The following is a 117,831-nucleotide window of genomic DNA, read 5'->3' on the forward strand; positions in this document are numbered from 1 at the left end:
TAAAATATGTAGATGATATTCGTAATAAATAGTTTTTGAAAACCAACTAAATTAAGACGAAAAAAAATAATGAAAAAAAATTTTTTGTCATAAGTGTTTAAAATGAAAACTATGTTGGTTTATTCATTGCATTTATTAAAAAAACATAAAAATTTCCGAAAATTTAAATTTAATACTTTTATATAAATCAATATTCGTATATGAATTTTATTTTAGATTCTCAGTGTACCAAATAAAATGTTATTGGTTTTTATGGATTTTCGATTTAATTACAATATTATTATGTATTTTTTTCTTATATATTTCTATTGTGTGTATTTTTTTTTAAAAAATCACTAAACAAATTTGAGAATTATACGATTGAGATTTAAATATGGTTAAAATGCATTTCGGAGATAGGTCATGATTGATCGGTTGACGGTTGACGGTTGACGGTTTTATAGTTGCGCGCGCATAGTAGGTACTTAACTATAGATTATTTCTATAGGCGATACTATATTATTAATATTTTATGTGTATATGCACTTTTTGCAATAATCTAGGTTATTTATTAGCATAATTGTATATACTTTTTTATTTGTTAAACGCCATTTAACTATTCCTGTTTATTCATTATTTTAAATTTTTCAATTAGTAATAATATGAGTTAGCATAATAATAATATTTTTATAGGTATACAATTATATTATAAAAAGTTCTCTTCAATTTTCTCGAAAGTTTAAAATCTTAAAAGTATTTTAAATTTGTTTTTCTTATAACTTAATTTTAAGTTTAGTTTATGATCTTAAAAGTTAATGAATTCAGTAAATTTAAATTATATAATAATATATAATAAAAAAATGTTATTTTATAAAATTAATAAACTCCTAAAATATTCCTTACCATATATTTGATGTTGCTTATATAATATAATAGTGTTGTTAAAATGTTTAGGAAATAGTTTGCTATAATATATGATTTTAAATCACAAAAATAAACTTTATATACTTATTGTAATATTTTTAGAGATTTTAGAACAGTTTTTTAAATGCAATAAAAATCGAAATATGTCACATGTTTAATACAGGGTGTTCACCCTTAATTAATTTAAAGAAAAAATAAAATAATTTTAACCTACCATATTGCTAATAGTAATATAAATATGTTATACAACTCCATAATCTAGTATTAGTGACTGAGAATCGTGTTCAATAAGAATTGTTATTCTTCTATACTGAATAATTATTGAATTAAAATTTATCACATCCGTATCAATGAGCTTTTAAAGATTCACTTAAAAACTATTAAACCGTAAGTTAGAGGTAGATCCCCAGTTTTTATTTTTGTTTCATAAGCAATACAAATACAATTTATTTAATTAATGTATTATTATTAATTATATTCACTAGCGCTATCTAGAAGAATTAAAACATTAACTACACTGTATTAGTTACCTTGAGCAAAATAATAATAAAATTAATTGTTTTGCAATATTGCTATATAGTTTTGTTGTAGATAATAAAATAAATTTATTCATTTCATTTAAATATTATGCTTTTTAAGATTTCATAATCAGTAACTACATTATTGTTATTGTTATTATTATTATTATTATTATTATTATAGTTTAATCACCCAAGTTTAAATTTATACTCGGAATAGATCTTATAATATTTAATATACAATTTTCATTTTCATTTAGTAAAATAATAAATATCAGAAAATTATTATATTTTATAGATAATAATGATAGTTAACCACGATAAAATCTATCTTAAAGTTAATAATTAAATAGTTAGAGTAACATTCCGATTTCCGATTGACGTATAAAAATGATAACCTACGTTGTATGACTATGATGAAACCTTGCTGCTCGGAAATCTTATCAACTTATTATGCCTTTTATGAGTTTTTGTCGTACCTACAATTTTTATAATTTTTATTGTTTCAACATTTTTTATACTCATTGATTTCAATTTGTACTCGTGAGTCGTGAGTCACAGTTTTAACTCTCGGCAAAAAAACCTTTTAAAAACTATTATCACAAAATAATACTTTAATAACTCAACACTTGTTTCTCAGTAGTATAATTTTTCCTGGTTCTAGTCATAAAATATGCACTATTTATAAGTTTATAAAAGCTTCCATATGTATCGAAATATGTTGTACTGTATTTACCGCGGTATTAGGTAACTCACATTTCCAATATGGATCAATGTCTGGAACACGTAGGTATTACTCAGTGTCAACTTTTTTCGTATGCGACAGAAAAATGATGGAGAAAAGGACTTTTGGGAATAAGTAGGTACTACGATTGCATAAAGTATTAGACGGCGATGATGGAAACCTTTTTTTAAATAGAGTTTTGAATTTCGATTTGAAATACAATTTTGCATTAGTTCGCGTTGGTAAGGCTTTTTCGAATAAAATACAAATATCTCTTAGCGGTAAAACATTTATTTTTATTTTTTAAGATTTCTTTATTCAGAACTGTTATATTACAAATATGTTCCACCGATACTTATTTTTGACCTGAAAGCACGTAAATTCCATATAAAAATTCAAATATACATATCTTTACAAAAGCTCTATTAGATATTCAATTATTATTATATTATTTATATTAATATTGTGTAAAAAAAATATATGTATCTGAATAAAATATATATAAATAATAAATCTTTACATAAATTATGCAGGTACGTATTACTTACGTTATAATGTTAATAATTATATATTTTTCTATTATTTCTATTTGATTTTTATATGATTTTTTTTATAATTATTGTATTGAAATACAATAGATATAATATTATAATTTAATCGTATATTTGTATGATATAAGTGGAGTTTACATTTTTTTTTCTGGTAAAAAAAATGTACCGGTGGAGTTTACATTTTTTTTTTCAGGTAAAATAAACGTACCGGTGGAATTTACATGAAAAAGGGTCTAAAAAGGTCGCAATCGGTGGAGTTTACATGCGCCCCTTAATACTTATAGTTATAGTTAGAATTTATATCTACTTATAGTATTGTTATAATATATTGTGAAATTTTATTAGTACTTTTTAGCTACAATTTTCAACAAGGATTTACATAATAAAAGTACATACCTCTATCACGATGTAGTTTTATCATACATGCAAAAACCATTATAATTTTAAAATCATTAATGTCCGTTATTTTTTTAAAAAGATTACGCTTTATATATATATATGAGTTGATTACATTAGAATATGGAATATGGATACTTTATTTTCTAGATTCTTCAATTAATAAGAATGACTTTTTACCGTTTTACAAATTTTTCACGTAATCAACATTAATATTGACAATAAAAAATTTTGTTTTAATTTTATAATAATAGTTTGGTTTTTAAAAATTAACAGATTCATATTTTTGTATTATTATTCCTTATCACTAAGTATGTATCTTCTTTAAAAATAATTATTATGTCATGAATATTATGTGTTGACTAGTTAAAATTAAATTAAAGTAAAATAAAAATATAATATTGTACACTTTAATCATTCTCATTATTCAGTGAAGTCTTGATATTACTTTATTTTGAACCATTGTGATGAAAAGTGACGTTGCATATTTTTTGTGTACTATTACTCCAATGTTTTTAACACTTCTTACGATGTAACATGATACAATTTGACGATGACAGATCTATTTTTATATTTTGATTAAAACTGACTGTTTCTCAATTTTATTTCATCCACTCATTTCTTCATTAATTATTTCACTTATTTAGGGTATATGTAATTTTTGATAGTTTCTCGTAAACTTAGTGTTAGTAAAATCACAAAAGTGTTTTTAAAATAAAATTACAACATACATTTTATCTAAATTATATTAATTTAATAAAAAATAGTTAATTACCTACTAACTCATATTAATTTATTGAGAAATATTCAAATATGCAAATATACATTTCAGCATTGTTATCTGCAAATTATAAATTGTATTGATTTAAAATCGGATTTGTTAATAAAATATATAAGAGTTTTTAATTTATAATTACTAATTTTATATATGTATAGGTAGTACCTATAGTTTTATTATACTTGTCCATTAATCATCATCCCACCCTCATGGCCTCACATAAATAGTGTTAATTAGTAATTACTCTGATAAAGTTTTAGAGTTATTATTAGGAAACCCTTAAAATAACCCTTTGTTTAAATTTACATTTGTGGTCAGTTCTTGCAAGTGTTGCAAATTGCGACAGAGATTGATTAGAAAAAAATCATTATCTGTTGCAATATCGTATTTGGAAATTCTCATTTATACTATGTATTACTTCAAATAGTTGTCGAGTTGATTTATCTTTTATCAGTAAACAAGGTCATCATGCTACTAGTTTACATCTTGGAATTTGTCGCATTGTAATGATTAGCTCGTTTTCAATTTATGGTGTCAATTAAATTTGTTTTTGTTTTTAATTTTTTAGATTTTAATTTAACAATTAGGCGTTACACTTTACACATATTATTGATTATACCCATAATTTTCTAAAATTGTTTCAAAATTACTAATTAATCATATTTAAAGCTATATTATGTAATTAATTGTGATCTATATGTATACCTATAACCTTTAGGTACCTAAACTATAATTCCGTGTTGAGTAAAAGAAACCAAACGATTATTAAATTAAATTTGATAACTACCTAATTAAACCAGGGTTGTATTTAGTTTTTTTTATTTTGTTTAATTTTTAAATACGTATGAGCACTGGCTAATAAAATCTTAAATATAACTTCTAAATTCAACTGTAAAATAATTATTCGTAATTGCAATTCTGTCGCAAATTCGCTTAAATGCATTCATATTTTTAATAGAACTAAAGTACATGCTAAAAAGTTATCAAAGGCTATTAATTTATGCAAAACCGATTAGAAGTTTTCGGAATCGTCGTTGACCTCCTGAACCGAGTGCGTTGTATTGATAAGTCAAGGTGGGCAAATTAATAAAAAAACATTTAACTCGAGTTAGTTAATGTAGTTAAAGTAGTCAATGTACAGAACGTTAAATTATCAGTTAAGAGTTTAGTAATAATGCATTTAACTCTTTAAATTTAAAGTGAATATGGAGAGAGGTATCAGCTTAAATTATTTTAATTATCACATGAGTTACACTTAGTGATCGTGCAGCTTTCATATTTTTTGTTTTTAAGTTATAACTTATATTTTATTGAAATCGCATCCTATACAGCAGTAATAATCATTGTTATTGCAAACTTGCTATTATGGTGGTTTCGGCAATTATTACACGTTTGTTGTTTCGACTAAATTATTAAATCAAGGAGTAACTTGAATAAGTTATTCATTAACCAACTTGTTAAGTTCAAAAATGTTTACTGGGTAATACCCACCTTTGATGTTATATACAAACGTTGGAAGAGTCATCCGTGACAGAAAATAAAAACAATTTTACTTCAACGTTAAGTGTTCGACTTAACTGTATAAATCCGTGCAACACGTTTAAGTTTATTAATTCTCTTGCATGGACACGTGATACTTTATATGACCTAGATTATTGAAATTATGTAAAATAATTAGCGCCTTCGGCAATCCAATTTCCACCTATTCGCCCACGTTAAGCGTAATATGAGTGCAAAAGAAAGTTAGCTTTGGTGGTATATTTTTCAAAATACATTTTTTTCGGATTGCGTATGCATATTATGCTAATTTATATAGCAGTATATGTTTAATTACTTGCTTAATTGTGTTGTAGATCATTCGCAATCAGAAAAATGCGTTTTATCTGATTTCTCATGACATTTTATTCAACAATATCGTACAATATAAATGTTTTGTGGATTGAAAATGTACACATTTTTAATATTGCTTTTTTTTAAAATTTTAAAAATTCTATGTTAATTGCTACATTTTTTATTAGACGAAATGTTTCCTTGCATGTTAACATTTTCTAATTATCTGCTAAATGTCACGCACAAATGATAAATATAATGATGTTGTACCTTGAAAATTACAATAAATATAAATTTGATGGTATTTTTGCGTGTTTTTTTAGGCAAATATTTGAAAATTCAAGGGCCTGTATTAGTTTATACCATCACAAAAATTATTTCATTATTTACTCTATACGAGGGTTGTTATGTTTATACAATATACATATTATCATCAGTTTTATAAGGTTATTAGTTATTCTATTGCAATTAGAAAAATTAATCTTTTAGAGCATACATAAATTGTTTCGTTTGAATGAAAAAACCAGATTATTACCTTATGTTTTGTAGAAACTACTAAACTGATCGATAACTGTAATTAAATATTCATGTAAAATCCTATCGTTTCTTAATTCATAAGCATTAAATTAGGTACTTCAATTATTAAGAACTCCAATGACATTTTTAAAACTAAAATGCCATCACAGGTACTTATTCAGTTATGAAAGCCATTACATAAAATTAATTTGAGTATTTGTTTATCAAAATAAAATTTAATTTTAATTTCTTAACTACAATTAATACTGTTATTTTTAAATGACTTAACTTTGGTTATCATATAGAAGCAATTGAAATTTATTTGTACAATTATCTATAAATTCAGCACACTTAAGTCACCATTAAGAATTGGTTTTTTGATCACACATATTATATTTAAACTTAAAACAATTGTCCACTATTTCATCGGTTCATTAGTAAATAATAATGGGTTTTTTTTTTTTTTTATTGATAATTTACAACTTCGGCAACAAAGGCCATTAGTTATTTTATTTTTTACATTAAATAATGGGTTTTGACGGTTTTGTGTTTGTGAATAATATGTTAAAAAACATAGATCTACCTTATAAGCTAAAAGTCGTGTTAATCTGTTTGTATTTTCTGGCTACATCCACAGTAGTACATTGACACATAAATTAAGACTATTATACCTAAGTATATGTAGTTTAAAGTTTAGACTCAGATAAATATAACGATGCGCGATGGGTTAAAGCGCTATAATTTATAACTCAACAGCGTTTCATAACCTTTTAATATTTAGTATATGATGTATTGATATTAAAAACGCTTGTCCCCTTTGACTTCAGATGAAAAGCCAGGAAAAAACCAATACATATGAAATGTATAACAAAATCATTCGTTTTAATTAGTTTAAAAGTTAGACATCTCGTGTGTGAATTATTGGTATAGTATTTACTATTTACAACCGGTGTTGTATAAGTTACAGCAGTTACTGCATAGAATAGAATAGTATATTACTTTTAAATTCTATACTACTAAGTATAACACTAATTATGAATAACAGTATATTACTATCTCTGTTTTATGTTTTTAATCGGTTTCTGTTTTGCACTTACAAGAGTTATAATCTCTTATTGCCACATTTGCGTCGAATTTTTCTCATAAGATGCACTTAACACACACTAACATACACACTCGATTCAATATCATCGAAACATAAATGCGAATGACTGGTGTATACACAATCACGCGAGTTTAATACAAAATACCAAACGAGAATACATTTTAAGCTCGTTATATAATGTGTTTGCACAATTTTATTAGATTATAGTTTAATGCCGCGTTTATATTGAATAAACGTATACTACATCATCTCCGGCGCGGCAGTGGAATGGAATATTATAACAATGTAATAATTAATATCATCAATTATCATGGTATAATAACTGTTGTATATAATGTTATTAAAAAATTGAGCGTAGTAGAAAACCGAATTATTATCGTCGTTACATCACCGTGGGAAATCGAAGTGATCCACATACAAGCAAAAAACACGCGCGCGCTACCACCATTATATTATATTATTGTTAAATATTACACAATGTCATACTATTATTATTTAGGCTATACTCAGAATATTCGTATAACGTTGACGATTACTTGACGAGTTACATATTTTATTATTATTGCTATATTGTCATATTACACATCAATAAAACAACGTCGACGACAAATAAAAAAATGTTATGACGTCGTATGCGATGTGGAAAATCGAAAATGGTTCGTGTCGTTGTGATAATAGTAATAGTAATAATATTATATTATATTATTATAATCATAATAGTTGTTTGCCACACTGCAGCTGTCGGGCGGGCGGGCGGGCGCGCGGATCGCCACCGCCATCCCGGCGACCGAGCGCGCGCTCGGTGTGCCGCCTTGGTATCACCGCGACGGCGTGCTGCTATGGTGGCGCGCGTGTTATCAGCGGCGGCGGCGGCGACGAGTCCGTACGACGACCGACCGACCGACCGACTGCTCGAAGGCGGCGTCGGCGGCGGGCGGCAGCAGCAGCAGCAGTCCGTTTCCACACACGCTGTGCGTAGTTGTAGTCGGTGTGTGTGTGTTTATCTCGCGCGTCACGTTTATTGTGTGAACCGTTCGCGGGCGGCGCTCGCGCTCTGACGCAGTTATTACCGTATGTGTGTGTGTGCATGCGTGTTGGTTCGCGTGACACAATTTGCGTGCACCAAGACCCCATCGGCCGACGCCTCGAGTTCCCGTCGGTCGCGACCATCAGTGGCGAACTGGGCATCGGCGTGAGCACGTTTAATTTTTCGTCGACCGTTTTGAATTCGATAAGGCATACATACACTCTCTGTTATCTGTCGGCGTTTGTGTGTGTGCGTGTGCCTCTCTCTGTCTCGTTTTCGTTTTTGCACTTCAAGACATATAATATATTTGATATTGAGGACTGACGGGGCGACATCATACAACATTGGTCACGAATGACCGAGGTGTTATGAAAAATCTGGCGGACGTGTGTCCGTCGATACTTTCGTAGTCGTGCGAGACGTACGTTTGAGGACCACACACCAACCGTCATCCATCAACCGCCACACCCCGCGTATCGTTATCTTATCGCTGGCGTTGTCGTACGGCGGTGCGACGATGATGGACGACGACGACGACTACAGCAAGACATGTGGTCCCGTGCTGGACCGCCGGAACCCGGTGAACCTGGACGAGCTGTTCGTGCCGCTCGGTGCCAAGTCCAAGGAATGCGACAACTTACTGGCAGTTGCAGAGGAGGACTCCGGCGACGAAGAGGACACGGCCGTCGAGACGGTTGCCGCCAAAGCCACGACCTTGGTGAACGACATCAACACTAGATTTTCCAACGATTGCACGCAGACCGTCGGACCGTACTTGGACATGGCCGACCCGTCTCGCAAGGTCAGCGTCCGCGACCTGTTTAAGCCTTTGGACTCGAAGTCCAAAGAGGTGCAGAACTTGGCCGAAGAACGGTTGTCGGATGACGACGTAGACGACCACCGTAACGCCGAAGGTGGTGGCGGCGGCTACCAGACAACCAGTGCCGAGCACGACCAACAGCAGACCCAGACCTGTGGGCCCGTCCTCATCGACAGTGGCGGTTATTCGCCGGCCAAACAGCAATTGGAACGGATTTTCGATCAAAATCCGGAAGAGGTATTAACCCGTACGACATTACACGAATAGACTCGTTGGAAATTATATAAATTGTTGTGGTTTGGGAGACAATTTTTTCTTCACTCCCCCCCCCCCCCAGCCACACTCCAGCCCATGCTACTCACAAAAATTAGTTTTTCGCCCGTCAATTATCTAAACCACGATTACTCCGTCCCGTTAACGACTATATCAATCATGATAAAACTTGAGTGGACACGACGACGGCGTAGTATTTTTGACCCTTTGTCCCTTATCATCTCGCCGAGGCGGAATTTTCGTAGTTGCTTTTTTAGTCAGTAGTTGTTGTAGTTGTGAAGTAGTATAACAGTTAAAATAATACAGTTAACGTTATTCCAAGCTTCGAGTTCAATTTTCCAAACCGTTGAGTTTTGCAGTAATACCATATTTATAGTATTGCAAAGTTAACGCTCAACGTCATAGAGACATATTTCGAGATCGCTAATGAGAAACACAAATACCGCCGCCGCCGCCAACGTTGTTGTGACACGCAAATCTTATAATAAAAAAATTAAAAAAATACCGACGGCGTAACGTTCTCTTTTGCACATGCACGCCATGCGATCGTGACAATAATCTTCGACTAATCGTTTGCCGTTGTAATAATTCACTCGAAAACTTGAGCCACCGAGATACCGTCACTCTCGGCATTAAACGAAATCATAATACCCGCGTAACACCGGTAGTCAAGTTCTGCGGCCTTGGACGTCATTATCTACTAATTATGACACCTGCTGTATTATTCGTTTGAAACCGTTTCGACGCGCGTTCAATACAAATTACAATAGTACAATACACATAATGTATGTGTAATCGGTGCTATGAAATAAATGGTACAATATTATTATGCGTATATCACGGTCGACGGTATTGTTTTTGTTTTCCGAGCCAGCTACGACGTCGTCGTAATCGGTGGCGACGGCGGCGGCGATGGCCCGTAAGACCACTTGTTTCCAACGAGTCTATATAATGTGTGTTTTGCCATACACACCATTATAAATACATGTGTTTACGTGTGCGATTGCGCGATCGCATCGAAACACACGATGTGTATATTGACCACGTGTATTTCCGGTTAGGGTAACGACGATGGTGAAAAGGAACAACAGAGGCAGGACGAGCTGTCGCGACCATCGCCATCGCAACAGGACGGTGCCGACGAAAACGCCGACAAATCTTCGGCCGAAGACGACGGCCATGCCGACGACGAAGACGGTGGCTTACGGCGGTCACCCGCCAACCCCGACCATGGTATATTGACCACCAAGGACGGTACGCCGCTGATCCGGTTACGGAGTAAGAAATCCATTATGGAATCAAGGTTCAAGCTCACCATGCGCACGTGGGACGACGTCTGGAAGTCGACGGCTTGGGCCAAGTTTGCGCCGGACAAGCTGAAGCACACATTGCAGAGGTCGGCCCGGAATCAAGGAGAGTTGAAAGCCGGCGGTGACGCGATATCGAAGAAGCCGACCGCCACGGCAACTGCTATGGCCGCGGCCGGAACTACTGCGACCGCGGTGCCGGTCAAGAAAAGCCGGTTCAGAGTGCAGCACGTTCAGATTGACGACCAGCCGTCAGTGATGGTGTCCTCAACCAAACGGTCCCCTAAACCGCCACTGTCTTCGTCAAGTGGCAGCAGCGACACGGACAGCGATCGACTGCCGGCCGGCCTGCCGATGATCGAGAGTAATCTCAACGAGCTGACCATGGTTGAGTCACAGCTGAAGAAGCTAGAAAGAGAGCACGAGGCCAAGCACCAGCTACTGACTCCCAAGAACGACTGCGCGGTCGAAAAGACGGGGTCGACGGCCGACGATGGTGGCCACAAACAGCAGCACCAGCAGCAGCGGGCCATTGGTGGCGGAAACGGCAGCGGTGGTGACGGAAAAAAAGACAAAGTGGGCTCCAGGGCCGCGGAAACCCATTCTAAGCGGTTGGGTTGGCTGAAGGCGTTCCGACGCAAGTCTTCGGCCGACACTAGTTCGGACACCGGCACCAACCCACCGGCGGCACAACATACGGCCAAGCCGGTCAAACACAAGCAGCAGGCGGCAGCGACCAAATCGTCTGCCGCCGGTAGACAGTCGTCGTCACCCAGACAGCAACAGAAACATCGCGCATCCTCGACCGCTGGCACCAACAGGCCAAGACAACAACAACGATCAACGGCAGTGCCGTCCACCGCGACACCGGTAAGCCACAGGAAAGAATTGGCGCGACAAAAAATAATTGGTTTTTTATTTCGGGTTTCGTGCGGGCGCGCGCGCGTGTATCGAAATATCTATTTATTCATTTAAATCAATAAAGACTAAAATGCTATGGTTTTCATCATCCCCCTGCTGTAGCTCGCGTGTTTCTCCAATATCAAAAACGTGACACGGTATGGGGGGGGGGGGGCGACTCGGTGGTCGGTCGATGATGGTAGAGCGAATGGGATACGTGGAAATTAGATGTACGTCACTGCCACCAATGTTGCGCAACCGTACGTTTTGATTACAAGTAATGCAATTTACAACACTTCGTTAAGCTCTTGCCACCATCCCTCTCCGCCCCATCTCGGTGGTTTAGAGGTCTGTCGTAGGTTTCGATCGACCTGCACTGATGGTTGACAGGACAGGTGGCGGACGAGTAGCGGTCGTCTAGTGCTGGTCTTATTAATTATGACATTGAGTGGCGACGGCGTCCAGATAACGAATTGATAATATTACTGTCGTAGTTTCGTGTACCTTGTTTTTGCCCTCTTATCGTTCACTCGTGTAAATAATGCAGATACATAAAGAGTGGACTACTATCGGCTTTGTAAACCCGTTTATTACATGGCAACATGGGACGGACCCTATGGTGGTGCATTACGAAATCCCTCTCTCGAGTGTTGTTGTTGTTCTCGTCGGGTAGCTCGAAAAATATAAAATACGGAAATTGAGAGAGCGCTGCAGTGCCTAAAATAAACAACGTGCAACGTACGTTCATGTGTGTTGCATTTAAAACGTGTCGCATACTAATCGGCCTCGCAAAGATAATATAATATTTATTGACCTTTATAAACGAGAATCTAGGCAATAACTGATAATATTTTGAAAAAAATATATCATTAATGTGTTTTTACGGTAAACACATTATTACTATTGTGAATGTTAGACCTCGGGCGGCGAGATTAGACATAGTTAACGCTACAAATATCTGTTTTTGATATCGTCCGTCGTAGGTGAAACATTTCCCAGTATCACGTTTTATCCATAACCGCGCGGATGGATGACGACGAGTGTGATAGAATTGCGGTTTTTTGCGTTGCCCGTCCCAAATGTTTTGACGGGCACCGAACGAACACAACACGTGTTAACCGCTAGCAACGAATATAATATTATTTATCTTAATCTGATGAGTTCTGGCACCGAAGATGAAGAAGAAGTTGGATTGATTTTTATTAGTACATATGACTTGTGTGTTGTTTTGTGGCGAGTGCCTGCGCGTGTGTGCGCGCGTGAGTTATGCCGGCTACCGAGGCGTGTGTGTGTGTGTGTGTGTGTGTGTTTGTAGTATGTATATTGGCCTGTGCCCATATTGATTATGTAAAATCGTAATAATAACATACTTATTACTTATACCACACGCATATCGTGAGCGTACGTGCGTGCGTGCGTCCACGTGTGTGTACATTCTCTTGACGTTGGCAACCAATGTCTAAAATCTAGTTGTGCACGTAAATATTTAAAATATTATAATATTTTATTTTTCTCTTGGCGATTATTATTGATATCAATTATTTTTATTATTATTATTTGTTATGAAGCATGGTGATAAATTATCGTCTCCGTTGGACGATTTTCGACAAACGATAGCCGTCATTTCTGCCACACAATGCGCCGTTAAATTAGTCACGACCGTTTTTTCCCCTAAAATGTTCTCAAAAACTATTTCTAGAAATAGATATTACACCTGCGTGTGCGTGCGCGCGCTACCGAGTTTTTCGCTGCGTCCGTAGTCGTCGCGGTGGTGACGCCCGTCATATCGCAATCGTGTGTGTGCGGTGCGCGCCGCGCTCCGATTATAGGTAAAACAGGGATACCACGATTGCGTTTGGCAATCGGAAAGGGGAGAAGTTTTTATTTTTGGCACACGTCGCCACAACTATAATAATTTTATAATATTACACACACGGATCGTACGTACGGCGGGCGTGTCGCTGACCACCGCGCAACGACGACAACGTCGGTGGCGTTTTTTATTCTGTGCCTCGACGACACAATATTAATAATATATTCGACGACACGGGCACTGCACACTACGTAACAATATTAATATGATATAATATATTACCGTTTCAGCCAAGTTGTGTAATCGTGTTTTAAACTTTTAAAGGTCTTTAATGCCATTACGCGTTTGTGTTCGGCGAACAACAACGACGTTTGTCGCGCGCGGTCGGTCGCCTTTCAATCAAAAGCACTCATTCGCTTTGCCGCCGCGCCGCGCCACGCAGTCGTTGTCGTTTTAAGTGCGCGCGAGTCGCACAAAGTTGTACTTTTTTTTTATTGCCCATTCGAAACATCCGCTCAATTTAAATTGCATTAAACCCTTAGTCAAAGGTTGCCGGCGGCCGCGGTTTGTTGAGTCATCGCACGTGAAAACACGTTAGGTGAGCTGCAATGATATTTTAGTAGGCCAGTGCAGCAATGTTGCAATGCATTAGCCGCACGTATGCACCACATAACACAATAAATAATAATATTAGAGGTATATCATATACGATTATTGCTGTGTTTATTATTATTATTATTGCGTTCTAAGCATTGTCGATTGTCGTCGTTTTCCGTCAAGGTCATCGCAGCCACGCATCATTAAAAATACAAAAACATGATAATAACGATTTGAATAATATTTAAACGGACTAAACTGCGCCTTACTGAGCGCCTGAGACGTTTTCTGCATACCTATAATTTTTTACTCAACCAACGGTTAGGTCGATGGGGGTCATAGTAATAATTATAATATTACGTGTGTGAGTGTGAATGGTCGGAGGGGGTGAGTGAGGAATTTGCGCGTGGTCCTCTAATCTAGTCTGGGCGAATGCATTGGTTTTTCTCTAAAATACTCCTTTTATACGACGTTGTAGTGTTGTGCGACAATGCGCGGCGTGCGACCGGTTTTCGGGCGGCGGGTATTATTAACGACTTGACTGGTTTTCGTGAATTGTATGTATGAGTTTATTATAATATTATTACATCATGCATTTTAATATTTTCGCGTGCGGTCGACTCGTCTGCTTAACGTATAATAATGGTTTTTTTTTTATACATCTTTGATTTCCGCCTCGGACGTCGCAGGTATAACATGGTATAATATTATTGTTGAACGCAATGATACTGTTATGCTCGTCACCATTGCACGATTGCATCGTCTTGGATGCCCTTTACATTTTTGTTGCTTTAGAGAATGAAACATTAATAATATAACGTGCATTCTGCTATTAGTCCGGAAAAGAATGAACGTCGCATAATTTTTATTAGCGCGCTCGGTGTCGCATCACGTTTGTATGATTAATACAAATTCAAAAAAATTAAAACTTTTATCACCATTATGTCATCCGTTTTTTGTTCTCATATACGTCGAGCACTTAATTTTATTTTTGTAGACCTTTAAATTTATTTTTTATTTTTATTTCGTTTAAGTATCATTATACTCTGTTAATATGCCGTGTTCAAGTATAATATTATAGTACCTATGGTAAATAGTTGCGACTCGACACTATTGGAATGTGCAATATTAATATTTCTTTTTTACGTTTGAATATTCTCATTTCTTAATGTGTATGGTTGAAAACGGAATTAAAATAAAAACGTATGTTGCCTGGTTATTATATTATACCATCGCCATGAAAACAATTCACAGGTGTATATTGTTTTTTTTCTCCTTTAGATTCTCGCAGAATAATGTAAAAAATAAAATAATTTTCATATTCTTTAAACAAGCAAAAGTATATAGAATTATATGGGTATTATTATGGGCAGTCTGTTGCAATTTTTGACCTAGTAAATCTCCAGATTTACTTTTTCATAATGCGTCATTTATAATAATGAATATTGATTGTTTGATAATAACTAACAGTTTCAACTTTGCGTTTTGAAAGTTTTTAATTTTAATACATAACCACATAGGTGTATATTATGTTTTCTATAAAACGTTTTAAATCTTAACTTTCATAATATTTTATTAAACAAGATCAAAATATGTATTAAACACAGACTACGGTCTTACGATACTTTTTTTTCAATTCGTATGATTTTTGCTTTTAATGTTACACTTTGTAATTTAAACCACATATAATCATCTCGGTTAATTGGTTGTAAATTATAATTAATCGAATACTGGGCTAAGGAATTACTTGAACTGCTTGTAAATTTACTTGTATTTAAGTATCGTGTATTTGACAGAATTAATTGACATGTTGGGACTACTAATATTGATTATCATAATATTTTCAACACATTGAACAGTTAATAAAAAAAAAAGATTTTTTAATACATCCACTCATAGTTCAGGGTCAATTAATGTTATCGAATATAACGTGTTAACATAATATATGTGCAAAGTGCATATTTGTTTTGCCAGCCGATTATAAATTGGATTAAAAGAGATGAATTACGCCCGTGTTTTTCATTATTTAATTTTACTACATTGTTATTATTGAGGTTGGCCTCGTGCTCCCGTCGAATACAATTTGGGGATAAAACGATAATTAAATTTCAAATTTAATCGAACAGAAAACGTATATGAATTTTTACTATACATATTGTATAATAGGATTTAACCGGACTATAGTTTATTAGTGTATAAATGACTAGTTGTTTAGCTTGAATAAATCCATGAATTTACGTCAATAGATGGAAAGACAATTTTCAACAATTATTTAATTATTATTTCAACAATTCCGTTGTATATTATACTTTATATTCTAATTTAAGTTGACGAGTGTTGTGCACGATAGCGTGAAACCTATGAAGTATATTCTCACGAAATTAAATGTCTAAAAATATCAATCAATTAATGCACACAGACACAGTATCATTGAGTGTAAATGAGATCTGTGGCTTGATTAAAACTCCACTAAACTGTTTTATGGCTCATTTGTTACCTAACTGTCAAACTGTAGGGCGGTGGAGAATGTGAAATATCCTTGAGTTATTATTTATTCCTGGGTATTCTCTCATCAGCCGACATTTATTGAACTTCATTTTACTTTTTATTCATTTTGCGGGCTCGCACATTACATGTTATAAAGCGCTGTAAATTTGTTTATTCTTCCACTCCTGCTGATCGATTTCAAAGAATCCATAAAATTATTAACGATAACAAAAAACATCAACAACAACAATAACAGTTAAAGTAATTTTTATCCAATTTAATTTTTTTTTTTACATCCGAAAATCAGCGTATGGTTTCTCCGACCAATGGTCGACAATGTGTTCGGAGTGGCGGGGAGAGGAATGGGCGCGTACAATATTATTATAATTCCAACGTGGCCGGTGTTGATTGCGTTCGGAATGACGTCACCCAAAAGAAGCCGTTTCGTGATCGTCCTCAACGCCTTTCGGCAGACGGATTCTTCGAGATTTTGACTTTCGACAGACCTCGTCGTATCGTTCGTGAAAAAGTCGAATCGGGTTTGGACTAGAATAAAACCAAGTCTCGTTTTTCATCCCTGCCGCTGTACAAAACAATAATTTAATATGCACCACGTAAACTAAAAGCCATCGTGCGACCCTCGCAGGGGATCTTTTTTTATGTTGTGTGCCACCGAATCTGTGTCGGGGGACATGGTCGAGTGAGTAACACAGGAAGAGGGTGTCAATGAAACTTTCTAATCAATATACATACATACACCGCGATTGCCGCCGCTGACGTGGGTCGCGTGGTCGCTCTGTTGTCGCCGCCGCCGTCTCCTTATGTTATAATTATTGTTATTATTTAAAAATATACTTATTTTAATATATTATACAATTCGTCGTTAATAACGATCGGTCGCCGTGTGTACATGTTTCGTGTGCTAGCGGTAAACAAAGCAGACCGAGCTAGTGTAATGGTTTAAACTCGCATTATAGTATTTCCCCGCCGATGTTCGCTCCCCCTCGCTCGTTTTTTCGGAGTAGGTCATTGTTTAATAGGAAAAAAAAAACATTACCCTTCGTTACGATATTGCCGCCGCCATGGATCGTCCGACAACGGTGTACCTATACGATAGTCGTCCTAAAAAATCGATATTGGCAGTCTGTACACTTTTTTTCATTGACTTATTGTATAATACGCGTGCAATAAAAATAACTCGTACGTGCGCGTCGCCCGTATAGTTTTAAATACGTGCCTAAACTGTACTCCACCTTAAAAAAAATATTACTCCATAATAATAATAATGATAATATCCTGTAGTTGTACATTATTTTCGTTATTATAATTTCACGCGTAAAACAGCAATATTTAACCGCCGCTCTGCGGTAGGTGCAGTGTCGTATACTCATCGCACGTCTATATAATAATATAGTACCTTAAGTAGATTACGCGCGTATATAAGTGCGATGTGCACTGGTCGATGTCGGAGGGATTCAGTTGTGTTCGGAATGATGAATTTGTTTCCGTTTTTTTTTTTTTTTACTTGTCCCCCGTTTTATGTTTTTACGCGACAAAACTATGTCATCGTTCATACTCATCACGCTGTGTTTGGATTATTTCCGAAGCCGTTTTAACTTGTTATACGTATTATCAGACGACACGCATGCATGTTACACACTCGTAGTTACAAGGATAATAAAAAAGTTGATATGACATCAACTACATTTTACGGCCATTGGATTTTGAGATGCGGAGATGAGTTATCAGTTGTCACTTATCACGGTAAAGGTAGTGTAGCGGTTAGATTATCTGTCAATCCGATCACAGATCACTTGATTGCATTTATGAAGTCGTGTCCTATCCACTCCTTCTCAATATAGTTTACGTGCTTTCACGGTCGTTCAACAATGATTCGCGGATAGATTGGTTAGGCCGTTGCCAGTCACGCGGCGTCTCCAAGTAATAATAACGTAAGATGTAGGTATCGGAATTGTTTAAAAAAAATTATCCTGCGCCCTTTAATCGGAATAAAAACGACAAACACACCTCGACTAGCCCGTAGACATCGGAGGGTGAACATTGTCGGTGCAGACACGATTTCATAGTCCCTTTCTACGCTGCCCCCAAGCCACCGACCATGCCACCATCCCCGCCATCGCCAGCTCCACCCCCGTTGCCGGCACCGCCACAATGCCGCCACCGAGCACGTTGTTGTGTGCGCGCACGACATTGTGAACCTCGGCCCGACTGCCAGGCGCCCCATGTTGCTTGTAATCGCGTGTGTATGCATACCGGGTGGGTTCCGGGAGTTTCGCTTTCACTCCTTCTGTCTACAATATGTCCCTTTTCTCTCTTTGTTTCTATCTCTTTCTTTTTTCTCATTCTCTCTCTCTTTCTGCTAAACACTGGTCGTTTATATTGTTTCTCCATAGTTGATCGATCGAATCCACCCAAAAATCTTCGTCGCGTTTCAATGCATCTTCCTTTTCCGCGCCCATGTACGTGGTGAACAAAAACAAATCAAACTAAATACTACCCCTGAAACACAGAAAATCTCATGACTGTTTTTCACCCCTGTCGAATGGCAAAACAAGTAAAACATAGCAGCGCACAGTGCGGAGGCGGTGGTGTCCTATAAAACGACTATACGTCTACTCGCCCCCGTCCACTGTGCAAATATTGTATGACTTTTATTATATATCGTATTCCCGTGCATGGCGTGTAATGTGTGTATTTTGCGCATTTCGGGCGCGTCGTGTTTGCCTTGCCGCCATCACCCGCTCTTCGTCAAGAGACCTATAAGACCTACCCAACCCACGACAGTGCGGACGACAAAGTGCTATCGTTTACAGAACGCCGCCGTACCAGCGTTATTTTTATCGGTTTAGTGTTTACGTATCCGCCGCCACCCATCCCACAGACGCCACGGCACCCATAGGTCGATTTAATCTAAATATTGTCCCCTAGCCCGCTCGAATGCAACGTCCCCGTTAATAATATATTGTCACACTAGATTCGTTTGCGACCGGACGACTTGACATGCTTGATCTTTTGGATTCCATTGCAGAATGTACGTGGGAAATTTTAGTACGTAGGGAGGGCGATTGTAAACTCTCCCGGGTCTACTCCAGTACTACCTGACGGAAACGTGTAAACTCTTCCGGGTTTATTCCTGTACTACCTGATGGAAACATGTAAACTCTCCCGGGTCTAGTAAAAATCATAAAATAAATTTAATTTACATTTAAGTTGCGTTTAAAAATAGTCAATGGCAGTCAATCATATATAATAACAATATAAATAATTAATGTCATTAGCTGCTATGAGTTATAATATTATAGTCAAAATACAATAAAAAATAAAATTTCAAAAAATCTAATATACATATGTTTCTTTTAAAAATAGTCAATAATAATAATAATAATCATGACATAAGCTACAAAATATACAAAATATACGTAAAAATGTTAAAATTATTGTATTTGATAATAAGAACATACAGATTTTAAAAAAGTTAGGGAATCTATTTTTTTTTCTAACATTTAAAACAACTCGGGAGAGTTTACACATTTACTTTAGGTAAACAAAATATTACCCGGGAGAGTTAACTATTTTTAAAAATCGGGAGAGTTTACCACCGGGGCGGAGGGACACTCGACGAATCGGTCGGTTCGCCGTATTTCTGTCAGTCGCAGCGAGACGTCACGCTAATCGCATGTCGTGTACCCCGCGAAAAATTGTCGTGTTCAGATGGACATAACATAATAATAACATCATATTAATATGGTATTGTCATGACGGTATCGCATATGAGGACGTCATACCCGCATGTGTTGTTTCCGTACAACATGACAAACGACAAGTTATGTACGTTTAGATTAATCCATTTATTTCTGTTATTTTCAATATTAGAGTAAATTGATCCATTATCAAATATAATTGTAATACACTAATAATACCCCTCGTTGGTTTTTAAATATTTTAATTTCAAAGCAAGTTATGAGCATTTAATAACAGTAAATTCGTTGTGAAATTTAATACTCATGACTTGTTTTAAAATTAAAACATCGAAAAAACTTAGACGAGGTCTTTGATAATATTCTTCTCTTCAAGTTTTAGGAGCAGGTCAATTCTCTTGTACGTTTAAAACGACAATGTAAAATGGATGGTTCTGAACGCAAATTTGCCATGTTACGCCGTTAACGGAGACAAAACATGCGGGTAGAACGTTCTTTTAAAATTTAAGATTTAAATAGATAGTGCGCTCGGAATTCGGTTTAATGTCATCGTCTTTAATAAATAACACATGGTCACGTGTCGTCTCATTGTCACCGGGAAACACAACACCGATGGTATTAATAATAAAGCCGTTTATAATATAATATTAACAAACATGTCAATGGACTAAAGACGCGGTATTGTAACGCGATAATAACAATATTGAACAATTTTACCGTAATCGTTATAATTATTTTTATCGTCCGAAAAGCGTATGATATTGTTATTATGATGAACTAGTGTTCGCCGAGTCGACGACTTTAAAGCGTATTATTGTGGTAGGTATTCATTTGCAGTGCAAAATTGTGGCAAATGCCGTGGCACTTCGAACGATCGATAAACGGGCAGAAATATAATATTATACTCAGGATAATCGACAATATCACATGATATTAAGTAATGGCTGTTCAAATTTTGTATAGTAACTTTTATTAAATACAGGGGAATTGACCGTTATCATCAATTTTTGAGATATGAATATCATCTGGTTTCCTCGTGGGTTTTTGTACGTTATTTTAATTTTCAAGCCTGTTGTGATAATTTTGTTAAAATATACTCATTATCTGAAATATCGTAAAAAACCCACGAGTATGCACAGATAACAGGTCACTTCTCTTATAAAGTCAATGCACAATATTGGAATTTCTGAACACAATTTTGATATGTCATAATGTCATATACTATGTTTCAATATTTGTATAGACGAAGACAACGTGAAAAATTCAAGTTCAGCTGAATCAAATTTGTGTTAATTTTAATATGATAGTAAAATATGTAATGTAAAACATTATTTGTGTTCTCTCTTTGGTTTTTTTCTTCACATTTTAACTTCAAAGCGAATTATGTCTTTTATGTATATATAAAATTATAATTTAAAAATACGCATAACTCGTTTAATAATTTATAAAACCACAAAATACCGACGTAAAAACGCAGATAATATTTTTACTTTTAAATTTGATATAATAGATATAATATAATATATAATATAAAATTTACTGTATTATTACTAACAACACAAAATAGGTTGTGTTGAACGCAATTTTAACATTCGTATGTTATAAGACGAAGAAAACACGTCACGCGGATATTACGGTCTTTAATCTATTAATATTATACTGTTAAGTTTAATTTTATAAAACGGTCATAACTCATAATATCATAATACTCGGCCACCGTCGAATAGGTACGTTATTAGATGTTTGTCTGTACTTCAGTTCACAATGCGTGTACACTGTACAGCGTTAAATGTGTTTTTATCATTATTTTTTTACTTACCAAAACGATGAAATATAGCAATAAATAATAATATTAACAACAATTATTATTCGTCAATAGTTTTTCACGTCAACAACGACAGTATTATTATGCAGCCGATCCAGTTGTTGTTTGACGAGGTTATCGTTGTGTGTGCGTATGTGCGACAAATTTTCGTCGGATGATAATAAATCGCTTTATAGACGTGATAATATTTTAATATCATAAAATCACTTCTAACTTTACATCAAGTGAATTTTTTCCGTTTTCATCCCGATTGTAAACTCGGTAATAACGAATAATATTAGTTTAAACGATGTTGACGAAATTTGATATTGCTCGCTTTTTGTTGTATTAAAATTCGCAAAATACGTTATGATAAAATAAAGACGTATTATGTTTGCCCTCTAACGGATTTCGCTTAATGTTTTTTACCACAAACGCATATAATCGGAATTGTTTTTGAAATTCACGAGTGTAATCTAACAAAAACACGAAACCGCCCACACTAAGAGGCGGTGACTTTTATCTGAGTTTGTCGTTGGTTCTCTACTATGTTATAGTAGTATCGTTTGAATGTCGGCCGCTTTTAATTAATTGTATTTACGATAACCGACTAAAACCAATTTTGTAGTTAACGCGTACCAAGTAAAAAGTCTATAAAACCACACAAGCTTGTTTTAAACTTAAAATTGATAGCGTTATAAATTTATAATCGTGTTATGATGATGATGTGGTTTTTATTACATTTTTTTTTTTATTTACATAATATGCAAGGTTGATTCCATGGCAAACCATTTGGGATTGTCAGGGTAAACAATTTCCAATAAATATCTAGTTGTCATTTAATGTGGGAATTGTGTCCAATTATGATATTTGTGGTAACTTTTTATTGTACTTCCGAATGCGTTATTCCGAATATGTAGGCATGTGTTTTTCATGCTAATTTATTTAACAATCCCTGTGGTAGAATTAAATTAACTGGACGAATTTCAATATTTATGTATGGATTATATTTTAATATTGCAGTTTCATTGCTTTTAACTTTTAGGTTTGTTTGAAATTACTTAATTCAACGAAGTACGCCAAAGTTTATGTGAGAAACCTGGTAAATAGAACTGTTGCTTATGACTTATCAGACATCCGTATCGATTTTATTGATCGTATATTATGCTTAATTGATCTTCATTATAACTTCTCTATAACTGACGGATATAAAAGTTACTAATTGTATTATTTCGGTAATCTGAATGCACTCCATATTTATCGTAAAACAGATATTTTAGTACAATTGTGTTTTAAAAGTATATTTTATTTAAACGTATGTTACTTATTTTGTTGATTTTGACGCCATTTTATTTACTACACATACATTTCGAAGGTCCTGGCTGACATAAATATATCATATTAGAAGGCGTTTTGCGTAGGCAATTCAATAGCGCCCTTGAACATTGTTACAAAATAATGTAATTCATTACACGTTTACACTAATAATACTAAATAAGCATACAGTTGTACTACAGCCGTTAATTTTCTTAATCATTAGTCTCAATTAAAATCGTATCATTCGACGTAATTCGTTTGAATTCAAATTAAAAAAAGTAACGCATACGCGGTGCGTCTGGCTTTGTATCGTGATGTATTTCAATGAAGACCAATTGTTGGTATTATATGAGAATATTTCTCATGCTTTAGTCGCAAAACGTCATGATCCTTGGTTAGAAACAAATTTTGTTGCACAAAAGTGTAACTATATATTGCTATAAATCGCACTTTTTCCGGTACCGAATTCATTCCAGATGAATGACAATGAAGTCCGTAAAACCGCGAAAAAGGTGTCCTCGTGTGTCCAGTGCATTAACTCGTTTACAGAAAAAACGAAAATAGGTTGGTGGTTTTGTTTTTGTGATCCGTTTACATTTTGACCATTGTAAAATCTCCTCGAAAATCTGATTCATCGTCTCCCGTATAAAAGCCCTAGACTTTTTGGTTCTAAGGATCGTCGTCGTATTTTTTTCGGCTCGTTTTCCATCCAAACATTGGTTCGTGTTTTAAACATTCCGCAATCGGACAATCTCGTAGGTCACTAAGCGATAATATTATCATTATTTTTTATGCACGAAGACCACGACGACGAAGGAAAAACGAGAATTTGTTGTGCAACTCATGATACAATCGGGATCGCGAATCGCGTACGATGCGGTAAACGTTACCAGGTAGACATAAGTACATAATCAGCTGATTGCATGGACACGAAGCGCGTTGGCACGACACTATCAATATGTGTGTTCGCGTGTACGTGTGTATGCTTCGTTGCAGAGTTACGGGCGCAAACACTTGGTCGGCGCCGATTATAATATTATTATTATAACGAACCAAGACGACGCTCTCTCAGTCCATTCACCGACGGCAATAGTTTTCCGAGTGACGTTTTGTGGGGTAGACGACCGGGTGAAGATATTATCATTATTATTATTATTACCACTACTAGTAATATTATGTGGCACGTCGCGCGTATACGTTCTCGTTTGCGGAAAAACTGTTTTCAAAAGTTAGAGATAAGGATTATTGGGTGGAGTAGACGTCGGCCACTTTGTTTGTTTGTGACATTATTATCACTATTTTGTTTTTATTGTTATTATTATAATACAGTGTTTAGAGAGATACGTCGTAAACGCGGGCGCGTGCTATATTGATTGGACGCCGCCGCCACCGTCCGCGGACAAAGACGTCATTTCTGGCCGCGGAAGCGAACAAGGGCGCGCGCGCGCGGCACGGTGCTCGTCCTGCCCCGTTTCTGACACCATCGGTCGGGTGGGGTTGGTGGTGGGTGCGCCCTGCCAGCGAAAATCGCCACGACGAGATGCCGCCCGTGCGCGGTGGGTCGAACGTGCCACAACATTTGGCCTCGCGCCACGTACTGCGGGCGACGGGCGAACAGCGATTTTACGAAAAAAGACAACCGACAAAATGAAAACGACGCGTTTAAACACTCTAAACGACATCCTACTGTTTCGGATCGAAAAATAGACATCGTAGTGATGTGTTGCGAAATCAATACCCACTCACAAGTCCGAAAAAACCTTTGGAGATTTTAAACACACACCGGGTGGGCGGTTGGGCTAGGTCGCGCGCGATTTACTTGTTTCGGTGTGGCCGTTATCATGTGATTATTAGATTGTTGTGGCGGTATCGAATCAGTACGTTCATTAATTAAAAGTTAAAAACTTAGATAACAAAATAATAGAGAGGACAAGGCTATTTTATCCAACTACGTAGGTGGATGGACTCGTGATATTTATTGGGGAAATCTTACATGGATAGTTTTATTTTACGTTTCTTGGAGGATAGCAGACATTCATATAGATGTACACTCGGTATAGGTACTTATGAATTGTTATCAGACTAGTTGTGTGTGATGATGATACCCACGTTAAAAATGTTATTTCGTAATTCACTATCTGCCAAATTTTGGATTTATTTAATGTAAATACTATTTCTATTTGTATTTATTATTTATTACAACATTAATCGTATGTAGCCACTTAGGTAACATGTATGCTCTTTGATCACACTTTAATGCATTGATAAATTAAAAAAATAATAACAATGAAGTACTTGTTGTGACGAACAATTTTTAAGAATGAACTGAGTCACTAGTAGTTTTAAGGTACATATTTATTGAGTCTTGTTAAACTTAAAAAACATCTTCCTTCAAACTTTTACTGACTTAGGTCATTTTTTAACACTAAATTCTAAAAGTATAGTTATATGATATATTTTATGTGCAATATATTATGTATTATTCTGTTGTTTTAAATTTTAACCTAAACGATGTTATATTGTTTTAATTATCATCATAATAATAGACGTGCCGATTTGTCGACGAACCCAAGTCTACCCGCACAACCCTCTCTTACGCGACCACGTCCTCTCCGGACCCGATGTCACGTGGCTGTAGTGTGTGCAGCATGTGCAGCATGTGCCGCCGTCGTCGGCGAGTTTTGTTCCGTCGCAGATCGCTCGTTCAGCATCGTATTTATTTTTACACCAGGAAAACGATTTTTGACGTTGGCAAGTTGTCGCGGCATTCGACTAAAATACATACGTGGAGGATAGCCATGCCGCACGTTAAAAACCCAACGACCCCCCTCCCCCGTCCACCACTTCCTCCTTGACGATACTAACAATAATAATAATAAGGCGATAATTGTCTACAATTTCGCACAATATTATTACTATCATCGGCTGGGCAATATAGAGCGTCGAGCGATCTCTTTCGTCATCACCGCCACAGTTCATCGTGGATCGTTCTTACGAATATCTTTATGATATTATATTATTGTCGTACAATTGTAAAAGTTTTACCAGTGATTATTATTTTTCATTCTAAAAACCGTTCGTGTTATTGTTATCCATCCCCTTGCAGACCATTACCGACGAGCAATCGTTTCCCGCATTCCCGGAATTACAATAATTATAGCTATATTGGTACAAAATAACGTGAGCACACGCCATCGTTTCAGTATATTATCGATTCGATTTTATTACCACACAAATGATAATTGTTAATTCATACGGCTGAAAACTTTTTCTTTTGCGTGCTAGGGCCTGCGAACGAAATGTCACTGCATATTACAATAACGTATAATAATTTTATATTATGTGTCGTGTATTATGTATTCATTATGTAATTATTTATTTAAAAATATCGACGCTGCGTTTTCGGTTCATTGGCCATTAGATTATTATAATACTTCAGCTATAACAGTTGTTGTCACTTGTCACCCGCTTGTTCGGCAAGAAATATATTTTATTATTTTTATTTTTATGAATTTTCAGTAATTTTGTTCATTTTTTAAACTATATAATACATTAATTACCATTTAGTATAATTTATTTTATTATCATACAATGGTCCTTTACTATACCTACGTAAACATTGATAAGAGTTCAATGCCCGGCTACAAACCGTTAAAACACGTGTTAAACCGCATGTAAATAAATTTTAAATTGGTATTTCAAGACTTCTTTGATTTTTTGTTAAAGAAAGTTTAATAATTTAGAAGATGTTATAAATATTATACATTTTTAATTATCTTTGATTTCTTAACAATTTACTATCCGGATTTAAAAGATCATTGAATATCAAAAAAATCACTTTTATGACAATATGATTTCACTTTTTATCGTTTATTATTGTACCTATGTTGTTTTTCAGTATAGAAGAATGAATTAAAGTAGTGCATTGTTTTTATTTGATAATTTAAAACATTTATTGATTTATTACATAAATTGGTAAAATAAAAAAAGCAAAGAATGTTTTAATTATGCCGTTGACTACTGACCGACTAACCTTCTCTGCAGTTAAAAGTACAATTATGATAAATAATCTCTTCATGACCTAGTTTCCGATTTGTCTCTTATAGTTATTTTTTACTACCGAAGTTGTCCGGTGTTAATGTTTTTTGTGTCAACAATGTGATGTGAAAATTCAAAATATAAAATAATGCTTGGATCTAATATTCAAGTTTGTTTATTTACTGGTGTGCATATTAACAATAATTATCAATTATCTTCGTCCATCAATTTCAGAAATGAAACCGGGGTCAGCAATGTTAAATATTGTGTTATTGAAATATGAACCATATGCTATCCTCCCATTATTGTTCTCGTTCGATATTAGCATTATTATTTTTTTTTTTTACTCGTGTGTTTCATGCTCTTCATCAACACTCTCATCGATACATTTATTTAATAATTCATTAATTAAAATAGCTATTATTTCATATGGTATGTTTATTTATTTTTGATAAATTAAATCTCACTAATAAATCCGAGTCAAACAATCAGCTTGCCAGAAAATCTTAATTTCTGCTGTAAATGTAACTGTAGTCGATATTTTTCGAGTTTCACAGTTAACCATATTTTATGATGTCTGCGTCTGAATAAATATGACTGTAAATGATTCGAGATAGAATGCGAAATATGAAGTTATTAAGCACAAGTGTCAAAAACCTAAGAAAAATATTCTACGTTTTAATATGTACTGCTGTGGATTGTGTATTCCACTAAAAAAAAAAGTAAAAATATGATAACTGTTGATTTATATCTGAAAAACGTCAACAGATTGTCCACACAATATGAACTTAAATTATGCGACGCGATACGTTCGACAAAACTGTAGTTTTAAATTTCCATAGTACTAAAAATTCTGAACATTACGCAGTTTGATAATCTCATCCATCATTTTTTATGTTGCGCAACGTAATAATGTATACATTTAATACATTGTTTTTTTTTTTTTTATTGTTGTTTCAATAACGTCTGAACTGTTGTGATAATCTATGATTCGATTAAAAATCCGACTTGTGTGTTTAGGTACAACCTATGCGTAATATTACATAATATAATATTTACACCAGTCGTCCTAAAACATTGGAAACTGTGGAATAACATCTACTTTTTGACATTTCCGCGGAAACCGGTTGACTATCCGGCTGCTATAAACTGTTTTTAGTGCCAAACCCTCAGTCTTTAATTATTATTTGTTTTTTTTAACCATAGTTCTATCTTCATCGAAAGTCGGCAATGCAATGACAGGTAGGTGCATTGCGGCCGTTTCCACGTCATCGCCGCAAAACGACATTTCCCACGGGAGGCGATATTAATATAATAAATTGCTGCATGTATAGGTTGTTATTCGAACGGTTGGTGGTACATTGATTTTAATAATTATTATCATTTCGATCGTAATACAACGTTTGAAGGTCATTCGATATTGTTGGTAATTGATAAACGGTTTTATTTTCCATCGTTCACGTATGTCTAAACGAATACGTGCAGCAGTAAAAATATAAAATCCCATGGGTCCATAAAAAATTATGTCGTCGGGAGTTTGTTTCTTACGATCGCGACTTACTTAAATTCGTTGTGTGTTAATTAGATGACCGTGTTTGTTTGTTTGTCGAAATACGGGCTTCGTCGTAATTATTAATTATTATAAACATTGCCGAAGAACAGCCAAACGGGTCAGCTTCATCGAGAAAACACCGAAGAAAAAACGAAAAATTGCACACCATCCGTCCGTTCTGTGTGTGTGTAATGTATATTCCAATAGCCGCAACTTTATATTGTACTGTAGAATTTTTGTCGAATTAAACGTTCCTATAAGTATTATTATTGATAGACGAATCGGTTTTATATAGATCTTCAAGCATTGCTAATTCTTCATTTTCTCTACAAAAACCCATTCGAAAGTGAAATTTAATTTAATCAACTGATCGAGTAAGTAGTTGGTTCACCTAATATTTTTGGACACGTTTTCTTTTTTTAAATTTATCATAAATAACCAGCGGAGTTGTGATTTCTGGAAATTGGAAATCAGACGACACAATCGCATATTTCCGATACAGCCGCCCAACCAAACATGTACGTATAGTATGTATACGTTGGCACATGCGCGTAAAAATCGACATCCGGAAGTTGTCCATTGTTTGTTCGTTTATTTGGACTAGCCGGAAAAATTACAGGAAATAAAATAATAAACGCGGGATTTAAAAGTGTCATTGTGCGGTGTTAAAATCTACTATTATCGTATGATGTTCGGTGTGAATCCTGTTAGAATTTTGTAACGTCGTGGTCGTGTTTACGGAGATTAACGGAAAAATAACTAATCAAACCTTTGTAGAAATGTATTATACAACTAGGAAGGTATTTAATTTTTATTGCTCGCGATATTATAAATTTATAACGTTAATTGAACGCGCGATTTTAATTGGTAAATTACTGTATATATATATATAATAAAAACAATTGCAAAGAGGTATTGATTACAATTTAAAAATCAACACCGTATTATAATATTATACCAGCTGCATTAATGGTGTAAATCGATAACAGCAAATAATATGGTCTGTAATGAAGTGAACCTATATTTTTTACGTTATTATTTTCTCACCGGCCTTATAGGATAGTCCGTTTGTACACATACGCGAGATACTGAAATGTTTAGATTCATAATGAGATAAACAATATTATCAGAGCGATGAACGATATTAAAATTCATTAGATCATCATTATTGTTATTTAACAACACTTTTGGTACGAACGAAACGATAATTTTATAAGTTACGAGTTTTTAACTATGTATATTATATTAATAATATTGTGCATTATAATATATGATTTATAGTCGTCGCAGGTTTTGAAATCGTATTATTGCACGCCTGTAACTATTTAGACAGCTGCTAATGCTGCCTGATGCAATTGATTTGATTTGCATGCAAATTTTTTTTTGAGTTTATTTTAAAAACCAAGTCCACATATTATTATACCTCTTGGGCAAAAGTTTTCTGATGATTTTTGAGTGTAATTTTTACAATTTTTATAATGCATTTTCTATATCAACAGCATTTGCATATAAATAATCGTAGTTACGCAGCATACGTTATAGACGTCAGTAATTAAAAAAAAATTGATAAACATTAATTTTATATGTTAAGTATTGCCAACATATTGTTAAATTACTTTTATTTTTATCTGGACTTGGGAGTTTAATTGTAAATTCATATCCGTGTAATTTTTGTTATTCATAAATACCAGCTTATTCAATTATTTAATCATTATTTTATTTATTTTAAGTTTCACATGACCTTTTTTTCGGGTTTTAACCGACGACGTCGCGTGAACTGCTTTCGCATTCTTCCCCGAAATTTCATCTGACCTAATCAGTATTAACCTAATAAACATTTGTTTTATAACGAAAAATAATAATTTCAACTATAAAATATCCAACTAATTGCATAATACTTCTACCTACATAATATACATTTATTTTATATACATATATATATAACTCTTTAAATAGTACATTTATATTTGTATAATATATATTGTTTCTATCTTTTATTCACTGTCTGAAAAACAACGTTGTATATAAGTTTTAACCTACCTAGGTGTAATTTTCCAATTAGCCTCATCCACTCTGTGAATTGAACCAGAACAATTACTATTTAATGTGTAGCATCTCGAAATTACAAGTCATCATTTTTTTCCTTTAACCTACAAAGTTCAACTCTGTCGTTATAATTTATTAAGAATCCATTAGACGTGTTTACTAGTTAATAATTGGTACTTGGTATTATCGTTGTTTATTGAAGTTTTCATACATTTAAAGTTAATTTTACATATACTTAATATTATATAATTATATATGCGATGAGATAACGAAAATATTTGTTAAATAGTTTCATATTTTCACTAGTTTGTATAATTATTTTTCATTGCTGAAATATCAACCTAATATTATATGATTAACGCGTTTACATAAAAGGTAATATACATTGAACTATACTAAAACAATAATCACAGGTTTTAGTTAAATTTTTTTTAAGTTGAGATGTTCTCTGAAATATTGACCTGAATTGTTATTAAGATACAACTTAAATTGTATTTATTTACGTTTCCACGTTAGACCGTTAGGGTAATTATAAAAATCATTCATGTATTATTTGATTTGAGTGGTTTGATAATTATATTATATTCTTATTAGTTTTCAAATCAATTATTGTTTTTATTGCTGTATATTTTTTTTTTTTATATGATATCTATATTTTGTATTTGAAAGTTTCGGTACTAATTGTCGTCAATCATACACCGAACTACAAAATCATAATTAATATTCATTTAGTCTGAACACGAATGAGATACGATTTAAAATCGGGGTTCGTATTAGAATAAAAATTGATTGACCTTTGAAGTTTTTGGACTTGTTGACGAGAGGCGGCGACGGTGACGAGCACAACGCATGCTGTCACAGCACCGTTCGACACGATTATCATTACGATTTGAAAATTAATCGATTTGAATAGTGCCTTTTAAGTATTCGAATGATCGTGTTCCTATTCGGATATGATTAAAAATCTAACCATATTGTCATCGGTGACGACGACTGGCACGCGTGTGATATTTTAATTTACAACGCAAATAGGACGTGACGAGAGATGTAAGCTACAGGTAAACAGACCTACGGTTGCGCATTTAAAGTTTGCGTTTTTGTTGTTACCGTTGGGTAAAATTTGAAGAAAAAAAAAACAGGAATACAAGAACTTGTTTGAGATATTCCGCAGTTGTTTGTATTGTCTGGTGGGGGTCTCTTACACACGCTTGTCTGACACGGACGTACGTCATAATATTGTATGATATACGCATGCATTATTGTTGTCGGAATTTCGCGATAGAACTTTGTGTCGGCGACGGCCCTCGATTAGTTTCGATAGACGACGACGTTGTGCTACCATACGACCGACGTACGTCAACGCGCACGCCGTCGGTTCGAAACTAGTTTTTTCGTCAGGCCGACGACTTCGGTAACGCGAAACAACCGACAAAAAAAAAAACTCGAGAAAAACCGAAACGAAATGGACCGTGTAAAAATCGTCGACGGTGAAATGGAAATCAAAGGCTGGCAAATAATGATATCGTTATTATCACCGTCATCGTCCGTGACGCCGCGCGTCCGGATTTCTATTTGTTTTCGTCGAATTTTCTTTTCTCAACCGTCGTCCGGCGCCCGTCTATAACGACAATTGGGTGTGGGCGTTTCACCTGACGCAAAACTGCTACGTAAAACTGTGGTGTCGCTGATGAAAATTATGACAAACGGTCACCGAAGAAGAAAACACAATATTTATCTCGGCGACGCGTTTTTACCCCTAGGTTATTTTCGATATATTTTTTTAACCTTTATCGTTATCTATTTGCAACTGGGCCGACGACGACGATATTCGCGTCGCCGAACCGCCCGCAACGATTCGACACGTTCTAGACAAATATTTTCCAACCCACGGAGGAGCCCCCGTCGCCTAACCCTTCCTGTGATCTCACGACGGAGGTTGAAACAGCAACTATACTAATATAATAATGTACCTCTTATAATGTTATAATAATAATAATAATAACAACGTATATAATACACATACACGCATAGAGAAAGAGAGAGAGAGAGAGAGAGAATAACGAAAAGTAACAAATTGGCAACGTAGTCCTCTCGGTTGCCGCGGTGTTGCACGGCGTGGCTGTGTGTGTTGCGACAACAGCGCACTCTACTGTTCGGTTACGCCAAGAACGGCTGCGGTGGCGTTCCGACCAACCAACACAGACTACGGCAGCAGTGGGACCAGTTTATCGTCGTTTGTTCGAGATAGTGCAAGTGGCGCGCCCGGGGTCGTTCCGGAGGCCTCGCAGACTGTGTGCCGATCGCACGTAGTGTTTGTTTATCCGTCGTGTCTTACCTGGTCGCCGTCGGTTGTTTTGACTATTTCTTCGTCGGAGACGGTTTTCTTGCGATTGCTAAAATCAAAAAAAATTATTCGCCTAGTGCAACAGAAGCCACGTCGCCGTCGCTCGTCATCGGTTGTGTGATTAACGCAACGGTAGGTAACATCGAGCACAAACTGAACGGAATTCATAACGACGCGCCATGTCCATTGCTTCTGCACTAGCTGTGTCGTCGTAAGACCGGAGAGCGACGTTCAACATTTTGTTATTAACCGACAACGACAGTCATCGTCTCCCTCATCGCGTGTCGTAAGCTCTCGCCGGGCGTTAACACCCGGCCACCGGAACAAGCGACGATGAGCGTCAGCTACATCACTTGGATGCACCAGACCGACAGTCCGGTGTCGCTGCCGCCGGTCGTCGAACACCTGGCCGCCGCAGCAGCCGCCGCGTCACAGCCGTTGGCCGTCGGCGCTTCGGCGTCCGCACAACAGCCCGCGACGACATCGTCCCAACAGCCACCGTCGTCGACGCCTTCCCTCCATCCGACAGCCGTCACGCTTTCGTCGCTGCTGCCGCCGCCGCCACTGCCTCCGCCGATCGTCAGATCCTCAGGATCCTCCAAGATCCGCGTCTTCAATAAGCATGGGCATTTACTGTCGTCGGTTAATCAGTGGTCGCCGCCGTCGCCACCGTCTCCGCGTCCTCCGCTCAAAGCGTTAGGAACCGTTTTCCCCGGCACCCCAACCACAGCCACGGCGTCAGCGTCCGTCGCTTCGGTTTCAGCGGTAAGGTTTTCGATTTTCTCGTTGTTGTTTTTGTTGTCGACGTCGTTGGTACACATAATGAAACATATTGTAATGTAACAGATTAACGGAACGAACGACGTTGTCGGTGTGTACGTTGAGTGAGTGTGGCGGGGTGTTACAGTCGGTGGTACTTTCACGTGCCGCCGAGAGGCATGCCCGTTATCTACCTCTGCGTTACCATATTTTTATTACGATTATATTATTATTATTATTATTATCATTATTACTTACTACGATTATATTATTATGTTAATATCGTTATTGTATTATTATTTATTATTATGTACGTTTATGAAAAGAAATGCGCATTATCACCGCGTCGAGCGTGTATCCAGTGCCTCCAAAAGGATTAAAAACGTTTCATTAATACGAATTCATTATTTATGTCGTCGTCCCGACCGAGTAAGTTATTGTGATGTGGCGACTCGCTGCTCTTTCTCGTACAGAGAAATCAATCCTCTCCCCCCCCCCCCCCCCCGTCATATGCGTGTGACTGGACGACGGCGGAAACAAGACGGCTACACGGAGCTTGCGGTTTTTTTGTCCTGCCGATTTTTTCATAATATATAATGTACCTATAATTTTTTTTTTCACGGTCGCAAATCGGACTCGGTCGTGTTGAGTTTTTTGCACCGTTTTCGTTCGGCCCGGTACACACGCAATTATTATTATTATTATTATTCTCATTATTTCGCCTCGTTTCCTACCGAAAATCACCGTACCGGAACAATCCATTTTACACGACGAGTTCACAATGCCGTCGTCGTCGGCGGCAGCGATGGCGGTGATGATGATGATGATGATGGTGATTACGATATTAATAATAACAGTGGTGTACCGTGCCACCGAACGGTATCCGTGGCCCGATGATTTTCGCACATATAACGTCGCCGCCGCCTCCGCCTCCGCGTACCTATAACAACAACAATCATAAAAATAATAATAATATTTTGTGCTGTGTGTACGTATAGATAGTAGTGATACTCTACACGGTCTTTGCCATCGACGATGACGACGATGGGTTTTACAGTTATTATATTATAATAATATTCTCTTCTGTTCGGTTCGCGGTCGACGTCGTCGCCACTTCTCTCCGAAACGCGCGCACGCGCACGCGAGACCCGAGTTGTACAACACGCACACACACCGATCTCCGCGATCCGGCCAGAAAACACCCCGCCCCGCCTTACCAATCCGTCGTCGTCTTGTGTGTGCATTATAACATGTATTATTATTATTATTATTATATTGTGTACGACGAGAAACGTTGGTCGTCGTCGATCGGGCGACTGCAGCAGCAACAGCCACCTGTCCATATGTTATTATTATTATTACTATTATACTTGTGTCGGTGAACCAGAAATCGAAGGGGGAACGAAACGGTGGAAAAAAATAACCCGAATAAAGGTCGTCTCGGTGCGTTAAAATTATTGATAAATATTATATCGTATAATATCGATGATCTCATCGGCCGTGTATCATCGCATGCGGTCGATCGCCGAGGCCACCACGTGCATCGTCGTTGTCTCGTGTCACGGTGATGGGATTATCACAGGTTTTTAACGAAATGCGATGAATAGTGGTATAATATCATAGCCTGGTTTAAGTCGCCAACATTATTAGAAAGAGAGATGATAGTCCAATGCCGGTGCATAATAAACCTCTTAAAAGTGTACGCCGTATTTTTCTAAAAATTTTGTCCCCCTCCCCATCCCCATCTCACAGTTGATGACACATATTTTCTATAGATGCGTGGACGACACAACACACCCCATCGGGGCTCATTTAACGACGCATGAACGCTGCGTTGTATAAAAATCTGTTAGCCCCAACACCACCACAACTGATAACCATTGTTAATCGAAATATCAGTGCATTTTTTTTCAGTCTTGTTCAAAATAATATCTCTCTGCTTCACAGAAATGTCTGCAGTGTGTGTGAGAACGTGGTTTGACCAAAAAGTATGTGTTTGGTGAAGATAGGAATGCACTGTGTACAATATCCATATGTCCGGGGTGTGTTCGTCGTAATGTCTCGGTTTTTGCAATCTGCACAATAACGTAGCTGGCGATGTCATAACGTTGCAGGACATTTAGATTGTCGTGTGATGTGGTGGGTGTGTGCGAGGAAATTTTCCGCCGGTAACACCGTACACAGCGTGACATTTCTCAAACGAATTACATGTTGTTGTTTTTTTTATTTCATTATAATAATATATTACGTTATTATTTTTTTTTTTTTTTATTACCGTCTCGTCGTCCGCTCGCGAATTACGTTTTCGGATCATAGATAACGATAGGACGGGGGCCGGTGAAAATGGTTCCGAATACCGAAAGAAAACAGTATTTTTCGCGATCTTTTGTTTGTTACAATCTATGCTATTGCCCTTGCGTTCTGACGGAAATCATGTACAGCAACGAGCACACGGTCGAGAAGATGCGTTCGCTGTTCAGTATTCGTGTGCACGTGCGACGAGTTTCCACGTAGTTTCGTCTCGTGTCCGGTCTGTAACATAATATAAAATAATATATTATATTTTTTACGATTACATTTTTTTTTTTATTATTTATCGGTAAGCCGGTCTTGAGAGCCCGAGAGCGGCAACTTATTGCTTCTACTACTGGCGCGTTTTCGTAATGCATTCGGATAGTATAATATATTATTTTTATAGGTATGTCGCTTTATCGATGCATTTTATTTTTTATTATTTTCGTGTGTTTCGATTATATTATTATATTATATAGTATAAACTCTTTCTACGCGCACGCGCACGACTGTGTTTGTGTTTGTCTAATGGGTACGACAAGGGTCTTTGAGTCCTGTTGTAGGTTTTACGTAACTGTTTTACATTTTCTTTCCTCGTACGTCTATATACAATGTATAATATATGTTTATATGTTATGTTATATTATTATACATACAGTCGTCGTTGCGTCACAATAAAAATATATGTACCTAGTTCACTTCACACGACGGATAACTGGCCGCTCTGCCGAGTCGCGCCGGTAATTATTATAACGTTATAATATATGATATTATGGGTACGGTAAAAACGTCATTTTTGTTCATAAAAAGAAAACCGATTAACACAGAGTATAAATTGCCAGTTTTAAAATCGTTATTATAATAATATATTCTATGCGTATAAGACCGCATCCGATCGAAAATCAATGTAATAATTTTTTCGTGTGTGTGTGTGTTTTATGCACCTTATCGTGATTTACTGCAATAAGGGTAGTGGCTGTTGTCTCGTCTCTGTCGGTGTAAGCGATTCACTCGTCGACTGCCGTACAGTGTGCGTTTCTGAAGGTTATTATTATTTTCGTTGTTAGAATTTCGCAGTATACAAACACGCCTTTATATAAACGACATAAATATAATAATAATGAACAATGATAATTTATTATTATTATTATTATTGATTCTATTATTGTCGTAGTTGTGTAAACGAACACTGCCTGCATTACGTGTGGGTAGTATATTATATCTGCGAACCCTTGTTTATTTTTATTCAGATCATTATCGTTCGTTTTTTCCAGGAACCCGTTGCTTTTACCAACTTTGGGTATGGGTTATAGCCTTATAGGTTTAATAATAGCTACCTACGCTATTGGTATCGATCACCGTATATAATATGAGGGAGTGTCACCCTTTCGGCCTTCGTGTACGAAACTTCTACGTATTCGGTGTACAGGTACACTCAGAACAAATATTATCGTTTGGCCGGGAGTCGACTAACATTCCGCCCACACTTCAAAATCGTCTTCTAGAGCACAATAACGAGCACTCGTATAGCTATCTACGTCCCAAAATCCTTCACCTCCAACATAGACGATGGCCCAACGCTTATTATTGTTAACGGTCGTGTGCTCTAATGACATCGTTTTCCGATTGTCCGAAAACGGTTTTCGATATAATTGTCGTCATTAGTATAGATAATACACAATGCCTCGCGGAAAACCACTTCGGATTCGCACCACATCCAGACCGCTCGACCCCGTTCGGTATGTTGTTTACGCGGTTCGACGTAAAATTATATTTAATTATTTAATTATTATTATTATTTAATTATATTATATATATTTAATTATATTTATTATTTTTAAATTATATTTTGCGTATTAAATTATACGCGACTGGAACTTTGTAAAATCGAAATCCAAACGATTAGGGACCTCAATACAACATGACCGACTGCACTTCTTCTTAACACCGACGTTCTTGTGATCGCGAACCTGTAACGATTTATCTCCGCGTGTACGGTTTCTATATTATGTATTATCTATCAATAAATGGCGTGACTAGTGCGCATAATATAGGTAATAATACGATATTGTTTTGTGTTACACGGCCCCCTAATCGATGAGTAAGTATTACATACTTCACGATCGCCGTTGCTAACGGTACGTTACCATAAATAAATGTATATTGTTTCTCGGTTGAAAAATCACTGCGATAATATTGCAATTATTATATACGCGATACGAAGTCTGCAACGATGCGATGCAGTGTAGATTGACAGACAGAGAGAAACTGAAAGAGTAAAAGAGATGGGAAAAAACCAGTTGCGATTTTAACGAGGTCGAACGCACCGACGGCCGTAGTCATCGTCATACGATGACAGCAATCGATTGTCCGGAGAGGGGCACACCGTTGTGTCAAGTATCCAACGAAAATTCGGTCATCGTCAATTTAGAGTACTATAATAGTAATTATCAATATTCGTTAATTTGCATGCACATTTATGCCTCAATAATCACTCGATTGCAAGTGATTAAAATTAGATAAAAAATCTTCAACCGTAATAGCCAATGTGGGTACTAAATAAAAATTATTTGAAATCTCCCGTCGCCTCGATTGGATTTTCAAAATAAAATTATATAAATTGGCGTCTACATTACATCGAGATATCGTTGAGACTCATGACGAAATATTTTACAATTATTTCAATTATGTGCTTTTTATCAAAACCTTAAAATATACAAAAATAAACGTGATTAAATCTCACATTATATTGTATTCATTTATAACTTAACTGTCTAATACGTGCTTTATCTCTTCCGAATAGAATTTAGAATTATCATTTTAGCGTACACGTTTCGTAATCTTTCCGTTCCAACCGGCCTGCTAAGGATTCATACTTTTCTCCTCCTCGGTATTTTCGCCCAAAACCAAACCTCGCAATCACATCAATCGCGTGCGTGTACTGGGAGACTATGATTTGTGATTTAAATAACCCTACCATAAAGCAGTGGCAAAAACCAAAAATAGAAATACCGAAAAAGTTATATTCAATATACTTCATTAAGCATGCAGATATTGTTATATGGTTATACTAAAAAATCCAAATATATAATATAACAATATTATAAACATTTTGATATTTATGGTAGGTAAAGATAAAATTAAAAAAAATTGATTTGCTCGTGTTTTAAGCCTATTGTGTTAAAAAGTTAGGACATATTCTTAGCATATTGATACTAACATGATAGTATGACATGAAAATAATAAACTATTAACGGTGTATTTTTTTCGTGACTCCTGGAGATTCGTGGTGACATTTTTTCCGGGCCTTTTTCTAGCTACTTTTTTCCAGTTACCAGCATTGGTGTGTAATATAATAGTAGCCGGTTTCTTTGCTAATGGCGTTATAAAATTAAAATATAATATATGGGTGATATCCCCAAATAATAATAATAAAACATTTATAAATTGGTACAATTAAACAAATAAAAAACAACCATAACCGGTTCGTCGAACCGTTGGAAATCACTCTAGACTTTCACGTATCGAGAGACGTCTCTTGAAATATTGCCACTGTAATATTATTATAATATAATATATATATTATAAACCTCCTATACCTATCACTGTAATATTCTGACGCAGTCCATCTCTAGAAATAGTTAAGACGTCGGATCTTCTCATAAAGTCATAACCATATGCATTATCGTGTAATTTATTTATTCTTCTTCACGCCGAGGGTAAAATAATATTCTAATACGTATACATATAATATACGCGGTCCGTCATGCGTAAGCTCCCCGTAAAAGAGCGGTGTGATTCATTAACATATCCATAAAAAGACGTGGTCGTTTGTCGTCGCGACTCGTGACGTCGTGGATGCATAAATACCACGGACGCGCGCTACCATGACTAATTTTATTATTTTTACAAATTGCGATACAAAAAAATCGATATTACACGACGTGTGTGTACAAAGACTTATGTGCACATCGCTTTCGTCGTAAAATAACACTCGTCCTATCGACGTCTAATAATTCGTCTCGATCTGCACCTTTTCGAAATGTCTCGTCGCCCTCCGGTACTCCAGAATTTCCAACTAAAATATATGTTTGGTACCTAATTGGCTATAATATTATTTTATGTAGCTGCTACACGAAAAACAAAATAATTCTCATCGTTTTATGTTAGAACAATAACCATCTGATCTTTGCATTGTTGATCCGGTCGATATAAAGGGGTAGAATTCACCCACGTGACTAATCAAAGTGATCTATGCCAAGGGCCATCCGTTTGTAGTACTCTCGAGACGACCATAGACAATGGACACAAATTGGAATGAAGTGCTGAAACTGTGGCAATTTGTTTCCTATCTATAGCGCATGCATATTATATAATATATTCCATTTCTTATCAACAATTGTGGGATTGATAATTCCCCTTAGTTAACCGCCGCGCCGTTCCGGGATTATCACCTCACGGCTCACCTGCGGTGTTTCGTATGAGCATTGAGCATGTTCTATCCATTTACCTATATATCATTCAAAGGCTTGCAAACTCGCTTGCAAATCATTGCAAATAATTAAGTCAAGTAAATCGTTGTGTTTGAAGTTACAAGTTAATATGGAAAAAATATTAACTTAGCTTAGAAATAGTTAGTCTACTTTTTTAATCAGTACGTAGATCATGTACAGAGCATTTTGTGTCCATATATATTATTTTATCAAAAACCATAACAGAAATTATGTATTGTTATAATAATGTATTGTAATATGTAATTAAAAACATAAAATCCATCCCGGATATAAAAATATAAGACAGAAAAAAAAATAAATTCGATATTAGGTTATTATGAAAAGTTGTTTCGTCAAAAATCAATAGACTGTTTATGTATCAAGAATTACAACTTAATGCCTGTAATACAGGCTCTGTATGCATATAAAAAGACTATCAAGCTGGTCACACACTACGGTTTTAATTGTCCGTGTACGTTGTACGGTGTAGTTCGACATTTTTAGTTCGTACACCGATGAACGTCACACACTATCCATTTTATATCTTTGTACGATGTTCGAACAATACGGACCGTTTTTTTAAAAATGACCGAATCGACCACAAACTATTAACATTATTATCAACGTACTAGTCGCACTTAACGTACTTAACTAAGTTGTATTTGATACTAAATAAACCAAATTTATATTGTATAATAATTATTATTATCAGTACAAAAATAACATCTTGAAAATAAAAATATTGGAGTTATTTATATATGCTATTTATAGTTTTTAAAACTGTACGGTTTTAGTTCGAACACCGAACATGGCACACACCTTCGGTTTTGTTCATTTCAAACACCGAACACAGACAAAAAATCAAACTCCTCAGTTTTCATTCCGTCTCTGTGTACCGTGTTTTTCATCCGTTTTATTGCCCACACACTATCGTTGTACGAACTACACCGTACATCGTTCACGGACAAATAAAACCGTAGTGTGTGACCAGCTTCACGACTGAGAATCGTGTATATGCCATAGGCGTAAAAAATTACAAATATTTTCAATATTTAAATCAGGATTTTTATTTTATTTTTCACTTAATATATAGATTATTATCTGTTTTTATATTTAATATTTAAATTTTTCATAATTTATTATTTTTAATTTTCATTGTAAATTTGAGTTATCAATTTATCATCATGTTTAAACTATGTATATTTTTTCTATGTACAGTAGAAACATTTTCTATTATTCAAGTTTTAAATGTAAAACCGTGTATATTATATTATAAATTCAGTAATTTATTAATCTCAAACCATTTAAGTCAGAAATGTCATAACACAATATTTAATCTTAACTTTGTAGATTATTTTTAAGACAACTGAAAATAACTAATAAGCTATGTTACTTCAACAGTCGATTAAACTGGTCAAGCTAAACCTTATAATATTATAGTAATAATATTAATTATTACTATCCAGTGCTCGTGTCGTAACCACATCGTGTCTATAATAATATTATTATTACCAATAATTAGCAGTGCGTTCTACCATATAGCTATTCGTCATAAATTCATCATCATCACCATCGCCGTCGTTATCTGGGGGCGCGTGAAGAAATCGACGGTGTCGGTTTACTTTCGTTGCGCCGTCGCGTATTACCTATATTATTACATTATTATGAATTACTATCGCGAGTGCGATACACTATATCGTCTGCCTCGAAAGTGTGTATGAAAAAATCATAAAACCGTGGTTTACGATTTGCATACAACGATTATCGCGATGATATAATGCGTTTAATGTTTTAATTATCACGACACCACCGACCGTAGTGTGTCGGTGCCACGTTGTTACGTGGTTTTACTCAACGGTGCCAACGCATATAAATAACAATTATAATTGTTATAATATAACGTACATGATGAAGTGTGTGTGTATGTGTGTGTGTGTATACGAGTATACATAATATATATTATATATATATATAATATTGTAATGTAACACGTGAACCACTCGACCGGCCGCCCTGTAGTTTTCCGGAGACCGTTTTTCCCGTGTGCAGCTTGCTGTTCCGATCATTGTGTTCGAGTCGTTATAATAACAATAACAACAATAATATCGTTCTCGGCGGACAAAGGCCCCCTCCTCGTCACCTAACCCGTTTCTACCTACAGGATAAGGTTAGGCGTCGTCAGCGTGAATTGTAATTATTATGATTGTTCGCTGAAAGTCGGTCGAAAGACTTTTCGCGTGAAGATAAAAATAAAAATATAGGTAGGCGAAACACAATGCGACTTAGTGACTGCTGATGTGAAGAGGGATAATATGTATTAAAATATTACATGTTGTTTGTACATCATCTCATCGTTTATTCACCGAAAACCGTATTTTAAAATGACATTTTCTCTTATTTATATGTGCATTTATTCATAAGTCAACGTATTGACGGAAAACGAGTATAATGGATTGGTTAGGTTGTATGGCATTTCCGATTTTATCTCCTGTTTTTTTTCTATTTTTACATACGGTCCAATCGTTACTTTACATTTGTTATCGCTCAACCATCGAGCCGTATAAGATGTATCTCTCCGCAGAGGTGACTTTACGCCAGCGGTCTTCAAAATTCTATATTCATTATCGATATTTCTCTGTATATCGATAATATTTTACGTGTATGTAGTATGTACCTAGTATGTCATACAATATATTTATGGAAAAAAAAAAATGCTTCTTGTAATATTTGAAATTGGTGTTTCATTACGCATATAAATATTGGCATGGAAGGCTTTAGTGTAATATAACGGTGTCGAATTTTTGTTGTATTTTATGTGTTATGACGACTACGCACGTTTATTATAGACGTTATATTAACTTATTTTAAACTATTGTTAAAAAGTTAAATTTTACAGTTTAAACTTATCGTAAAAATAAATAAAAGAATGTTGACAATTAAGGATTTCTACTCTCTAGAAAATTGTCTTATTTTGTTCGTGTTTATTTATGTATAAAACTTAATTAACCTTATAATATTGTTTATTATTATATTAATTACCTTTTTTTTTTAAAGTTTTGTAACGGTACATTAAAGATGACCTAGTTCAGTCGAGAGGGGTGGTAGGACCTTCCGTTGTTTGAGTGATAAGTTTTATACGTGGTGATAACAAACACAATGATATATTGAACTATTGAAGTAATTTTTACTTCTCTGTTAACTGCCATTTCACTACACTTTCGGAAGTTGCCCCGACGATCATCGCGTGTACACAAATTATATTTAATTATTATTTACGGGATTTGTAGTCCTTTGTTGCATCATAGGTAACTTTGTACATAAAACGAAACGTATAGAGTTCAGCAGCGTAATTATACGTGATCCTCTCCTCTTCGCGACGATTCGCCGTCTTTCGAATTACGGTATTTTTTTAAACTCTATGGCAGATGTACCCTTAGTGACGTTTCAGTAACGTTGATGTGACTCACTATTCCGTTGCTATTGCGTGGTAATATTATTGCTTAAATTGTCATTCAAAAAAGAACTGTACGTACAATTTTTGGAATGACTCAACACAATAGGCCTCCGTATTAGTGCTGATTTTTTCTACCGGTTTAAACAATTTCCGATACCGAAAAGAATGTTTTACAACATGAAACCTTATTAAAGAAATGTAAAAAAAAAAAATTAAATTGTATAGTAATCACAGATGTTGTCTAAATTATTATAAAATCGTCCGGCAAAAGGCAAATAATATTTACGTTTCTTTTAAAGACTAAACAAACGAAATGTCTAATCATCTTCGTACAACTATTACTTAAATATAAATAATATAATATACCTACGTCACCCATGATTGCGCAATACCACAAACATAACCAAATATAGGTAGGCTAAATCGCAGCGGCCCAACGTTTTTTTTTTCATACAGTTCAGCAGCCGTGGCGTGTCGAAACCGATTTCCCAATACCGTTCACAACAGAGCCGTCAAGAGTTAGCTAAGATATGTTACCCTCCGTATCAAATTTTCGCGTATGTGACGCAATTCAATACGTCCACAAACATAACGTGTGTGTGTCCGGAGTCCGGCTGAGCGTTTTTTTGTAATTATTTTGGGTATTCGGCGGGGTGAGTATACCAACGTGCTATTGTAGCTAGGTGATAGGTTGTTTTGTAGATACGTTATTCCGCCAGAGCGCTTTCACTTTTATTTTCTCTCTGTTCGTAACTACGGAAAATTATTACTATAATGGCGTGGCGAAAGACGAGGAAAACCTCGTTCGAAATTGGGCGGCCTACAGAGGAATATGGTTAAAAAAAAAAAACTAATAAAATAAGCGTCACATGCGTGATTGTTCGAAAAGTATGCTGCATGCATCGTATTTAATATTATGTTATATTATTATTAGGTTTTTCTTGTATATATTTACCTCAGATATAGATAATAGGTACGCCAGCTATTGTATATCTGTGTCCTCGTGACGCCCTACGCTTTTTTTAAAATTATCCATATACATTGCTGTCTTGTGTGTAATTTTGTACGCAACTAAAATGTTTAGGTTTAGATTTTTATTCAGTTTATTATCAGTGAAACGTGTACAATAAAGAAGTTGTGTTTTTAATTCGTGTATGCTTTGTTTTTTACAGGGCAGTGATGCGGCTACAAATAGCAGTTCCACAGGAGGAGGAGTTGGAAGTGGTGGTGGTGGAGCAGGTGGAGGCAGTGGTGCCTCCACGGTGACAAGTACACGTGGATCGTCTCGCAGCCGTTCATCGGAAGAGCCGCACATCGGCAAGTACAAACTGCTCAAAACCATCGGAAAAGGAAATTTCGCCAAAGTCAAACTAGCCAAACATGTACCTACCGGGAAGGAGGTAAATGTCATTTTTGTTAATGTATGATATTGTTAGGTCAGTCAACTGGAAATGTAATAATTATCTGTTTGTAGGTCGCGATTAAAATCATTGATAAAACACAATTATTACCAGGAAGCTTACAAAAAGTACGTTATTATTGACATTTATTAATTTAAATAATTTTATAATATTGTCACTTATTTTTATCGTATTGTAATTTTTGCAGCTTTTTAGAGAAGTTAGAATAATGAAAATGTTGGACCATCCGAATATAGGTAAGTAATGTAATTGCCAATAAGAAATATTGCCAACTCTAACTATATATTCTTAAGTCACTTACATTTAATAATCATTGTTTTTGCTGTTATTTTTAGTTAAATTATTACAAGTTATAGAAACTGAAAAAACTCTATATTTAGTCATGGAATATGCTAGTGGAGGTGAAGTATTTGACTACTTGGTATTACATGGGCGCATGAGAGAAAAAGAAGCAAGAGCCAAATTTAGACAAGTATGTACCATAGTAAAACAGTTAAAATAAAAATTCACGTTAAAAATATCATATGTTTTTTTTTTAGATTGTTTCAGCAGTCCAATACTGCCATCAAAAAAGAATCATACACAGAGATTTAAAGGTAACAAAATCATGAACTGTAATAAATACCTTTTATATACTTGAAGTAGTACCTAATTAAACTTTTTTTTTAGGCTGAAAACTTATTACTGGATAGTGAAATGAACATAAAAATAGCAGATTTTGGGTTTAGTAACGAGTTCACACCTGGTGGTAAACTTTATACATTTTGTGGTAGTCCTCCATATGCTGCACCTGAATTATTCCAAGGTAAGATGGTTTATTATATATTTTATTTTTTATAAAAATCCCTCATTTTAAAACTTTTTCAGGAAAGCGTTATGATGGACCAGAAGTAGATGTTTGGTCATTAGGAGTTATTCTGTATACTTTGGTTAGCGGTTCTCTGCCTTTTGATGGTTCTACCCTAAGAGAGCTAAGAGAAAGAGTATTGCGTGGCAAATATAGAATACCGTTTTACATGTCAACTGATTGTGAAAATTTATTGAAAAAATTCCTTGTTTTAAATCCACTTAAAAGAGCATCATTAGAGGTAAGATAAAAATAAAGATTAAAACAATATTCTTCAAATCACCCTTAACTATTGTTTATTATTCTAAAAAATGTATTATAGGTTATTATGAAAGACAAATGGATGAACTTGGGTTGCGAGGACGATGAATTAAAACCTTATGTAGAACCAGAACCAGATTTCAAAGAACCAAAACGAATAGGTATGCTTAGTTCAATAGTCAATGCCTAATCAGCTGTTAAATTTTAACTATTTAACTGTTTAATGTGTCTTTGCCTTGTGTATATTTAATTCCTTCACTTGTATTGTTTTAGTCTGTCGAGTTACAGAAATATTAGTTGGCATGGGTTATAGTCGTGCAGAAATAGAAGAGAGTTTATCTCAAGCTAAATATGATGACATATTTGCCACTTATTTGTTACTAGGAAGAAAATCTAACGATGTGAGTATTCATGTTAGAATACTCAAGTAATGAAGTTCAATTGTATTAATTATTAATTTTATTCTTGTCCCATATAGCCTGAAAGTGATGGTTCTCGATCTGGTAGTTCATTATCATTGAGAGGAATCACAGGACCAAATCCTGGCGTGAATAACACCAACAATGTAGCGGCCGTGAACAATACTAATCAATCACCATCACATAGAGGTGTGCATAGATCAATATCTGCTACAAATTCCAAACCTAGTAGAAGAGCTTCATCTGGTGGTGAGACTTCTGCTTTGACCACAAACCATCCAAATTCTAGCAATGTTCCTGCTACCAATAATACGCCAAATAATCAACAAACAACCCATAACTCTACAAATAAAACAAGTAATAGTTGAGTATCGTTAAGGTTTTAAATATTTGAGTTCATAAATAAATGACATTATTGTTTGAAATATAGTTGCATTGTCTCAAACAAGTTAATGTTGTCCTTAATAATTATTGCATCTGATAAATAAGTCTTCTTAGGTACCACCAATTCAACCAATCACAATCACAATGTGGCCATTCCAAGTACCAATTTCAAGCGTCAAAATACTATTGACGCGGCCAGCATCAAGGAAAACACTGCTCGACTAAATTCTAGACCTGAAAATATGATAGGCATGTCTAATTGTATTTATATTATTGATTAGATTTTTGTTATACTTCACTTTAACATCAAGCAAGCAATTCTTATTCTAATTGTTAATTGCTTTCTTAGGAACAAAACAACGGTCAATGGCTCCTGGAGGGTCAGTGGGTAGAAGGAGTACAATCAGTTATGATGCCAAAGCAGCTGTATCAACTCCTCCTGTATTGGATCCAGCAAGGTATGTCTTTGACAAAGATCATACTTTAAATAAACACTCCTATAATAATAATAATAATTATGTTATGTAAAATAACTTTTTGTTTATATTTTCTTGTTTCTCCTTAACACTGATTAATCTTCTGTTATTACAATATAAACATTAATTGTTCATTCATTTTATTCTATTCATTATTATTGGTGGTAAGATGATAATTTTGAATTAATGTTTGCAATGCATTGGTAATCGGGTTTAGTGCGTTGGCTGTACCTAATTCTGGTTCTGGATGTGGAGATACACGATCCAAAGGTCACGTCAAATCTGCTTCTGTGTCTAGTGCCACAGAACATACCACAGAACCTCCTGCCCACCCGAGGTATTCCTCCCGTTCATAATTTTATAACTGTGGCTAAATTGTTAAACCGTCTTTTAGATCGTATCAAATGCATGTTGTGTATTATACGCATTTTAAACATTTGAAAACTCTTGAACATATTGTTCCTCAAAAATACTATTTGTGATTACAGTTTTTCTTCTCTAAATTCATTTAGTAAAATAAAATATTTTCTGTGCTGCTTCCTATTACTTTGGGATAGTTCTAAATTGTGCAGAATGTACATTTTATGAAAATATTGCTCCTAAACTTAAATATTTGTGCATGCACTTTTGTTGTTCATACATCAATATAATTTAATTGCTAACTATTATTAACTTTTAAAATTCTAACTAATTATGGATGTATAAATGGTTATTTAATTTAATAATAATTTCCAATTGTATAATACTAATATATTAAACATTATAAAGAAGCTTCTACAACTATTAATGATTTAGTTAGGTTTGCATGATTTTGTATTATTGTTGTACTACTACTAAACTTCATATAGTGGGAAGAAACTGGCAATTTTACTATGAAAAGTGTTAGTAATTTACAGCTTCTTATATAATGACATTTTTTGAATGAAACTATTGCATAAAAATATTTGACTTGATAACTGATATTATTATTAAAAAACTGAAAATTTCTATAGTTAAAAAATACAATATTAGATATTAAAATAAACTGTTGTCTTGTTAGTAATCTATGTATATATTTGGTACAAACAGACAATAGATTTATGTTAACACATTTAAAATATGTTTAACCATGAAAATTCAATTTATTTTAAATTAATGGCACTCATCATCTAACTTATCATCAGTTTTTTAGTTTTACTGTCTTGTCAAAATCTGTATGGTTTTAGCTTTCCCGCTCGTAATTATGTGGTTGTGTATGTATGCGTACTCATATGTTTAATGGGAACATTTTTATTTTATAATGATTTTAATGTACTTATTATTATTATATAGGGGTGTTACAATATCACCTGCATCACCAGCAGTCAATAGTCGACAGCCATTCCCAAGGAATGTGCCTAGTCGCCAGACTTTCCATTCAGGCCAAAACAGACATAGAGGTTATACTGGCGTTGGACCTACTAACAATACTGGTAGTCCACATGATCCATCCGTGCAAAGGCCATCATTCTTTTCAAAAATATCATCTAAGTTTGTTAAACGGTAAGTGTATAATTATATTCATGTTGAAAATTCATTGTTCCTAAAATTATAATTTTTATTTGATAAAATCCTATAAATTCATGATCTTATGATTAAACATTTTCCATATATTTCTAAAAAGGGAAACATAGGTCCCAGAAATAATTATTTTAAAATTTAATTTAAGTGATTTTTAAATATTCAATTTAATTTTGTAAGGCCTATGTAACAAGTGAGGTGGTTAAAATCAGTTTAACCTATTTTAAATTATTAATGTTGTAAACTCTATTTTTAATGCTTGCATTATAATTATATAACTCTAAAAATTATTCTGTATACTTTTAATCCAATTTAACATCCCTCCACTTTTCCAATTTAAAATTAAATTGCAATGAAAAAACCACTAATTATGTACTTACTAACAGTGATTGCATTTTACTCGCAGAGGCCTTACTTGTGAAAGCTTGTCTTAATTATTATTATAATATTTTTTTTAAGTTTATTTAGCTTATTTAGGACAATTTTGTGTGCCATATATCATTCAATAATTAAATAATTTTAATGATTTGAATATATACATGTATTATTAGCGAACCTTGCATAATTGTCTCAATAAAGGCAGCGCTCAAAAACAATTTTTATTATTTAATTTTAACACATAATAATCTATTGGCTAGCTTTCACATAGATACGGTCCCTGCACAGATTATTATTATTAAATTATGTTTCTGTCATTTTTTTTCCATCTTGTGATCGATGCTTTTTTTTTGTGTATGTGTGCAGGACCACTCCCCATTAATATGAAACAAAAATACCAAATAAAAAATCATACATCCATATCCATTCATATATCACACGCATGCTACCACTAAAATTATGAAGAAGACAAGCAAAAATGGGGCAGGCGGGCACTTAACTATTTTGAGACAATTATGCTGGGATGCCGCTACTCGCCGTTGACATGCTTAGATCTGAAAGTTTTAAAGTTATATATTTATGTATAAATATATGTATGTGTGTGTGTGCGTGTTTGTGTATTTCTATATGGATACATATTAATAATGTTCCAAATGACTATAATCAACAGTTAAATTTTATCCAGTTATATCAATAATAACTTATACTCTCTCATTTAAACCTCATAATTTATGTTGATTGCATTTTGTAATATTAATTTTATTTTATTTTTAATTTAACTGCATAAGACATAACTTGTCATTGTGTTTTATATTTTATTATTACTAGATAGTATATGTATTACTTATCTCTACGACTCTAAATTGAAATTAAACTACTTATATACATAAATGTATATATATTATAATTCCAATAACAATTTTTTTTCCATGTATTTTCTAGTCCCCCGAAAAACTGTTGCATAATTATGTATTTTATTATTTTAATCGTTTTCTGGCCTATATTTTATTACTGTATACTACTATGATACATATATTATTATTATTATTACTATTATTACTATTAGTTAAAATTATTCCTTAGTGTACAAACATTATTTTTAAGCCAATGTTATTGTCTTTGGATTTGTAATAAATTGTTTGATATGTGGCATACATTTATTTTTTTAAGTTCTCTCCAGAAAAATTTTGTACTGAGTATGTTTTGCCCTAAATCAAATATGTATATAATCATAACATATTATGTGTAAACCTGCAAATTTTTTTTTGCCTTTATAAATTGGTATTGTAGGTCCAAAATGCATAGAAAAATAGAAAATCCATTACCTTTTAAATATTAACATTTATGTTTGTTTACGATGGTATGAAATCAGACTAGACTTTATACTAATAGATGAACTTTCTCAATATTGCATACATTTTCAGCTGTGATAGAATACTACACAGTTTTGCAACCGACATTGCTGCCAGTCATGCCCGACTTATTGCGCAAATTTATAAAAGCATTATTTAGTATCATCATTGATTTTATAATATACAGATAAACCATACGACTGTTTATTTGGAAACCCAATTAATAGTAAAGCAAAACAGCACCCATCCTTTGTTTATCCCTCTTGAATGCAATCAAACTTGGCAACGTCTTATGGCCGAGTGCAATTAGCCGCTGCCACTATTAACAATAAAATGGCTTATCTGTATATTTTAAAATCAATGGTATTTTATATTTCACCATTCTAATGAGCATGTGCTTTGTAATACGGTAACTTCCAAACAGCGCATCCATATCTGCGAGAACTAGTATAATATTCCATCTATTAGTATAAAGTTCATTGATAGTTACATATTATATCCTGTTATGGTATGACAAAAATGAGTAGTAAAAATCCTTTGGATGGATCATTCATTTGTATAATGTATGCAGTATGCAGTTAAATTATTATCAGGAATTATGAGTTAAAACGGCATTTCACATTTATTATTTATTTATTTTATTTTATCATTATTTTATGTTTATGTTTTTATTTTGCTTATGTTTTTATTTTGTTTATTTTATTAGTTTTGTTTATATTTTATTTCAGGCCAATGGATCAAAATCTACCCAAAAATAATATTGTTAGGTATGTAAAATCAAAACAAATTTTGCCTGACTAGGCTAGTTCAATCAATTACTAACATAATGTTTATTGTTAATACTTTGCTAACTAAAACAAAAAGCAATTAATAATTGTAATTTTATTCGGAACTTTTAATTAACATTTTTATTATATCACAAGGTATACATTATATTGGTTATAACCTTGGTTTATCTAAGATAAAAACAAAATTATTAAGGTATCCAAAATCTGTTTGAATTAATTTTTATTTTATCTTTATTTGATTTTAATAGATTTTACTAAATTTAGTTTTTTACTCTATTTGTGATTATTTAAATCTTAATTATTCATATACACCGGTGTCTGTATGCCTGATAAGTCATAATATATAGATTTTATTCAAGAAGTGGATTCATTTAAGCATTTCCTACTGCATCCACTTTTTACAAAAAAGTCAGTATGTCAAAGATAATGTTTTGTACACATTCAATTTTTAACATTGATAGCTAAACTGTTCAAATAAATAATAATTTAACAAACCATCAATATTGAAATTATTCACTCATGGTTGTGTTTTTGTATTTTGTTTTTGTATTTGTATTTGTATTTTTTTTTTTTTAGAAAAATCTTACGTGTCATGCAATGACTAAAAATTCAACATTTTATTAGTTTATTTTTACTTCTTATATTTTGATAGTTGTAGAAGTGCTTTTACATTTAATTGTTAGATTTTCTAAAAATTACTTATCCTAGAACAAACTTTTTGTGAATTAAAAAAAATTGTAATATCCATGAGTGACCTCATAAAATAAATGATGGATTATAATGGGATGTTTTAAATTATTATATATTTTTACTTAAAACTGAAAACTCAATTGTTATTACCTAAGATTAAAAAATAAATAATAATCATGATTATTAATGGATGATATGTCGATATGTTGATATTATATTATTATATTTCATTAGCAGCCTATCCTAAGTTTTAATGGTTTTTAATTATATATATATGCAAATTTTAATTGATACTAGAAGCAAACTAAAATAAAAGTAAAACATTAGAATTTTATTCGAAGAACTTTATTTGATCATATTTCCTTGGTTAACGGCGTTAACGTATTTCATCAAATAATATAGGAATGTGATAGGTATATGACATCTTTTGGATACTCAATTTTACACTAACAGAATATTAATGTGATATTATAATATGAATATTAAAACAAAATTTATTTAAAATAACTTATGCCAAAAAATTCAGCAACGGTCTTATAAATTTGCTCTGTTGGAAGGCATGTTATACTAAATACACAGCATCATAATTAGTTCAAAAGTTAAAAGTTGTATTTGAGGTTTAATAATATTAGTTAAATTAGGTGATTACAAATCTTGAAAGATGTACATTCTTGTTTGAAGATATAAATACACAATTAGATGCTGATATTATACAAACCATTGAAATACAAGTATCAACGTTTAATTAAAAATAAATTCAAATATTCCAAATGCATATATTTTTTTTTAATGTTAATGTTTTTTTCTGTAAATTTAACAGAAGCAAATACTCGGTTGTGTACCTATGGAAGTTAACTAACAAAACAATTAATGAATTATATTTATACGTTTAGACCAATAAACATTGGTGTATTACTGTAAACGGTGCAAAAAAATTCAGAATAGTAGCATTAGAAAACTCTAAATAATATTTGAACTATGCTTTTTACATTTATTTATTTATTTTATAATTTGAATACAATTAGGTAATACATTTTAGATTTAAGTAGAAAATATACATTAAACAAATTGTATATTTTTCTGTTATTCAGCATACTGTAAAATAATAAATGATAGACTAAAAATTGAGGTCCTTGAAAATTCCACTTGTAATCTTATTCTATAACTTTTCTAAAATACTAAATTTTTCAAGTCAAAAATTCAATGTAATTTTTGATAAAATAAACACTGCTAATTGATTCGAGATACTATTATAAATTGTATTGTGTATTATATACAATTTTAGGCATAATTACAAAACCGAACAAACGGTGAACATAGAAACATGCATTATTGTATCAAATTTAATATATATTATTGAAAGTAATATCTTACAGGTGAATATCGGTCACGATGTTTATTGTTGTGCCGTCAGTATATTAATGTATTTAAATATATTAATTATTGTGTTCAATGTTCATTACCTACGTATTTTATGCACACCGTGTTCCTATTTCATTGAATAATCTGAATTTTACATTTTTAAAAACAGTAATACAGTAAATGACGATCAAATGAAACCCAGATCGTTGAGATTCACATGGAGTATGAAAACGACGTCTACAAGAGACCCAAACGAGATAATGGCCGAAATAAGAGAGGTGAGTTGTCTGCTCATAAAGTGTGGTTTACAGAAGACCTTGTAGAAAACCTTTGAATTTTCCCCAATATCGATTTTAAAATAAATCAAAATGTATATCGATGTTATACATCAATATAACTCAAGTCTATAGCCATCCAGAAGGGAATATCTGTCTAAATTTCCTTAATTACCAATTGCCAGTACGTAATTGAATATACTAATTATGCAATCGGGTTAAATCCGCTCTGGACTTGTTGGCTCCGAGGTCTGAATAAAAAAATATTTTAAATCCTAGTTAACGCAATTTTCGCTGTGTGCGCGGCCACCTGAGTACGTGGAAAAAATTAAAAGCCACCCGAATTTGCGGTGTTGACGGCCGGCCCTGGTAGGTATGTGTTATAAAATCGAAATCCGAGTTATCGTCCATCGATAAGCTTATGTAAACCTCGACAATTATTAAAATCTATTAACGTTTTAAAGCCCCTATCACCGTGTTTCGCGTTTAGAATTTTCTTGTTACCCTCCAAATTAAACAATACTGTTTAGGTAAAACTTGTCATTGACATCCATGACTGTGAACTAGTTGGAAAATCGAGACATTATAATAGTGCTTTAAGCTATGAATGTTTATTATTTACCTATAACCTATCTCTGTACGTGCAACTACCTTTTACGCCGACTGCGATATTAGTAATGTTTTCACTAGGTAACTGCTTAGCATTATTACTACAACGTCTGTCATGTTATGTCCAAAAATTGAGCTCGTCCCAACTGGACGTTTTGTGAATGATACCATAATAACGACAATCAGAATACTGATCTACAATGTATACGACAGACCACCACTTAGGTTCACAAATCACCCGGTGGTGGATTTTAGGGTTCAAAAGAGTCGGTTAATTCATAAGACGACCGCCGTACAAAATGTATATCAGCAACATACTTACTAAAATGTTGTATTTCCTAACAATGGTAAATAATATTGCCGCTAAAAATATATATTTTTTTTGTGATAAAAATGTTCAAATAATTTAACAAATAACCTTCGTATTCGTATTAGCCGTTAGGAGAGGAGCCCCGTCAGGATTTGTCAACTAAACGTCCGTTAAATCCACCACTGACCACTTAACTGACTCGATTTTCCTGTCGCAGGTTGGGAGGGACCATCATATTTTCTATAAAAAATCTCTACACCGGTTTTGTTTTCATTCCGTTGTCTCTAGGTGTAGACTCTGTCCTGCTTTACTCGTCGTCGTATCCCCAAAAACTAACAACATCACGAACGTGACGCGATTTCCGACGATTAACCGTTTTTTTTTTTTTTTTTTGTCTTTCTCGTACTCTCCCGTACTACACAGGTACTGGATGCCAACAATTGCGATTACGAACAGCGCGAGCGCTTCCTGTTGCTGTGTGTGCACGGCGACCCGAACACCGACTCGCTGGTCCAGTGGGAGATCGAGGTGTGCAAGCTGCCCAGGCTGTCGCTGAACGGCGTCCGGTTTAAGCGCATATCGGGCACGTCCATCGGGTTCAAGAATATTGCGTCAAAAATAGCCAACGACCTAAAGCTCTGACTACACACCGAAAACCTGCCGTCCGCCGACGAATAGGTTTTTTGGTTTCCGTACGAAAAAAAAATTACACATACCCACACAAACAAGTGCGTACACATGCACACATGGACCAGACGAGAATGGGAGCAGCGCGAAACGATAACAATAATATATTAATTTTATTATTATTATATTTGAAATATTATGTTTATTATTATAGTATTTTGTCCGTAACCAACAACAACGAACACCACTGGCCGACTACCACGACCAGCCATGACCCGATTGCACAATAAAAATACGTATAATATATATTATAAATACACACAAATCTATATAAATACCAAACATGTTAAAAATTTAAAAAAAAAAATCAAAAATGTCTAGACTGAACGATGGCTGGAATGTCTTTGTACACCACCAACCGTTGGTCGGAGACAGAGAACGTGTATTCCGGCAAATTGATTTTGTATAAAAGTGTTCTCAATGATTTTCGTTTTCGTTATGATTATTTTATTTTTTAATTTTGATTTGATTTAATTTTTTTTTAAATGTATTATCGTTATGATTGATTTTCATTTTCGATAATCTAATTATACTTTTGATTTTTACTATAATATAAATTTAAATAAAACAAATATCGTTAAGAATGACCCCTCTCCTCTCCACTACCACGCTTTAATGCAAAACAACTAGGATTTTATGATTTTTACCGTTTTTTTTAAATTATTCTACTTTTAATTACGTATAGCTTAAATCTATGCTATTAATAATAAATGTTTCTTTGTGTACTTACTTCCAAAATAGATAATGAATTATACAAATCGTACATTAATTACTAACAGTTTATTTATCGGTTAGCAAATATGTGCTTTACTAAACTACCAAACATTTTCCTCTTCAGGGGTGTCTTGGATATTTTGGGTGTATATTCGTTCACGTGCCCATTAGTTTGAATACTATTTATTTATTTATTATTAATTTTTTTCATGTATAAATTTAAGATTTATTATTATTATTAAATTAAATAATGCTCGTAAATAAAATTTTGAGTTAATGCGCTGTAGAATTTTATTGAAGTACATTTAAAATAAAAGGAGGGGTTATAATTTGCATGCCATTTTTATAATATTATATTAATAAAACAATCGACGTCAAAAATTATATTGTTATCGGTAGCTTGAATACCACAAAAAAGCGATTACAGCCTCAACCAATAAATATTACTATTTTTATATTCATATTAATATGTACATTTGTTCTAAAATGCCCGAAATTGCATGTGATATAGCAATATTTGTGGCAATCACCCCTCCCTGACTGATGATCTACCATTTTAGAGCTGAAGTGTTGAAATATTTACAATGGTAATAATATTTCGATAAGTTTAATTTACGCTTTTCTAGTAAGGGCATATTTATATTATAATTATGATATTATATAAATTTATTGTAGATCATCATATCTTATGAGATATACTCTCGCGTGTAATATATGATATATATGTATAATATGTTAAATATAAAATATAACAAAGAGACGTATGATCGAAGATCTTTTTTATTAATGCATTTCTTTATAATACTCATATATATTACGTAATTGGTCTCGCTAATTAAAAAAAAATTGTTGTTACTAATCATTACAACTAGTTCTGATGATACAGAATCATCAGAGTGCTTTGTGTAATATTTTCTAAAAATTATATACATGTATTATATATATATATATATTGGCCCACCTGTTTTATAAAACTTGGCGTTTTTAACATTTTCGTGCAAGTATATGAATGTTGGCTATGTTGAGTAGACAATTTATTCAACAAGAAGATTATTTATAAGTTAATGGTTAAATAAATTGTTTCATATATATGTCTTTACTAAACGTTTTGATACAAATTGTGTTTTAAGAAATCAACAGCTCTGTATGTTATTTGTATTTTTGCTATTGTGTTGAATAACAAAGTCAGGTTTAGCATTTGTACATTTCCATATTCCATACACATAAAATATAACTATTGCATTTTACATCATTCTTATTTTCTAAATTATATACATGATACTTAAATATATATTTAATGTATATATTATTGTTATTATGTAAAACAATAATTTAATGATTCAGAGTAAATTTTTGTAATGTCATAATCATTGTGAACTACAGGAAACATAATGTTACTGTTTAATTAATTAATGGCATTAAGCAATTTGGTGTTGAATAGCACAAACCTGGTAATCTGATACCTATTTAAATTGATAATATGTACTATTTTGTGCTTGTACAACAAAATATGGTTTTCATGGGATGTATAACAATAACACTGTGATATGTGAAATACTATTAAATTAAAATAATACAAAAAAATTTTTTTTAACAATATTAATTAATTTAAATGTATAGTACAGTAACGATAAAAGGTTATCAGACATCACCAGTGGCATTGTTTTAGCTTTTCACAAAAACAAAAAAATGAATTAAGTATGTCGATAAATTAATATTTTATATATATATATAATTATTTAAAAGTTATGTATTATGTGTATTTTTTTTTTACTATAGTCATGTAGACAATACTTGTTATGCCCTGAAAAAGTTATCCCCTGCTATGCAGTATGAAATTGTAAATTTTTTCTTTAAGGTACATTTGTCAAAATCAATTATATAAGTTTATTATTTTATGATGTAATAATATAAGAAAATATCACATGAAACCAATTATTCATAAGAATTTTGACAAACGTGACCTTAAAAATAGTGTAATCATAGTGTATGTTATAGTCCTTTTTTATCGTTTAGATATTGTAACACCATTAAGTATAATGTAAGCATTTTTACAATAGATATATTGTTTACAATTCTGTACATTTTTATGTATACATATGATATATTATGTATGTGTATGTAAAGATATTATATAATATATATATATTTATATAATTAAAATATTTTAAACCATAATTACATAACCTGTATAATATTAAAATGTAGTTTAATGTAGGTAAACAAAATACCTAAAAATGAAAATGGCTCGAATATCATAACATATTAGTTGTGATGTAACACCATACTTAGTATGTATAATAAAGAACAATTTTTTTTAAATCATTATTATTATCAGTTCTGCAGGACTTAAATTTGTTTCAATTTATAGTTATAATAAATTTATTTATTTTAAAAATAACAAATACCTATTGCTTTTATGCCAAGAGTGCTGATAATACTGTCGTTTGTAATGTATTATATAAATACAAAAATAAATAAATAAATAAATATATTGAATATTATGTTAAATGAAATGCTTATACAAATTTTAGTAACCGTTTTCATTCTTGATTATGTAAAAAGAAAAAACGTCAATCAATTGTTGTACATTTATTGTTTAGCCCTAATAAAGATGTATAAAAAATAAATAAAAATATAATTAAAAATGAATTGATTGATGGTTGTACAAAATTATCTACTAGATTCTATAGTAGGTGCATTTACTCTGTCAGAAGTATTAGGTAATTTGAAATGTTATACCTGTAGCTGTTACTGGCAAACCATTTTAAATGGTGTTCTAGAATCTAAAAGACACCAAAAAAAATTAAATATTATAATAGTCTAGAATTTAGACTGTAATGAAACTATAATGGTTTTTGATATAGCTATCATCAAATTACGATGGAAGTGCAGAATTCCGAGATTCGGCCAATCCTCTCCGTGTTACTCTCAGGATCTGTGATATATTCGGCCTGAACTTGTGGTTGACTATTATGCAGCTATCTATGAATTTTGTTATCTGCATAAGGTTAAAATATAAAAAAATTGATGATCATGTTTATGGTTGATTTTAAAACTTAAAGTGAAACAATGGTTATACGTAGGGCCCGGATTTATATGCAAATACAATCCACATTAAATTGTTATAAATATTGATGTTCTATAATGTGTAGATTCTATGGTTATTTTTTGCATACCTATTGGCTATTGGTTGCATAAATGTTGCATATTCTATAAAAATAATAATAATCATTTAAATTATATCTTTATTCAATAAAACAAATCATCAGACATAAATACGAACAAATATCTACTGTTCATCGTAAAGAATTCATTATAAATAACTTCACTAATTTAACTATACAATAATTCAGCATATTTATAATATGAATCTGCATAATTTATTGATGTTTATTGCATATAAATCGAGGCCCTAGTAATAAATAATAATGGATTATAAGGTATACTGCAATATATTTTGCATTAATATGTATATAATTTATAAAAAAAATTTTTATTTTCAATCTTATTTTATACAAGAACTTTTTTTTATTTATACAAATATTATTTATTTATAAATATTAAATGTTTAAAATTTAAATTGTTTAATGTTATACAAGTTTCTAAATAAACAAAATTCAACCAATACTCATTTTTATACAATTATGTAACATTCTTGTGCACTTAATCATGTTAATCTTAATCATGTTAATGCATCTTAATAATTTATTGTGCATATCAAACATTATTTTTGCCATTAGGTAAAGAGTATAAACACATAAATACTGACCTTTATTGAATAAATGTCTGAAGGTATGGGTGGGTAAAATCCATTTATTATTCTTTTGGTCATCAAGTTCATATCTAAAGTATTCAAATGAAATGGAGCCTGAAGTGCTACCAACTAAAACAAAACTATCAAAGTGAATAATGGCATTGTAAATTATGTTAATCTTAAAAAATTTAGAAACCATGCTGAATGATTTCAATAGAATCATGTCCTTCCTTAATTAGCTAAGTTAAAACACATGAGAGGATAGGTATAAATGTATGATGCTCTATTGCTCTCGCTAAACCTAAATTTGATTTTTACGTATTTTAAACTTATAATTCATATTTAATATATTGGTTTCATTACCATTCAAGATAACTAAATTAGGTCTATGAATTAATAGTTAGTAATAAGTATTTAAGATGAATTTAAATATATAGACAAATTATTATTTTGATATCTTCTAATTTATATGAAAACTTGAATCTATTTTTTGTTTGATGAAATTATAACTACCTATGTGTCATGAACATTTATAGGAGTGATTATATTATATACTATAGTAACAGGGGGGACTATTTAGGAGATGACTAGAAAAGGCTTAGCCACCACAAAAATGTACCTATTCCTATATAATATATTATAGTTTGAGAATGAAATATAAACATTCAATTAATTAGGTATCTGATCCATGGTAAATTTTATTTTATTTTTTTATATATATATTTAATATTTAAAAAAAATGTTGTTTTAACTATTTTTCTAACGATTATGAATAAATAAATGATTAGAAATGAATCAGAAATTAATGTGGTAAAAAACTGTATGTCTTGTAGAAATACTATGTTGTAAATATAAAATTAATCATGAATGCTGAGTTTTAGCCTAATTTTTAACTGGTTTCATTTTCATTAACAATTTCGATCAGCTCTGCGGAATGTGAAAGATTAATCTATAGAATATTATTTTTTAATAAGTTTTCTTCAATCTTTCTTGAATCAATAAAGTAACAATAATTTATGTTGAAAGAAATTTGTCTATTGTGCAGTCATTTATACAGACAATTTGAAATTATTAAAATTTTCAAATTGTATCAATATTTTTAATCTTAGTATTAACTAATAGATGTATAGAATGATAAAATATACTTATTATATATTAATTATTAAATTTAGGAAAAGGGCTCAGCTAAAAATGATAAATATATTATGTAGAATTGTAATATTATATTAAGTAATTATAAGTCTTACTAGCCCTTTAAGTAGAGATACAGCATAGGGTGTGGTTATGTAAGACTGTTTTAGTTAATTATTATTGGTATCTCCGCATAAAGATCTTAAATTGTGCTCATATAGTTGTGATTTGTGAAATATTCGACTGCTTATATGAATGATATAAAGCTCTCTTAAGAATATTTAATTAAATACAACAATATATATTAAATATGTAAATATATTCTGTGATCAAATTTAAAGGTTTAGGACATTATTTGTATATCTACTCTCTCTAACTAATTTATTTACATTCTTCAGGGAATTATAATAATTTTTTTATTTTAATATTTTACATGCCAACCAATAAATGATAAATAAATAAATGAAAAGGTAAATGATTGCAAATAAAAATATCGTAAACAATTTAATGAATCGCTGTAAAATGTATATTAAGCTAAAAACACTAAATTGGTTGTGCTGAATAAAATTTTATAATGTTTTACTGTTTAAACAAGACGGTTTTATTTAGACCGTAGCCATTTCCCTCCAAAAACGAGATACCGTTTTCCTCCACTGTCCATTTTCCACCAATAAATAATATATAAAATAATAAAATATAGTCGGTATAAATAATTTATACATGACAAAAAAAAAAAAAGATAAATAAATTGATTATAATATAATATTTTTTTTTATAATTATAGAACATTTCAGCTGCAAATGAATACCTATTTAAAGAAAAGAAAAATTAGATTTAATATGAATAATTATTTTACTTTTTGTTATTTCTCAGACTAGCGTTTTTCGATAGGTACCTACTTTGCTGATATAGCTGATAGTCCAGAATGTAATCATCAACCACTAAGTGCAAACTGTGATCCTACCTTTACTCTATCTTTATAATACTGAACGCCACACTGGTTAAAACGTTGAAGGAAAATAGTCATAATTTTAGTCGAAAATAATGTGGAGAAAAATCAAACTTTTTTGTGGAGGAAAACAAACGGTATCTCATTTTTGGAGGAAATTGGAACCACGCCTTAATTAAACTTTAGAAGATTTAAACTACTTATACTAACTGTAAGGCTGGACAATTGCTACCTACTGAAATAGTTTAGTATTTTTATATATGTTTACATATAATGAGATTTATAAGTTATAATGAATAGATGGTGCGATTATTTTAGTACGTTTGTACAAATATAGGTACATTATTATAGTAATTGACTTTTATTGGGAATAAAATTATGGAATTTAAGTCTTCCTTATACATTTATAATTTTGATAAATAATAACGTTTAAGGTATTTATTATTGACACCTGATAAAAAATAAATCCGCCTGAACAGTAATTCGACTGTCATATATAACACTCCAACACTGATAAAAAATAAAATATTTAAATTTATGTATAATTATATGATTAACATTTTAACTACCAATTAAACGTCTGTCGTTTGTAATTAATTTATCTTGTTATATTGCGCTATACCAAAACTAAAATAATACCAATAATCAACTTGTACTTAATTTTCCATTCATTACAAAACAAGTTTATGAGTGTGGCTAAGGATAATTAAAAAAAAAAATTAAAGAAATTATAACAATAACAACTTAACTCAAATTTATTTGTATATTTAAATTAGCTTTAATTTAAATTAGTTAATTTGATTCAACGATAAAAACTAAGTTAACAAATTAGTTTTAAAAAATTGATTTACTTGTCTGTCCATCTTTATGCAAAAGGTCCTACCTGGCTTAGTTTTAATTTTTCATATTACATATTTCAATAAAAACATTTTGGACCCGGGATCCTATGATTTTGTACGTTCTATACGATCGGACATTGGCTTTAGTTTAAAATAAAATGTATTTATATAGATTGTGTAATCAAACAGAGTTTTGTTAATATAGGTATCATCTGAAGTATTACAGTACTAGCATCACTAAAATGTAGCATTATTGGTTAATACATTAAAATATAATACGTAAAGGGTAAATAATTAGAACGTGACCATGTCACGAACCTGCAGGTACAGTATATACCTAGGTAGGTTGATACTATATTTAAGCTATACTAAACACATAGAAAGATAATATTATTATCATGATTTTTAAATGTATTCATTTCTAAATACACTATACAGACATACGCCAGTACGGTTCCAGATACATGAGGGGAGGGGCTAAGTAATAACTCTCAGAAAACTTTCAATATCATAATATGTTTTTTTTTTTATAATTTTATTTTAAACGATAAGTATACAATTTCTGGAGCCACTCCTGTGCATATAATAAGCATCTATATTTTTATATGGTATTAAATCGCAGTAGACTGTGTTAAAACATACATACTAAGTACTTATTCTAAAGAGAGTTTGTTGCTTGAAATGACACTACTATAACCTAAGACCCTGCAAGTAACTACACTAAATCCAGATTCCTGCGGATTATGGACAATAATGTGCCTAACTGCAAAAACCGAATATATTTAAACATTAAACTTGATTTAATAATAAAATGTCCAGCCTTTTCCCTCATAAGTAATTAAAATTGTAAACTGCAGTGTTGTATAATTTATATCCTCATTTACAATGTGCGCTATATAGTTGCTAAATTTATAAAGGACTGTCGTTTATCTAGAAGTGCGGTGTATTATTGTAAAATTATTATTAGGTAACTAAAACATTATTATTATGCTATTATAATTAGTAAGTGTCGCGTACCTCGTATATGACACAAGCCATTGACCATATGTCGCTGTCAAAGTAATACTTTTGGTGTAACATCCTCTCGGGGCTCATGTACAGTGGAGAGCCCAACACCGATCGACAGGTCATGTCCGAACCGTTCGCGATGTCTTTGCTAAATCCAAAGTCGCCGAGCTTGATCTTCACATTTTCCCACCGCTCGTACAGCGATTGCTCGTCTTCTTTCAATCCGTATACGAAAATGTTGGCCGGTTTGATGTCTGTATATGTGCAATACACAAAGCTTAAACTTCAAAGTATAGGTATGCAAACTACGCTTTTTGTTTACATAAACAAATTATCTGCAACTATCAATTTTAAATAGGTATAAAAAAAGTACCTTAAATTTAAAGAAAAATGTTATACATCGATAATTAGAATTTGTGACAAAAATTAGAAAAAAATATTTTTACTTTAGAAAAGTGCTCTGCAGTATACCTATAGCTATTAAATAATTTAATTTACTATAAAAAAAAAAACTATATTTTAATTTAATCAATTAAAGTTATGTCCAAATGTTTAATGTTATCATTTATCAAGTGTAATTAGCTAATATGTATCTATAGATTATTACTTGTATAATTAGATTAATAAAATCTCAAAAATTGATGTTTTAAATTTACAAAAGTGTAAATAGGTACATTATTATAGGAGCATTATTATGGCGTGTGCACGGGTGTAGCGACTAGTGCTTTCGCTGCATTTTGAAGTTAGTAGGTCGGTGAATATTTATTTAAAATTCTTACTTAGTATGAATAATTCTAAAAGCTTTAAATTCAAAATTAAATTATCTATCAAGCGAGGAATTTAAAAATAGATGTGTTATATACCTTGGTATTGATGAATGTAGGCGGTATGCTCGTGTACGACATAGGTACATTCAGTACATTATTACACGCATGCGAATACCGTTCAAGTGACATGGCCCATCGACCCATTTATATACGCCTTTATGAAATTATTTTTAAAAATATTCAATCGGAGAAAATAAAATATATTATTATGTACCTCGGTGCATGATTCTTGATTTGTGCATGTGATAAAGTGCACTGGATAATTGGACGGCACAGGACCAAATGGTAGGTTCTTTAATTAGATTAAAATTATCATAATGTTCATGGATGATCCGTCTTAGATCTCCGCCAGTAGCCAGTTCCAACCCAATTTTCAGTTCAAAATCCGAAAAATCCCACCACAAACATCGTATGATATTTGAATGGTTCAGTTTCTATTAAAAACATAAATAATAATTTATTAATGATGATTTATTTTAATACTTATTAGAGAACATGACATTTTTCAAAGTAAGTACTAAGTAAATTATGATTTACAATTTATGTCAATATTTTTAGCGTATACAATAAAATTCCATGGAGTAGGATCGAAGGTAGTGCGAAGTAAGTAGGTACATAAGAATTTCAAGTTTTTTAAGGTGAAGCAATATATTATAATATATTAACCAAAAGTAAACAGGTACTTATAGTATAGTTTTATGTGGATAGCCTTGCAGGAGAACTGGCATAATATGGAAATCGCACATCCATCGCATGGCTTTCAACAAATTTTGACTACAGATTTTAATGATTGGAAACACATAGATATAGCAGAAGGCATTAATTACTTAAGACCTATATTTAGCTGGGGTCAAAATTTTGTGGGTGCACATGTTTCTCAAACTACATTCTTTTAAATTGAATAAAAATATAAAACTAAAGGCCCGTTGGATTATTTTACCATGTGCTTTAGAAGTTTTAGTTACGCCACTGGAACAAGGACACATTCTGTAGACTATATGACGAGGAAGGTACCTTTATAAAGTAGGTACATAAATGTGAAATAAGTTATTATAATTTACGTCGTATTTATGCAAAAAGAATAAGATATAATAAATTATCTATCTACTAGCTGCTTCAATTTACAAAATAAATTAAATAAATCTGTTCAAAGTACCTGCCTATAGGCATTCCAAATTGTTTCTTATATATTATATACGAATTTTAATGTTTAATATTAAGTATTTAGAAAACTTTTAATACGATATTAATTTTGAATAATTTTAAAACATCCACATTTTACATTTTTCCCTGCTAGTGTATTTTAAATCATCATTAATATTTAAATACCTAAGTATATATATTATCAATCATCATAGTATAATCCATAGACCCAGTGGCGGATTAACGTATATATAGGCCAAGTAATATATATGTTACGGTCAAAGTAGGAAATCCGGGCATTGTATAACAATGCCCGAACATTTTGGCCAATGTAAGAATGATCATTTTAATACTCAAATTTGTAATACATTGACCGGGCATTGTACTAGATTGCCCGGGCAAAGTGTACTCTGCCCAGATTCAAGTGGGCAGATGTGATCTTCGGTGTATTCTGGGAGTTATACTTTCTGGTAATTAATTTTAATTATAAAATAATTTTTAAATTAATAATTTTTTTTATAGTAAAAGATTATTTATATGAAATTGGAACAAACGAGGGCAGACTACATCAACTCTACAGTCGGAACCAATTCACAATATGTAAAGTGGTGTTTATCCAGGCTGATGATGTACCACCAGTACAAATTTCATTAAGAGAAGTGGCAAGAAAATCTTCTAATTTGGGTAGCCAAGGGTACAATAGGTGTACTTGCAATACATTGTGTAAGACCAACCGGTGTAAATGTAAAAGATCTGGTCGTCTTTGCAACTCAAAGTGTCATAATAGTGGTGTATGTGGTAATAAATAAAGCAAATAAATAATAATTGTAATTTAATAATTAATTAATTAAATATTAAAGCTGTGCAACTTTATTTATTTTTAATAATATTTTTAATATCTTTATTTTTAATTTTTTATATAATATTCAATATTTAATCTACTGTGCCCAAATCTAATTGGACACTGTATACAATGCCCGGGCAACGTTAACTTATTCTAACTTTGCCCTTGAAAATCGGGCATTGTGCACAGTGCCCAGTCATTGTGTACAATGCCCGACTTTCTATTTTGCCCGTAACATATATATTATAACATATTTATTTCATTTTTTTTTGAGTGAGTAAAACTATTTCTTAATATTTACATTATACAATTATTGTGGAATGTAATAATGCATTAGGATTAGATAATCAACAAGTTATTTATAAACACTGTAAAATTATTGCTTTAATAAAATGTTGAATATTTTGTTTGAACTGGGCTTGGTTATAGATTTTGCATTTTAAGGTAAGTATTTGCAAAAAGTAGTTATTTTGCTATTTATGTTTTTTTTTTTTTTTTGACATTATTCATTATTATATTATTTTCAAAATCATTTAGATATTGATTTAATTTTTTAGTTGTATTCAAATGTAGAAAAGTTGGTGAAATTAATCAACTAATTAACAAAAAATCTATTTTTAATTTTATTCTTATATAATATCACTAGGTAATAAAATATTTTCTACATAAATATATTATTATCGTTACAATATTATTAAATGATTATTTCAAATTTAATGGGTAATGTGCAAAATTTTTATAGGTCCAATAATCGTAATGACAAATTATAAGTCATATTACTTACATTTAAAGCTCGCGTATCTTTTTATATTTGATTTTGATAACAATATAAGATAAAAAATATCAAAATCTGTTGGTACCTATATTTTAAATTACTATATGTGCTGTATCTGTAGTATGATACATAATATACATATAAAAATATAATATGTATATAAAATTAATTAAAGTGATAACAAAATTGTTAAATAAGTTTTAAAAAAATTTAACAAATCAATGAAATATAGTTGATATTGTATTTTAATAGGTATAAAGTTCAGCATATTCTGTAAGTGAAAAGCGTATCTTTGCACCTGCAACATAATACCAGGGGGTGCAAGTGCACCGTCGTGCACCCCTGTAATTACGCCACTGCATACCACTGTCGGTACTAGGTATCCAGTTATTTGTTGACATTAATTTTTTAACATTGGATACCTAACGATAATTCTCATCAAACGATTTTCTTATTGTGTTGTATAATTCAAGAACAAATAACTGCAATTTTCACTTAATATTTTCATTTATAATTTTATAACTATTCATGAAGAAATATTCAAAATATGACTATTTTTAAGCTATTACCTAGCAATGTCAAATTCTCACACATTTTTTAGTTTTTTTTTTTATAATTGTTATTATGCAATAGCAGTTCAAAAAAAAGTTTTGCAGGAATTATCATTTTATATTGTAGTTAAAAATGTATAAAATGTTCATTTAAAACAATAGTTCTTAATAGACTATAATTTCTAACAGTAAAATAAATAACTAATATTAATATAGCTCATATTTATACTGAATACTCCTACTGTACATAAAAGTGGTTACCAGTTACCACTTCTCCACCTTTTATATTTTGTAAATATTTGAATTATTTACAAACATTATACTATTTGGGAATTTTATTACTAATTTTTCCTTATCATCGGTGTAAGAAAAAAGTGTTGTTGATAATTCAATTGTTATTTTGTGCAAAATAATCAAATTATTCTATTATAGAATTAATATAGAGTTTTAAACCTATGTATTATTGTATTAATACCAATGTTTTAGATATTTATTAACGCTATTAAACTGTGATAATCTTTAACTCTACACAAGGTATATTTTATTCTGGCATATTATTATGCTGTTGTATACAATCCACATGACACAGCGTAAGTACATATTTACGTACGCGCTTAAACTTTTTATCGGTTTGTAGGTATGATGACTAATGACGATTATGTACGACATACGTATTTCCCAACTTCCCCGCATTTATCATTATAATAGACAATTTTATTGACTAGATTGTTAGAATTCCATCACAAAAGTCTCATGCAGGTATCCATCGGAAGTATAAAATTTTTACAATAAAACAACTATAATCATTAGTCTCTACTTAAATATCCACGAAAAAGACTGTATTTATATCATTTTTAATTTGTATGGTTACTGTAAGGAATACTTATGAAAAACTTAAAATAAAAATTGAACTTTTAAATAAATTTTAATTGCAAAATAATTTGAAAATTGTTGATGAATTTTGTTAAAATGTGAACTTTGAATGCTTACGAAAAAAAAAAATTATGGCTATATTTTATATTTTTAAACTATTCTATCATAGAAACTTATAACTTATAAGGATTATTATTGTATTACATTTTCAAACTGTTTGGAACAACGAAGAATTTTTTACTGAACGTAATTTAAAAAATAACTAAAAAAAAAAATAAAAATCGAAAACTCATTATGCCCATAAACGGCTCGAAATTAATAAAAATGTTTTGAAAACTGTATGGTGTTTAGAAAATACTAATTTGAACATTTTGAGAAAAAATCATACATCAATACAATATTTTTGCAACAATCAATTGTGCCAATTGCGAACTACATATTATTGTACATCATGTTTTAAGAGGACGCTCCATACCCGCACGTGTTGTCTTCGTCTTACAAGTGCCTAACATGGCAAATCTATGCTTATAGTAGATCACATTTAGCTCTGTTAGTTTAAAAATTAAAGTAAATTGACCTCTTATTTTTATATACAATTTAAAGGTAAGAATATTATCTGTGTCCGTATTATGTTGAGTTTTTACAATAGTTCGGTTTTTAAGAGAGTTATGGAAATTTTTATTTTAGTATATTCTATATTTTTGAAAGGCCTGGCTTTCATACAAACGATTTTTATCAAATATTATAATTCATAAGTATACTAGAATTCTACATACATATTACATAAATTCAAATAGTATAATAGTATACTGTATAAGTGCAGATAATAATCACACTATTTTATTGTTACCCAGCAAATGTTTTATAACTTTTGTTTTTTGAGGTCTAAACTTTTAACATACATTTTTAGTTTGTACTATGTATGTAATATTACACATGTTGTCAATTTATAAAGGATACAAATACATTTGTTGATATTTTATTTTTAATTATAGTTACCTAACCCACTCCTATAATATATACTATATACATAGAACTAATATTTAAGGTATATTCGTGCCAAAAAATTAATTGTTATTTAAGAGGGGCCCAGATTTAGTTCTGTACCAGGGCCAAACATATGATTTTGGGGGCCTGAGTATAACTGTATATATTCCTACTTAAAATAATAGATACTATTGTGTACAATACAGCTACACTTTGACATTTTATCGGACAATTACCTAATATTATCAGTTGGTACTTATTATAATAATTTCGGTTAAACGCCTATAATTAAATTGTGAATCACTATGATTTCGTAAAACTAAAACCAATGCATTTACTTTGGAATACATTCACATACATATTATTATCTTTAGCCTAGCTAAAAAAAAAACACTTAAAAATAATATTCATTTTTAATTGGACGTTTTTCTTAGGAATAAACAACTACATTTACGATTTACTATCTACTGCCGTCTGCCGTCATAATTGTTTCGATTATACGTTACACGCTTATAATCAAATTTATCGTATTCGTGTACACATAAATAATAAGTCATGGACCGGCTGGATGTCCGACGACATTAAAATGTTTGGCGTCCTTATCGCATGATGGGCACGTTGAGTCGCTGCAGATCGAATGAAATCACGTAATAATAATAAAATGATGCGTAATATCACTAAAATAATATTGAACGCAATAGTTGATTTTTCAATCTAAAAGTATTCTACGGGTACTAATAATTACTAGGTACGACATTTCCAAAAAAATAGAAGCACACTGCCTGGAAGGGAATGCGTAAAAATTAACTTTTACCTACATAGATATTTATAGTACAGCTAGAGTGTGATAGAAACGATATTAATAAATGTTTTCAAATATTTGCACCTACTGATGTAAAAACTTTTATTCTTGTCATTTTTTTTTCAATGTATTATATTTTATTGTTTATTAGTAGTTGCTCGGGAATTAACGAAAAACGGATAAAAATAAAAACTATTACTTATAAGTTGTTACACACCAAGTCGAGTAGTTTATTACATTTGCCATCGATATTAATTACACCTGACATGTTTTTGTAAAAAATCAAATTCAATATGACGTGGTAATGTAATACAAAAACAATTTTCGTGCATTTTGGGGGGGTTTTCGCAATCGTGTGACCACACAACAAGACAGGGACCCATCTAGTCCAGTGGCGCCGATCACCTAATTTATCAATGACATATGTCATACACGCATAGAAATTTGGAGTTGTTCTAACTACAACGAGTGTCAATGTTATACACATTTGAACGTCGATTTTGCGCCAAGGATTAATAAGTGTTACTTTGACACCAGAACTGTAATCAAATTTCCAAAACTACCAATCGGTCATTTTCACAACCCAGGACAGTTATTCAAACAACAACATGTTTTAAAATAACTCTAGATCGATAGTCAATACAAATTATTTATAATATTGTATGTAACAATTAATCGAGTGTTAATTTAACCATCGAATATACTGAGGTTAATACTAGCCAGACGAGTTATTCAAACAACAACATGTTTTAAAATAACTCTAGATCGATAGTCAATACAAATAATTTATAATTGTCCGTAACAATTAATAGAGTGTTAATTTAACCATCGAATATACCGAGCTTAAAATAATAATAGAGTCAACACAAATTTTCGCAGGTAGTCAAAATACTGAGTATTTGTAGTCAAGTTAACCTTTTTTGTTATTTTATTAAACTTCAAATTAAGAGTTATTTTAAGAAATTTTGAATTTAAAATATTTATTATAATATGATATTATAGTAGCCGGTAGATACCTATACTTACTATACTTACTAGCTACTTTTTTTTTTTTTTTTTTTTATTAACTTAAATAATTATAAAACGTTCCTAGCCTATGGCTATCTACATCTATAGTTAAATGAACGCTAGCTACTAATAACTAACTAACTCACATCTACTCAACTAGTCTCAACACACATACTCAACTACTAACACACATCATAGGTATTACAAATCAACAAACATGTGATGACTCATTATAGCAAAGCACTGGAATTAAAAATGGTATTAGGTATAATTATTATAACGAATAAACAAATAAACATGTCAGATAGAATTATAGTAATTAACTTTATTGTATAAAAATATTAACATAAGTAGGTAATACAACACGTCATATAAGTTAGAACAAATTAAAATTATTCATTATATATAGGTAAAGATAAACTAATTGCATACTTATTGGTAGGTAACATAATATATTATATAATAATTTTCAGATTAAAATTATTAATAGTTACAATATTTACAGAAAAAAAATTAAAAACTAAGTAACTAACTTTGTGAATTATTATTTATTCAAATTATATTGCATATTTTAATGTAGGTACCATATATTTTTCCATTGTAAAAAATGTCAGATAGAATAAATGATACAAATTTATTTTATTTTATACAAGTATTAACATAAAAAATACAACACATGTAATAAAATAATATTTTTCATTAGAGATAAAATAATTACTAAGTTACATAATTACATTAAAATATTAAACAATAGGTAAATTATCATTTATAAGTGTGGACAGTGTAGTTATAATGCATATTTTAATGTAGCATACATTTTTCCATTACCTAAAACACGAGCAATTGTTGGAGTAGGATCAGGTAACTGATTAATATAAAATCCTTCAAGTTCGGAACAGTTTTCATTTTTTGTAATTTCATAGGCATAATAATGCGAGTCAAAACCAATAGTATACAAACGATTAATTACAAAATAAGGAATTTTTGATTTACTGGAAAACATATACATTACTTGCCCAAAAGTACAATCACAAAGATTATAATCTATTACCATGAGCATACCTTTTTTATAAAGTTGTCCTTTATATTGAAGCCAGGAAGCGTTGAAGACAGATGATAAAAACTCATCAGGTAATTTATTCATAAAAGAATAAGGTAACTCTGTTGTGGGAATTGTATTTGTTCCCATTCCTAATTGTAGGTCTTGGTCTAAACCAGATTTTGAAAGCAAGCGACTTACAGTTTGTAATTGAAGTTTAAATGCCAATGTGTGACCGAGATTAATACGACAGGGGACAGAATTAGCGATTGACTTTAATACTTTATGTTTGGCTTCAAACCGTATAGAAGATGTTAATTTTAAAGGACCATTCCTTAGTAAAATACGACCATAATGAGTAAGAAGATGGAACTTTGGTTTAAGAGTTTTATTAGATAATTCCATATATAATCGATTATGTTCAGTAACAAGATAATCTAATAATTTAGAACACTCGGGTTGTAAAGTCCTTGCACAACATAAATCAACAATTTTTTTTAATAAAATATAAAGTTTCCAATTTTTTGAGCTTTTAGGAATCAGTTCACCAACAATGAGACCAAAATTTCTCACTAAACAGAGCATCTCCGAGGCAGACATTATTATTGAGCCATTATTTAAGTGAGATTGATTAATTTTAGGAGGACAATTTTTATTTTCTATTATACCATACTGATAAAGAACAATTCGAGAGTTTAATTGATCAAGAGTAAAATATTTTTCAATTATAAGATTTTGTATAATGATTGCCATGTCATAACGAGCTACACCCTCGGGAATATCATGCATGAAATCACAAGCCATGTTTCGAACCACATGGAAGTTTGGAACTTCGTGAAAGATACAACGTTCGTTTATGCCAGTCTCTGTTACATTTCTTTTATTAACATCCATTTCATAATTATTTTCATTTCGTAAAGACTGAAAAGATTCTCTTAACATTTTCTGTAGTTCTTGTTTTGGACAACGACAAATTCTACAATAATGATTTGCAGAAAAGCATTCGACAAAACCCAAGATAGAGTTTAACCCCAAATTATCTCCTAAGACTAACCCTAGTGCAAAATATATAGTAGTGTAAGCATTGTCCACACATACAGAAATTCCATTTGTTTGAAGATCAATTAGTTCTTTTATAAGGCGAGAAAACATGATTTTATTGGGTACTTTGGTAGTCCCACGATCTGAAGAGTGAAATAAAAATGCTGTAAATATATTATTTAAAGATGACAAATATTCAGGTGGTAAGGCTGCAACAGTATAATATATACACCCTATTTTATGTATGCCAGAATGGGAACCTAATGGGTTTCCCATTTCAGCATCATCATAATATAAAAAAAGAGGTAAAACAATTTTTCCAGAAAACTTTATTTTCATATCTTTCCATGTCGAGCCATCCAAAAAAGAAGTAAGAGTATTGTTGTGCAATGATGAATCATGCATAAATTCAGTTGCAACTTTAAGAACATTGGGGAGCTCAAAAAAGGCTTTAAGATTTTTTTTCATAGAAAGAAAATGACCATGTATAGGTACTGTTAAAAGCTTATCTTCACCATTCACATACCGTTTTTCTTTAATATAACCAACCACCACAGTCTCAGGTTTGAAAAATAAATTATTTGAAATTAAATACTTAATTCGTTGATAGTGAGTTTGTAGTTCAGAAAATGGGTCTTGTAATGAATCAAACATATTTTCTACTTCTATTTTTGTGGAAGAATCGCAATTTAATATAGGAACAACTTTACATTTTAGTTGTTCAATTATACCACTTGAAAACAGCTCTATAACACTTTCTACTACATCTTGTACCAATGAATTAGTAAGGTAAGGCTTTGACATTAATTTTGTAATAAATTGTAATACGTTTCTTTTTAAAATCTCATCGTAAGGAAGTTCGTTTATATTTCTATTTTCACTGTCTAATATTTTTTGTATAGTATGATTATTGATAAGGTCATTTATAATTACAGTTTCCTCAATTAATTCATATGATTCAATATTATTTATTAAGGGTGGACTAATGTCTTCAGAAAATGTAGTAGAAGATTTATTTAATATGTTAGGTGATTCTACTGAAGATTCAAAAATGGTTTCAGTTGTTGTATTATCTAAATTGAGTTCAACTTTTTGATTTACTCTATTATGTAAATGTTCTCTATTTAAATGTTGCCTGAATTTTTTTATACCGCTAAAATCACGTGCACAACCTTGTTGTTTACAAAGATAAAACGAATTATTTCCAAGATTATGGTATATTTTCATATGCCAAATTAACTTTGATATCGAACAGAAATTTTTTAAGCATAAATAACACTTATACATGATGTATTAAAAAAAATAGCAAAACTTTTTAAATAAGAATAAATATTAATTAAGTACAGAGAAAATAATTATTTCAGTTTATATTAGTAATAACTGATACTAAATATACTTAAAAATTATAAAACAAAAATTTACAAAATATGATCATTTTTTAAAGCATTCATTTTACTTGATAGTGATGTAATTATTGCTGATTTTTGGTCATATATAGTCGTAAAATTATATAGTTGAAGTTGTAATATTAGCCAAGATTCATAGCACTCACGTGGATAAATACAATGTAATGAATTGTATGTTTTAAAACAAGCATTTAATGCTTTAAGTGGACAGTCAAAATTCCAACAGTTATCATCTACTCTGACATAGGATGACTCAACAGAAAATATATCTTGGCCAACTAAAACAATGAAAGGCTGTATTGTTGTTCCATACTGTAAATACTTTATCCTTCTTCTGCCCAGTTCAGCTTCAAGCTCTGTAAGGTTCTGTTAAAACAAGGAAGTGTTAACAATATTTATTTATTATTCTCATAATATAGGAAACATACAGTTACATGAACCACAAACGCTGCTGCAGATTCTGATAGTGACGGCTTCCAAGACTTTTTTAGTGGTTTTTTAATTTGAGTTTTTGTAGGTACCAAGTATGGAATGAGTAAAAGTTTTAATCCGTTAGCGGTTTTAATACCTAAATATAAAACACCATGAATAAGATGTTAAACTGTTAAAGCATCTGGATATAGGTACATTAGTACATTACCTACTTAGTACAAATCATTATTAAGTATGCAATGGGTAGGTAAATTGGGAACCTAACATTGTACATGCAGGTATGCAATTATTAAGTTTATAACATTAAAATAAATATAATTGTTAAATTGATAATAACTAGTAGAGCTTGGTTTAACAAACAAAACTAATGAAATATAAAAATATTTAATTTCAATGAACCTTTACAATTAGTTTTGAACGAGTTTTGAATATTAGCAGAGATAACTTAAACTATTTGATAAAATTTGGAAATTAATACTAACTTCCTCTTAGTTGTGCAGCATCAAGGTGTTTTAAAAGTTCTTTGGCATGATTATCTTTTACTGAACTCCGCCTTAAACCAACAATTGTGTCAGAAAATAAAATCCACTTTTTAATAAACACAGACCAATCACTAAAAGTTTCATGGATCAGTGGGTATTCAAGTTTGAAATCTTCAGAAATCTTAAAAAAAAATACATTTATTATATAGGCACAATAATTTTATACAATAGTAACAGTCATAAATAAATTAAATGGTTTAATTAATTACAATATTTATATTTTTAAATAGTCTAAGATAATTATCATATCTGTTTATTTAATGATTGTCTAAGGGAAAACTTACTAAGTCATGTCCTCTCGAGCTACATAAAATTGGCCATGATTTAAAAATGTCTGAGAGATGACGATCAGTTATAGATTTATTATCTACACCTTGTATTTCAGATTTCCTTATTTGATAAGTAATTATCCAATTACTTTTTATATCGTCAAAATTAGCTGACAAACCATTTTGACTAAGCCAGATTTTAGCTGTTACCACATTTTCTAAACAATATAAAAATTACTTAGAAATATTTATAATATTGTATAATAATTAGAAATTACCAGAAAATATTTGTGATGCAATATCAACTGTAGTAGAGTTTGGTTTTTTCTTGTCAGATTCAATTGCACCTATGCTACGCAATCTACGGGATACATTTTTCCACCTTTCAACTAATTTCCCTTTAGCGTGGGTATTGCCTTCCCCAGCAGGTATGAAATATACACTCTATAAAAAAAAATATTTGTAACTACACAAACTATTGGTTCAACTAAAATGTAAATACCTTTATCTCTTTAGGAAATATTTCACAAATTAATGTTGCTATTTTGCGAAAAAATAAATCTGAACCTCTAAAAAAATAAAAAATAAATTTATCAAATTAACGGTTGAACGTTAAATGTTCTAGTTGCTGTTACAGATCATATATATAAGTATATAGATTGTAGCAATAGAGTGATTGGTGTATTTCTAGATATTATAAAGGCTTTTGATTCAGTTAACCATACAATTTTATTTAAAAAATAGCATTTTGTGGTATAAGAGCAATGGATCATTGTCTTTTTAGGTCATACTTAGATTAAAGTTTTCAAAATACAAGATTAGACAGTATTCATAGCCAAACAATTAGAGTTAATTTTGGTGTACCATATAGGGCCTTATTATAGTTTACATAGGTAAATGGCTTATTAAATATGGATATTAATGATAAAATAGTTTGTTTTGGTAATGACACAATTGTTAGTTGATGGAAATAATGCAATGGATGTTTATAATCGTTCAGTATTATGTGTTTAAAAAGTTAAATCTTCGAATAACAATCAATGAATTAATTGCATACAATCTCTCTCTAGATCCTAATAATATGTACATTTGATAATTTTAATATTTATGTTTTTGTTTAATTTCTTATTTATTTAACTTTATTACTATTTAGTTTATTTAAAAAGGTACCAATTAATTAATGTTTATTTCTTTATTAATTCTTTAATCATTCTTATAATGCTAGACTTTAATATGTTATCAAATATTATTGTAACAAGCATGTTAATATTATACAATTAACCAATTTTTTAAAACTTTTCATTGTTATGAGTTACCTAAGTTATTTTATATTTAAGTATTTGGGTGTGATAATATATTAAATGTTCAATATGTGTAACAATAATTTGTAATATATTAACAGTTGATTTATTAAGACTGATATTTTAGACCTACCTATCGAACCAGATTTTAAATAATATGTAGTTTTAAAATAAGTGGCATCATTTATGTTAAATCAAAAAAATATATCACTTACTTGCTGTTATCTTGGAATAGAAAATTAACAAGTAGTTTTGTTAAGGTATTTTGACCATCGTCAGATAAAGAGTTATTGTTTGCTTTTGAGTCGGCTAAAACAAAACGGCCATCATTGGATGTATGCAAAAGTTCTAGAATTGTCTAGAAAACAAAATTATTTTATAAAACATTAAACAATATTCACACAAGTTATTTTTATTAATATACCTCAATAGTCCATTCTAATGGTTTATATTTTCCATATTTTTTATGTGTTGATGTTGTTGATATTGAAGATGAAGAATTGGATAATGAGTATGGACTTTGACGGTTAAGGGTTAAGTAATATTTACTTGGATCACTAATATCAGTAATATCCTGAAGATTTTCGAAATGAGGCACTTCAATTATGTTAGGTGTTGGAACTAAAAAGTTGCTTTCTATACTCTCTGTACTTTGAAAATAATCTTGATTAATAAAGCAGTCCTAAAATTATTCTAATATTTTATGTTTTGCCATGCAACATATTTTTTAAATAAAACAAATAGGTACTTACTTTGGTGATTTCTGATGCGCTAATTCCATTGAAATTATTATCTGAATTCATCTTAATAATTAATATATAAAATGTTCGAACTATCAATTATAACAGATAGGTACTAAACTCAAATTTTATATTATGTAACAATAACTACAAATATTACAATATAATACAAAATACATACAATTATACAATACTAATAACAAATTGAATTATAATATTGTGTAAGACAAACACGTGTATCGACTCATGGACACTGAACAGTCGCATTAGAAATGAGAGGTTAGTGTTAGTAAGAAGTTCAATACCAAACAATGTTTACATAAAGCGCGTCGGCGGCCGTGTTAACACGCGATGTTGAGTATTTTAAGATATCTTGGGGTTATTACATCGTTCCGTGTAATTGAACTGAAATAGGTTCGGATGTTAAAACAACTCCAGTGTAGAGTTAATTTGAAAACAATTAATAATTTTATACAACTCAACAACCTGATTTAGATTAACGTTAATTTAATATTAAACTGAATCCGACTTAGTTTAAATCAATATTCAATGCTTTTGTACCAAATACTCTTGATTGTTATGGCACTGGTATTTAAAAATACCACCGATTAAGAGTTAATTTAACTGCATATGTCACTTTATTCAACATTTCCTTATTGACTCTCCGAATTGGTGTTAAATTACCGCGGATATTTCTATGCGTGTAGTCGATTTTATAGCTGGGGGCCCACCAAGAGGTACTGAGGCCTGGTTGTGGTTAGGTTGTGAAAAAATTAGGGCGGGGGACAGGCCCCAGAGGGGCCTCTGAATGTACGATGTCATAGTATTTGTTAAACACTTCGGCGCCACTCCCATCTACTAACTATTAGGTAAAACTATAGACCTGGCGATGCACCGCTTACGGTCATAATATAACGACACGAAACGCATGTGCAGTATCAATAATGTGTATTCGGTACATATACAATATAAGCTGTATGTTATTGTGTATGAATGAAATCAGCAAACATTATACAAATTGTTGCACTGACCTTCAGGTTGCTGATTTCGTTTACGCAGTCCTGTACGGTTTTTAGGTCGTTGACAATGTTTCGCAGGTGAACGATTTTCAGGGCTATGTGCTCGTTGTCCGGCTCTACCAGCGCTCTGTACACCGTGCTGAACGTCCCTTTGCCCAGCACCCGGTCGAATACCACTCGCCGGCACGACTGTGCTCCGGGGTCGCTGGTCATGGTATCAAAATTTGATTTAATGCGGTATCTAATGAAATAACGAAAAATACGTCAACCACTGTATACCTATTATATATAATTATGATACAATAATAAACGGCAGTAAAAGAAGAGGTACCCACCTCTGGCGTAGGTGATATTTTTTAAATGCACGCGCACAAACGTCCGCGGGCGCGTCTGTCTCGGGTCGAGTCTCGTCGATTGACTGTGACAATAATAATAATAAAAAAAAACATCGTCGGATTGTCCAGCCCGAAACACCGTGATCGCAGTGGGTAGTGTGACGAAGTGATGCGATACCAACCGGCAATAACGCGCGTAAGCACCTAAACTACGGTCGCACGATACGCGACTACATATTTTCCAAGTCGATAATAATGTATAGATAATAATTATTTCGTACAATAATATATTATAATAATAATAATAATAATAATAATAATAATAATAATGCAATTATCGTTTATCGCATTCGTCGTACCATTAGGTATAATATTATTATGTTTATATAACGTCGCAGTAAGGCAGCTCTATAGTAGTTGTAGCCAATATTATTATATTATGTACCTGGTACCTACCTATCCCGAGTATATAATTTATAGCAAACAACATAATTCCCCTCCCCCTTCCACACGTTGGATGATGATGATAATAATAATAATATTGTATATACCTACCTAGACGACAGACGTAAATAAATACTGGCACAGTGGCACCCGCCGTCGTTTAACACTTTCGAGCACAAAAACATTGAACATTATGCGCGACCAAAAAGTCGCCACTTAACATTTTCAAATCTAAGAAAATATGTGATTTCACATTGATTAAAAAAATAGCAAAATAAAAATAATAAATACATTTTTACCTAACTATATACATACAATACACATTTTTTTTTTTGATATTTTTTACCGCAATAAGTCAGTTCCCTATTTATAAGTTATAACAATTCTTATTTCTTATTACATATCATGTGTACCTACCATATAATATTATATCAAATCTTTTTCTAATTCTTTTTTTCTATGAACAAATTATCAACCATAGTCAGTCGCCACCGAATATGTCTACAGACTTCATGCTTGCGAACACTATGTTATACAAATTTGTAAATTTAAGAATACTAAGGTAGAAGTAATTATTCAGCTTATTATTATATGATATTCTTTAGGCTAGAGAAAGTGAAGAGAAGAAATATTATATGTATAAATTGAAATAAAAATTAAAAGTAGAAATATAAAAGCAAAGTAAATTTCCTTACCAAATCAAACATTTAAATTTTTTTTTAATCAAACTCCAAAAAATATTATATTTTTGTCAGCTGTTAAGGTTGTTATTATGAAAATCTATAGTGTTTGCAATGGCATTATTCATGAATTAAAACATAAAAAAGCAGGTAAGTTTATGTCACCCTGATGCACTTTTCAGGAGGAGAGAAAATAACAAAACTCTCAAATTTCAACTGATAAATAAGGGGTTAATGTAATTTCAACACATAAATATATATATGCTATTACTTATAATATTAATATTTTTATGGTGTATATAATTATATATATTTATGTGTAATTATTAATTAAAATACATTTTAACAAGTACAGGTTCTATTCAAAAAATAGAAAAAATTTAGTCAAAAGTATAATTCATTATCGGTAAATAAAACTGCAAATTTCTTCGGTTCATTCCAAAAATATTGAATGAAACTACTTTTTTTCAATTTCATTTTTTCAAGACGAACGCTCGTCATATACAAATAGCTATTTCATGTCCTAAAAATTAAAAATTGTATTTCATGTTGTTAATATCATGATATATGATATGTAAGCTAATAATTATAAAATTTAGAGTCCGTATAATTTTTCTAGGGGGAAAGTGCCTCCTCCCCAATAGGCGTCCATGACTGTAATTTTAATTCAATGATATAATATCATATGTATACCAAAAATATTATATAATTATTATTTAAAAAAAAAAATGTAGGTACCTATTAAATAAATTCCAAATTAATCAAATTAAATTCATTATTTACCTGACTTACGAGTACACAGTCATTCACAGTAGGTATATACAATGTGCTATAAAATATTAATATACGTAAGTCATTTTAAGTTTTAACATCATTACCCAATACCTAACTATTACAATTAGAATATAAAGTATACTCAAGTACTCACGGATAATTACAACAATATACCTAACTAAAATTGTTATTCTTGGTTATTTAATATGTGCAACTTCATCCAAATTTTAACTTAAAATAACTATAAAACTGCGTTTATTTAGTTTTTAGATTTTTTTTGTTGCAGAATTATCGGCTTACGTGAAACATTGTTTTAAATTTTCAATTCTTAGCTATGATTATGAAAGTTAAACGTTTTATAAATTTAAAAAACCGAACAAGGTTAGGTAAACATTTCAGTATCTTTTCTGGGAGAAAAGTGAATCTAGTTAGGACTTTGAAATGTCAAATTAAAAATAGGTTGCTAGTATAGTTTTCAAAAGCGTCAATTTTCACCGGATGTTTATACTAGCATTAGCCAGGCCCTATTATTTGTAAAATGTCGGACTGCACACAGAAAAAGGAATGTATTACACACACACATATATATATATATAATAATGTAACGCAATGCATTTCAATAAAACAACAAAATACTTATCTTTTAATAAAAATCATAAAAATTAAATAGGATATATAATAAAAAAAACTTAACTTAACCAGTTAAAACGAAACTTTATTGGTATACAATGACGGTTCAACACCCTTTAATTTGGCTTCAGGGGAGACACCTTCATACCATTCCTGTTGTTTACCCAGTGGATGAACTTTTGAATGCCTTTTTTTTACTATTTAACCATTTTAATACTGCAGATTGTAGATCGAATTCAGCTACAACAGGCATATTTATTTTTATATACAATGAATTTTTGATAGTTTCTGGAGATAAAGAAGATTTCTTATAAGACATTTTAGATTCTGAACGAAGTGATGAATGTATTGATTTTACAATGATGTGTGTGTTTTTTTTTGTGTCTGTGTACGTAAAGTTTTCGACTTTTTTGAGTTATTTATAGACCACTGAAATTTTCGATTTTTTGAGAATTTTTTTTTGAAATGTCAGTAAAATATGTTGGATGACCAAAAAAACTTGAGAATTTAATAGAAGGTTCCTTATGAGTTGTTCTTATCGTAGCTAAAAAAAATTAAGAATCGTAAGTCACAATTTTTTTTAATAAGCGTTTACAGTTCAAAATATTACGAAATCTGTCGAAAACGCGAAAATTTGCAAGTAATTTTGAAGTTGAAAAATCATAAATTTTTTTGCGTTTATAACTAAGGATTAAAAATACAACACTAAGTTTTCCATAAGTTTTCCTTCAAGTAGCTATAGAGAAAACTCGAAGCATCATTATAGGAAAAATTTTAAGTGCGTTTGAATTTTAAATTTTTACGAAATAGCGTAACGATAACGATTTATCCTCAAACGAATTTAAATATTTGTTATTATTCAAAAAGTATAAGTTGCAGATACTTGAAAATTTTATCAGTCATTTAGATTGGCATTTTCTTTACATGATTTAATTTTCAAAATATTTTGACTTTTTTTGAGATGTTTATAGACGACTGAAATTTTCAATTTGTCTGAAAATTTTTTTTTGAAGTTAAGTGTCGATAAAATTTTTTTGGCCCTATCAAAATACTTGAAAATTTAATACAAAGTTCCTCATAAGTTATTCTTATAGTGATTAAAAAATTATAAATATACATAGGCACGATTTTTTTTTATTAGCATTTGAAGCTCAAATATTGACTTAATACGTAAAAATTACGGCAATTTTCAAATTATCTTAGATCGAAATTCATAAAAGTTTTTCTTTTTAATTCTAAGATTTGAGAATTTAATACAAGGCTCATAATACATTTTTACAATAGCAGTTGAAAAATAAAATAAATGTATAGCCACATTTTTTTTTTACACGCATTCAAATTTTAATTTTGACAACATACGTAAAAATCACGAAAATTCATTAATTATTTTATCCTAGAAATTCATAAAAAATTTTCCTTTTATACCTAAGATTTGAGAATTTAATACAAGGCTCATAATATAGTTTTGCAATAGCAGTTGAAAAATACAAGAAATGTATAGTCACATTTTTTTTTTACAAGCATTTAAATTTTAATTTTGACAATATAAGTAAAAATTACGAAAATTCGTAAATTATTTTATTCTAGAAATTCATAAAAAATTTTCCTTTTATAACTAAGATTTGAAAATTTAATACAAGGCTCCTAAAATATTTTTTACAATAGCAGTTGAAAAATACAAGAAATGTATAGTCACATTTTTTTTTTACAAGCATTTAAATTTTAATTTTGACAACATACGTAAAAATCACGAAAATTCACAAATTATTATATATAAGCTAGAAATTCATAAAAAATTTTCTTTTTAAATCTAAGATTTGAAAATTTAATACAAGATTCCTTATAAATTTGTCAATCTTAATCACAAAAAAAATGTCCACTGGAAATTCAAATTAAATTTTTATTAGCATTTGAATTTCAAATATTGACAAAAATTTGTCAAAACCATGAATATTTGCAAATTATTTTGTAGTTCAAAATTCATAATATTGTTTGTATTTATATCTAAGGTTATAAAATTTAACACCAAGTTTTCCACAAGTTTTGCTTCAAATAGCTATAGAGAAAATTTGAAGTGTCATTATAGAAAAAATGTTTTGAGCGTTTGAGTTTTAAATTTTTATGAAATCGCGTAATGATAACGATTTATCCTCAAACCAGGTGTTCGTATATACAAGGTATTATGAATTATGATAACTACATGATAACTACACTAATTGATTAACCATGCCATATGCAAAATGCGTCTTAATTGAAAAATAAAATATTTGTTTCAAAATAGAATATATGACAATATTTAAATATAATATATCCTAGACTGACAAATCATCTCCGTTCAGAATCGTTTTTCGTATACAATGATACCTATCATTGCATTCAAATTTAATCCCATCCATTACAGTAACCTACAGTACAGCAGAGTGACATCCACGACTTACCCGCTATTTTTTTTAAATATTATTAAATCAAGGCTTCCACATATCAGCCCGTTGTTGGTTAGTTCTCGACCTTTTTATGTTTGCGTACCGCCTGGCACCTACGAAGTATGAAAATGTTCATGTACCACTTGACCAAATAAACTTTTTTTTGCTTATTAAAATTGTAGGTATGCATTATTTTACTTTTACTGAATTCTATACGTGTATTATGCGATCGATTTAATTTTATTCATTAAGGGAGATTTTCTTAGCATACCATATAATATAAGCTTTATGCGTACTACAGGTCGAAATGGTGCTGGCGTAGACTATTAGTATATCTATTATTGTGTCCAGGATCGGCGCTAGGATCTGCGGGGCTCCGGGCAAAATAAATAACAGTCACATTACATATTATCCAAACTAACTAATCTCTGAACAGTATAAAATATAATTTAAGAACTGCGGGGCCTTGATTATAATTTTAAAATCGCGGGGCCCGGGGCTTTTTTTTATTATAACTGTATAAAAAAAACTAAAAAAGTTGAAAAATTAAAATATCACTAAACAGCTCAAAACAAATCTAAATATTTTGAAAATTTTATCAAATATAGAAAATATCTATATAAATATTCAGTGAAAAATTTAAGTATCTGCGGTCATTTGTTTTAGACTTTTAGAGTTACACCAAAATAAGAAAATCACTAAATGTTAAATCCAGTGGAAATCCAATGTTGTAAAAATTTAAATTTCAAATGCTCATAAAAATGTAGTTTGAATTTCCGGTAGATTTTTTATTTGTGATAAAAATTGACAAACTTGTAAGGAATCTTTTATTAAATTTACAAATCTCAGATTTAAAAAGAAAATTTTTATAAATTTCTAGCTCAAAATAATTGGTGGATTTTTGTGATTTTTGCATAATATGTTGTCAAAACTCAAACTTTGAATGCTTAAAAAAAAATTGTGACTATGCATTCCTTTTATTTTGCAACCACTATTGTAAAAATATGTAAGGAGCCTTGTATTAAATTCTCAAATCTAAGAATTAAAAACAAAAACTTTTATGAATTTCTATCTAAGATAATTTGAACATTGCCGTAATTTTTACGTATTTAGTCAAAATTTGAACTTTAAATGCTTATACAAAAAAATCGTGCCTACGTATTTTTAATATTTTTTAACTGCTATTGTCACAATGTGTTGGAAGCCTTGTATTAAATTTTCAAGCTTTTCTACCGAACAAATAAATTTTTATCGATATTTATAGAAAAAAAAAACTAAAAAAGTTGAAAAATTAAAATGTCAGTAAACAGCTCAAAACAAATCTAAATATTTTGAAAATTTTATCAAATATATAAAATGACTATATAAACATTCAGTCAAAATTTCAAGTATCTGCGGTCATTTGTTTTAGAGTTACACCAAAATAAGGAAATCGCTAAAAGTGAAAATCCAATGTTGTAAAAATTTAAATTTGAAATGCTCATAAAAATTTAATTTGAATTTCCGGTGGACTTTTTATTTGTGATAAAGATTTAAAAACTTGTAAGGAATCTTGTATTAAATTTTCAAATCTTAGATATAAAAGGAAAATTTTTTATGAATTTCTAGCTTAAAATAATTTGTGAATTTTTGTGATTTTTACGTATTTTTTCAAAATTCAAACTTTGAACGCTTATAAAAAAGAATTGTGACTATGAATTTATTTTATTTTTCAACAGCTATTGTAACAATATGTTAAGAGCCTTGTATTAAATTTTCAAGCTTTTCTGCCTAACAAATAAATTTTTATCGATATTAATTTAAAAAAAACTAATAATGATCGAAAATTTGAAATGCCTATGAATAGTTCAACTTAAATCGAAAATTTTTGAAAATTGCATGGTGGATAGAATATACTTATACAAACATTCGGTGAAAATTTCATGTATCTATGGTCATTTGTTTTAAAGTTACATCAAAAACCAAAATCGATTTTGTCGAAAAATGAGCGTGCATAAAATTTCCCGTTTTTCCCTTAATTTTTAGTTTGTTTTTCTCGATTATTTAGAAAAGTATTAAGAATTTTTCACTTTTGACCCCCAAGTACCAACTAGATTCACTTTTTGATCGAATAAGGTACTGAAGTCAAAAATCGAAGCACTTTTACTGCCCCAAAACGTGATGACAGACACAAAAAAAAAAAAAACACACACACACATCATGGTAAAATCAATACATTCATCGCTCCGCTCAGAATCTAAAAAGCGGGTAAGTGGATAACAGTCCACAGCTGTATTATTTAGATGTCAATAAAGTCACTGTAATGGATGGTATTAAGTTTGAATTTAACACGAAAAACGATTCCGAACGGAAACAGTTGGTCAGTCTAATCGTATATTTTATACTATATAAAATCAATGATTAAATTAATATAGTATAAAACCTAACCTTCGCCCCCCCACAACCCCCTTAAAATGTTTTATTTTATTCTAAATTTATCATTACAATCAGTACATAAATTCAACAAAACTATTTTAACACATATTGGATTTATTGGTAATTGGTTTATATCATGTATATACACCTATAAATATTAAATAGGGTATATAATTAGGTATTTACTGTCAATAAAATATGTATAATTTTCTTAAACAATAAATGACTACATTAAAAAAAAACAATTTCTTTATTCTATAAAATTTATATTTTATATAACAGCTGCCATTTAGATTTTTTTTATAATATAATACTATAAATACTAATATAATAAATATAATATATATATATATAGGGGAATACGGTGCAAAACCGATTAAAGAAATGAATGTATAATATATAATTCCTATATAATATATATATATATATATTATAGGTACAGATTTAAAATATTAGTTATTTTTTTTCATTCGCTGCAGTAATAGTAATCGGCGGCCTCTACATTCTGCGGCAGTACTGAATTTGTCTATTACTTCATCTTTATCTATAAAATATGATCTTTCACGTTCAAATTAGATAACATTAATTTATGCAAAAATTTAATAATTGTTATTTTTTCAGATGAGTGCGTTTAATCATTTTTTTCTAAATAATTCTTCAAAATTGGAAAAATTTTGTATGCAACAAAAAAATTGGTAATATGTTTTTGTATCATAGAAAAAAAATTTTTAAAAAATCCAATAACAATACAACATTTTATAATGTTAAGTTCAAAAAAATATTATTCAATTATTTAAAACGCCGTTTACCAACAATTGTCATATTACCGTTAATGAGTTTTTGTTCTAAGCCGACGATATATGATATGAAATTAAGTATTAACTATATTTACCATTTTTGATATTTTTTCTGGGGAATGGAGGTTTTCTTCAGATAAGCTTGCATTTGTTTTAGTATTTTTCTAATAAGCAGGTACAACAATTAGTACCAAAATAATAAAAAAATATTTACCAAAATAATTTTAATTTGCTCAATTATATAATACTACCTAATAATTAATATAAAAATTAAATTACAGGTCAAATATAAAGTTTATATTTGATCTGTAATTTAACAAATGATATTGTTGTATTTATAAAAATTTTAGTTTTAATATAATATTAATATAAATCAGTAATATATTTTAACAAAAAACTTTACCATTTTGAATCAATGTAGTGTTGAAACACTTAATTTTAAATCGACCGCGAGTAAGAAATAAATACAACTTACAAGTGTAAAAATTAAATTAATGTATAAAAGTATAAAACAAACAAATAATAATTTTAAACCACGAAGCTACTAGCTGCCACTGAGACTCGAGTCGACCGATCACAATAAATATACATATTGGTAAAATAATAGAAAATGATTGATAACAAAACTACAATAATACTATAAATAAATGTGGAAAGGATATAATAATATAATAATAATTCCAGTGCTTCAAAACAAAGTTAAACATTGGTTCTCAAAATATAAATTAGTTAATTTATTATTATATTGATATTTCAATTTTTTGAAAACTATATAATATGATATTGTGAGTTTTTGGAGTCGCAAAAAGATACTCTTGCGACCCTATGATATTTTCAGGGGTCGCAAATGCGACCCCGTGCGACCCCCAGTTTACGTCACTGTTTACAGGTAGTCAATTTTAGGATTGGATTCATAGCATGTAAATTCCACAGATACGTATTTTTGACCTAAAAGCACGTAAATTCCATATAAAAATCCAAATATATATCACTTTACAAAAGCTCTATTAGATATTCAATAATTATTATATTATTTATTTTATTATTGTGTAAAAAAAAATATAAGTATCTGAATATAATATATATATAAATTATAAATCTGTACATAAATTATGTAGGTATACGTATTACTTACGTAATATTAATAATTATATATTTGTATATGATTTTTTTTTTTAATTATTGTATTTAAATACAATAGATATATTATAATTAGGGCCCGGATTTAAATGTACTCAAAACCATACAAATATGCTCTAAAAAATAGCCAAAAATGTCCTTAAAAAATGCATTTTACCTCAAAAAAATGCCATTTATATTTATTTTTTACACAATTTGTTATTTTAATTTGTTATTTTTTATTAAAATATATTTATTACTTTATTGAAAAAAAAATTCACTTGATGCTGCTATGAAAAAACATATCGGTGAAGTTTACATTTTTTTTTTCAGGTATAATAAACGTACCGGTGGAATTTACATGAAAAAAGGTCGCAAACGGTGGAGTTTACATGCTCCCGATACGATATAAGAAGCTATGCATGACAGTTTGTTGTTTCCGTCCCACAAATGCGTAGGTAACATAACAAATTTACGCTCAGCAGATCGCGTCAACTCTGTTTGACTAATCATGATACTTGATATTAACTATTAAGTACATTTTCTTTATTTGTATGTGGGTTTTTTTTTCACTTAGTTCAATTTTTTGACAAGTTATAAAATATAAAATAAATTGAAAATACTCAACTTGCTTTAAAATTGAATTATCATAAAATAAATAATCTACCTACAAACACAGATAATGAAAATATTTTTATAATAAGTCAATTCACTATAATTTTTAAACTAACGGAACTAAATGTGATCTGTTCAACATAAATTAGCCATGTCACGCAATTGTAAGACGGAGACGATAAAATGGTTATATGGCGTCTTAATATTGTATAATAATTCTAATTAAACTATCGATTTTTTTTCAAAGTTTGTATTTTGCTAGTAATAATATAAGAATACAAAAAGAACTTTGATTGGAAAATTTTTTCAAAGATTAGGTGCACCGAAAAACACTGTCAAGTTCGATCTCTGTGACATTTCAAATTTACCGCTGCGTCTAATGATCGGACGTTCTCACCAGCGATGTTGGTAGCCTTGTCACGTTTGTTACTCTGGCTTTGGTAAAGACGCTGTTGTTGCCACCGCCTTTAACTTAAAATATCAGTGTAAGGCACGGACTAAAATATACAGGACTGGATACGAAATTAATATTATGGTTACAAAATATTATAGAACAGGGTGGAGTGTAGGGGGTATTTTTCCTTTAAGTATTACTAGCGCCGTCTTAGTGGATACTTATTGAACTAGATATTTGTTATAATGCTATTTAATTCGATAAGTTACACTAAGACGGCGCTAGTAATGCTAAATAATAAATATCACCTGAGCTCCACCTGTAATATAACATTTCGTGTAATTCCGTATATCTTAGTCTTAGAGAGAGGTATACTTATCTATGATGTGAACCGTATGTATAGAGAAGATAATAATATATTCTCTACATCGTGATTCGTGGCGTGAACTAACTTTACTATTATCACAGAACAATATAGAATAGACAGCACAGAACTCAGCATAGGCGCCCGCAGAAATTTTTCTAGGGGGGGGGGGGGGCAATGTTAGGATTTGAGGATAATTATTATAATTTTACTTTGTGTTTTAAAATAATAACCTTTTTTATTATACTCGTATACAATATATTATATTTTATACTTTAAATTTGTTGCATAGTATATAGTAATTTATCTTAAAACATTCAATTAAAAATAATATTTTGAAAAAGCCAGGGGGGCAAATGCCCCAGCTTGCCCTCCCCTGCGGTCGCCTATGGGTTGAAATATTGGAAATTGTACCGTATCCGTAATCTGGTAGAATGTTAGCAACGTGTATCCATCTTAGTTACGGAATTCTAAAAACGGAAACAACCAAACAACGCAATGGACAATAAGCATTACAAAACACTATATCAGTTCTGTCTCTTTTTGTGTGATAATAATGATATGATTTATTTAAGTGATAACGCATGCCACGCCCTTCTAGAGACCGTGTTCAAGGCCACAGTCACCAGATTTTGCCATTACACACAGTGTCTATACCCTGCTATTATAACTGTGTTGCATCATTCATCATTCTGTTGTTTTTGCGATACTCTGTTTTTTACATGGGAACAAATTCGCTTTAGCTAACCATCGTTTTAAAAAAAAAAAAAATATTTTTAACCATATGAATTTCAACGAGTTAAGAACGATGGTGCAAAATTATCTTCAGGTAAACAATAGGCTAATGATAAATAAAATACAATTGTTAGGTATTATAATTATAATTGTTTTTTTTTTGGGGGGGGGAGGTAAAATGCATAACAATCCATTTCATCTCCACAACAAACATGACCAAATTACGCCATTGGTTGGTAGTACTGAATGCTATCGACCTGTAGCCATTATTCCTCCACTTAATGCGCACGCTTATTTATGATAAGATATACCTAAATTTCTAATACCTATCATTGTAATTTCTTATGACGCAATAAGAATTCCACGTTTTCAAGAACTACAGAGACTGCTTTCTGAATCTTGAAAGTTGAAGATTGTCACTCACTCGTTACACGTCTGATTCTATTAGCGTCTGTCACTCGTCAGTTGTCACTGGTCAATCGTTACTGCTGTTTTAATTGTCGGCTTATACGTGAGTACTTGATGCAGACTTTTAAATCTCATTGTCTATAGTATTGTAAAAATCAGCTGGTAATGATAATTCTAACAATAAATAAATAAAATTTTCATATCTTCGGTAAAATATAATGGTCAAAATGTATGGGTTGGTTTTGGTTTAACGAGTTTTGGTATATCTCCGGAAAAAAAGCAGTATTATCAATGCCATGGTCAACGCCGAATTTTGTGTTTTTTAAAAGTCTTCGTGAACAGTTGTCGACATATTACGTAATACCATTTATTATAAATCCTATTTACTTTATTACTATAATAGTAATTATAATCGATGGTAATACTTTTGCACCACAGTTTGACCCTGGCTTATTTAGCGGGGTCAACTAATTTTACTATTGTATTAACTTTATACAAGTACTCCATCTCTTACCAGCCCCAGTGCAACTCTTAGAGTAGGTTATATGGTTCAACACCTCTATCTGCTATATCAGCAGTTATGTTATATTGATTAACCCTATTTTGTTTTAGTCTGGCCGATGGGTCTTTCTGATTAATTGTTATAACTTTATTATGTCAACCAGGCAATGTATTTAAATGTCAAAAACTTGCAGTTGCTTATAGAATATTATATATTGTAGGTATTCATTTGTATATCCCCACTAAAGCTATGTAGTCATGACACATATTTATAATTATTTTCCATCTAAGAATAACAAGTTTAATTATCTTCTTTTATGATTTCCTAATGTTATTGTTTAATGATTGGTCACACACAATATAGTCTATTTCTTGAATTAATGTGTATTATGATACAAAGTACTTCTTGTAAATGTATTAACATTGTGTGGGAGAATATTATATTTTTAATTCCATTATTTTGTATTTTAGTTGGCAGATAATACAGTACTGAAATAATATTGTAACACATTTCAATGGAATCAAAATCTTGTGATATTATTATGGACAATACAACATCTGAGGTTACTGAAGAAAACCCTCCCAAAAAGTATTTATGCTTCATATTATATTAATTTCAAATCATAATTAAAATAATGTTTGATGTTATTTATTATTCACAGGAAAAAATCTTTAGTTAAATATAATCTCGCCACTGAAAGACGTCATAAGAGGAAAGGCAGTAAATTATTGTTAAAAGAGAGGATACTGGATCAACAAGAAAAAAAATTAAGAATTACATTACATATTTTGAAATTCTTAATAAAGGATTTAAAAAAACAATGTGATGATGAACTTAATAATAATGTAATGTATTAACTATATCAACATGGTCAATTTAAAAACAATATCATTATATTCATCACATTTTAAATTTAAATAATCTATTCTATATAAAATGTGTAAGTTACTAGGTATTTGATTACATTTTATAACTAAAGAATAGATGAAAAAAATTAATAAATGATTTGACAAAATGAATATTGTGTGTTGGTTTTTGTTATCCAATAGTGCTATTATACTAATTGAATTATATATTTTATCAAATAATAATATGTAATTAGTTATATTCTGTATTTTACTTTGTTTAATGTTATATCATACGTTTGAGAAATTGGTACAAATCGCAAATCAAAAAATTCAAGAAGTTATTGTTTAAACTTTAATTATGTATCTGTGTTTACATATTCTTTTTAAACTCCTTTAAACTTTTTTGTTTGAACACATTGTGATAGATTAAATAACATATAATTTTTTTAATAAAAAAAACAATCATATTATAAATTTTATTTAACTTTATAACCAGTGTCGGCCTGGTCATGGCCGCCAGGCCGCGAACGCATCCAGGGCTCCCGGCCGTATTTGTGTCGAGGGGCCCCGATATTACTAAAAGTATAATATTTCACTACTAATAAGCATTTTTTATCATTTTTATTTAATAGCATGTTTTGGGGGCCCTTCTGAAGAAATGCATCAGGGGCCCTTTAATTACCAGGCCGACACTGTTTATAACTTTAATATTTAACTACTCTAGTCAATAGAAGACAAATGTAAATGTGCTAACAAAAGTATGATTATCGTTTTTTTAAAATAATAATATTAATAATTTGTTTTGACCATTTGGCGTTACAATAGTTATTGATTTTTTTTTTTAATTTTACTTTTTATCAATAGCTCAATCATATGATACTTTCATGTTATTTTGACTACCTTATATGTATAAATAGTTTATCTCGATTACTGAAATAATTTCAATACTAACTTCTATTGTTATTTTCACTACAGCAATTTTTAAATACAAAGTAAATTTTATTTTTATTATATTTTTGCCACTTAATCAAATATTTAAGACACTTGATTCTGTTATTATATTTATCTGGTATGTATTGTAACAAGAAAATATTTAATAGTTATTAGGTAGCTTTAATGTATTTAACAGATAAAAATAATTTATTTTCAATATAACATTATTTTTAAAATTTAAAACAAAAATTAAAATCAAAATTCACAATTATTAATTCAATATAAGTAAACGGCATCTCATCAGTTTATACGAGGAAGTCTTAATTTTTTTTAAGTATTTGAGATAACCCCGGAAGATTATAATAGGTAGTCTTGAAAATATCTTGGTAGTAAGTACCAATAATATTTATAGGTAGCATTGATTTTGCTCAATTAACAATCTATGTCATTATTATATTCTCTACTACTCAAAAAATACTGATCACAAGCAGTTGTCACTAGTGATTTAGCTAACAAATGTTTTTATTTCTTAACCAGAAGTAAAATTTGTTGTGACAAGTTAGATAATCTATACTTTTATATAATTTTAAAAAGTAAATATCTAAGTTTTAGAAGTAAACTTGTCTTTATTATCAATAGATTTAATAAGTTTTATTTTTAATGTAGGCTACAAAATGTGACTATGTATTAATACTTTATGCAATAATAATAATAATTTATTTTCTAAGAAAACAGATGTACTATAAAAATAAATTAAAGCAATATAAATCTGACAGTAAACAAATCTGGAAAGTTATATATGAAATTATGGGTACACCGTGCAAGCAAATGAATAATATTAATAAAATTACAAATAAAAATAAAAATGGTATTATTATTGAATCTAAAACTGAAATTTGTAATGAGTTTAATGACTTTTTTGTAAACGTAGAAAATAATTTAGAAATAGAACATATAAATCCAACTGTTATTAACTTTAATGATAAAAATCAGAGCAATAACAGTATTTTTCTTAATCAAATCAGTAGTGAAGAGATTAGTGAGTATATTGATAAGATTAACAATTTTAACTCATATTATGAACATGGTCTAACAACTATTTCTATACCATTATCGTTAATTTTTAATAAGTCTTTATTAAAAGGTGTTTTTCCTTTAGCTTTTAAAAAATGTACTGTTATTCCATTATTTAAATCAGGTGATAATTTATCATGTCGAAATTATAGACCTATCTCATTATCCCTAACTATATCAAAAATTTTTGAGAAATGGATCAAAAATTGTTTATTAAATTACTTTAATAAGAATTCATTTTTCTCTAATTTACAGTTTGGTTTCTTGGCCTGGTTTGTCAACAACTGATGCTCTTTTTAAACTTGATTACTTTGTTCGTAGACATATTGACATTAATTACAAAGTAATGGGTATTTTTCTTGACATACAAAAATCCTTTGATTGCGTAAATCATGAGTTATTATTAAAAAAGCTAGAATATTAAGGTATTCGGGGAGTTGCTAATAATCTATTAAAATATTTCTTAAGTGAAAGAACTCAAATTATTTAAATAAATGAGTGTTACCTAAAGTAAAGCTACAGGCATAAATTGTGGAGTTCCACAGGGAACAATCTTAGGCCCATTGTTGTTTATCTTTTTTATAAATGACTTATTTAACATAAATATAAATAGTAATAAAGAATTCATAAGTTTCGGCTATACTAATATCCGAACCAACAGTCGACAACTTGTATCATGAAGCAAATAATATTTTAAATGATGTAATACATCAGATGTATATTATGCTTGGTTTTGTAAAAATAAATTAAAGTTGAATTTACTAAAATCTAAATTTATTTGTTTTAATTTATCTTTTAATAATGTTTTACATGGATATAATTTAATTGTACATTCCCTAAAATGCAATTCTAATTTAACTAAATATGATCTAAAATGTGTAAAACTTGAAAAAGTCAATGAATTAAAATATCTAGGCTTAAAAATAGATTATAGACTTAGATGGAATGGGATGTAAATTACATAAATGGTATTTTACGTAAACTTTTCTATATATTTAATGAAGCCAGGTATATTTTAGATGTAAATTATAAAAGAATTATTTATTTAGCTTTAGTACAATCTATTTTTTCATATGGTATATCCATTTGGGGAGGAGCTTATAATAGCATTGTACATAACTTAAATGTTACAATAAATGGTATTATTAAATCTTCCTCTGCAAACAAGTACTATTTTAATTTATGAAAAACTGAATGTAAATAATTTTAAGGTAGTATTTAATCAAGCTGTATTAGTAGACTTGTTTCAGCATAAACATTTAATACCTGTATCAGATCATGATCATGATATAAACAAAATGTTAATGTTCGTGTATTGAAATGCCAAAAAGCCTTTAGACAAAAAGTGTATTGTATACTGGTTTTAATTGTTTATGTCGGTTATTAAATATTAATATAAATCAATTTGATACTTTAAACTCTTTCAAAACTTATCTTAGACATGCTGATTTTTCAAAGATAATATGATTATAATAAGATTATTTAAAATGTTGTATTATGTATTATAATGTTATAATAGTGTGAACAACAGATTTGTTATTATATTATATTTTTCAATTTATGTATATTTTTAGGTAATAAGAATTCGCTCCTCCAGCACAAGATTTGTTTTTAGGGGTTGCTACGATATGTGATTCATGGTATTTTTATTTTTGTTATGTATGTATTGTAGTTGTTGCAATAAAGTTAATTATTATTATTATTTATTAATATCATAACATATTTTGTATTATATTTTCACTTGAAATATTCGCAACGAAGTGTGTATTATTAAATTTATTTAACTATTTTAATTTAGCAATATATAAAACCATTAAATCTAATTATAATAAACTATTATATTATAAATTATAATGAAAATTATGTTATCACATTTTGATAGCTGCAAAAAAGGTGCTAAATTTAGGCAATATTATATACGGCCTCAAAAAATTTTTTTCTGCGAAGCTCCATTCGTAAATGAAGGGCTCTGTGTATAATAATCAGATAGCTCTTTTTTTTATAAAAAATGAGTTTTTTCATGGAAATACTATATTTTTGTAAAAAATCAGCAAAACCGGTTTATCAATTTAATAAATTTTGTCAACATTTGAACTTTAAACGATTATAAAAGAAAAACATGCGTATGTATTTTAAACATTTTCTAACTGCTATTATAACAATTTTTGGGGAACCTTGTATACAATTTTCAAGTTTTTTGACCTACTGAATAAAATGTTATTAACATTTATAGAATAAAAACCTAAACAACGATAATATCAAATGTTTATAAATTTATTATTAAAAAAGTTGAAATATTTTGAAAATTTTATCAACTATAGGAATTGATGAAATAAACATATAGTGTAAATTTAAAGTTTCTGCAATTATTCGCTTTTGAATAACAACATAATAAAAATATCGGTACAATAGAAATTGAGTGAATATCTAATGTTGTAAAAATTTTAAATTCAAATGCTCATAAAATTTTAATTTAACTTTCAGGTAAACATTTTTTATTTGACAAAAGTAGACAAACTCATGAAGTAATGAAGAATCTTGTATAGAATTTTCAAATCTTAGATTTTAAAAGATGAAGTTTTATGAATTATTAACTCAGAGTAATTTTCTTTACGTATTTTGCCAAAATTTGAACTTAAAATGCTTATTAAAAAAAAATTGTAACTACCTATGTACTCTTAATATTTTTTAACTAGCATTTTAACAATATTTTAGAAGTCTCGTTATTAGATCTTAAAGCTTTTATATCTAACGAATAAAATTCTATTGTCATTTAAAGAAAAATGAACGAAAATAATTAAAAATTGAAAATGTATAAAAATAACTTTAAAATATTTTAAATAATTTGAACATTTTATCAAGTATAGAAAATGTTTATTTGAACATTCGGTGAAAATGTCATGTATCTATGGTAGGTAATTTGTTTTAGAGTTCAACTAGATTCACTAATTTCCCACCGGAAAATTTATTGCAGAAGTTGAAAATTGAAGCATTATTTCGACAACTTATCGTACACACACACACACATCATTGTCATCATTGTAAAATCAATACATTCATCACTCCACTCAGAATCCAACATACAATGTCAGTATGACAATTTCTATAAGTATATATTTTGAGTCATAACCATAATTATTAATACTATTGGGATAGGTTATCCATACTGACTATACAAGAGGTCGTTATACCCGCATAATATGTTATCTCCGTTTTACTACAATATTGCATAACATAGCAAATTTTACACTCAGCAGATCGCGTTTAGTTCTGTGAGTTTAAAATTTAGGGTGAATTGACCTCTTATACAAACTGAAGATAACATTATAATCTAGGGTTTCTCATAGGATTTTTATAATAATATTTTATTTTAAAACAAGTTTTGAGTATTTAAAAATTGTTTAATGTTTGTATATCTTAAAATACTCATAATTCGCTTTAAAATTAAAATATAATAAAAAGCCTATGAGAAGCCCTCGATAATAATGTTACTTTTATTTTTAATAGTCAATTCGTTCTAAATTGTAAGTTTACGGTGAAAAACGTGATCTTCTGACTTCCGAGTGTACAATTGTATGGTATGTTACGCACTTGTAGAGGGAGACAATACATGCGGGTGTAACGTAGGATATTAAGTTATACTTAATATCAACGCGGTTCTCAAACCGTGTACCGCGAGCAATTTCTAAGATCATTTCGATTTACGGCTCATAATAAAGAATTTTTTTCTAAACTCGTTAATAATTATTAATGAGTTAAAAAGGAGTGATATGTATTATTGTTGTATGTTTGTAACGAATAAACTCAAAAACTACTGCACCGATTTCAAAAATTCATTCACCATTAGATAACTTCATCATCCCTAAGTATAACACAAGATATTTATTACTAGAACAAATTAGGGATCTTTTCTAATAAAACTTCAATAATGTAAACTAACGTATAATTCATCGCATGAATATTGATAATAGAACAAAAAAATGTTGTACAATATTAATAAACCTATCAATATCTACAAACGATTTCGCGATACAATTAAATCGGACATTCTATTCAAAAGATATTGCTAATTTAAATAATGCCAATCTCAACATTCTCAAGTAAATAATAATATAGTAGGAAAATAAATGCCCCACAGAGCGCAGCGATAATCATCTATGGTACTGTAGCTGGCTAAATCTTATAAAAGGTTTAGAGGTTTCCTGTAAAAATATTGTTTTGCCCTTACAATAAATAAATCCCGGGAACAATCTTTCTCGATAGCTAGCATCGACCTAAGAAAGGTGCCTTCTCATGAGCAACTATTACCTCATGGTCTTTTTGGAGTAGATTTTCTGAAAATCAATAGGTTTTGTGCCTCCTACAAATACCAGTATACCACTGCCAAAGTGCCAACATAGTGTACAGCGAAGCTTTAAGTAAAAATATAAAGGTAAAACCTATAAAATTAAATGAATCCTTACAATAGAAATGTATAAAAAATGTTTATAAAGAAATGTAAAAAATAGGATGAGTAAAAAAAAAAATTATAAGACTAGAAATAGCAAAGCATTGTCGGGACAACTATTTATTTATTTATAAATAGGTTATTTATTTTATAAATAGTAAAGCTGTAGGATGAATTCATTTTTACCAAAAACATTTTTTAGTTACGTACAAAAAAATAAATTAGTAAAAAAGTGTTTATATAATTTCAAGATTTTTTGCGTACCTACAGTATTAAATACTTATGAGAAGTTTTATTTTAAATTTTCAAACCTTAACTTAAAACTTAAACTTAAGACAATTTTAACATCAATACAATTTGCGAATTCTCATAACTTTGATGAATTAAGTCAACATATTAAATTAGTATTTATTTTGTAAAAAAGATATATCCCAATTTTATTCGATATTTTCATTTGAAATTATAAAAACTTTTCATTTATAAGTATTAACATTTCAAATCTTTATTTGTTTGGTTAGGTTTGGTAACACAGTAATAGTTTAATATTATTTTTACATTTTATCATCATGATTTTGTCGGCCCAGTTAATTGCATCGTATTTTTTAATTTTTTTTGGTGTTCGGTTGGTTAAGTTAGGTTCCACAACCTTGTTCGGTTTTTGTTTCAATTTTTTTTGTCTGTAAAACAATTTATGTCTGTTCAATAAATAATAGTTACCAAGTTAAAAAAAGTGTTAGCGTAAAACATTATTAAAATATTAAAATTATCCAATAGAAAAATAGTTTTTTTAATTTCAATTTAAGTTCTATCATAAATACACAAAACATTATAACACATTATTTATTTAATATGAAATATTATTATAGATAAATATAAAAAATATAAATATATGATATATATTTAATAAATATATTTAATAAATTAGATATATTTATGACTTATTTTACTGTTCTATAATAACTTATTTTAAAATTAATAATATATAATTAATTATATTGTACCTATATAATTGTTATTATCTTTTGAGTCAATACCATAGAACGGTGTTAGTATAGTTCATACTGTTCATAGCATAAATTAGCGATAAAACTACATACTCTAAATGTTTTGAAAATATTATTAAGATTGTGTTTATTAAATATAATAATAAACGTTAAAGTTCAGAAGAATCAATTATGTGTTGTTAAGAATTGTCAAATTTGAAAATGGTCTGTAGATTACATCAAGTTTTATTGAAAATTTTATGAGTTATAAGTTATAACTAAATAAACAATCTAAATCACTAAAACATTACAGTTTGAAAACTCTCATAATGAACTTTAAAATGTAAGAATCAATAAAACCTAACAAAAAATTCTAAATAATTTTTTAATATTTAAATTTTATGATATATCTACGACTTGTCATCATAATTAACTGTTAAGTTATAAACCTTCTTAACTTAATTTTGACTAATTAACTCTTTAGCTTAACACCTAATCTTGAAATTCAGTAAATTTTGGTGCAAGTCTATTATTGGTTTGTAATTATTATTCAATTTCAGTTGAGGTGACACTACAGCCATGTACCTCTCATCTTTTCATCTCTGTCTTATAATGTACTTCCTACCAAATCTGTGTGCAGCAGAACCAATTTTTTTTTTTTTTTTCTTAAGAAAACTTTACTATATTGAATTAAAATGATAATTGCCAAACTTGTTTGTTAAAAAAATACTTGGAATTCAAGTTGGATAGTAGTGCTACTTAAATTCATATGCTAAGTTGCAAAATTTTTAAATTGTAATATTTTAGAATTTTAAATAGATTAAATCGACGGTAAAATTAAAACATTAATAAAAACTAACCTGTAAATGTACAGAATTTTATTTTAAAATTTAAGTTTGACAATTCAACAATTAATCTTAACAATATGGTTCTGAAAACGTAAATGTCTAATGTTGTGCATTTACTAACTAAAAGGTTGTATACAGTGTCTATATTAAAATTGGTACTTTTATGTATTCACATTTTTTTATTTTTTTTTTATCAAACCATAGATAGCTTTAGTTAATAAATAACTTTGGTTAACCTAACCCTCTAAGACGCGTCCCCGTTGGCATGCAGCTTTACCACTCGACTTCATTATTATGGTGTGGATGTGAAGCATCTCGGTTTTTGTAGCCGATCAACAGAAGCAGCAGATTCTCAATGGTTGTCAGTTCACATTAAAGAAAGCCGCATGCAGTGGGGACACACCTTTAGCTCATAACTAAACAGTCACAGAGTTACCAAAGCTAATTCACTAAATGATTCGGACAATTAGAATGGTTAATAAAATGTAAATACATTTTAAGAAAAAATACAGGCGTGGATCCAGAGGCTAAGAGGTTTTGGGTGGTGCCTAAAGAAAAATTACATATTATGAATGTATTTATATAATACATAATACTTCATACATCTTAAATTGTATACATTTAAAATATAAATACAATTGCAACTATTATTATCTAATCTGGTGCAAACTAAAATTGTAATCGAATTTATTCTGAAAAATTAGTCTCCCCTCCATTTTATTTTTCTAGATCCACGCCAGTAAATATATACATTAAATATATAAAAGAAAAACATTTAAATGCCATAAATTTAATGAAGATTTTAACACCAATATCATACTAAGTAAAATGTGGAACTATGTGTAATACAGATAAAAAAATTTCTTGATACATTAAGATATGAAAAACATTTTGAAAATGTTCTCTAAATATGTCAGTACCAACAATATACCAGTAATAAGATAACACTAAGATATTATCACTAATGCTAATTTGAATCTACACTTAAATTTAAATTTAAATAAAAAATTAAAAAATCAGTAGAATCAAACATTAAATTTATTAACATATATTTTTAATTTTTAATTTATTATGATTTGTTTGACTGAGTAATGTAATAATACAAAGCATTAGAAACCATGGACCTTGAGTTGATCGGACTTGGCAAGACCACATTTAGTTAACCATTGGCAAATGTTTTCTCGCTGGTCCCCTTGAAGTTGTAATACTTCACCATACTCGGGATGATCAACTACAGTGCCGTTGCAAGCAAACTCCTAAAATATTAAAATAATTTAAATTTATTATAATTTAGTGGAAGTATCTATTAAAATGATGGTAACCTGTATAAGTTTTTACCAAACAATCTATAACTATAAAAAATGGATACATAAATGTAGAATTACAATATATTTATTAATGTAGAATTTAAATATAATATTTAATAATACAATAAAATATATAAAAATATGTATTAATTCATTATAATATGTAGGTACATTTAATTAGTATATGTATTAAAAACTAACTGAAAAAAAATGTAAATTATATAGAAATATGCATTAATCAATTTAAATTAGGTACAATATAATTTAACCTCTCTTAAAAAACAATCAAATGTGTTGTCATTCTTGTTTTATAGACGCCACCATTGTTCCACCAAATATGAGGGCAGCAATGATGGAGATGTACTATGCATATTTTTAATAACTAGAAGTTTTAAACCAAAAAAATATATATAGATACACGGCAGTAGACCGCATATGACGTGTAGAAACATATGTGGTAGACGACAAGTGTGCGTTAAACCACAAACAACATAAATACCCCATCAAAATATTATTCTCAATAATTTTTGTAAAATGTGATTTAACTCTAAGATTAATTGTGGCTTATGTTTTATTGGGTCTAAAAATAAAATACATACTTCACCAACAGCTTTTTAACTATTATTAATAAATATAGAATAGTAATTAAACGTAGTAAATATAGTAAATAATTAAATGAAATTAGTTATTTTAATTTAGGTAGGCATATAATATAATATACTAAGTAAAACTAGTTTTAAGACACTTTGGTATAGTGTACTGATAGTAAGACATAGTTTTAAAATAATAAAATATTATAATATGTATCTAAACAATTATGTATAACTATACTATATTGTATGTTGTGCATTTATGTATAAGTCTTTTGTCTTAAGTCTTAACATTTTATAGTATTACAAAAAAAGAATTATTAACAGTCAAAATAAGTAAACAGTAAAATTAGATAAAGTATACTTTAATAAAAGAAATATTTAATATTAATTATTATTACCATTTTGCAAGCTCGTACAATCTTCTTCAAGTCATATTCTGATGACAGACCTTGTACCGTTGTTAATGTTTTGCGACCATTACGCTGTTGAATTCTTATATGAACAAGCCCATCTTGTACATCATCATCTGCACCCTTGTTTGCATCAGCAAACGGGTCTTAAATATAAAATATCAACAATAAGTAATTTTAAAATAAAATTATTAAGCAATTATTACAACAATAATCAAAATAGCATGGCTGTAATTTGCCAGATCATATGGGAGAAGTAAATACATTTTGAGAAAGTTAGCTTAGATTGATATTAAAATTTAAAAAACGCTTGTTATTAATTCTGAGTAGTGGGCACTTACAGTTTGATGTATAAAACTCAAAAAAAATTAGAAGAAAAATACAATATCTAGGTACTTAAACGTAGTAACCCTAGTTAAAAGCTTAAGAGTTTACACTAGATAAATGGATAAATACATAAACACTACTTGAACAATGGCATGGAAGACTCAACGTAGAGTATCAACTCCAGATAATTATGATAGAAATCAAAGTTTAGTACTTTTTGGTGGTGTTGTTAAAGACTACCGAAAGAGCGCGCAATGAAATCTAATAGTGTTGAAGGTCTACTCAGAATATGTATGATGGTTAAGTTAGGGTGACCATATTAAAAAAAATATACAGGACAAAATTAATAATAATTTAATTTTTTTTTATTAATACTTAATATATATATATATATAAACGATTATCAACAAGTCAACAACACTCAACGATTGTTGGTACCAAACTAATAGCAATAGCTTCGCTATAATAAAGATAACCGTATTCACAAAACGTATTTTCAGTGATATAAATTGATAGAATCGAAAGCATATAGTCCGATAACGGTCAATCTGATAACTCCGATAAACTCCTTTAACTCGTAGACATACACCACACTGATAAATTCAGACAATCACAAGATTACAATTATAATCATTATTCATTACTTTCGTAAGTTTTGTTTTCAAATTCATTAATTTTGTTTGATCAAAAAAACAGGACAAAAAGCGTCCTGAATGAAGTTTGTCAGGACAACAGGGCACAACGCTGAAATAAAGGACAATCCTGTAAAAAACAGGACGTATGGTCACCCTAGGTTAAGTCACAGATTTCATAAGGTTCCAGATTCTCATCATTGTAGATGTGTTACCTAAGTCAATGGAACGCCACCAAACAGAACCGGATGGAAATGACCGACATTTGAGACCCACAACAAGGATGTAACGTGAAACCAAAATGGGAAAAATGATCAAGGGAATAACTGTGGTGACCTAAGATGAGGCGTACGGTCGTTTGCGACCGACATAGCTTTTATTCTTTTCGACGGCCACGTGACACGACGGTAGGAGTTGACGCGAAAAAACGCAAAAGGGTGACAATCCGAAACTGAGCCATTGAGGTGACGCCCTAAAACACGCTATCGAGCACTCCGGCGCAAGTGCAGTGTGTCGGCGACAAGCGACGTGCTTTCCGTGTAGAAAACGAAAAAACGAAGAAGAAAAATATATATTACTGCGACGGAATCTGATTTGTTCGGTGCGCCTCGTTCTCGCCCCGCCAAGATGGACGGCGTTTACGACTACGCGACACTCATTACTCACCAAAAACGTTGAGATTCTGGATTGACATGCGTATTGTTCGTGTCTCTTGTCGTAGGAAAAGTCGGCCTGTTGCGATAGGACTCGGACACGTGGGCTGGACGTCGAAAACTGAACGACAGGGACTGGGAAGAGATTCGAGAGAACAGAGTCTATGCACTGCGGTATAACAGGCGAAATATATATAATTTTCAATAAAAGAACGGTAACGATCAAAAGAATAAATTGGAATCAAACGAAACGTTCAGATGATAAGGTACGACGACGCCGTGCGATAACGATAGCGCCACTACCGACAGCGACGTACCGCGGTAATCGTGCGGTGACCGAGTCACGAGGTTGGACAAAGGAAATTATATTATTATCATCTCCAATAAATTATGTTCGTAATGATTTGTTGGTTATGTTATGTACAACACTTATCTATATACAACAACATCTACAGACTGAAGTCGTCACTCGCTAGTCGCCACACACTGCAGACGACGGTAAAATACAATTATATTGTTGTGTCGACGGTGACCGGGTGACGTATGACGTATCCGTATCACCTATAGAATCCCCACAGTAAACTGTATCCTTTGAAAGATATACGTCTTAAATCGTAGTTTAAATGGACAATATCTTTCGATTTGTTAATAATATCATTATGTGAAACCACCTATTAGTTCCTTAGGACTTTGGTACGTGGGTACTAATTGGACGAGGACCTAGGTGACCGTTCACCGCCTCTTGTAGCAAATCATAGATGTTATAAATGTTATAATAGACAATTGTTGTTATGTGCGTCTGAAATGTCTTGTAATTTCCGCTTTATTCAACCTAAGACACATGTTGAATGGACCATTCATTTTCTTAGAACAGAAACATTTTCGCAATAAATCTGAACAAATAGTTACAAAAAAAAAATGCTACGGTATGTAAACATGTAACATGAAAATCATCGGAGTTACATGTAATTGACTAATTTACGCCTCATAATATAATAATTATAGATGGAGCGTCGGAGCATACTAACTACAATCCTTCTTATACGAGTCTGTGATTTTCACATTGATTTAAAACATATTATGATACCTATATTGTAAAAGTATAAATCGTCAATAACTAAAATGTATAACGAAATAACACGACAACATAATACAATGTTAGTAACTTAGCGATATTCATTTTGATATTCGATTGAATTACATTTTCCATCTAATTTAATGTTTTTGTTATACGCACGGAATGTCGAAGCCTCCGTGGTGGAGGTGTACGTGTAATTTATTAAGTTTTACTACATTGATTTTATTTCTGAATATTCTATGATAAAACATTGTTCTCTTTTCTCTCATTTATCACAAAGCGCATTACGTGTATGTCAGTAATAGGTACAGACAGAATCAGTGACGGCGCCAGGGGGAGGGGGCAATCGGGGCAGTTGCCCCGGGCCCCGCGATTTTAAAATTATAATCAAGGCCCCGCAGTTCTTAAATTATATTTTATACTGTTCAGAGATTAGTTAGTTTGGATAATATGTAATGAGACTGTTATTTATTTTGCCTGGAGCCCCGCAGATCCTAGCGCCGATCCTAGACACAATAATAGATATATTAATAGTCTACGCCAGCACCATTTCGACCTGTAGTACGCATAAAGCTTATATTATATGGTATGCTAAGAAAATCTCCCTTAATGAATAAAATTAAATCGATCGCATAATACACGTATAGAATTCAGTAAAAGTAAAATAATGCATACCTACAATTTTAATAAGCAAAAAAAAGTTTATTTGGTCAAGTGGTACATGAACATTTTCATACTTCGTAGGTGCCAGGCGGTACGCAAACATAAAAAGGTCGAGAACTAACCAACAACAGGCTGATATGTGGAAGCCTTGATTTAATAATATTAAAAAAAATAGCGGGTAAGTCGTGGATGTCGCTCTGCTGTACAGTAGGTTACTGTAATGGATGGGATTAAATTTGAATGCAATGATAGGTATCATTGTATACGAAAAACGATTCTGAACGGAGATGATTTGTCAGTCTAGGATATATTATATTTAAATATTGTCATATATTCTATTTTGAAACAAATATTTTATTTTTCAATTAAGACGCATTTTGCATATGGCATGGTTAATCAATTAGTGTAGTTATCATGTAGTTATCATAATTCATAATACCTTGTATATACGAACGCCTGGCTTGAGGATAAATCGTTATCATTACGCGATTTCATAAAAATTTAAAACTCAAACGCTCAAAACATTTTTTCTATAATGACACTTCAAATTTTCTCTATAGCTATTTGAAGCAAAACTTGTGGAAAACTTGGTGTTAAATTTTATAACCTTAGATATAAATACAAACAATATTATGAATTTTGATCTACAAAATAATTTGCAAATATTCATGGTTTTGACAAATTATTGTCAATATTTGAAATTCAAATGCTAATAAAAATTTAATTTGAATTTCCGGTGGACATTTTTTTTGTGATAAAGATTGACAAATTTGTAAGAATCTTGTATTAAATTTTCAAATCTTAGATTTAAAAAGAAAATTTTTTATGAATTTCTAGCTTATAATAATTTGTGAATTTTCGTGATTTTTACGTATGTTGTCAAAATTAAAATTTAAATGCTTGTAAAAAAAAAATGTGACTATACATTTCTTGTATTTTTCAACTGCTATTGTAAAAAATATTTTAGGAGCCTTGTATTAAATTTTCAAATCTTAGTTATAAAAGGAAAATTTTTTATGAATTTCTAGAATAAAATAATTTACGAATTTTCGTAATTTTTACTTATATTGTCAAAATTAAAAATTGAATGCATGTAAAAAAAAATGTGGCTATACCTATATTTCTTTTATTTCTTAACTGCTATTGCAAAACTATATTATGAGCCTTGTATTAAATTCTCAAATCTTAGGTATAAAAGGAAAATTTTTTATGAATTTCTAGGATAAAATAATTAATGAATTTTCGTGATTTTTACGTATGTTGTCAAAATTAAAATTTGAATGCGTGTAAAAAAAATTGTGGCTATACATTCATTTTATTTTTCAACTGCTATTGTAAAAATATATTATGAGCCATGTCCCATGTATTAAATTATCAAATCTTAGAATTAAAAAGAAAAACTTTTATGAAATTCGATCTAAGATAATTTGAAAATTGCCGTAATTTTTACGTATTAAGTCAATATTTGAACTTCAAATGCTAATAAAAAAAAATCGTGCCTATGTATTTTTATAATTTTTTAATCACTATAAGAATAACTTATGAGGAACTCCGAACTTTGTATTAAATTTTCAAGTATTTTGATAGGGCCAAAAAAATTTTATCGACACTTAACTTCAAAAAAAAATTTTCAGACAAATTGAAAATTTCAGTCGTCTATAAACACCTCAAAAAAAGTCAAAATATTTTGAAAATTAAATTATGTAAAGAAAATGCCAATCTAAATGACTGATAAAATTTTCAAGTATCTGCGACTTATACTTTTTGAATAATAACAAATATTTAAATTCGTTTGAGGATAAATCGTTATCGTTACGCTATTTCGTAAAAATTCAAAATTCAAACGCACTTAAAATTTTTCCTATAATGATGCTTCGAGTTTTCTCTATAGCTACTTGAAGGAAAACTTATGGAAAACTTAGTGTTGTATTTTTAATCCTTAGTTATAAACGCAAAAAAATTTATGATTTTTCAACTTCAAAATTACTTGCAAATTTTCGCGTTTTCGACAGATTTCGTAAAATTTTGAACTGTAAACGCTTATTAAAAAAAATTGTGACTTACGATTTTTAATTTTTTTTAGCTACGATAAGAATAACTCATAAGGAACCTTCTATTAAATTCTCAAGTTTTTTTGGTCATCCAACATTTTTTTACTGACATTTCAAAAAAAAATTCTCAAAAAATCGAAAATTTCAGTGGTCTATAAATAACTCAAAAAAGTCGAACATTTTTGAAAATTATACTGTATATAGATATCACTAACATTAACATTTGGTGAAAATTTCAAGTATTTACTGAGATTAGTTTTTGAATTACAACCATATAAAAATATCGATTTGGTCGAAAACTGGTTTTTCGTAAAAATTCGCGTTTTTCTGTCATTTTTTTTTTTTGTTTCTCTCGATTTTTTTGAAAACTGTTGGAAAATGTTTACTTTTGACCTCTATAATGCACCAAGGATCTTCACTTTTACATCGGAAACCACCCCCAAAGTTTGAAATCGAAGCATTTTTTCGACTAGTTATACTGCACACAGACACAAAAAAAAAAAAAAAACACACACATCATTGTAAAATCAATACATTCATCACTTCGTTCAGAATCTAAAAATAAATTGATATTACACTAATTATTAACTTTAAACAAGAAATTCGAGGCTGACAACATTCAGTAATGTCAGCTTTCGAATTTTTTTAAATAAAGTTCCTGCTGGAAAATGTTTGCTCACAAATGTTGGTACATCTGAAAAATGAAAATGGGGAAGACTTTTTTTTTTGGGTGCACAGCTGCCGGATATAGAATAACGCTAAGTGTTGTTTGTACACTCGCCAAAGACTAAGTACGTCATCGTTTTTGTTATTTATACCTCCACCGGCTTGTTTGACTAAGGCGTTTCTATCGTATTACTACCATTAACGGCATTAACGTTTTTACAATATTGTGTTATTGTTATCTTGATAAATAATTTTATTGTTTCTGTCTATAAGAACACCTGATAATTCACAGTTAAAAGCAATAAAGTTGCGTAGCATGGAAAGCGAAAGTATTCTAAATTTGTTAGTTCCTTAATATTATCAAAACCCAATTGAGAGAATGTCTAATCTAGTTGTCCAATATTTTTCTCATTTAACTGATATTAATCCCACAGAAAAAACAATCAAGTTTTACACTGTATTCTACACTTCTAACTTTTTCTTATTCTAACTTTTAAACCAATTTTCATAAAATTGTCCTTGAATGTTTAACGTTTTGTTTCTTTAGTAAAAACTATTTCATTTTATCAGTTAATTAAACTTAATTAAAAGGCATTGGAGAAACTGGATTTAAAGGGTGCAGGGTTGTTCAATAGGCAGAGCATAGTGCAATCAGAATTTAAAACGAATAGAACATTTTATGAGAAAATATTATGAATTAATTAATCAAAAGCAAAAATAATTAAAATAATATCAAATAAAGTATATCTGTAAATTATAAATTAAAATACAACAATAATTCCTGGAATTAAAAAAAAAAAAACCTAAAAATACTCTAAATAAATTCTTTTATGCCCTAAAATGTTTGAATAATGCATTAAAAAGAAGCGTTGCTTTTTTACTTATTTTTATAATTTTGTTTTAAATTCTAATACAAGTTTGGTAAACTTAAATGTTAGGTAATTTATATCTTAATGGATGGAAAAAAGTTTTACAGGAAGGTTTCAGGACTTGAAAATGCTCTGAAAAAATTAATTTAAAATTGTTAAAAAATGCAAATTAAAGTTTCATGTTTTCATCTAAAAGTAAACGAAACATGTATGTTAAAACAAGCCTTGCGATGCTAGATTCAAAAAAAGTCCATTAGTGATCGTATCATGCAATCACCATCCCTGAACCCTATTTTGGTCCTCACATATTCTTATATATCATCAAATTTAACCTAGTTAAATTGTAATTTTTGATCATGGGTAAAATTATACTAATAGTTATTATTATATTACATAATTTTTTTAGATACTTAACTTAGTGAATTCAGGATGATTTGTTTAAATTTTATTTATTGTGAATGACTGTTTTCTTAACCTGGTTTTCAAATATTAATATTTCCTGTTTTTACATAATTAATTAAGTTATACATAATATTTTAAAATCTCAATACAACATATATAGGACTTTCATGAATAGGTAATTATATTATTAAGTATAAACTGAAAACAAACCATTAAAAAAAATCTTTAATGATAACAACAGCATAACAACAGTAGCCATATTCTTAGAGCAACATATACAGAGCTTAAATTCAAGGCTGGGCATTAACAAGATAAAAAGTTTAAGTTAAGTTACTTTTAACCAAGTTACTTAACGAGTTAATTTATTTATTTTTCCTTATATAAATTGCATGGATTTAAAATTCTATTTTGATTTTTACAATTTGTTTATATCATGTATATAAAAAAATTATAATTGTGATAATAACCAAATATTATTTATGTTATAGAATGTGAGTGTTTTTAATTATTTCTATGTTTGAAATTTCAATAGATATTAAATAGATATTAACATTATAAATTTATTTGTATCCAATGTGTGTAATTTATTTTATTACACCCAATTACAAATTTTATAATGTTACGATTTACAAATTTAGTAGGTATTTACTTTAAAATTTCAATTCTACATAGTATAATAGATTGATTAAAATATTTTTTTCAAAAATAGGTATAGATAAATATAAATAAATATCAGGTGCACTGTAGGTAGTGTAGCCAGTGTAGGTGTATAAATAATTTTTAATCATATTTTTTGGAGGGTAAACCACAAGCGGAAGTAGGTGTATAAATATTGGGAAATATATGAAAATACACGGAAGTCCGCAGAAGTACATGGAAATACTCGGAAGTCTGCGGAAGTACATGGAAATACACAGAAATACATGGAAATACGTGGAAGTACGCGAAAGTACTGAAATTAAATTATTATAGTTGAAGAAAACATTGTACCCCCATTTGCTGTCTTAGTGTAAGACTACACATAATGTATGTACATATAAATATCTAGACGCAATTATAAATAAAAAAAACTATAATAAAAACCCCTTTCCCTCCTTCACGCTCGTCAGTATTTTACTATTTTGTAATCGATCAGTGAAAATGTGAGACATAATATAAAATAGTCTTTTAGTAAACAATTTATGAACAATGATGATTTAATTATCTCTAAAATACCTTTAAGTTCACGATTTGTAAAAGTAATATTGGCTAGTAAAGCATCAATGGTAATCAAAAAAGCTTCACTTTGTTGGCTTTTAGAACAACCACGCGATCGAGTAAGTAGTGATAGGTTAAGGAGATTTATTAATGCATCAAATAGTAAATTGAATTATAGACCGGAATGTTTACCTCAACCTATTTCCACTAAAGAAAAGGCAAAAGTGAAAAAAAAAGGCACATGTGGAGGTAGTGTGAATAATTTTGCTGAGGACAGTTCCTCACAATCAAGTGACCAACAATTAATATTTAATGACGATCCTAGCTCTGAAAATATTGAAAGCAGTGATGATGCACAAAATACAGAGCTTATAAATATTAAAGTTGAACATTATTATGCTGTTATATATGACAATGGGTGTATATTGGGCGAGTAATTAATATTAATGAAAACCAATATACAATAAAAATTTTAAAAGAAGAATTGGACAAATTCAAGAGGCCTAGCAATGATGACATTCAAGTTGTTCCAAGGAAATACATATTTTATAGACCTTTAGCATTGATCGGGTACAGTCCATTTGAAATAATAAGATCCGAAAAGCTCAAAATTATTAAAATGTACAAACAATTAAAATAAAATTTTAAGTATTCTACCTACATTTATTATTATCATTCATATCAAATTGTTTCACTTAATTATTCAGTGAAAATAAGAAATAGGTATTTGTTGTTAAACTTGTAGTTACACTATTTTATCAAATGAGCCTACATAAAACACAGTAAGGATACATTTTTAATTAGAATTAAAAATTATATGAATTTGTTTATTTAACTATTGTAAAACTAAATAAATACCTATGGTTAAATAATGTGTAACATATTTTGAATAAACTGGTTTTAGAATAACATTTTGTGTTTCTTTCACTCAAATCAGATTATGTATTATTTATTGTAGGTACTATATCTAAACATATTTTACCTACTATGTAATAACAAATCCTACAGTAAATATCTAGGTATTTGATTCACATCTTAAATTTCAGATTTGTCATGTATTTTTAATTATACATTTTACTATAGGTACCTATATAACATAATATAATATACTATATTATAGTATATGGAAATAGACTAGAACTCTGTGATTTTAAATAATGTTAGTATCATGATCCATATTTAATCCTGAAAATGGTAAAAAATGTATTGAGACCATCGATAGTATATTAGTATAAAAATATATCTAATAGGTATATATTTAATACTATAAAATCCATTATCGTGACCAGCAATCCACATTAGGCATTTATTTTGCAGTGATGACATAATATAAACAATATAAGTTATTCGAACAAATATAATAATATATACTATATACTAATAATAAACCAAGAGTAGGTATATTGATTTAGTTAAATAATTTTTTTAGAATCTTAATATGCGTGATCAAAAACGTTGGTATAAGGAAGATGTTTATGTTAGAAAATACCAGAAAAGGAATTAAAAAGAAAGTCCATGAAAGTACCTATGTATAAAGTATAAACCGTGGTAGAAACATAGGGAAGTTGAAAGAAAAACAGAGAACACAGCTGTGTTAATATCTAGATATTGGTTTGAAATTTGAATTTTAAGAAAGTAGGTACCTATATGGAAGTACAGGAAAATACAAGTACTTGGGAGTACGTGGAATTACACATAGTTAGAAGTCTGGTGTACAAAAAATATACTAGTGATTAACGATTAACCCCCCAATATTTTTCTAGTGTTCAGAGTTAAAGTTTCCAGCTAATGAATAACGGAACTATTCAATCATCGGTATATTTAATTTATTAGTAATTTATAATTTAATATAAGTTGTATTATTACTACTTATATTGTTTATATATTGATTTTAAAAGAGGTTACCTATTAACTATTCAGTAGATATCCATAAATTATTGAATCACCACTGTTTAATGTTTTAATATATCTAACGTAAGATGTAGATTTAAATTTTAAATTACCTGTTCAGAGATTGTTCCGTTTAAAGTTCATTATACTGGATTTACGATTGACAATAAACGATATTAATGATATTATAATTTTATAATTCATAATACGAAACTACGGAGGCTACGTACAATATTGACAAGGATAATTGTCTTATTCTTATCGTTTCGATCATGTCCCGTATATGTGTGTGTGTCTGCGGTCGATTTTTGTATTATTTCCTAAAATATTCTAAACAGTAATCGTGGTTTCTATAAGGTTTAATTCAATATGTTTTTACATAGTTTTAAGTTGTTAAAAAACCAACGCTTTTATTAAAAAATTATATTTTTAAACTTTTTTTATCCTTATCGTTTTTTAAGTTTTTAAGTTTGAAAGACAACATCGTTTTTTAATTTCATATTCCCAAGCAGAATATTTTTCTAAGTATTTTGATTCATAAAAATCGAATTTAGGACGAGTAGTTTATGAGTTATAAGTATTTTAAGTTTAGACAAGCGTAGTGGTGGACCAACATTTTGCGGGGTAACCCCGTACCACACCTCACGACCATTCTAAACTTTAAAAAACGTTGGTTTTTTAACAACTTGAAACTATGTAAAAAAATATTTTGAAAAAGTCAATACTTTTTTAAATAATGAATGTTGTTTGATAAATCAACCCCCCTGTATAATATTATATACTAATTCATTGTATATGTGGCCCTTTGGTATCTAACATTAAGGTTAAAATAAGTAGAAAGTAGACCAATGACTGGCATAATATTATATTATGTGTACCACCCAGTCTACCCATGATATTGTACGCAGTACGCTGCCGCTGGCTAAAACCCCTCAATAATTTAATATTGTATATTATTTTGGTATTAAAAACTCCAAAAGTAGGAATTTTAATAACTGCATTATTAAAGAAAAAAAGGGGTGAGTATGCTTGGTGAATCTTACTGAATCATCCTGTATACTGTATACATATAAAACGAGTAGTGACTTGTAGTGTATAATATAATATATTTGGGTGCGTTGTTGTGGATTATATAGAGGTACGTACCTACCTAAAGATTTTTATCGATATGAATGTACATTATTATTATTCTCAAATCTTGACAATCTAATGGTCTTCCCATGAAACCAGCTGCCAAATACCGAGGGATAGAATGCATTCCTACACCTGTGCACTACACGGCATCATACAGAACAATGCGTCATTGTTGTGATACTACGCCGTCGGTGCTAGCAGGTGGGATGGCGGACAACGGACGACACAGTTTATCGAATATTTTCGTTTTAGCTCAAGTTATGTATATATGAACCTACCAATAGGATTATAACATTATTATTATTATTATTATCATCGACCCTTTTTCATAGCTGTTGTACAATTTTTGTTCGGGGTCGTAAAGAACGTGATGTATTAGTATTATGGACTGTAGTAGCCAGTATAGGTAGGTAGTATTGATATACCTTGCTAGTTTCCAACCCAATAAACACAAAAAAAAAAAAAAAAATGAAAACAATCTCTCCTCGAATACTCCTCCTTAAATTTAAATTTAAAAATTTTTTTATTCAAAAAAATACGTTAAATCTATTTTTGTTCTAATTATAAAGTAGTAACTAGTAACCATATAAGTTTATAATGAAATATCATACACATTAGCTTTAGGGGCATTTATATCTATGGGAGGGTCATATTTTATCAGCTGCATACCCTGCGAACAAAGTCTGCGCACGTCTATGATCTCAGGAGTTTAAATAACGTTCTGAAGTATTTTATAAACAACACAAAAATATTAGATAACTGTTAAAATTTCCAATTAATTTGATATTGGCATATACATAGCCACATAGGTACCTATATTGACAGCTGTTATAATATCGTACAATAAGTAACAATTGCAAAACTAACATTAAAAGTACACCTTATTAGCTCCATCGCCTCGAAAAGACACCTAAAAGGCTAAAATTCAGTCGTCTACAGTTCACTCGATATATTAGTTAATTATTACTTATTAGTTATTACCAGGTCTTGGATTTTATAACATTTTTTATAGGACACAAATAAAAAGTAAAAGAGTGAGCTACAGATTCGTTTTATACATCAGATAAAGACTTCAAATATGAAATTTTATCATGCTATTTTTTGCATATTTGAAGTATTTCGAATTTAGTACTATTTTTTGATAATTCACATGATTTAAATGTAATGTATAATTTTATATTTTTACCAATCTGTTTTAAATTATGTGGCATGAAAATATAAAAAGTTGATCATTTGTTTTAAATTTTAATTAAATTTTAGTTCAATCCATGGGAAAAATAGTGAATATTAAATACCCACATTTTATTTATATTTTAATCCAAAATATTCTGTCGTAAATTTGTATGTATTTTTTTTTAAATTGTGAACAGAATGAATTTTCATTTTTGATTTTTTTCTGGTCCTTAAAGTATATTTCAGTTATTTTTAGTGCTATAAAATCCAAGTCCTGGTTATTACATAGTATTATTGTTATACCGATTATACCTACTAATACTAGTATGATATTATTATCATAATAACCATTAATAACTTACTATTTCGTATATATCTGTAGATGTAGACGGCCTATAAAATGACCAAAAGAGAATTTTAGTTAATTGTGAAATATTATTTTTATTTTTTGAATATAGAAATTACAAAAAAAAATTCCTATTCAAGAATGAATAACACAAACAATAATTCATTTTGAAACACTAATAATTTATATTCGTATTATTATATTTTATTTTTTAGAATATACAGGCAGTACCCTTTTGTACATAACAGAGACAGGTATAATAAATTATATAAAAGAATAAAAACTATATTTCACGAATTATATATTCTCAACTATATTATTGTATTTCAATCGGTTTGGAACTTTTATAACTATCACTACACCTTGTAAAGTTGCAAAACAATTTTCGCAAAGTAGTACCTACATTTATTAGAAGGCTGAAGGAGACAACACATGCGCGAGTGTAATAGTGTCCTCTCAAAGATCGTCATACCGCTTGTTTGGAAGTGGTACCTAAGTTAAAATGATTAAGTTT

At 30.5% G+C, this 117,831-nt stretch overlaps 5 protein-coding genes and 1 long non-coding RNA gene across 13 annotated transcripts; 2 read left to right on the top strand and 4 right to left on the bottom strand.

The window, feature by feature from the left end:
- Nucleotides 1–8,273: 8,273 nt before the first annotated feature.
- On the top strand, nucleotides 8,274–59,280 carry LOC107166309 (serine/threonine-protein kinase MARK2-like). 4 transcript variants are annotated; one of them, XM_089215774.1, is made up of 19 exons: nucleotides 8,275–9,405; nucleotides 10,503–11,618; nucleotides 45,536–45,763; nucleotides 45,838–45,891; nucleotides 45,972–46,020; nucleotides 46,120–46,256; nucleotides 46,324–46,380; nucleotides 46,454–46,589; nucleotides 46,652–46,872; nucleotides 46,954–47,053; nucleotides 47,166–47,293; nucleotides 47,371–47,674; nucleotides 47,810–47,944; nucleotides 48,045–48,153; nucleotides 48,389–48,508; nucleotides 49,483–49,692; nucleotides 52,169–52,207; nucleotides 54,450–54,558; nucleotides 55,898–59,280. In XM_089215774.1, the coding sequence occupies exons 1-19, from the start codon at nucleotides 8,866–8,868 to the stop codon at nucleotides 56,114–56,116; spliced, it is 4,011 nt and encodes a 1,336-aa protein (XP_089071900.1). In that variant the 5' UTR covers nucleotides 8,275–8,865; the 3' UTR covers nucleotides 56,117–59,280. The 4 variants fall into 4 exon arrangements, with proteins under 4 accessions (XP_089071902.1, XP_089071900.1, XP_089071901.1 ...); XM_089215776.1 differs by lacking the exon at nucleotides 48,389–48,508 and having other exon boundaries at nucleotides 8,274–9,405; XM_089215775.1 differs by lacking the exon at nucleotides 52,169–52,207.
- Nucleotides 59,281–59,452: 172 nt separating this feature from the next.
- LOC107166312 (serine/threonine-protein kinase nekl-3-like) lies at nucleotides 59,453–80,709 on the bottom strand. 2 transcript variants are annotated; one of them, XM_015514911.2, is made up of 7 exons: nucleotides 80,494–80,709; nucleotides 80,171–80,399; nucleotides 65,601–65,820; nucleotides 64,569–64,813; nucleotides 60,648–60,761; nucleotides 59,758–59,876; nucleotides 59,453–59,661 (listed from the first exon to the last, which is right to left on the bottom strand). In XM_015514911.2, exons 2-7 carry the CDS (start codon nucleotides 80,369–80,371, stop codon nucleotides 59,655–59,657), a joined length of 906 nt encoding a protein of 301 aa, XP_015370397.1. In that variant the 5' UTR covers nucleotides 80,372–80,399; nucleotides 80,494–80,709; the 3' UTR covers nucleotides 59,453–59,654. The 2 variants fall into 2 exon arrangements, with proteins under 2 accessions (XP_015370397.1, XP_015370398.1); XM_015514912.2 differs by having other exon boundaries at nucleotides 59,453–59,876; nucleotides 80,494–80,708.
- LOC107172574 (uncharacterized) lies at nucleotides 73,117–75,736 on the bottom strand. The gene has a single exon (XM_015522865.2). The coding sequence runs from the start codon at nucleotides 75,734–75,736 to the stop codon at nucleotides 73,157–73,159; it is 2,580 nt and encodes an 859-aa protein (XP_015378351.1). The 3' UTR covers nucleotides 73,117–73,156.
- On the bottom strand, nucleotides 75,853–80,090 carry LOC149062940 (uncharacterized). 2 transcript variants are annotated; one of them, XM_089215778.1, is made up of 9 exons: nucleotides 79,152–80,090; nucleotides 78,824–79,049; nucleotides 78,615–78,757; nucleotides 77,601–77,667; nucleotides 77,377–77,542; nucleotides 77,114–77,316; nucleotides 76,770–76,950; nucleotides 76,284–76,423; nucleotides 75,853–76,221 (listed from the first exon to the last, which is right to left on the bottom strand). In XM_089215778.1, the coding sequence occupies exons 1-9, from the start codon at nucleotides 79,178–79,180 to the stop codon at nucleotides 75,868–75,870; spliced, it is 1,509 nt and encodes a 502-aa protein (XP_089071904.1). In that variant the 5' UTR covers nucleotides 79,181–80,090; the 3' UTR covers nucleotides 75,853–75,867. The 2 variants fall into 2 exon arrangements, with proteins under 2 accessions (XP_089071904.1, XP_089071903.1); XM_089215777.1 differs by having other exon boundaries at nucleotides 78,824–79,081.
- An 11,118-nt stretch (nucleotides 80,710–91,827) lies between the features above and the next one.
- On the top strand, nucleotides 91,828–93,812 carry LOC107166308 (uncharacterized). 3 transcript variants are annotated; one of them, XR_016189515.1, is made up of 4 exons: nucleotides 91,828–91,977; nucleotides 92,241–92,394; nucleotides 93,264–93,381; nucleotides 93,455–93,812. It is a non-coding gene; the product is annotated as an uncharacterized LOC107166308 (long non-coding RNA). The 3 variants fall into 3 exon arrangements; XR_001506123.2 differs by lacking the exon at nucleotides 91,828–91,977 and having other exon boundaries at nucleotides 92,182–92,394; XR_016189516.1 differs by lacking the exons at nucleotides 91,828–91,977; nucleotides 92,241–92,394 and adding an exon at nucleotides 92,444–92,648.
- A 9,134-nt stretch (nucleotides 93,813–102,946) lies between these two features.
- On the bottom strand, nucleotides 102,947–106,118 carry LOC107166314 (eukaryotic translation initiation factor eIF1-like). The gene is made up of 3 exons (XM_015514914.2): nucleotides 105,862–106,118; nucleotides 104,225–104,382; nucleotides 102,947–103,182 (listed from the first exon to the last, which is right to left on the bottom strand). Exons 1-3 carry the CDS (start codon nucleotides 105,887–105,889, stop codon nucleotides 103,036–103,038), a joined length of 333 nt encoding a protein of 110 aa, XP_015370400.1. The 5' UTR covers nucleotides 105,890–106,118; the 3' UTR covers nucleotides 102,947–103,035.
- Nucleotides 106,119–117,831: the final 11,713 nt, after the last annotated feature.

The sequence above is a fragment of the Diuraphis noxia genome, unplaced genomic scaffold, assembly GCF_037042655.1.
Source record: "Diuraphis noxia isolate RWA-SAM2 unplaced genomic scaffold, SU_Dnox_SAM2 contig0001, whole genome shotgun sequence".
NCBI classification, from domain to species: domain Eukaryota; kingdom Metazoa; phylum Arthropoda; class Insecta; order Hemiptera; family Aphididae; genus Diuraphis; species Diuraphis noxia.

What these genes read in the sequence shown, in the direction of transcription:
- LOC107166314 (XM_015514914.2), bottom strand. Translation starts at nt 105,889, where the DNA reads ATGTCAATCCAGAATCTCAACGTTTTTG. An exon ending in CCAGAATCTCAACGTTTTTG is followed by an intron (nt 104,383 to 105,861) that starts GTGAGTAATGAG and finishes TTTATATTTAAG; the next exon opens with ACCCGTTTGCTGATGCAAAC. An exon ending in TTGTACGAGCTTGCAAAATG is followed by an intron (nt 103,183 to 104,224) that starts GTAATAATAATT and finishes TTAATATTTTAG; the next exon opens with GAGTTTGCTTGCAACGGCAC.
- LOC149062940 (XM_089215777.1), bottom strand. Translation starts at nt 79,202, where the DNA reads ATGAATTCAGATAATAATTTCAATGGAATTAGCGCATCAGAAATCACC. An exon ending in TGCATCACAAATATTTTCTG is followed by an intron (nt 77,317 to 77,376) that starts GTAATTTCTAAT and finishes TATATTGTTTAG; the next exon opens with AAAATGTGGTAACAGCTAAA. An exon ending in GCTCGAGAGGACATGACTTA is followed by an intron (nt 76,951 to 77,113) that starts GTAAGTTTTCCC and finishes TTTTTTTTTAAG; the next exon opens with ATTTCTGAAGATTTCAAACT.
- LOC107166309 (XM_089215774.1), top strand. Translation starts at nt 8,866, where the DNA reads ATGATGGACGACGACGACGACTACAGCAAGACATGTGGTCCCGTGCTG. An exon ending in TAGGAAGAAAATCTAACGAT is followed by an intron (nt 47,294 to 47,370) that starts GTGAGTATTCAT and finishes TGTCCCATATAG; the next exon opens with CCTGAAAGTGATGGTTCTCG. An exon ending in CCCAAAAATAATATTGTTAG is followed by an intron (nt 52,208 to 54,449) that starts GTATGTAAAATC and finishes TTTTAAAAACAG; the next exon opens with TAATACAGTAAATGACGATC.
- LOC107166312 (XM_015514911.2), bottom strand. Translation starts at nt 80,371, where the DNA reads ATGACCAGCGACCCCGGAGCACAGTCGTGCCGGCGAGTGGTATTCGAC. An exon ending in ACGAAATCAGCAACCTGAAG is followed by an intron (nt 65,821 to 80,170) that starts GTCAGTGCAACA and finishes TGTTTTTAATAG; the next exon opens with AAACTGAACCATTCAAATAT. An exon ending in ATCAAGAATCATGCACCGAG is followed by an intron (nt 64,814 to 65,600) that starts GTACATAATAAT and finishes GCACATATACAG; the next exon opens with ACATCAAACCGGCCAACATT.
- LOC107172574 (XM_015522865.2), bottom strand. Translation starts at nt 75,736, where the DNA reads ATGTATAAGTGTTATTTATGCTTAAAAAATTTCTGTTCGATATCAAAG.